This window comes from Ranitomeya imitator, chromosome 4 (assembly GCF_032444005.1).
Source record: "Ranitomeya imitator isolate aRanImi1 chromosome 4, aRanImi1.pri, whole genome shotgun sequence".
Lineage (NCBI taxonomy): Eukaryota > Metazoa > Chordata > Amphibia > Anura > Dendrobatidae > Ranitomeya > Ranitomeya imitator.
In genome coordinates this window covers 436,376,328-436,520,506 of record NC_091285.1, presented here as the reverse complement: position 1 = coordinate 436,520,506, position 144,179 = coordinate 436,376,328, and the positions used below count along the sequence as shown (strand labels likewise).

Sequence of the window (144,179 nt, the reverse complement as noted above, 5' to 3'; positions counted from 1 at the left end):
CATGAAAAGACACCAGTGATGTCCTCAGAAAGTTTGAGGGCATCCCTCTGGATTCTGATATGTGGTTGGTAACCATGGATGTAGAATCCGTGTATACCTCCATTCAACATCGGGATGGTGTTAGAGCCGCCAAAACTTTTCTTGAACTGTCAGAACACCAGCCTGATTTTGTGGACTTTCTCCTCACTCTTCTTAGGTTCGCTCTTGAGCACAACTTCTTTATTTTCAAACAGAGTATTTACCTACAGCAGCAAGGGACCGTAATGGGGGCGGTCTTCGCATTTTCTTACGCGAACCTATTTATGGGAATGTGGGAAAGGGATATCTTATTCTCCAAACCAGTGGCACACATTGAACGGGTCCTGTTCTGGGCCCGCTACATACTGTAGATGATATCCTCATGGTGTGGCAGGGTCCGGAACGGGACCTCCTTGATTTCATCGGTTTACTAAACGATAACAGATACAACATCAAACTGTCGCATAAACATAGCCAAACCTCCATTGACTTTCTTGACATCCAAATCACAGGCTCCCAAGGTGGCTATTAAGGCTCCCAAGGTGGCTATTAAGAGACCAACATATATCGCAAAGATACTGCGGTAAACTCATTTCTTCACGCCTCTTCCTCCTACCCACAACCCCTCATTTCCAGCATACCTGTTGGACAGTTTCTCAGAGCAAAACGCATATGCTCAAATGATAAGAATTTTAATGAGCAAGCAGGTATCCTGTCCACTCGTTTTCAGGAAAGAGGATATTCGAACAGGAGTATAAAGAGGGGCCTAAAGAGAGCTGAGAAAGCCAATCGTCTGGATCTATTAAAACTGCGGGCAAAGCCCACTTTTGACACGCAAATACGGTTCATCACCACGTACAGCTATAATTGGCAGGAAATGAAAATGGCTTTAGTGAAATATTGGCCATTACTAAAGATAGACCGTACCCTTTCCAAGCATTTACCTGACCATCCTTCTGTCACTTACAGGAAATCCCCTAATCTCAAGGACCAATTGGTCCAGAGTTACTATCCTGGCCCTACTCTGGACAAAGCATTCTCTTCTAGAGGACCTAAATGGGGCTTCTACCCATGCGGCGATTGCATCGCTTGCCCCAACATGCTACGCTCTACTACTTTCAAATCTTGTGATGGAAAGACAACGTTTTCCATCACACAACATATCACGTGCAAGTCCACACTCCACCTCCGCACCCTCTCGCTGACCTGATGTCCTAATGGATGTTTTATACATTTTTCTCCAATAAAGAGCACGATTTCACAGCTTCAAATAATAAGGGTGAGTGCCGCACTGTTTTCTTTTCTTGTTTCATCGTATTTACTCTGGATTGCCTATCAGTGCTGAGCACCATATACCCAGAACATTCGTGCCACCTGCGTATTTTTCGGATGTTCTTTAAGGAGTGTATGTCCATATTGTATTTGTGCTTCTCTAGTGCCGTCCATTGCTCATTCTGTGTGTTTATTATATCTTTTGTCCTTGCCCCAAAATATATGTAGGTCTCACTTCCAGACCTCTGAAAACCAGAATTAGGGAGCATTATCGTGGCATCATGAAAGCTCATGAAATAGAAGATCTAACACTCCTTAATCGGTGCCGAAACACATCAAAATGGCACATGACTGTGATGCATCGCTCTTGAAGGCAAAGGGCATAGACAAAATACATATAGACACTAGAGGAGGCAATTGGAGGAAATCACTTGCCCAATTGGAAGCCCATTGGATTTACAGGGTAGGATCAGTTCAACCAGCCAGTTTAAATGAAATTCTTAGTTTTGTCCCTTTTCTCTAATCATCATTAGTTGTTTTTTAGCTGTTTTATCATGATTTTAATACTCTTTTATTTTTCCTCTTTAATAGATTATTACTATGATCTGTTTACCCATTCCTGCTACATTCTTCTTCCTACTACTGGTTATCATGGGTGTTGTGAATTCCGCTCTTGGGCTCCCTCCGGTGGTTGTAAGTAGCATTTTTGTGAGTTCTGCTCTTTGGCTCCCTCCTGTGGTTTTTAGTGGTATGGCTGCTTCTTGGATTTAGCTTCAGCAGTTGTTTTCACTGATCGTCTTTCTGGCTCGGCTATATTAGTCTTGCCTTATCCCTCATTCAATGCCAGTTGTCAATTGTTCCTGCCTGGAGTCATTGCTCTTAGGACTTTCCTGACACTCTGACCAGTTCATCAAAGCTAAGTCCTTGCTTGTCCTTTTGCGGTTCTCTTGTTGTGGACTTTGTTGTTCAGCACTTTCTTTGTTTTTGTTCATTTGTCCAGCTTTTCAGTATGGATCTTGTTATGACCTGGTGGTTAGGAGCACCCGGAATGACCTGATAGTTAAACCTCATACAGGACGAGCTCTGGGATGTGGGAACTCTGCTGACCGCAAGCCCTAATCCTATCACACACACTAGAAATAGCCGTGGAGCGCTCCTGACCAGACCTAGGCGCCTCGTCACAGCCTAAGAACTATCTAGCCCAAGAGATGGAAAATAAAGCCTACCTTGCCTCAGAGAAATTCCCCAAAGGTAAAGGAAGCCCCCCACATATATTGACTGTGAGTAAAGATGAAAGTCACAAACGCAGAAATGAAACAGGTTTCAGCAAAGGGAGGCCAGACTTACTAAATAGACAGAGGATAGGAAAGGTAACTTTGTGATCAGCACAAAAACCTACAAAAGACCACGCAGAGTGTGCAAAAAAAGACCTCCGCACCGACTCACGGTATGGAGGGACCACTCTGCATTCCAGAGCTTCCAGCTAGCAAGACAAAATCATGATAACCAGCTGGACAAGAAAACAAAGAACAAACAAAGACTATCAGGAACTTAGCTTCTGCAGTAGAAGGCAGGTCACCAGAGAGATCCAGGAGCGAACTGAACAAATGCAAAAACATTGACAGCTGGCATGGAGTAACGATCTGAGAGGAGTTAAATAGAGCAGCCAACCAAAGGATAAACCACGTAACCTGTGTAAGGAACCTCAGAAGCCGCAGCTTCACTCATAGCCACCAGAGGGAGCCCATAGACAGAACTCGCCGAAGTACCATTCACGACCACAGGAGGGAGCTCGACAACAGAATTTACAACAGTACCCCCCCTTGAGGAGGGGCCACCGAACCCTCACCAGAGCCCCCAGGCCGATCAGGATGAGCCAGATGAAAGGCACGAACAAGATCGGCAGCATGAACATCAGAGGCAAAAACCCAGGAATTATCTTCCTGACCATAACCCTTCCACTTGACCAGGTACTGAAGTTTCCGTCTCGAAACACGAGAATCCAAAATCTTCTCCACCACATACTCCAACTCCCCCTCAACCAACACCGGGGCAGGGGGATCAACGGAGGGAACCATATGCGCCACGTATCTCCGCAACAACGACCTATGGAACACATTATGGATGGCAAAAGAAGCTGGAAGGTCCAAACGAAATGACACAGGATTAAGAACTTCAGAAATCTTATAAGGCCCAATGAAACGAGGCTTAAACTTAGGAGAGGAAACCTTCATAGGAAAGTGACGAGATGACAACCAAACCAAATCCCCAACACGAAGTCGGGGACCAACACAACGCCGGCGGTTAGCGAAAAGTTGAGCTTTCTCCTGGGACAATGTCAAATTGTCCACCACATGAGTCCAAATCCGCTGCAACCTGTCCACCACCGCATCCACACCAGGACAGTCCGAAGGCTCAACCTGCCCTGAAGAGAAACGAGGATGGAAACCAGAATTACAGAAAAAAGAAGAAACTAAAGTAGCCGAGCTGGCCCGATTATTAAGGGCGAACTCAGCCAAAGGCAAGAAGGACACCCAATCATCCTGATCAGCAGAAACAAAGCATCTCAGATATGTCTCCAAAGTCTGATTAGTTCGTTCGGTTTGGCCATTAGTCTGAGGATGGAAAGCCGAAGAAAAAGACAAATCAATGCCCATCTTAGCACAAAAGGACAGCCAAAACCTTGAAACAAACTGGGAACCTCTGTCTGAGACGATGTTCTCTGGAATGCCATGCAAACGAACCACATGCTGGAAAAACAATGGCACCAAATCAGAGGAGGAAGGCAATTTAGATAAGGGCACCAAATGGACCATCTTAGAGAAGCGATCACAAACCACCCAAATGACCGACATCCTTTGAGAAACAGGGAGATCTGAAATAAAATCCATGGAAATATGCATCCAGGGCCTCTTCGGGATCGGCAAGGGCAAAAGCAACCCACTGGCACGAGAACAGCAGGGCTTAGCCCTAGCACAAGTCCCACAGGACTGCACAAAAGAACGCACATCCCGTGACAAAGAAGGCCACCAAAAGGATCTAGCCACCAAATCTCTGGTACCAAAGATTCCAGGATGACCAGCCAACACTGAACAATGAATCTCAGAGATAACTCTACTAGTCCATCTATCAGGGACAAACAGTTTCTCCGTAGGACAACGGTCAGGTCTATCAGCCTGAAACTTTTGCAGCACACGCCGCAAATCAGGGGAAATGGCAGACAAAATTACCCCTTCTTTAAGAATACCCGCCGGCTCCGGAACACCCGGAGAGTCAGGCACAAAACTCCTTGACAGGGCGTCAGCCTTCACATTCTTAGATCCCGGAAGGTATGAAACCACAAAATCAAAACGGGAGAAAAAGAGCGACCATCGAGCCTGTCTAGGATTCAACCGTTTGGCAGACTCGAGATAAGTTAAATTCTTGTGATCCGTCAAGACCACCACGCGATGTTTAGCTCCTTCAAGCCAATGTCGCCACTCCTCGAATGCCCACTTCATGGCCAACAACTCCCGATTGCCCACATCATAATTGCGCTCAGCAGGCGAGAATTTTCTAGAAAAGAAGGCACAGGGTTTCATCACCGAGCCATTAGAACTTCTTTGCGACAAAACAGCCCCTGCTCCAATTTCAGAAGCATCAACCTCAACCTGAAAAGGGAGCGAAACATCTGGCTGGCACAACACAGGGGCAGAAGCAAAACGTCGCTTCAACTCCTGAAAAGCCTCTACAGCCGCAGAGGACCAATTGACCATATCAGCACATTTCTTGGTCAAATCAGTCAACGGTTTAGCAATACTGGAAAAATTAGCGATGAAGCGACGATAAAAATTAGCAAAGCCCAGGAACTTCTGCAAGCTCTTCACAGATGTCGGCTGAGTCCAATCGTGAATGGCCTGAACTTTAACAGGGTCCATCTCGATAGTAGAAGGGGAAAAAATGAAACCCAAAAATGAAACCTTCTGAACACCAAAGAGACACTTTGACCCCTTCACAAACAAGGAATTCGCACGAAGGACCTGGAACACCATTCTGACCTGCTTCACATGAGACTCCCAATCATCCGAAAAGACCAAAATGTCATCCAAATATACAATCATGAATCTATCCAGGTACTCTCGGAAGATGTCATGCATAAAGGACTGAAACACAGATGGAGCATTAGAAAGCCCGAATGGCATAACCAGGTACTCAAAATGGCCTTCGGGCGTATTAAATGCCGTTTTCCATTCATCACCCTGTTTAATTCGCACAAGATTATACGCACCACGCAGATCTATCTTGGTGAACCAACTAGCCCCCTTAATCCGAGCAAATAAATCAGACAGCAGCGGCAAAGGATACTAAAATTTGACTGTGATCTTGTTAAGAAGGCGGTAATCAATACAAGGTCTCAAAGAACCATCCTTCTTGGCCACAAAAAAGAACCCTGCTCCCAATGGTGACGACGACAGACGAATATGACCCTTCTCCAAGGATTCTTTTATATAACTCCGCATAGCGGCGTGCTCTGGCACAGATAAATTAAACAGACGGCCCTTAGGAAACTTACTACCAGGAATCAAATTAATAGCACAGTCGCAATCCCTATGAGGGGGTAGACCACCGGATTTGGGCTCTTCAAAAACATCCCGGTAATCTGATAAAAACTCAGGGACTTCAGAAGGAGTGGAAGGCGAAATAGACAGCAATGGAACATCACCATGTACCCCCTGACAACCCCAGCTGGACACAGACATAGATTTCCAATCCAACACTGGATTATGGACCTGTAGCCATGGCAACCCTAAAACGACCACATCATGCAGATTATGCAACACCAAAAAGCGAATATCCTCCTGATGTGCAGGAGCCATGCACATGGTCAATTGAGTCCAGTACTGAGGCTTATTCTTGGCCAAAGGCGTAGCATCAATTCCTCTCAATGGAATAGGATACTGCAAGGGCTCCAAGAAAAAACCACAGCACCTGGCAAACTCCAGATCCATCAAATTCAGGGCAGCGCCTGAATCCACAAATGCCATAACAGAATAGGACCACGCAGAGTGTGCAAAAAAGACCTCCGCACCGACTCACGGTGCGGAGGGACCACTCTGCATTCCAGAGCTTCCAGCTAGCAAGACAAAATCATGATAACCAGCTGGACAAGAAAACAAAGAACAAATAAAGACTATCAGGAACTTAGCTTCTGCAGTAGAAGGCAGGTCACCAGAGAGATCCAGGAGCGAACTGAACAAATGCAAAAACATTGACAGCTGGCATGGAGTAACGATCTGAGAGGAGTTAAATAGAGCAGCCAACCAAAGGATAAACCACGTCACCTGTGTAAGGAACCTCAGAAGCCGTACCTTCACTCATAGCCACCAGAGGGAGCCCATAGACAGAACTCGCCGAAGTACCATTCATGACCACAGGAGGGAGCTCGACAACAGAATTCACAACAGGATCTATTCAGCTAAGCTGGAAGCTCTGGGCAGCAGAGTTTGCCCTCCATACCTTTAGTCAGGTGTGGAGATTTTTGCATTTCTCTGCGGTGGACTTTTTCTAGTTTTTATTACTGACCGCACAGCATTCTGTCCTGTACTATTTTCTATCTAGCTAGAAGTGGCCTCCTGTGCTAAATCTTGTTTCATACTACGTATGTCATTTCCTTCTCCTCTCACAGTCATTATTTGTGAGGGGCTAATCTATCCTTTGGGGATTTTCTCTGAGGCAAGATAGTTTTCCTGCTTCTATCTTTAGGGGTAGTTAGCTCTTAGGCTGTGACGAGATGCCTAGGCAGAGTTAGAAGCACTCTACGGCTACTTCTAGTGTTGTGTTGAGCTTAGGGACTGCGGTCAGTATAGTTGCCACCTGCTCAGAGCTAGACGCATGTCGCTCCTTAATCACCAGATCATAACACATGGGCATTTATGGCATTTGGCTGTCGGCATCTATGGATTTCATCTGACACCTTCAACAGGGACAACCCTTTATAGCACCGCTGCCTACTGACGTGGGATTTCGGGCTGTCCTTTTGCTACATGCTTTTGGCTCTATATTGCCACTTATTTGCATTGTTAGCCTTATTTTAACTATTGGACTTTTTATTCTTATTGCCATCTGATATATTTATGCTTTTCACAGTTATTTGCACACTCCTTTTGTAAAAGAAAGGTTTTTACAGATGTATAATTTTTTCACTTAATTTTTACTCTCCATACGCATTTTCCCCACTTTTCCCCATTTTCAAACCTCAGTATTCACTTCCCTGGCCAAACCGTACACTTGCCCATACACAGTATTTCACTTGGCCTTATTATTACTATTATTATTTTTATCCATTTCTGCCTCTTCATCACGCCGCACACTTGCATGCATCCACCACTTCACTCCCCCTCTCCTATCTTTGCCCCAGGACTTTGTCCTCTTCACATACTTTCACATTCAGGAGCTGCTCACTGCTCTCTCAGCGGTGTGCGCTCCCGCCGGGCTTCCTGCTTTGGCGTTGCCGGGGCGACGCATCTGGCGTGGCTTGGTCCTGCCTCCCTGCTCTGACGCGTCAAGCGGGGAGGAGCTCTGATACCACATGACGCTGAGACCTGGTGATGTCGGCGGATCTACCCGGCTGGAGCGCCGCCTCAGCTGCTGTCAACAATGTCTGCCGCACATGATATAAAGCTGCAAATACACTACGCATACTCACCACCCCTCGAAAAAGCTGCACGCGAAACGCGTCGGGTAATCGGTCCACGCCTGAGAGGTAATGTGCCTTCGTCATTGAGCGTTACATTTAGTGGGTTAACTATGATTGCTTTCATTCATCTGGGCTAACTTACTTTTTCACTGCCACATTAGGCTGCACCCCTTACTTAGACATTCAATTGCTGCATATAGCATTGTATTCCTTTTTACTGGCCGTTCCTTGCTATTTAGGCCCAGTGCACTACAGCACTATACTACCGCAGGTTTTTTTGACTGCTTAGGCCCTGTTTGCCTGTCATATAAGAGTTTTTTTTACTTTTTTTCTTATATAGCTTTGGTTGCATACAGCACTTTCCATATACCCTTATGCTATTGTTATTTATTGTATAACCCTTGGTGCTATTACTGCACAGTCTGGACCGACTGCATTTTGCACATTGTGTCTGCACATATTTTAACTCCTTGCTATTTATTTGCTACATTTTACTTGTTTAATCTGGTTGAAATAAAAATGTTGATGTTTTTAAGGCGATAGCTTTTTTCTTCTCTTCTTGGATGCATTTATTCTGTGTAAAGCTGCCTTACCTAGGCATGACTTATCGTTGAGGTTAAAATACTAGACATAGTAGTTTTTGTGGTGTGTATTCATATTAGCATTAACTATTTTAAGTAAAACTGAATCTTTTGTAAGTAAAGTTATATTATTAACCTTACTTTCATGTTATGGGTTACAAAATGTTCTAAGAAACTCAGTCTTATCAAAATTTTGGACTACATTTTATACTCAGTGAGGTGTTGATTAAAATCTTACTTTTCAAAGAGGTTGTACTCATTTATGCAGAGATAATATACAAAACATATCTTATATGCATGATGCATTTTACTCTGTATGCCTCTGCTCAGGCTCTGGCTAGCAACAAACCTGAAGTTTGGTTGCATGTCTCATTAAACACAGCAACAATCTCAATATGGTGACTCCCATGATCTGTGATTCTTTCATACCATAATTTCTGTAATTATAATCATTATGTTTCCAAAGGTGATTTATTCCATAATTATTTATACATTCATTCTCCTTACTGTGATATACCATAGTATACTTGAAGGTGAAATGTAGAGATGAGGATCAAATTTAAGTTGAATTTCCTGAAATTTGCAGTTTCACGCAAATTTGAACATATTGGGATTTGATTTGCGATTCAAAAAAGAAAAAAAACTTGCCCGACACTCTTTGTTACACTACTGAAGCATCAGAGAGCAGACTAATGTAATTTTTCATTGCCGCACAGGCTTCCCCATGTTGCCCTGCAGCTATGACTTCTCACGGATTATGATACCTTATACAGCGGTGGTTCATCTGAGATCAGCGGTTCCTAGTGGAGCACAGTTTGTATGGCAGAGTCGTTTTACACCTCCAGAGTCACTGGGTAAGTCTCTCTTTCCTGTAGAGTGTAAGTTCTTATGATCAGCAGGGTCATCCTCCTCTCTTCTGTAGAGCAGAGCAAAAGCTCTTATGGTAAGTGGAATCCATTCTCTCTCCTGTAGGGTGTAAGCTCTTATGGTCAGCAGGGTTCTCTTCTGTAGAGTAGAGTATAAGCTCTTATGGTCATCAGGGTCCTCTCTATCTCTCTTGTAGGGTGTAAGCTCTTATGGTCAGCAGGGCCTTCTCTATCTCTCCTGTAGGGTGTAAGTTCTTATGGTCATCAGGGTTCTCTTCTGTAGAGTATAAGCTCTTATGGTCAGTAGAATCCTCTCTATCTCTACTGTAGGGTGTAAGCTCTTTTGGTCAGCAGGGTCCTCTCTATATCTCCTGTAGGGTATAAGCTCTTATGGTCAGCAGGGTTCTCTTCTGTAGAGTATAAGCTCTTATGGTCAGTAGGGTCCTCTCTATTTTTCCTGTAGGGTGTAAGTTCTTATGTTCAGCAGGGTCCTCTCTATCTCTCTTGTAGGATATAAGCTCTTATGGTCAGCAGGGTTCTCTTTCTCTCCTGTGGAACAAAAGCGCTTATGGTAAGTGTAATTCTCTCTCTCTCTCTCCCCTGTAGGGTGTAAGCTCTTATGGTCAGCAGAGTTCGTCCTCTCTTTCTCTCCTCTCCTCTCTCTCACATGTATTTTTTGAGCACTTGTCAAATGTCTTTTTTCGGCCTTACTAACTATGTTACTATGTTACTATGTTACTTACAAGCTTTCCAGTATTGAGATACAAGCAAATTTATTCGCCATAAATTACATTTTTTGTGCAAATTCCGTATTTCAAAAGATCTACTCATCTCTAGTACTAGGTCCTCTTTTTACGCTTGCAGGTCAAACATTTGAGATTTTTTACATAAGTGAATGCATTATTTACAGTAATTTAGTTCCCTCACTTTTAGGCTATGTGCACACGTTCAGGATTTTTCGTGTTTTTTAGGCGTTTTTCTGCTATAAAAACACGATAAAACCGCTAAAAAAAGCTTGCATTAAGCATCCTATTATTAGAATGCAATCCACAATTTTTGTGCACATGTTGTGTTTTATTACCGCAGCGAAATCGCATTCCGGAAAAAAACAAAGCATGTTCATTCTTTGTGCGGAATCGCGGGGATTCCGCACACATAGGAATGCATTGATGCGCTTACTTTCCGCATGGGGCTATGCCCACCATGCGGGAAGTAAGCGGATCATGTGCGGTTGGTACCCAGGGTGGAGGAGAGGAGACTCTTCTCCATGCCCTGGGAACCATATACATGTAAAAAAAAAAAAAAGAATTAAAATAAAAAATCGTGATATTCTCACCTTCCAGCGTCCCTCACAGCCTTCCAGCTCTTCGCGATGCTACCGTTCCCAATAGTGCCTAGCGGCAATGAACTGTGATGACGTAGCGGTCTCAGGTGATGCTACATCATTCGGGGTCATTGCCAGGAGGCATTACTGGAAACGGGAGCATCGCGAGGAGCGGGAAGGCTGTTGGTGTCACCAGAAGGTAAGAATATCACGATTTTTTATTTTTTTTATTATTTTTAACATTCACTATTGATGCTGAATAGGCAGCTGAATAGTAAAAAGTTGGTCACACTTGTCAAACACTATGTTTGACAAGTGAAAACAACCTGTCAATCAGTTTTCCAAGCGATGCTACAGATCTCTTGGAAAATGCTAGCATTCTGCAAGCTAATTATGCTTGCAAAACACCAGTGTTTAGCGGGAATATGCATACCAATTCTGCATGCATTATACCAGCGGCATGGAGTTGCGGAATTGCCGCGGAAATTTCCGCGGAAATTCCGGAGGTGTGCACATAGCCTTATAGCGCCATTAATTCCACAGTGCTTTACAGACATTATCATCACTGTCTCCAGTGGGGCTCACAATCTACATTTCCTATCAGTTTATCTTTGGTGTGTGTTGGGAAACTGGAGGAAACCGCAAACACAAGGAGACCATACAAATTCCTTGCAGGTGTTTGTTTCTCTTGGTGGGATTTGAACCGAGGACCCCAGTGCTGCAAAGCAACAATGCTATCCACTAAGGGTATGTGCACACGTTGCGGATTCTCTGCGGATCCGCAGCGTTTTTTGCAGTGCAGAAACGCTGCAGATCCGCAATTGATTTACAGTACAATGTAAATCAATGAAAAAAAAAATGCTGTGCAACACTTTGCGGAAAATCCGCTACGGAAACGCTGCGGTTTAAAAGTAGTAGCATGTCACTTCTTTTTTGTGAATCTGCAGTGTTTTTGTACTTATTCCATTATAGAAAACCGCAGGGGTAAAAAAACGCAGCAAATCCGCAAGAAAACCGCAGCAAAAACGCACAAAAAAGCGACAAATCCGCAGGTGCGTTTTCTGCCAGGAGAGGCAGAATCTGCACCAGAAATTCCTATCCGCAACGTGTGCACATAGCCTAAAACAGTGTATTAAATTTAGTATTTGAAACGAATACATTCCGATTTGTAACATTGTCTATTTTTTGACTAGGCTGATTGTAGGGATGATTTTATGGGAATAATGTAGTGAAAAGGAGCTCACAACTGTCACGTCGCTGTCGCACTTCGCGCCCTGTCATACTTACCTGTCCTCGGCGTCCCAGCGCGTGTCCTCCTCTGCTGCGTCTTCCTCTCAGCACTCGCTGCCGCCCTCTGCTGTCCGTCGGCGCACGCGCATGCAAGGTTCAGCTCTGCGCGTGCGCACTACTAAACTTACCTGCCGGCGCTTTTCTTCTTCCTCTCTTTCACCCTGGAGAACTGTCACCCGGAAGTGCTGCAACGTGCCGGTATATTAATCTGTTTCCGTTCACTCTTCCTTGCCTGGTGATCATTCGTTTCTTCGTATGCTCTTGGCCGCACGTTTATCTTAGTGTTCTCCTGTGCCTAACCTTGCTTTGTCTTTGGTTTTCTTCCAGCGTCACTTCCTGTATTTACGCAGCTCCGTGTCTCCACGTGACCCTGCAGTCCCGGTACCTCTGCAGCCCTGTGTCTCAATCATCCTGCAGCTCCGCAGTTTCAGTATCCTTATAGCTCTGTGTCTCAGCCATCCACTGTTTCTGCAGTCCCTGTATCTCTGCGGTTCTGTGTCTCTGCCCTTCTCGCCACTCTGGTGTCTCTTTCGTTTTCTCTGGTTCCTCGCCTCCATTTTGTCTCTTCGTCTGTCTTGGTCCCCCAGCTTCCGTGGCGATAGTCCTTCACAGGCCTGCCCCTAACTCTCCCTGTATAGGGGAGGTCCATCTGGTCAGCTCGTCCGTGAGGGGATCGTCATCACGGTCCAGAGGGTCCACTAATTTTATTCTCTTGTAGAATAGTCACAGTATCACAAGGCCATGGACCCCCCTGGTGTCTCCACCACTCAAAAAGAATCTTTTTTTGCGAGAGAATCAGACCAGAATCATGTCCTTCCTAAAGAACATGGAGTCCCATCTTGCGGCTTTACAGTCTACAGACCCTGGTAATGCCTCTCAGTTGGCGGCTCTTCAGCAGGAGCTTGGCCAACAATGGGACACTCAGGCCCATATTTTGAACTATATGGCCTCTATTGATAATCGGCTTCTCTCTCTCCAGACTGTCGTTTCCGCTCCTGTGCAGGCTTCTGCTCCACAGTACTCGCCCCGTCTTGCCAGGCCTCCCCGATATGCTGGGGATCCTAAATTATGTCGCGGGTTTCTCAATCAGTGTCAATTACACTTCGAATTGTCCCCGCTACTATACCCTACCGACCGAGCTAAGGTAGCTTTTGTGGTCTCCCATTTGGAGGGCGAGGCTTTGGCCTGGGTGAACTTCCTCTGGGAGCGAGATGATCCAGTGATTACTCAACTTAGTCTCTTTTTAGATACTTTTCGCAAGGTGTTTGATGAACCTGGTCATCTGGTTTTGACTACTGAGTCTCTCTTCAACCTTCATCAGGGCATCCTTTCCATAGCTCAATGTGCCATCCGTTTTCGGACCCTGTCCTCTGATTTAGGTTGGAACAATGAGGCTTTGGTAGGAGCGTTCTGGCGAGGTCTGTCTTCCCGGATAAAGGATGAACTGGTGGGGCGTGAAACACCCACTTCTTTGGACGATCTTATTTTTCTGGCGGCTCGCATAGATTTGCGCTTTCAGGAACGTTCTCATGAAGTTATCAGAGATAGGAGACCACTTTGTTTGTCCTCAGCTACATGAAGTGCCTCTTTCTCCCAAATCACTTCAGTTTCTTCCTCTCCTTCTCCTGAGCCTATGCAGGTAGATCGCCTCAAACCCGCTGAACAGTGCCGTAAGGAGAGACTCGCACAGGGACTATGCTTCTATTGTGGCAGTGCATCTCATCTTCTGCGTTCCTGTCCCCAGTAGCCGGGAAACGCCTCCGCCTAGGACAGGTACGAGAGGCCTCCCTAGGTAGCTATGATTCCTCTCCACCTCTGATTCTGTCAGTCTTATTGTACTTTGGTTCCAGTCGTTTTTCTTTGGAGGCTTATGTAGATTCTGGTGCCGCTGGGAACTTTGTTCAACTTGAGCTTGTAGAAAGACTTGGGATTCCTGTCAGATCCTTTGAGGTTCCTATGCAAATAGCTTCTGTTGATGGTCAGCCTTTGCGGGAGACTGTTAGCTTGGTCACTGAGGAGGTTGAGATTCAAATTAGAGCTTTACATCGTGAAAAGTTGGCTTTTTATGTTCTGCCGTCCCTATCTCATGCGTTCCTCTTAGGACTTCCCTGGCTAAGAAATCATGAACCTACTCTGAACTGGCGTACTGGGGACGTTCTTTGCTGGGGTCAATCCTGTCAGAATAGATGCCTGCTTCCGGTCAAGCCTGCTAGTCTTCCTCCGACTGCTCCTGAACTAGCAAATCTACCCACGGTTTATTTCTCTTTTTCAGATGTCCTTAACAAGAAGAAAGCAGAGGTCCTACCACCGCATCGCCCATATCATTGTCCGATAGATCTTGCTCCTGGTTCTACTCCTCCCAGAGGTTGTATTTATCCTCTGTCTCCCTCCGAGACTCAAGCTATGTCTGAATATGTTCAAGAGAACCTGGCCAGAGGCTGTATTCGGAAGTCTTCTTCACCAGCTGGAGCTGGTTTTTTCTTCATAAAGAAGAAAAATGGTTCCCTCCATTCATGCATTGATTACCGCGGTCTTACTAATATCACGATTAAGAACAAGTATCCTCTTCCACTAATCCCGGAACTTTTCGATCGCTTACGAGGAGCACGTATCTTCAGGCTCGGACTGGCCCACCTGAGGTGAGTATGAGGGACGGAGGGACGTAGGGACGGAGGGACGGGGGGATCGGGGGATGAAGGAGGACATAAGCCGGCGCGCCATGCAAGATGGGAGCGGGAGTGTGAGTGGGGGGGGGGGTTGAGAGAAGCCATGCATACAGGAGGGGGGAATATGAGCCATGCATACAGGAGGGGGGAATATGAACCATGCATTCAGGGGGGGAATATGAGCCATGCATACAGGAGGGGGGATATGAGCCGCCATGCATACAGGAGGGGGGGATCATTATACAGTATGGAGAACTGTGTGTGGCCATTATACAGTTTATACAGTTATATATATATATATATATAATGTATATATATATATATATATATATGTATATATATATATATATATATATATATATATATATATATATATATACATTATACAGTTTAACAACATCCTAAATAGGCAGTGTAAGCGGTTTATACCTTGTGGGAATAAAAGGACTAGAAATAGGAAAAACCCAATGTGGCTAAACAAAGAAGTAAGACAGGCAATTAACAGTAAAAAGACAGCATTTGCACTACTAAAGCAGGATGGCACCATTGAAGCTCTAAAAAACTATAGGGAGAAAAATACTTTATCTAAAAAACTAATTAAAGCTGCCAAAAAGGAAACAGAGAAGCACATTGCTAAGGAGAGTAAAACTAATCCCAAACTGTTCTTCAACTATATCAATAGTAAAAGAATAAAAACTGAAAATGTAGGCCCCTTAAAAAATAGCGAGGAAAGAATGGTTGTAGATGACGAGGAAAAAGCTAACATATTAAACACCTTCTTCTCCACGGTATTCACGGTGGAAAATGAAATGCTAGGTGAAATCCCAAGAAACAATGAAAACCCTATATTAAGGGTCACCAATCTAACCCAAGAAGAGGTGCGAAACCGGCTAAATAAGATTAAAATAGATAAATCTCCGGGTCCGGATGGCATACACCCACGAGTACTAAGAGAACTAAGTAATGTAATAGATAAACCATTATTTCTTATTTTTAGGGACTCTATAGCGACAGGGTCTGTTCCGCAGGACTGGCGCATAGCAAATGTGGTGCCAATATTCAAAAAGGGCTCTAAAAGTGAACCTGGAAATTATAGGCCAGTAAGTCTAACCTCTATTGTTGGTAAAATATTTGAAGGGTTTCTGAGGGATGTTATTCTGGATTATCTCAATGAGAATAACTGTTTAACTCCATATCAGCATGGGTTTATGAGAAATCGCTCCTGTCAAACCAATCTATTCAGTTTTTATGAAGAGGTAAGCTATAGGCTGGACCACGGTGAGTCATTGGACGTGGTATATCTCGATTTTTCCAAAGCGTTTGATACCGTGCCGCACAAGAGGTTGGTACACAAAATGAGAATGCTTGGTCTGGGGGAAAATGTGTGTAAATGGGTTAATAACTGGCTTAGTGATAGAAAGCAGAGGGTGGTTATAAATGGTATAGTCTCTAACTGGGTCGCTGTGACCAGTGGGGTACCGCAGGGGTCGGTATTGGGACCTGTTCTCTTCAACATATTCATTAATGATCTGGTAGAAGGTTTACACAGTAAAATATCGATATTTGCAGATGATACAAAACTATGTAAAGCAGTTAATACAAGAGAAGATAGTATTCTGCTACAGATGGATCTGGATAAGTTGGAAACTTGGGCTGAAAGGTGGCAGATGAGGTTTAACAATGATAAATGTAAGGTTATACACATGGGAAGAAGGAATCAATATCACCATTACACACTGAATGGGAAACCACTGGGTAAATCTGACAGGGAGAAGGACTTGGGGATCCTAGTTAATGATAAACTTACCTGGAGCAGCCAGTGCCAGGCAGCAGCTGCCAAGGCAAACAGGATCATGGGGTGCATTAAAAGAGGTCTGGATACACATGATGAGAGCATTATACTGCCTCTGTACAAATCCCTAGTTAGACCGCACATGGAGTACTGTGTCCAGTTTTGGGCACCGGTGCTCAGGAAGGATATAATGGAACTAGAGAGAGTACAAAGGAGGGCAACAAAATTAATAAAGGGGATGGGAGAACTACAATACCCAGATAGATTAGCGAAATTAGGATTATTTAGTCTAGAAAAAAGACGACTGAGGGGCGATCTAATAACCATGTATAAGTATATAAGGGGACAATACAAATATCTCGCTGAGGATCTGTTTATACCAAGGAAGGTGACGGGCACAAGGGGGCATTCTTTGCGTCTGGAGGAGAGAAGGTTTTTCCACCAACATAGAAGAGGATTCTTTACTGTTAGGGCAGTGAGAATCTGGAATTGCTTGCCTGAGGAGGTGGTGATGGCGAACTCAGTCGAGGGGTTCAAGAGAGGCCTGGATGTCTTCCTGGAGCAGAACAATATTGTATCATACAATTATTAGGTTCTGTAGAAGGACGTAGATCTGGGGATTTATTATGATGGAATATAGGCTGAACTGGATGGACAAATGTCTTTTTTCGGCCTTACTAACTATGTTACTATGTTACTATGTTACAGTATTGAGCATCATGTGTGGCCGTTATATAGTATGGAGCATCATGTGTGGCCGTTATACAGTATGGAGCATCATGTGTGGCCGTTATACAGTATTGAGCATCATGTGTAGCCAATGGACTTTATACAGTATGAAGCATCATGTGTGGCCGTTATACAGTATGGAGCATCATGTGTGGCCGTTATACAGTATGGAGCATCATTTGTGGCCATTATACAGTATTGAGCATCATGTGGGATTATTATACAGTATGGAGAACTGTGTGTGGCCGTTATATAGTATGGAGCACTATGTGTGGCCATTATACAGTATGGAGCGCTATGTGTGGCCATTATACAGTATGGAGCACTGTGTGGCCATTATGCACTATGGAGCACTGTGTGGCCATTATACAGTATGGAGCATCATGTGTGGCCGTTATACAGTATGGAGCATCAATTGTGGCCATTATACAGTATTGAGCATCATGTGGGATCATTATACAGTATGGAGCACTGTGTGGCCATTATACAGTATGGAGCACTATGTGTGGCCATTATACAGTATGGAGCACTGTGTGGCCATTATACATTATGGAGCATCATGTGTGGCCATTATACACTATGGAGCATCATGTGTGGCCATTATACAGTATTGAGCATCATGTGTGGCCATTATACAGTATGGAGAACTGTGTGTGGCCATTATACAGTATGGAGCATCATGTGTGGTGGCCGTTATACAGTATTGAGCATCATGTGTGGCTATTATGTGTGGCCATATTTTTTTTTGTTTATAATTATTGTATACTAGACGGTGGCCCGATTCTAACGCATCGGGTATTCTAGAATATGCATGTTCACGTAGTATATTGCACAGCCCACGTAGTATATTGCCCAACCACGTAGTATATTTCCCAGTGACGTAGTATATTGCCCAGTGACGTAATATATTGGCCAGCCACGTAGTATATTGCCCAGTGACGTAGTATATTGCCCAGCCACGTAGTATATTGCGCAGTTACGTAGCATATTGCCTAGTGACGTAGTATATTGCACAGCCACGTAGTATATTGCCCAGTCACGTAGTACATTGCCCAGCCACGTAGTATATTGCCCAGCGACGTAGTATATTGCACAGTCACGCAGTATATTGCCCAGTGACGTAGCATATTGCCCAGTGACGTAATATATTGGCCAGCCACATAGTATATTGCCCAGTGACATAGTATATTGCCCAACCACGTAGTATATTGCCCAGTTACGTAGTATATTGCCTAGTGACGTAGTATATTGCGCAGCCACGTAGTATGTTGCCCAGCCACATAGTATATTGCCCAGTAACGTACTATATGGCGGAGCTACGTAGTATATTGCACAGCCCACGTAGTATATTGCCCGGTGACATAATATATTGGCCAGCCACGTAGTATATATTGCCTAGCGACGTAGTATATTGCCCAGCCACGTAGTATATTGCCCAGTTACGTAGTATATTGCCGAGCCATTTAGTATATTGCACAGCCCACGTAGTATATTGCCCAGTGACGTAATATATTGGCCAGCCACGTAGTATATTACCCAGTGACGTAGTATACAGCACAGAGCCACATAGTATATTGCCCAGTGACGTAGTATATTGCCCAGCCACGTAGTATATTGCACAGCGGAGTAGTATACAGCACAGAGCTACATAGTATATTGCCCAGCTACGTAGTATATTGCCCAGCTACGTAGTATATTGCCCAGCCAGGTTTGTCACAGGTGAAAGAATAAAAAATAAAGATATACTCACCTTTCCGAGGGAGCCCTTGTAGTCCACGGCAGGTTCCGGTCACAGGGTTGGTATTAGCGCAGGGCCTGTGATGATGTCGCGGTCACATGACCGTGACATCATGGCAGGTCCTTCTGCCACCGGAACCTGCAACGGAAGATGACGGCCGGCGCGAGCTGCAACGGAGGGTGAGTATAGCAGGTTTTTTTTTAAATTATTATTATTTTTTAACATTACATTTTTTACTATTGATGCCGCATAGGCAGCGTCAATAGTAAAAAGTTGGGGATACACAGGGTTAATACCGGCGGTAACGGAGTGCGTTACCCGCGGCATAACGCGGTCCGTTACCGCCGCCATTAACCCTGTGTTAGCGGTGACCGGAGGGGAGTATGCGGGCGACAGGCACTGACTGCGGGGAGTAAGGAGCGAATGAATAACCGTGACAGAAGGACAGACAGACAGACGGAAGTGACCCTTAGACAATTATATATATAGATAAAACAGTGTGATCAGCAGTGTGGCTCTGGTTGGGACGTGGATATGGGTGTGACTAGTTGTGAAATGGGTGTGGTCAGAGGCGTGGCCTAAAATTTGCCGCGGCGCACTATGCGCGCCGCAAACTTTATACCTCCTTCCCTTCTTCAAAAGTTGGGAGGTATGGTACCACATTTGCCAGATCACGGCAAGTGCCACAAATCCCATGGGGAATGAATGAGGCCGAATGCAGTGTTGCCGTAAGTGATCCGTTACGCGGCAGATGCAGAAAAACTGCCCGATCTGCTGCAAAAGGCGACTTTCACATCAGCGATTCTTGCCAAAGTCACTGCCGAAAGTGTCTTACTCACCAAAGGGAGAGGCAGCACTAAAAGTGCCTAGGGCAGCAGAAACTCTAAATACGGCCCTGGGTGGCTACATTATATTCTGTGGGGGGACTGCATTATACTCAGGGTACTACATTATATTATGGGGGGGCTACATCATACTATAAGAGGGGGCTACAGTATACTCTATGGGGGGGCTGCATTATATTCTGTGGTGGAACTGCATTCTCTCAGGGGACTACATTACATTCTGTGGTGGGTTGCATTATACAATATGAGGGGGCTGCATTATACCCTATGGGGGTGCTACATTATATTCTATGGTGGGGACTGTGTCATAACTAAGGGGATTGCACTATATTTTGTGGGGTGCAGCATTATATTCTATGAGAGGGGACCACATTATATTTTATGAGGGGGCTACATTATATTCTGTGAGGGGCTACCCCAACCCTTGCTACATTATTAAGACATGAACTACCTCATATTATACTCTGATATTAGCTCTTTTTACCGCACAATTGGTGGTCTTGTATCTATTTCTATGTAGCTGCATAGTGGGCCCCAAGAATGATTTTCTCTGGTGGGCCCAAGGTGCTCCAGTCCGACGCTGCGTATCTTCACTAAGTTAGACCTCAGAGGGGCCTATAAATTGGTTCGAATTCACTCAGGAGACGAGTGGAAGACTGCCTTTAACACTTGCGACGGTCATTATGAGTATTTGGTGATGCCTTTTGGCTCATGCAACGCTCCTGCAGTCTTCCAAGAATTGGTGAATGATATTTTTCGGGACCTCCTTTACACCTGTGTTGTGGTGTGTTTGGACGATATCCTCATGTTTTCTCTGGATCTGCTTTCCCATAGAAGGGATGTTCGGCAAGTTCTTCAGCGTCTGAGGGAGAATCATCTGTATGCTAAAACTGGAGAAATGTGCCTTTGAATAGTCGTCCCTGCCATTCTTGGGTTTCATCATCTCCGATTCTGGTCTGCGTATGGATTCGGATAAAGCTTCTGCAGTACTCAACTGGCCATGCCCTCTTGGAGTGAAGGCAATTCAATGTTTTCTTGGTTTCGCAAACTATTATCGGTAGTTTATCCCTCACTTTTCATCCTTATCTGATCCCATCTCCTCTCTGATTAGAAAAGGTGCCAATCCTCATCAGTGGCCAACACAGGCTGAAGAAGCGTTCCTGTCTCTCAAAGAAGCTTTTGCCTCTGCTCCTATACTTAACATCCTGAGGCAAATAAACCCTTCGTCCTTGAGGTTAATGCCTCTGCTATTGGAGCCGGAGCTGTTCTCTCTCAGAAGTCATCTTCTGGTCGCCTTATGCCTTGTGGTTTCTTCTCCAAGATCTTCTCGTCCTCTGAAAGAAATTTTTCCATCGGTGACAGAGAACTTTTGGCCATCAAATTGGCTCTGGAGGAGTGGAGATATCTGTTGGAGGGAGCATTACATCCATTTGTTATCTATACAGATCATAAGAATTTGTCATATATTCGCTCTGCATACCGACTAAATCCTCAGCAGGCCAGGTGGGCCTTGTTCTTCGCCCGATTTGACTTTGAGCTTTGTTTTCTGCCTGGAGACAAGAACTTCAAGGCTGACGCCCTATCCAGATCCTTCTTGTCGGTGGATTCTGAGAACGAGTCAACGTACATCATTGATCCAACAAGAGTAATCACGGTTGCTCCGGTCTCCTTAAACTCATTACCTCCGGGTAAGACTTTTGTTTCTGAAGGGAACAGGAGACGCGTTCTACTCGGGGGACATGCCTCCAAGTTAGCTGGTCATGTCGGTTTTAAGAAGACTCTCAATGTCATAGCTTGCTTCTATTGGTGGCATACCCTTTTGAAAGACATCCAAACTTTTGTTGTCTCCTGTCCATCCTGTGCTAAGAACAAGGTTCCTAGGCAGTTACCTTCTGGGCTTCTGCATCCTCTTCCTGTGCCTACTACTCCGTGGCAACATATTGCAATGGATTTTATTACCGACTTGCCTCGTTCTTCTGGTTGCACCATCATCCTTGTGGTCGTGGACCGTTTTTCTAAAATGGCCCATTTCATTCCTCTTCCTGGTTTACCTTCGGCTCCTGAATTGGTGAGGATTTTTGTCCACCATATTTTTCGTATTCATGGTCGGCCTCAGCATATTGTTTCCGACCGAGGAGTCCAGTTCACCGCTCGATTCTGGAGATCTCTCTGCAAATCAATGAACATCTCGCTTGACTTTTCTTCGGCCTACCATCCGCGGACCAACGGCCAAGTGGAGCGTACCAATCAGATTTTGGTGATGTATCTCCGTCATTTCTCCAATGCCCATCAGAATGATTGGTCTGACTTATTACCGTGGGCCGAATTTGCTTATAATAACCTTACCAGCGAAGCTTCTACCAAATCTCCATTTTTTATTGTCTATGGACAACATCCTGGCCTTCCTCTACCGGTTCCTCCTGTCTCTACTTTACCAGCAGCAGATCTTCTGTCTAGAAAATTCTCCAGGGTTTGTCAGGAGACCAAATCTGCCCTTGAACTAGCTCAGTTTCGTTTGAAGAGGCACACTGACAAAAGACGCCTCGATTCTCCTGGATTCCAACCTGGGGACAAGGTCTGACTTTCTTCTAGGTTTATTCGCCTCAAAATTCCTTTGCATAAGCTGGGTCTCCGCTACATCGGTCCTTTTGAGGTTCTGGCTCATATTAATGATGTTTCTTACAACCTTAAGTTACCTGCCTCCCTTCGTATTCCCAATTCCTTTCATGTGTCTCTTTTTAAACCAGTAGTTTTTAATCAGTTTCATGCCTCAAGCCTTTCTTCGCCTCCGCCTGTGTCTGCAGACGATGTTTTTTGAGGTTAACGACATTTTGGCCATGAAGAAATTTAGAGGTAGAACTTTGTTTTTGGTCGACTGGAAGGGTTTTGGTCCTGAGGAGAGGTCCTGGGAGCCCAGAGAGAACATTCAGGCTCCTCGCATTTTAGCTAGGTTTCTTTCCAGTTTATGGAGTAAGGGGAGATGTAAAGACGGGGGTACTGTCACGTCGCCCTGTCATACTTACCTGTCCTCGGCGTCCCGGCGCGTGTCCTCCTCTGCTGCGTCTTCCTCTCAGCGCTCGCCACCGCCCTCTGCTGTCCGTCGGGCGCACGCGCATGCCAGGTTCAGCTGTGTGCATGCGCACTACTAAACTTACCTGCCGGCGCTTTTCTTCTTCCTCTCTTTCACCCTGGAGGACTGTCACCCGGAAGTGCTGCAATGTGCCGGTATATTAATCTGTTTCCGTCCACTCTTCCTTGCCTGGTGATCATTCATTTCTTCGTATGCTCTTGGCCGCACGTTTATCTTAGTGTTCTCCTGTGCCTAACCTTGCTTTGTCTTTGGTTTTCTTCCAGCGTCACTTCCTGTATTTTCGCAGCTGCGTGTCTCCTCGTGACCCTGCAGTCCCGGTACCTCTGCAGCCCTGTGTCTCAATCATCCCGCGGCTCCGCAGTTTCAGTATCCTTATAGCTCTGTGTCTCAGCCATCCACTGTTTCCGCAGTCCCTGTATTTCTGCGGTTCTGTGTCTCTGCCCTTCTCGCCACTCTGGTGCCTCTTTCGTTTCCTCTGGTTCCTCGCCTCCATTTTGTCTCTTCGCCTGTCTTGGTCCTCCAACTTCCGTGGTGATAGTCCTTCGCAGGCCTGCCCCTAACTCTCCCTATATAGGGGCGGTCCATCTGGTCAGCTCGTCCGTGAGGGGATCGTCGTCACGGTCCAGAGGGTCCACTAATTTTATTCTCTTGTAGAATAGTCACAACTCACAACAACTTAGTAGCAAATAAAAAAATCAGACGTAAAGAGAGTTCGGCTAGTGACAACGACACTCTTAAATGTGTTTTTAGGTATGTAAGTCGGATGATTTCCATATGGTTGTTTCACAATATTGAAAACTAAATGTTCTCAACGACTTTTGTACATTTGTCATTTTGATTGGTAAGAAAAAGAACATCAATCAGCTCTAATTCAACTAATTAAAAAACAGACAATGCCACCATGAGCTCTTCATGGGATGAAAGGAACAATTGTACAGTTTAAAGTTAGTATAGTACATATTCCTGTTTCATACACTGTAAGTCTAAAGTACAGGTTGGATAATAACATTTCACAAAAGAAATGTGTTTATCTCATTGCACATAACCTGTCCTCTGACCTAATTTGGTCACTGAAGAGAATAAAACAAGTGGCACGCTAGTCCCACTTGCACAAAGCCACCTTAAGTAACGCAATTTAAAAATAATTCTGGGTGAGCTTTAAAATCATTAATTCCCGGGTTTTAATAAAAGTTGGTGACCTACTTTCCTGCACAATTACGGTTAACAACAAAGCTATTAATTAAAAAAAAGCAAACACAAAAGAAGTAGGGCAGAAGAAATAGGTTACAATAATAGTAGAGATTCTGGGCTAATTAGATATTTTGTGACAAACACTAAGATTAACCCCTGATACTTTACAAGAGTATGGTATCAGTGATGAACATACAGTATAATCAATGGCAGTTTAAGGTCACTATGATACTGGAAATGGTTGAGTTTACTTTTACATGACTGCTTTTTACTGAACGCATCTGAACCTGTACGCCCTGCCCTCTAAATGTCTCCTATGGGTACATTTCTGTTTCAAAACACCGTTCTTACATCACTTGCATAAAAAAACAAATCTGAAACTGTTGGGTTGAACAATTAATAAAATGTTCACTTCAGTTGCCTACTCCTGGCCTAATGGATATTGATCAGGTGTACCCTAAAGAAATAAACATATGACACACACAGTCAGATGTAAACTCTCCATGATCAATCTATGGCTCAGCTCCGAAGGACTTTATTCAGTCAGGACACAAGATTATATATCCCCTGTAAGGGGGGCTCGGTTAGCTTTAAAATGGGAGTGATCGGATGCATTCCATTGGTTAGTGGGTTGGGCAATGAGCAAGTCCATGGGAGGATCCATGAGGTCATCAGGGTGGGCGTCACTGTGGGTTGGTCCATGAGGTCATCAGGGTGGGCGTTATCTTGGATACCAGCACATGGCTCTGATACAGGAAATGGCAGCCATCTTTAGTGTCTTACTTTCATCTGAAAAAGCTTATGTACGGTTAAACAATACATGTTATGGGTTGCTTCGTTCAACCTCTCATGTATTGTGGTTAATTAAGTATTTGATCTCATTGCTCTCCTCAACAGTCCCACCTACGTACTTCATTAACCCCCTTTTTTTATCTTGATCCCACCGTAGTTTCCTAACCCACCAGTGTTAAGTGTCATTATGACATCAGAGGCTTCATGACAATATGGATGCTATAGACACCAGAGAATGTGTGACCAATTATGGATATATCAGGAGGTATATCAGAGCGCGCTACCCGTGTCCTTGGGACTTTTCTACCTGCTGGATCTATTACTCTCAAATATCCCATCTCCATGGTTACATAAAATACACGTGACTCACCCTGATGTAACACATCCTAGATCTGACCGTCTCGCCCGGGAGGGGGGAATTGGAGTTTTCACCAGTTTGAGACAAGTTTTCCCTTGTGTAAAACTTCCCTTTGTAAAACCTACTCTGTCCCTAACTGTCTAACAAGTTTACAATGTGAGAGATGGATTAAATGGCGCTATAACAATAAATAATAATAATAATAAGATGGATCCAGGAGGCGCTCAGCAATCATGACCGAAGTATGAGTAGTCAGGAGCACTTGGTAGGAACCCTCAAATTTTGACTCCAGGGATGTCTTTCTGATGAACTTCTTTACCAGCGCGTAGTCACCAGGTTGGAAAGCATGGGTACCTTCATTGGAATCTGGACCTGGAATGGATGATAAAACTTGTACATGTGTTACTGACCGTTCTTTTAGTAAGGACAATTACATAATTTACAAGAGTATCACTTCCTAAGGCTAGCTGTTGTGGAAAATATTGACCCAACCTTGGAGGCCCCCAAAAAAGAATCTCGTATGGTGTGAGTTTAGTGGGACCCCTTGGAGTGTTTCTGACTGAGTATAAGGCAACGGGCAAAATGTCTGTCCAAGTCTGACCTCCTAACTGGCTTTCAATATTTTATTTTTCAAGGTGCCATTCAGTGTTTCTACTTTCCCACTGCTCTGTGGGTGATGTGGAGTATGTAAACCCAAATTAGCTCCCATCAATGTCCATAGTTCCTTAGTCAGTGCTGCAATGAATGCGGGTACTTGGTCACTCTCAATTACCTCTGGGACCCCATATCTGCATACTACTTCAGTCATCAGTCTCTTAACAGTCACTCTGGCAGTCATGTTGGTTACTGGATAGGCTTCGGGCCATCCTGACAACATGTCAGTCACTACCAGTACATTCTCACACTTCCCTACTTTTGTCATTTGAATGTGATCTATCTGAATTCTCTGAAAGGGATAGAGTGGTTTAGCCAAATGTTTCTGAGTAACTTTCTGAGGCGGTGCTGGATTGCATGTTGCACACACAAGGCAGGACTTGAAATATTTTTGGGTGACAGTAGAGATCCCAAGTGCCATATAAGTCTTCCAAATCAGGTTATTCATCTGATTCTTGCCTCTGTGGGTGATACTGTGTGCCCATTCTGTCACCGAGGGGTACAGATTACGGGGTAGACAGAGCTTTTTGTTCACCCTCCAGACTCCATCTTCATCTTTTTTAGCTCCTCCTTCTTGCCATGACTTCTTTTCATTATCCGATGTCTTGTCTTGATGTAGATTGATAATCCTCATAAGAGAGCCTTTAGTCCCTTCCTCAGTGTCTTGTGACACGTACACCACTGCTTTCTCTTTCCCAAATGGATCCGCAGCATAGGTTTTTGCTGTTTTGTCAGCAAAGAAGTTCCCCCTTGCTTCTGGAGAATCCAATCTCCCATGAGCTTTGATCTCGATCACTGCAACCTCTGAAGGTAATAATCTTTATTTTTATATAGCGCTAACATATTCCGCAGCGCTTTACAGTTTGCACACATTATTGCAGCGCCCTAGAGATCTGGTTGTTGCAGTAACGTCGCTCTGCCACTAAGGTGTTATGATCTGGTGGCCTAGGAGCAGCATGAGAAGTACTCTGGAGAAGGTGGTACCTGTACTGACCGCAGACCCTGAACTTAGCACCGCAACTAGAAGTAGCCGTGGGATGTACCTAACACTCCCTAGACACCTCGACACAGCCTTAAGAACTAACTTCCCCTAAAGATAGATACGGGAAAACTATCTTGCCTCAGAGAAAATCCCCAAAGGATAGACAGCCCCCCACAAATATTGACTGTGAGAGGAGAGGGAAATGACATATGCAGACTGAAATCAGGATTTAGCAAAGGAGGCCAATCTAGCTAAAAAGAAAGAATAGGACAGAGTACTATGCGGTCAGTATTAAAACACTAGAAAATATCCACCACAGAAAATACAAATCTCCACATCTGACTAAAGACATGGAGGGTATATCTGCATCTCCAGAGACACAGCTTGGCTGCAAAAAATCCTTCACAGACAAAGCTGGACAAGACAAAACATGAAAATGCACAGAACTATAAGGTCCACAGCATGTGGAAAGCAAAAACAAAGCCAGAACTTATCTTTGTTGAAATGAACAGCAAAACAGGAGAGACCAGGTATGGATGTGAATCCTCCAAAAACAATGAACAACTGGCACTGACTAAAGGATCAAGCAAGACTAAATAGCGCAGTCCAAATTGCAACTAAGTGGACACACCTGATAAATACTGTGATCCAAAGACAGCAGCACTACCACTCATAACCACCGGAGGGAGCCCAAGAGCAGAATTCACACCATAAGGGGAGTGATGGTACGTCTGATGTCACTAAAGGAGTTCTACTGACCAGGTATCACCAAGCACACACTACACTTCACACTCCGGCCACTAGGGGGAGTAAAAGGCTTATTTATTGGGCCACTCCTCACATTGGTAAAACTAGGGGTCGGGCAGGAAGTTAGGGAGAACGAAGCCTGGGAGAGCTCCAGGGAGGACCTGTCAGAACTGGGAAATCTGGCAGGTACCTAGCACTACCTTGCGGCGGTATCCTAAGAAAGAGACATGAAGCAAACGATATTGTGGAACAGTGAGAAACGAGATCAGCACAAAGGAGATCCAGTAGGAGTTGTGCCCCGAGAACGGCAACATCTTACTGAGGCGCATAGCCGGTGGCCGGAGCACCGAAGAAGTAACAGTGTCAACGCATTACTTCAAACAGCGGCAGGACAGTTAATTACAGGTTGGCAGTCTACCATACAACACCTAAGAAGGACATAGGAGGCAATCGTGGGAGAGGGGCGACACTAGGGTTCCAGAATAACTCCAGGCCTACCTGTCATAAAGGTGCATCCTAGCCATAACATACCTTGGGGACAGAGTAGAGAAAGATCTAGAACGAACGAGAACCAAAGTTGTGAGGACTATCCTGAATGCTCAGCAGGGAAGCACTACAACACAGAGGCGCTAGTGGGTAGACACTGATTTCCACCTGCAAAGGGAACTCTGGATGTGCCTTCGGACCGGCCGGTCTCAGACAGCCCTGTTGAAAGTGCCCTGGATTGAGGACCCTGAAACCTTCAGTAAAAGGTAAAGAATTTGAACCCTGTGTCCTCGTTATTCCTCGCACTACGCACCATCACCCTTTATTGGACGCCCCTTAGCATGGTCCAGCCACCGTGACAACCCCAGAACTGAGACAGAAAGGACCGGTACCAAGTAACCTGTGGCCCTGTGTCTGGGGGCGATCCATTATCATCGCTATCCCCGTTGGGGCTCACAATCTAAATTCCCTATCAGTATGTCTTTGGAATGTGGGAGGAAACCGGAGTACCCGGAGGAAACCCACGCAAACACGGAGAGAACATACAAACTCTTTGCAGATGTTGTCCTTAGTGGGGCTTGAACCCAGGACTCCAGCGCTGCAAGGCTGCTGTGCTATCCACTGGCAGACTAGAGCTGCCACAAGTTCTTGTATGGTAGCAGCATGTTTTACAGGAGTTCCACTGGACGTTAGGCATCCTCTGGTTGCCAAGATACTGCCAAAGTCATGAGCCACTTCAAAAGCATATCTTGAATCCGTGTAGATGTTGACCACCTTCTCCGTCGCTTCCTGACAAGCCAGTGTCAAAGCCTTAAGTTCCGCTTCTTGTGCAGACATGTGCGGTAGTAGGGATCCGGCTGAGATGACCTGGTCATGTGTAACCACGACATATCCCGTATGGAACCTTCCTGTTTCATCTGCAAATCTGGAACCATCAGTGAAGAACGTCAGGCCAGCATGTGGGAATGGGTCTTCAGACATGTTTTTCTGGGAGGCTACTTCTTCCTGCATTTGTTCAAGACAGTCATGATCTTCCTCTGAGTGTTTAGAAGCATCTTCACCGAGAGCATCAGCATCATCATCCACATCCCCCCTGGAAAGAGGAAGCAGCATGGACGGGTTGAGGATGGTGCAGCGGACAAGAGTGACATTATCCGGAACCAAGAGCGAACGTTGAAGTCTCATATGACGCTGTAGCGACAGGTGTTTAGGTTGAGTCTGGCCTAGAATAGCTTTTATGTCGTGTGGAGCCATTAAGAGAACCGGATGTCCTAAGATGATATCAGAAGTTTTGTCCAGAAGCATATGTGCAGCATGAACGGCTCTGAGGCAAGTCAGGGAAGCTTGAGACACCGAGTCCAGGCGGGCAGAGTAATAGCCGATTGGTCTTGTTCTTCCCCATGTTTTTGTGCTATCACTCCGGAAGCATGTCCTGCTACTTCACTGACAAACAAGTAAAAAGGTAGTTGATAATTTGGGATTCCAAGAGCTGGTGCAGACTGTATGGCTTGTTTAAGAGCGTAGAAAGCTTCCACGAATTTGGTACATAGTGGAAACGCTGAGGTCATCGTACAATGGCTGGATCAGCTTGGAGGCATCTGGAATCCATTGGCGACAATAAGTGATAGGTCAGCCAACTCATCCGAGGCCCATGTCTTAAGTTGTTGGCAGAACTCAACACCAGAGTCCCATGTAGTGTCACTGGCAAGTGAGGCATCATTGAACGCGATCTCCATAACAGGCCAATATGCATCGCCCGCTTTAAGATTTGCCAGGGAAATGAGATCTTGCCACGTGGCTGAGTAATTCCTTTGGATTTGAAGCATGCTTCTGTAGAAAAGCATCGGCTGTTTTTCTGGATCTGGAAGTTGGTTCAACAGAGTAGCAGCTTGCTGGGGTGTAAACTTGACATAGAGGGTGGGCTCCTCAGACATGAGCATTGGCACTATTGGAGGTGGCACCTGAGGCAGGAGTAGAGATGGCACCAGGAGTACAGATGTTATCTCTTGTGTATGAGGAGAAGGAGGAGGTAACAGTCCTGGAATGAGGGGCTCTATTTGGGCAGCTCCAGTATCATGGTGTGGGGTCGAGGTGACGCAGGCAGTCTTAAAAGCTTTAACAGTCCTGTCCTCATTACAAATTAACCTGATTTCAGAGAGGCAGCAAATGCTTGGGGGGCTACACTTGTTTATTATAATTCCAACGATTTCCCTTGTACATGCATGAACAGGGAAACCGAAAATGCCAACACCAATGGCGGGAATTGTCAAGGTCTCAATCTGCTCACTAAGGTTTGTATACTCTAAAATGCGAGTTATTGCTGCACGAAGTTGTCGAGCACTAACGTCTGGATGAATAGGGTCAAAAGTAGGGATCACAGCGTGTATGATCATTCTACACGGAAGATTGCCAGCTTTAGTAACCGCTATGTCCCCAACAGCTATCTGACCACGTGACTCAACAATGATTTGACTGTCAGCTTGAATAGTCGCCCCTCCTGCTTCCATTATAGTTCTAGCTACACCTTCATTGTGCTCTAACCGAGAATTGGTAGCATTAACAATAGCGTCTGTCTCCATTGTTGTTATGTCTGTTGTGAATTCCACTCTTGGGCTCCCTCCGGTGGTTGTAAGTGGCACTTTTGTGAGTTCTGCTCTTGGGCTCCCTCTTGTGGTTTCTAGTGGTATGGCTGCTCCTTGGAGTTAGCTGTCATCAGCTGCCTCCACTTATCGTCTCTTCTGCTCAGCTATTTAGGCCTGGCTCTTTCTTCAGCCAGTGCCACTTGTAAATGGTTCCTGGTTGGATTCACATCTCTTTGGAGTTCCCTGTTATCCTGACCAGTTCAGCAAAGCTAAGTTTTTGCTTGCTCTTTTCTGTCCATAGATTGTGGACTTATCCATTCTGTGCTTTCTATGTTTGTCCAGCTTATCAGTGTGAATTAATTCTGTCTTGCTGGAAGTTCTGGGAGGCAGATTTGCCCTCCACACCTTTAGTCAGGTGTGGAGATTTTTTGTAAACTCTGTGTGGATTTTGTAGTGTTTTATACTGACCGCACAGTATTCCATCCTGTCCTATCTATTTAGCTAGACTGGCCTCCTGTGCTCATCCTGGTTTCATTCTGTGTATGTCTTTTCCCTCTCCACTCACAGTCATTATTTGTGGGGGGCTAATCTATCCTTTGGGGATTTTCTCTGAGGCAAGATAGCTTTCCTGCTTCTTTCTTTAGGGGTAGTTAGCTCTTAGGCTGTGACGAGATGCCTAGGGAGAGTTAGGAGCATTCCACGAATACTTCTAGTGTTGTGTTGAGCTTAGGGACTGCTGTTATGACCTGGTGGTTAAGAGGCCACACTGATATGACCTGGTGGCTAAAACGCAACATGGAACGAGCTCTGAGAAGGTGGTATCTCTACTGACCGCAGTCCCTAATCCTAACAACACAACTAGAAATAGCCGTGGGATGTTCCTGACACTCCCTAGACACCTCGTCACAGCCTCAGATATAGCTACCCCTAAAGAAGGAAATAGAAAGCTATCTTGCCTCAGACAAACCCCCAAAAGGAAAGATAGCCCCCCACAAATATTGACTGTGAAAGGAGAGGGAAATGACGAACTCAGAAATGAAATTAGAATTCAGCAAAGGGAGGCCAAAACTAAACTAGATAGACAGAGAGCAAAGGATACTGTGCGGTCAGTATTAAAAACTACAAAATCCACGCAGAGTTTACAAAAATGAACTCCACACCGACTCACGGTGTGGAGGGGCAAATCTGCATCCCAAAGCTTCCAGCTAGCCTGAATAAGACATAGTGACAAGCTGGACAAAAGAGACAAAATGCAAAGCAATAGAGTCCAAACAAATGGACAAACAAAACTAGCAAAACTTATCTTTTGCAGACAAGGGCTCGCCATATGAGAAATCCAAGGGAAGAATCAAATCCAACCAAGAACATTGACAGCAGGCATGGACTAAAGCCCAGAGCAGGTTTAAATAGCAAACCCAGGCAAGGCGATTAGTGAAGGCAGCTGCTACAGCCACCTAACGGAGCAGCAGTTCCACTCGAAACCACCAGAGGGAGCCCAAGGGCAGAACTCGCAAAAATACCATTAGCAACCACAGGAGGGAGCTCCAGAACAGTACCCCCCCCCCCTTGAGGAGGGGTCACCAAACCCTCACCAGAGCTCCCAGGCCGATCAGGACGAGCCAAATGGAAAGCATGAACCAAATCGGGAGCATGAACATCGGAGGCAACAACCCAAGAATTATCCTCCTGGCCATAACCCTTCCACTTGACCAGATACTGAAGTTTCCGCCTCGAAAAACGAGAATCCAAAATCTTCTCTACCATATATTCCAATTCCCCCTCAACCAACACCGGAGCAGGAGGATCAACGGAGGGAACCATAGGTACCACATATATCCGCAACAAGGATCTATGGAACACATTATGAATGGAAAAGGAAGCTGGAAGGGCCAAACGAAAAGACACTGGATTGATAATTTCAGAAATCTTATAAGGCCCAATAAAGCGAGGCTTGAACTTAGGGGAAGAAACCTTCATAGGAACATGACGAGAAGACAACCAGACCAAATCCCCAACACGAAGCCGGGGACCAACACACCGACGACGGTTAGCAAAACGCTGAGCCTTCTCCTGAGACAACGTCAAATTGTCCACCACATGAGTCCAAATTTGCTGCAACCTGTCCACCACGGAATCCACACCAGGACATTCGGAAGGCTCAAGCTGCCCTGAAGAAAAACGAGGATGAAAACCAAAGTTACAAAAAAAAGGCGAAACCAAGGTAGCCGAACTAGCCCGATTATTTAGGGCAAACTTGGCCAACGGCAAAAAGGTCACCCAATCATCCTGATCAGCAGACACGAAGCATCTCAAATAGGTTTCCAAGGTCTGATTGGTTCGCTCCGTTTGGCCATTTGCCTGAGGATGGAATGCAGAAGAAAAAGACAAATCAATGCCCATTCTAGCACAAAGGGACTGCCAAAACCTAGAAACGAACTGGGAACCTCTGTCAGACACAATATTCTCCGGAATACCATGCAAACGAACCACATGCTGAAAAAATAATGGAACCAAATCAGAAGAGGAAGGCAACTTAGGCAACGGCACCAAATGGACCATCTTAGAAAACCGGTCACAAACCACCCAGATGACAGACATCTTCTGAGAAACAGGAAGATCAGAAATAAAATCCATGGAAATATGCGTCCAGGGCCTCTCAGGAATAGGCAAAGGCAAAAGCAACCCGCTGGCACGGGAACAGCAAGGCTTAGCCCGAGCACAGGTCCCACAGGACTGCACAAATGAACGCACATCCCGCGACAAGGAAGGCCACCAAAAGGACCTAGCCACCAAATCTCTGGTACCGAAAATCCCAGGGTTACCAACCAACACCGAACAATGAACCTCAGAAATTACCCTACTAGTCCATCTATCAGGAACAAACAATTTCCCCACAGGACAGCGGTCAGGTTTATCAGCCTGAAACTCCTGAAGTACCCGCCGCAAATCAGGGGAGATGGCAGAAAGAATCACCCCCTCCTTGAGGATCCCAGTCGGCTCAAGAACTCCCGGAGAATCAGGCAAAAAACTCCTAGAAAGGGCATCAGCCTTCACATTCTTAGATCCAGGAATATACGAGACCACAAAATCAAAACGTGAGAAAAACAAAGACCACCGAGCCTGTCTAGGATTCAACCGCTTAGCAGACTCGAGGTAAATCAGATTCTTGTGATCAGTCAAGACCACCACGCGATGCTTGGCTCCCTCAAGCCAATGTCGCCACTCCTCAAATGCCCACTTCATAGCCAACAACTCCCGATTGCCGACATCATAATTACGCTCAGAAGACGAAAATTTTCTGGAGAAGAAGGCAAAAGGTTTCATCAAAGAGCCATCAGAATTTCTCTGAGACAAAACGGCCCCTGCCCCAATCTCAGAAGCATCAACCTCAACCTGAAAAGGGAGAGAAACATCTGGCTGACGCAACACAGGGGCAGAAGTAAAACGACGTTTAAGCTCCTGAAAGGCCTCAACAGCCGCAGAGGACCAATTCACCACATCAGCGCCCTTCCTCGTCAAATCGGTGAGAGGCTTCACAACACTAGAAAAATTAGCAATAAAGCGACGATAAAAATTGGCAAAGCCCAAAAATTTCTGAAGGCTCTTTACAGATGTAGGTTGAGTCCAATCATGAATGGCCTGGACTTTAACAGGGTCCATTTCAATAGCCGAGGGAGAAAAAATGAAACCCAAAATAGAAACCCTCTGAACTCCAAAGAGGCACTTAGACCCCTTCACAAACAACGCATTAGTACGAAGGACCTGAAACACCATCCTAACCTGCTTCACATGAGACTCCCAATCATCGGAGAAAACCAAAATATCATCCAAATACACAATCATAAATTTATCCAGAAAATTTCGGAAAATATCATGCATAAAGGACTGAAATACCGATGGAGCATTAGAGAGCCCAAATGGCATTACAAGATATTCAAAATGGCCTTCAGGCGTATTAAATGCTGTTTTCCATTCATCACCTTGTTTAATACGCACAAGATTATACGCCCCTCGGAGGTCGATTTTAGTAAACCAACTAGCACCTTTAATACGAGCAAACAAATCAGAAAGCAAAGGTAACGGATACTGGAATTTGACAGTGATCTTATTGAGAAGGCGATAATCTATACAGGGTCTCAAGGAGCCATCCTTCTTGGCAATAAAAAAAAATCCCGCTCCCAACGGTGACGAAGACGGGCGAATATGCCCTTTCTCCAAGGACTCCTTTACATAACTCCGCATAGCGGCATGCTCTGGCACAGACAGATTGAAAAGTCGGCCCTTAGGGAACTTACAGCCAGAAATCAAATTAATGGTACAATCGCAGTCCCTATGAGGAGGTAGGGAACTGGACTTGGGCTCATCAAACACATCCTGGAAATCTGACAAAAACTCAGGAACTTCAGAAGAAGGGGACGAGGAAATGGACATCAAAGGAATATCACTATGTATCCCCTGACAACCCCAACCAGTCACAGACATAGATCTCCAATCCAGCACTGGATTATGTACCTGTAACCATGGAAAACCCAGCACAACAACATCATGCAAATTATGCAACACCAAAAAACGAATATTTTCCTGATGTGCTGGAGCCATACACATGGCTAACTGTGTCCAGTACTGAGGTTTATTCTTGGCCAATGGCGTAGCATCAATCCCCCTTAAGGGAATAGGACTCTGCAAAGGTTCCAAGGAAAAACCACAGCGGTTGGCAAATGCTAAGGCCATTAAGTTCAGGGCAGCGCCAGAATCCACAAATGCCATAACAGAAAAGGACGACAATGAGCAAATCAGGGTAACAGACAAGAGAAATTTAGGCTGCACAGTACTAATGGTAACAGAGCTAGGGACCCTCCTAGTACGCTTAGGACAATCAGAAATAGCATGAGCTGAATCACCACAGTAAAAACACAGGCCATTCTGACGTCTGAATTCCTGCCGTTCTGCTCTAGTCAAAATCCTATCACATTGCATAGGCTCAGGACTTCGCTCAGAGGACACTGCCATATGGTGCACCGCCTTGCGCTCACGCAAGCGCCGATCAATCTGAATGGCTAGAGACATAGATTCGCTCAAACCGGTAGGCGTAGGAAAGCCCACCATGACATCTTTAAGGGTTTCAGAAAGACCTTTTCTGAAAATAGCAGCCAGCGCTTCTTCCTTCCATTTACTGAGCACAGACCATTTTCTAAATTTCTGGCAATATAACTGCTGCTTCCTGACCCTGACACAGGGCCAACGGTGTTTTCTCAGCATGCTCTACAGAGTTAGGTTCGTCATACAACAATCCGAGCGCCTGAAAGAATGCATCTACATTCAATAATGCCAGATTCCCTGTTTCAAGAGCAAATGCCCAGTCTTGAGGATCACCACGCAGTAAGGATATGATGATTTTCACTTGCTGAATGGGATCACCAGAAGAACGGGGTTTCAAAGCAAAAAACAATTTGCAGCTATTTTTAAAGTTCAAAAACTTGGATCTGTCCCCAAAAAACAAATCAGGAGTAGGAATTCTTGGCTCTAGAGCCGGAGTCTGAACAATATAATCTTGGATACTCTGGACTCTTACAGCAAGTTGATCCACACGAGAAAACAAACCCTGAACCTCCATACCAGAGCATATATCCAGCACCACCCAGATATCAAGAGGAAAAAGAAGACAGAACAGAGCACAGAAAAAAAAATGGTTCAGAACTCTTTTTTTTCCCTTCTTTTGAGATGCATTCAATTCATTCCTGGCCTGCTGTACTGTTATGACCTGGTGGTTAAGAGGCCACACTGATATGACCTGGTGGCTAAAACGCAACATGGAACGAGCTCTGAGAAGGTGGTATCTCTACTGACCGCAGTCCCTAATCCTAACAACACAACTAGAAATAGCCGTGGGATGTTCCTGACACTCCCTAGACACCTCGTCACAGCCTCAGATATAGCTACCCCTAGAGAAGGAAATAGAAAGCTATCTTGCCTCAGACAAACCCCCAAAAGGAAAGATAGCCCCCCACAAATATTGACTGTGAAAGGAGAGGGAAATGACGAACTCAGAAATGAAATTAGAATTCAGCAAAGGGAGGCCAAAACTAAACTAGATAGACAGAGAGCAAAGGATACTGTGCGGTCAGTATTAAAAACTACAAAATCCACGCAGAGTTTACAAAAATGAACTCCACACCGACTCACGGTGTGGAGGGGCAAATCTGCTTCCCAGAGCTTCCAGCTAGCCTGAATAAGACATAGTGACAAGCTGGACAAAAGAGACAAAATGCAAAGCAATAGAGTCCAAACAAATGGACAAACAAAACTAGCAAAACTTATCTTTTGCAGACAAGGACTGGCCATATGAGAATTCCAAGGGAAGAATCAAATCCAACCAAGAACATTGACAGCAGGCATGGACTAAAGCCCAGAGCAGGTTTAAATAACAAACCCAGGCAAGGCGATTAGTGAAGGCAGCTGCTACAGCCACCTAACGGAGCAGCAGTTCCACTCGAAATCACCAGAGGGAGCCCAAGGGCAGAACTCGCAAAAATACCATTAGCAACCACAGGAGGGAGCTCCAGAACGGAACTCACAACAGACTGCGGTCAGTACAGTTACCACTTCCTTCAGAGCTCGTTCCATGTTGCTCCTAGACCACCGTATCATAACAGTACAAGTGGCCAAAAATGAATTAAATGCATCTCAAAAGATGGAAAAGAAAGTTCTGAACCATTTTTTTTCTGTGCTCTGGTTTGTCTTTTTTTTCCTCTTGATATCTGGGTGGTTCAGGATATATGCTTTGGCATGGATGTTCAGGGTTTGTTTTCTTGTGTGGATCAACTTGCTGCAAGAGTACAGAGTATCCAGGAATATGTTGTCCAGACTCCGGCTTTAGAGCCTAGAATTCCTACTCCTGATTTGTTTTTTGGGGACAGATCCAAGTTTTTGAACTTTAAAAATAGCTGCAAATTGTTTTTTGCTTTGAAACTCTGTTCTTCTGGTGATCCCATTCAGCAAGTAAAAATCATCATATCCTTGCTGCGTGGTGACCCTCAAGACTGGGCTTTTTCTCTTGAAACAGGGGATCCGGCATTATTGAATGTAGATGCATTTTTTCAAGCGCTCGGATTATTGTATGACGAACCTAATTCTGTGGATCATGCAGAAAAAAACCCTGTTGGCCTTGTGTCAAGGTCAGGAAGCGGCAGAGTTATACTGCCAGAAATTTAGAAAATGGTCTGTGCTCACTAAATGGAATGAAGAGGCTCTGGCTGCTATTTTCAGAAAAGGTCTTTCTGAAACCCTTGAAGATGTTATGGTGGGCTTTCCTACGCCTGCCGGTTTGAGCGTATCTATGTCTCTAGCCATTCAGATTGATCGGCGTCTGCGCGAGCGCAAAGCTGTGCACCAAATGGCAGTATCCTCTGAGCAAAGTCCTGAACCTATGCAATGTGATAGGATTTTGACTAGAATAGAACGGCAGGAATTCAGACGTCAGAATAGGCTGTGTTTTTACTGTGGTGATTCGGCTCATGTTATCTCTGATTGTCCTAAGCGTACTAAGAGAGTCGCTAGGTCTGTTACCATTAGTACTATACAGCCTAAATTTCTCTTATCTGTGACCCTGATTTGCTCATTGTCGTCCTTTTCTGTCATGGCATTTGTGGATTCAGGCGCTGCCCTGAACTTAATGGACTTAGAATTCGCCAGGCTCTGTGGTTTTTCCTTGCAGCCTTTGCAGAGCCCTATTCCTTTCAGGGGTATTGATGCTACACCCTTGGCCAAGGATAAACCTCAGTACTGGACACAGATGACTATGTACATGGCTCCTGCACATCAGGAAGATTGCCGTTTTCTGGTGTTGCATAACCTGCATGATGTTGTTGTACTGGGATTTCCATGGTTACAGGAACATAATCCGGTGCTGGATTGGAAAACTATGTCGGTGACTAGTTGGGGTTGTCGAGGAGTACATAGTGACGCTCCGTTGATGTCAATTTCCTCTTTCCCCTCTTCTGAGGTCCTTGAGTTTTTGTCGGATTTCCAGGATGTATTTGATGAGCCCAAGTCCAGTTCCCTTCCTCCGCACAGGGACTGTGATTGTGCTATTAACTTGATTCCTGGTTGCAAGTTCCCTAAGGGCCGACTTTTCAATCTGTCTGTGCCAGAGCATGCCGCCATGCGGAGTTATGTTAAGGTGTCTTTGGAGAAGGGGCATATTCGGCCCTCTTTGTCACCATTGGGAGCGGGTTTCTTTTTTGTTGCTAAGAAGGATGGCTCCTTGAGACCCTGTATTGATTATCGTCTTCTTAATAAGATCACGGTCAAATTCCAATACCCCTTGCCTTTGCTTACTGATTTGTTTGCTCAGATTAAGGGGGCTAGTTGGTTTACTAAGATTGATCTCCGAGGGGCATATAATCTTGTTCGTATTAAACAGGGTGATGAATGGAAAACTGCATTTAATACGCCCGAAGGCCATTTTGAGTACCTTGTGATGCCATTTGGGCTCTCTAATGCTCCATCTGTGTTCCAGTCTTTCATGCATGATATTTTCCGCAATTATCTTGATAAATTCATGGTCGTATATTTGGATGATATTTTGATTTTTTCCGATGATTGGGAGTCTCATGTGAAGCAGGTCAGGATGGTGTTCCAGATCCTTCTTGATAATGCTTTATTTGTGAAGGGGTCTAAGTGCCTATTCGGAGTTCAGAAGGTCTCTTTTTTGGGTTTTATTTTTTCTCCCTCGTCTATAGAAATGGATCCTGTTAAGCTCCAATCTATTCATGACTGGATCCAGCCCACATCTGTGAAGGGTCTTCAAAAATTTTTGGGCTTTGCTAATTTCTATCACCGTTTCATTGCCAACTTTTCCAGTGTGGTTAAGCCCCTTACTGATTTGACGAAGAAAGGCGCTGATGTGACGAATTGGTCCTCTGAGGCTGTTGAGGCCTTTCAGGAGCTTAAACGCCGATTTACTTCTGCCCCTGTGTTGCGTCAGCCGGATGTTTCTCTTCCATTTCAGGTTGAGGTCGACGCTTCTGAGATTGGGGCAGGGGCCGTCTTGTCTCAGAGGGAGTCTGATGGTTCTTTGATGAAACCGTGTGCTTTTTTTTCCAGAAAGTTTTCGCCTGCGGAATGCAATTATGATGTCGACAATCGGGAGTTGTTGGCTATGAAGTGGGCGTTTGAGGAGTGGCGACATTGGCTTGAGGGAGCTAAACACCGTGTTGTGGTCCTGACCGATCATAAGAATCTGATTTACCTCGAGTCGGCCAAGCGGCTGAATCCTAGACAGGCTCGATGGTCCCTGTTTTTCTCCCGTTTTGATTTTGTGGTCTCGTATCTTCCGGGATCTAAGAATGTTAAGGCTGATGCCCTCTCTAGGAGTTTTTCGCCTGATTCTCCTGGAGTCCTTGAGCCGGTCGGCATTCTTAAGGAGGGGGTGATTCTTTCTGCTATCTCCCCTGATTTGCGGCGGGTGCTTCAGGAATTTCAGGCTGATAGGCCTGACCGCGGTCCAGTGGGGAAGCTGTTTGTTCCTGATAGATGGACAAGTAAGGTAATTTCTGAGGTTCATTGTTCAGTGTTGGCTGGTCATCCTGGGATTTTTGGTACCAGAGATTTGGTTGCTAGGTCCTTTTGGTGGCCTTCCTTGTCGCGCGATGTGCGTGCTTTTGTGCAGTCCTGTGGGACTTGCGCCTGGGCCAAGCCTTGCTGTTCCCGCGCTAGTGGGTTGCTTTTGCCTTTGCCGGTCCCTGAGAGGCCCTGGACGCATATTTCCATGGATTTTATTTCGGATCTTCCTGTTTCCCAGAAGATGTCTGTTATCTGGGTTGTTTGTGACCGGTTCTCTAAAATGGTCCATCTGGTACCTTTGCCTAAGTTGCCTTTCTCCTCAGATCTGGTTCCATTGTTTTTTCAGCATGTGGTTCATTTGCATGGCATTCCGGAGAATATTGTGTCTGACAGAGGTTCTCAGTTTGTCTCTAGATTTTGGCGGGCCTTTTGTGCTAGGATGGGCATCGATTTGTCTTTTTCTTCGGCGTTTCATCCTCAGACTAATGGCCAAACTGAGCGAACTAATCAGACCTTGGAGACCTATTTGAGATGCTTTGTGTCTGCTGATCAGGATGATTGAGTGTCTTTCTTGCCGTTGGCCGAGTTTGCCCTTAATAATCGGGCTAGTTCGGCTACTTTGGTTTCACCTTTCTTTTGTAATTTTGGTTTTCATCCTCGTTTTTCTTCTGGGCAGGTTGAGCCTTCTGATTGTTCTGGTGTTGATTCTGTGGTGGACAGGCTGCAGCAGATATGGACTCATGTGGTGGACAATTTGACGTTGTCTCAGGAAAGGGCTCAACGTTTTGCTAACCGCCGTCGGTGTGTTGGTCCCCGGCTTCTTGTGGGGGATTTGGTTTGGTTGTCTTCTCGTCATGTTCCTATGAAGGTTTCTTCTCCTAAGTTTAAGCCTCGGTTTATTGGTCCTTATAGAATTTCTGAAATTATTAATCCGGTGTCTTTTCGTTTGGCTCTTCCAGCCTCTTTTGCCATTCATAATGTTTTCCATAGATCTTTGTTGTGGAAATATGTGGTGCCCGTTGTTCCCTCGGTTGACCCTCCTGCCCCGGTGTTGGTTGAGGGAGAGTTGGAATATGAGGTTGAGAAGATTTTGGATTCTCGTTTTTCGAGGCGGAGGCTTCAGTATCTTGTCAAGTGGAAGGGTTATGGCCAGGAGGATAATTCTTGGGTTGTTGCCTCCAATGTCCATGCCACCGATTTGGTTCGTGCTTTTCACTTGGCTCGTCCTGATCGGCCTGGGGGCTCTGGTGAGGGTTCGGTGACCCCTCCTCAAGGGGGGGTACTGTTGTGAATTCCGCTCTTGGGCTCTCTCCGGTGGTTGTAAGTGGCACTTTTGTGAGTTCTGCTCTTGGGCTCCCTCTTGTGGTTTCTAGTGGTATGGCTGCTCCTTGGAGTTAGCTGTCATCAGCTGCCTCCACTTATCGTCTCTTCGGCTCGGCTATTTAGGCCTGGCTCTTTCTTCAGCCAGTGCCACTTGTAAATGGTTCCTGGTTGGATTCACATCTCTTTGGAGTTCCCTGTTATCCTGACCAGTTTAGCAAAGCTAAGTTTTTGCTTGCTCTTTTCTGTCTATAGATTGTGGACTTATCCATTCTGTGCTTTCTATGTTTGTCCAGCTTATCAGTGTGAATTAATTCTGTCTTGCTGGAAGCTCTGAGAGGCAGATTTGCCCTCCACACCTTTAGTCAGGTGTGGAGATTTTTTGTAAACTCTGCGTGGATTTTTGTAGTGTTTTATACTGACCGCACAGTATTCCATCCTGTCCTATCTATTTAGTTAGACTGGCCTCCTGTGCTCATCCTGGTTTCATTCTGTGTATGTCTTTTCCCTCTCCACTCACAGTCATTATTTGTGGGGGGCTAATCTATCCTTTGGGGATTTTCTCTGAGGCAAGATAGCTTTCCTGCTTCTTTCTTTAGGGGTAGTTAGCTCTTAGGCTGTGACGAGATGCCTAGGGAGAGTTAGGAGCATTCCACGGCTACTGCTAGTGTTGTGTTGAGCTTAGGGACTGCGGTCAGTACAGTTACCACTTCCTTCAGAGCTTGTTCCATGTTGCTCCTAGACCACCGTATCATAACATATGTCACCCTTTCTTACCACTAACAAGGGTACCTCAGGAAGTTCTTGTTCAAAAATAGGTTGCCAACATTCCCTCCCCTTTGTGCTTCCTGTGCTATTGGTACCCCCCTCCCAGAATGAGCCCCCCCTTGATACAGTTGCCACCGTCCCATACAGGTGTGCACTTGGCTGTGAGAGAGCCTGTGAGGTACCGGGTATAGGGTTATGTAGACTGCGTGAGAGTGCTGTTGTAGTGGAAGCATTGGGGGGAGAGGACATTGCTTGGAGCATCTCGTGTGGGTGTGCAGCTAAATTGACAGTAGAAAGTGTCGGTGCCAGGGACGATCCAGGTAGGAGGATTGCTGGATTCACGACAGGAGTGATCGGGGAAAGGGTCGGTGCCCCATTGGAAGCCACTGAGATGGTAAACATGGGTAAAGCCTGTTCACTTCCCGAAGGAATATAGTATTGGTCATTAGTGGTCATTACTGGGTAACAAGGATTTAGTGATGTGGTGTGTAGCCTTAGTCTAAGATGTTCACCACCAGGAGCAGCATATTTCTTATCCACAAAATGGCCGCCATCAGAATTAACACATCTTCCACCCACAAAATGGCTGCCATCAGAATTAACACATTCACCATCCACAAAATGGCTGCTGCCATCAGAATAAGCACATTTGCCATCCACAAAATGGCTGCTGCCAGCATTAACACATTTGCCATCCACAAAATGGCTGCCACCAGCATTAACACATTTGCCATCCACAAAATGGCTGCTGTCAGCATTAACACATTTGCCATCCACAAAATGGCTGCTGTCAGCATTAATACATTTACCATCCACAAAATGGCTACTGTCAGCCTTAACACATTTGCCATCCACAAAATGGCTGCTGTCAGCATTAACACATTTGCCATCCACAAAATGGCTGCCACCAGCATTAACACATTTGCCATCCACAAAATGGCTGCCGCCAGCATTAACACATTTTTCATCCACAAAATGGCTGCCATCAGAATTAACTGATTCGCCACCCAAAAAATGGCTGCTGCCATCAGAATAAGCACATTTGCCATCCACAAAATGGCTACTGCCAGCATTAACACATTTGTCATCCACAAAATGGCTGCTGTATCAGAATAAGCACATGGCCCATCAACAAAATGGCTGCCGCCAGAGTTAGCACATGGCTCTGGGCCACCATTATACGGTGGTGGCCGCTCACAGGATATATTTTTGTAATACACATAACTCAAAACTTTTTTCTTTTTATTCCTTTCTTCTTCTACCCAATTTTCTCTATACAAACTTTCAGAGACTCTCTCCCATGCCCTAGCAGTAGACAACAATCCATTATTTTCTAGGATACCTTTTTTTTTTTTCAAGACAATCTTCCACTCCAGGGGCTGTAACCTCCCCCTTCTGGCATTCACACAACTTCATAAGCTTTTTACATTGTTTAACATGACTCTTCCCTTCACGAGTTGCCACTAATGTACACGGGTCTAACTTGCCATCTGAATTTGGCTTCGTGCCAATACGGCAGAACTGCATTAATTTCTCCATCTTTCTATAGATGTCTATATCTCTATCAAGGTAACAAACACCAAACAAACAATAAGACGGGGGACATGACTCAAACCTGAGATTCTAAAGAAAACTGAGTCTGCAGCACTCAGTTCCTATTCCTTCTTGTCACGTGGTCCCTGTCTGACTTCTGTATTCTGTACTTTACAAACCAATTATTCCCTACTTAATCAAATTATTCCTAAATTACCAGTCCCCATGCAGAGTCAATTCACTCGATGTCACAGGGCAAAACTAAATTTATTTATTTGGCTCGAACTGAGTCATCTCACTCCAAGTTTAACGAGCCGCTACACAATGTTAGGAGTCGAGTTTCCTCTTCTGCACAGGGGGAATCTCGATCCGTTCAATGAAGAGAAAAAAGTATTGCTGCACAGCCTGAATGTAACGTACTGGTAAGAACACAGTCACTTGTGGGTGTAGGCCTTCAGTAACTGGAGGTGCTCGCATACGAAAAAACAAACAATCCAGTATAAATATGAAAAAAGAACTGCGGCAGCACTCACCAGATAGCGTAGATCAAACCTTTATTGAAGATAAAAAATCCATCATGACGTGTTCACGGCTCGGGGGAGTGCGGACACAGTGGAAGTGAGCAGGCGAAGACAACAGCTGTTTCGCGCTCTACCAGCGCTTCTACAGGTCTAGCAAACTGGGAAGTGACGCCGGCTGAAGTAGGTGAGTCACAAATGGACCCTCCCACTCAAACCATGCACACCAGATCCAGTAATTGCCAGGTACACCTTTGTGAAAAGACAAACACATGACTATATCAATTACATCATGTTACAAAACACATTTACAATAAAAAGAAACGTACAGAAGACACCTGGATAAAATTAGTACAACCAATAAGAGGACCAACTGATGAAAAATCATCTTTCCCTATAAAATAGTCTGAAACTAATCCAAAATAATTATAAGCATTACAAGGGATAATAATGAACCTGAATACAAAGGACAACCTTTCTCCTGACTAGCCTAATTTCAACGAATCTTCTATGAAAATGCTGCGCAGAGACACTATGCATATGGTAGCAGGAAAAAAAACAAAAAAAAAACACCTTTTTCCAGCAAAGTAGCAATATACGGCACCAATCATAAGAACACTGACAGGTCAGTTCTTTCATTCAGCCCGGCAGCACCTGCTGCTTGTGTCTGTAGGATCCACCATGCTTCACGTCTCAGGAGAAGTCTATGGAGGTCACCACCTCGAGCAGGTAATTTAACCCTCTCTATCCCCGCAAAAGTGAGGACCTCAGACTTACCATCATGTGTGTCCCTAACATGGTCAATCAGCCGAGGTATCCCCTTACCTCTACGGATAGATCTAAGGTGCTCTCTAAAGCGCACAAACATCGGGCGTTTAGTTTTTCCCACATAAAATCTCCTGCAAGGACAGAAAATGACGTAAACAACATAGTCCGTCCTGCATGAGATGGTTGGAACAATTGCCTCCTAAAGGCAATTTTCGTTGCGGCCATTGCAACTATTGCAGTTGTCATATTACTGGGCGTACTATTAGTGTGGGTCCGGTACAACACACAGTTCAACAATTCATCTCATGCAGGACGGACTATGTTGTTTACGTCATTTTCTGTCCTTGCAGGAGATTTTATGTGGGAAAAACTAAACGCCCGATGTTTGTGCACTTTAGAGAGCACCTTAGATCTATCCGTACAGGTAAGGGGGTACCTCGGCTGATTTACCATCTTAGGGACACACATGATGGTAAGTCTGAGGTCCTCACTTTTGCAGGGATAGAGAGGGTTAAATTACCTGCTCGAGGTGGTGACCTCCATAGACTTCTCCTGAGACGTGAAGCATGGTGGATCCTACAGACACAAGCAGCAGGTGCTGCCGGGCTGAATGAAAGAACTGACCTGTCGGTGTTCTTATGATTGGTACCGTATATTGCTACTTTGCTGGAAAAAGGTGTTTTGTTTTTTTGTTTTTTTTTTCCTGCTACCATATGCATAGTGTCTCTGCGCAGCATTTTCATAGAAGATTCGTTGAAATTAGGCTAGTCAGGAGGAAGGTTGTCCTTTGTATTCAGGTTCATTATTATCCCTTGTAATGCTTATAATTATTTTGGATTAGTTTCAGACTATTTTATAGGGAAAGATGATTTTTCATCAGTTGGTCCTCTTATTGGTTGTACTAATTTTATCCAGGTGTCTTCTGTACGTTTGTTTTTATTGTAAATGTGTTTTGTAACATGATGTAATTGATATAGTCATGTGTTTGTCTTTTCACAAAGGTGTACCTGGCAATTACTGGATCTGGTGTACATGGTTTGAGTGGGAGGGTCCATTTGTGACTCACCTACTTCAGCCGGCGTCACTTCCCAGTTTGCTAGACCTGTAGAAGCGCTGGTAGAGCGCGAAACAGCTGTTGTCTTCCCCTGCTCACTTCCACTATGTCCGCACTCCCCCGAGCCGTGAACATGTCATGATGGATTTTTTACCTTCAATAAAGGTTTGATCTACGCTATCTGGTGAGTGCTGCCGCAGTTCTTCTTTTTTCATATTTATACTGGAATCTCGATCCGTGTCTGCTGCGGTCTCCCATTCAGCATCGGCCGCAGTGGGGTCTGCTCAGCGGAGACGTCGCTCCCAGCGTCTCGCTGAGGCTGATTCTGTGCATAGGGTCACTACTGCCTTTTCTGGCTTTCCTATGGTACCCTGCACTGATCTGCGGCGAGCAGGCATCTCTGGGACTAAGTCCTTATTTACACACACTGAGCATGCACAGGGCAAGATCTCCCGTTGGAGGTCGAGGGTCACATGCTCAGGTACTGCAGCGCATCCCATTGGTCCTCCAGGAAGGTCCTGAAAGGGCAAAGCTTCGGTAGCAGCTTCCTGTGCTGCAACTATATAAACTGCGCATGACCGCATGGCCATGCGCTAGTATTGTTTTCATATTATGTGTGTGTGTAGATGGATGTATGTCGAAGGATGAAAGCTCCTAAATATCCCATTCCTAGTGTTGTTGTCTGTTTGTGAATGGAGGTAGCTATCTAGCGCCCGACTAGCCATCAGCACGTAACACACATCACAGCGTCCAGTTGCTGTGTCCGCCAGTATGGCGCCGTGCGCTTTCTCTGCGCTTTCCTGACCCAAGCCTGGGTGGTTAGTGGCGTCCGTCAGTGCGGCACCGCACGCACTCTCGTGCCTTTATATATTATTATTTATGTTTCTCTGACACCCCAGTTGCGGTGTCGAGCGCATGAGGTCTTCTGAACTCAAATCCTCAGTCTCGGGTTTGAGATTAGAGACTCCTTGCTTGCGCTCTATGTGCGGTACCGCGGTCCTGTGACGCAACAGGGTCGCTTCCTTCACACAGGGTGAAGTTAACCCATGTGTGTATTCTTATAGTACCGCCATATAGTCCGTCTTTACTAGCAGCAGGGTTTTTACCTGCACGGTGGACCTCGGACTGCAAACGCACCTAGTTCCATATCATCTTATACTTGGTGCGTTCCGCCAGTCCTTAACATAATACTAGCGCCAAGGTCTGGCTAGTAAATGGCGGACATTCAGCAATCTTTGCGGTATATCCAGCAGCTGGAGGGTAGGTTGACGGCTCTCGAGAGCTCAACCTCAGCTGTGGATGTTACCGCAGTTGCTGTACAGGCTGCTAGCGTGGCTGCAGCAACTTTGTCCACTGTCACCCCTGTTCCGACATTATCCCGCCTCCCGTTGCCAGAAAAATTTTCTGGAGATTGCAAAACTTGTAGGGGATTCGTGAGCCAGTGCTCTATGCATCTCGAGCTCCTGGCTGCACGTTTTCCTACAGAGCGGGCTAAGGTGGGATTTATTGTGTCCCTCTTGTCGGACAGGGCGTTGGAGTGGGCTACGCCGCTGTGGGAGCGTGGTGATCATGTGGTGCAGAGTGCTCCGTTGTTCCTGAGCACTCTGAAAAAGGTCTTTTTAGGACCTCAAGTCACCCATGACATAGCGCTCCAACTACTGGCATTAACTCAGGGTGAGTCCTTGGTAAGCCATTTTTCCATCCGCTTCCGTACTTTAGCTTTCGAGCTGGAGTGGTCGGATAAAGCCCTTATCCCCATATTTTGGAGGGGCCTGGCTGATCACGTTAAGGACGCTCTGGCCACTAGAGAGATTCCTGCCACACTGGAGGAATTAATAACTGTCTCTACTCGTATTGACCTCCGTTTTAACGAGCGGAGGTTAGAGCGAGCCCAGTGTAGGCAGAGGTTTCGGCTGGCTCCCACCTTCGCCAAACCTTTGGAATCTCCAATCCAGGCATCCGAGTCACATGAGGCCTTAGAGGTGACACGAGCGGGATCCAAATCTCAGTCCGCCCGTGTACATAAGGTCTGTCATGTTTACCAGCAGTCAGGACATCTTGCCTCCAAGGGTCCTCAGCGGTCGGGGAAACATCAGCGTCTAGTGGCAGTTGGAGGAGGTACACTAGACACGGCGACGTTTGCCTCAAAGTTGTCCTTCAAGGGGACAATTACCATAGGCCCATCCACTCTTATGGTCGAGCTATGCGTGGATTCTGGGGCAGAGGGTAACTTTATGTCTTCCGCTTTTGCCCAGCGTCACGCAATACCCTTGGTGATGCTCGCCAAGCCAGTAACCGTTCGAGTGGTAAATGGGTCAACACCACCCTCACAGATTACCCACCAAACCATTCCTTTCACGCTTTCTGTGTCTCCATCACATCAGGAGATAATCTCCCTATTAGTCATTCCTGAGGGAATTGATGAGGTCCTGTTGGGGATACTATGGCTTCGCTACCATTCTCCTCATATTGAGTGGTCCTCTGGGAGAATTTTGGGATGGAGTAAATCTTGCGAGGGTAGATGTCAGAGGGAGTGCGTTCAGGATGCTACTACACAGGTACCCGCAGATTTTTCCTCTCTCCCCAAGCCCTATTGGCCCTATGCAGACGTGTTCTCCAAAAGAGCTGCGGAGACCCTTCCGTCTCACCGTCCCTATGACTGTCCTATTGACCTCTTGCCTGGTGCTGAGCCTCCCCGGGGTCGAGTCTATCCGTTATCTCTCCTGGAGACAGAGGCAATGTCTCAGTATATCCAAGAGAATCTGGCAAGAGGATTCATTAGGAAGTCAGTGTCACCGGCAGGGGCTGGGTTCTTCTTCGTACAGAAGAAGACTGGAGACTTACGTCCATGCATAGACTACAGGGGTCTTAACGCCATCACCGTTAAGAACAAGTACCCATTACCCCTGATATCTGAGCTGTTTGATAGGCTACGGGGAGCGAGGGTATTTACAAAGTTAGATCTGCGGGGTGCTTACAACCTGATTCGCATCCGTGAGGGGGATGAATGGAAGACGGCTTTTAACACCAGGGATGGGCACTATGAATATCTGGTGATGCCCTTCGGGCTCTGTAATGCCCCAGCTGTTTTCCAAGACTTTGTGAACGACATCTTCCGGGATATGCTCACCACCTCGGTCGTAGTCTATCTGGATGATATTCTCATCTTCTCTCCAGATATTGACTCCCATCGGAGAGATGTTCGCAAAGTCTTCGACCTCTTACGGGCAAACTCCCTCTACGCCAAGTTGGAGAAGTGTGTGTTTGAGCAGGAGTCCTTGCCTTTCCTTGGTTATATCATCTCTGCCCAGGGTTTGGCTATGGATCCTGCCAAGCTACAGGCTGTAATGGACTGGCAGGAACCCCATTCTCTTAAAGCGGTGCAGCGCTTTATGGGGTTCATTAATTACTATCACCAGTTCATTCCACACTTCTCAACTTTGGTAGCTCCCTTGGTTGCCCTCACCAAGAAGGGAGCAAATCCCAAGTTGTGGTCAGAGGAGGTCTCCAAAGCCTTTCTCTCGATCAAGTCACACTTCGCTAGCGCTCCCATCCTACATCGCCCCGATGTTGATAAACCATTTATCTTGGAGGTGGATGCCTCATCCGTTGGTGCTGGAGCAGTCCTATTCCAAAAGGATGCTCAAGGTCGGAAGCATCCTTGCTTCTTCTCCAAGACCTTCACACCAGCGGAGAGGAATTATTCCATCGGGGACAGGGAGTTGCTAGCCATGAAGTTGGCTTTTTCAGAGTGGAGACATGTCTTGGAGGGAGCTCGCTTTCCCTTCCAAGTCTTCACTGACCACAAGAACTTGGTATATCTACAAACGGCCCAGCGGTTGAATTCTCGCCAGGCTAGATGGTCCCTGTTATTCTCCCGGTTCCATTTTACTCTCCATTTTCTCTCCGGGGAGAAGAACGTTCGTGCCGATGCTCTCTCCCGCTCCGTAGTGTCATCTGAGGAGGAGGAGGAGGAGCCTCGGCTTATTGTCCCTTCTGAGATCCTGAGAACTGTAGCTCCGGTTTCGCTAGAGTCTGTGCCCCCGGGCAAGACTTTCGTGCCAGCTAACTTGCGACCGGAGGTTCTCTCTTGGGCTCATTCCTCCAGAGTGGGTGGGCATTTTGGGACCAAGAGGACATCTGAGCTTTTGGCGAGAACATACTGGTGGTCGCATATGGCCCGAGATGTCAGGGACTATATTCAGGCGTGCGTTTCTTGCGCCCAGAATCGGTCTCCTCGGCAACGGCCTACTGGGTTGCTTTACCCCCTACCGGTGGCAGACAGGCCCTGGGAGATGGTCGGGATGGACTTTGTGGTGGGCTTACCCAAGTCGCGTGGCTGCTCCATTATTTGGGTTGTCACCGACCATTTCTCTAAGATGGTGCATTTGGTGCCGCTTCCTCGGTTACCTTCTGCACGGGCCTTGGCGGTGTTGTTCATTAAACACGTTTTCCGATTGCATGGTATGCCTGATAAGATTGTCAGCGATCGGCGTCCCCAGTTCGCGTCTCGGTTTTGGAGAGAGCTCTGCCGTTTACTCAGCATAGAGTTGAACCTCTCCTCTGCATGCCATTCCGAGACGAATGGGTTGGTGGAGAGAACCAACCAGACTCTGGTGACATATTTGCGACATTTCGTCTCTGCTAGGCAGGATGACTGGGCATCTTTGCTACCTTGGGCGGAATTTGCCTTGAACAACGCCGTAGCCGATTCCACTGGTCAGACTCCTTTTCTCCTTAATTACGGCCAGCATCCGCGTGTCCCTGTGCCCATGCCCGTGTCATCCACCGATTCTAGGGTGGCAGACTGGGCGGTGGAGGCACGTGATATCTGGGACCGCACACCGGATGCAATCCGGGCCTCCAAGGAGAGAATGAGGGTTTCGGCTGATACACATCGGCGCCCCGCTCCAGTCTTTGCTCCTGGCGACTTAGTGTAGCTCTCCGCCCGTAACATCAGGCTGCGAGTTGAGTCCACTAAGTTTTCTCCTCACTACATTGGCCCGTTTAAGGTTCTGGAACAGGTCAACCCTGTGGTCTACCATTTGGCTATTCCTCCACGCCTTGGTATCACCGATACTTTTCACGCTTCCCTCTTAAAGCCCGTTCGTTTGTCCCGGTTTTCTGAGTCATCTGCTGGGACATCGGGTTCATCCATGGATGAGTTTGAGGTGAATGCTATTGTGGGGTGCAAGGTGGTACGTGGCAAGAAATTTTATCTGGTGGACTGGAAGGGTCACGGCCCAGAGGATAGAACCTGGGAGCCTGTGGAGCACATCCGGGCTCCGCTGCTTATTGCAGCTTTTGAGCGTAGTGAGGCTCAAGGAGGGGGGGGCCTTAGGGGGGGGGGGTAATGTTAGGAGTCGAGTTTCCTCTTCTGCACAGGGGGAATCTCGATCCGTGTCTGCTGCGGTCTCCCATTCAGCATCGGCCGCAGTGGGGTCTGCTCAGCGGAGACGTCGCTCCCAGCGTCTCGCTGAGGCTGATTCTGTGCATAGGGTCACTACTGCCTTTTCTGGCTTTCCTATGGTACCCTGCACTGATCTGCGGCGAGCAGGCTTCTCTGGGACTAAGTCCTTATTTACACACACTGAGCATGCCCAGGGCAAGATCTCCCGTTGGAAGTCGAGGGTCACATGCTCAGGTACTGCAGCGCATCCCATTGGTCCTCCAGGAAGGTCCTGAAAGGGCAAAGCTTCGGTAGCAGCTTCCTGTGCTGCAACTATATAAACTGCGCATGACCGCACGGCCATGCGCTAGTATTGTTTTGATATTATGTGTGTGTGTAGATGGATGTATATCGAAGGATGAAAGCTCTTAAATATCCCATTCCTAGTGTTGTTGTCTGTTTGTGAATGGAGGTAGCTATCAAGCGCCCGACTAGCCATCAGCACGTAACACACATCACAGCATCCAGTTGCTGTGTCCGCCAGTACGGCGCCGTGCGCTTTCTCTGCGCTTTCCTGACCCAAGCCTGGGTGGTTAGTGGCGTCCGTCAGTGCGGCACCGCACGCACTCTCGTGCCTTTATATATTATTATTTATGTTTCTCTGACACCCCAGTTGCGGTGTCGAGCAAATGAGGTCTTCTGAACTCAAATCCTCAGTCTCGGGTTTGAGATTAGAGACTCCTTGCTTGCACTCTATGTGCGGTACCGCGGTCCTGTGACGCAACAGGGTCACTTCCTTCACACAGGGTGAAGTTAACCCATGTGTGTATTCTTATAGTACCGCCATATAGTCCGTCTTTACTAGCAGCAGGGTTTTTACCTGCACGGTGGACCTCGGACTGCAAACGCACCTAGTTCCATATCATCTTATACTTGGTGCGTTCCGCCAGTCCTTAACACACAATTTATTAGGCGCCGAACTGAGTCATCTCACTCCAAGTTAACGGGCCCCTCCTAGGCTGAGTCAATTCATTCCAGGTCCTAGTCTCCCCTATACAGAACTGAAAATCGTATCACAGGCGACAACCGTGTACTGTACCACAGACAATTTTTTTTTTTTAACACTGAAAAATTTGCTTTTTTTTTTTTTTTTAAAAAAAAAAAAAAAACGCTGAAAAATCCGCTTGCTCTCTTAACTACCAGTCAAATCCCCTCTTCACAACACATAACAGGCAGTAGGCAACTAAGGCATGTGACTGTCCTTGCAATTAAATGACCAGCAGCGGAGAAACCCTTCTGCCGTCTTACAGATACCGAGAAAACCGGACACGGTCAGGCAATCTGCACAGGATACCCCGAAGGACACAGGTAAAGACTACAGATTATATAAATCAGCAGACTTACCGTGTTCTGATAAGGAGGTGATCAGTCTCCAGGTTCGGGGTATTCAGCGTGTCCTGCTGTTCCACTCGCCGGTTTTCAGGGTTCAGGGCTCTTCCTCTGCTGGCCCCAGGTTGGGCGGCCAAATATGTTGGGTTAAACAATTAATAAAATGTTCACTTCAGTTGCCTACTCCTGGCCTAATGGATATTGATCAGGTGTACACTAAGAAATAAACATATGACAAACACAGTCAGATCTAAACTCTCCATGATCAATCTATGCTCAGCTCCAAAGGACTTTATTCAGTCAGGACACAAGGTTATATATCCCCTGTAAGGGGGGCTCGGTTAGCTTTAAAATGGGAGTGATCGGATGCATTCCATTGGTTAGTGGGTTGGGCAATGAGCAAGTCCATGGGAGGATCCATGAGGTCATCAGGGTGGGTTGGTCCATGAGGTCATCAATGTGGGCGTCACTGTGGGTTGGTCCATGAGGTCATCAGGGTAGGTGTTATCTTGGATACCAGTACATGGCTATGATACAGGAAATGGCAGCCATCTTTAGTGTCTTACTTTCATCTGAAAAAGCTTATGTAAGGTTAAACAATACATGTTATGGGTTGCTTCTCTCAACCTCTTATGTCTTGAGGTTAATTAAGTATTTGATCTCATGGCTCTCCTCAGCAAAACTTGGACAAGTTCGCCAATGCTTTTGCTTCACCTTTTGTCCAATTTGGATGTTTAAATTCACCTCTACTATTTATCTTTAAATCCATCTTCAATGGTGTAGTGGGGACTGTATGGTTCCCAGGGATATTAACTATATTTAGTATGTATGTATTTATTTATGTATTTATTTATATTTTTATTATTGTTTCTATTTATATTGAAATAGTTTTAAAAGATTTTTTTACTGTGTTTTGTCTTCATAGATATATTGCTACTGTATGAATATCACAGGTGAAGAAATCTACTCATCCGGGCAACTGCATTGCTATATTACCCTTGATAAATAAATTTTTTTCTTTTGTTAACCCCTTCCCGACCCATGACGCCACGTAGGCTTCATGAAAGTCGGTGCCAATCCGACCCATGACGCCTATGTTGCGTCATGGAAAGATCGCGTCCCTGCAGGCCGGGTGAAAGGGTTAACTCCCATTTCACCCGATCTGCAGGGACAGGGGGAGTGGTAGTTTAGCCCAGGGGGGGTGGCTACGATCGCTCTGATTGGCTGTTGAAAGTGAAACTGCCAATCAGAGCGATTTGTAATATTTCACCTATTATAACTGGTGAAATATTACAATCCAGCCATGGCCGATGCTGCAATATCATCGGCCATGGCTGGAAACAATAATGTGCCCCCACCCCACCGATCGCCCCCCCCAGCCCCCCGATCTGTCCGGTACACTGCTCCGGCTCCCCTCCGTCCTGTGCTCCGGCACCCCCCGTGCTTTTGTCTGCTCCCCCCGTGCTCCAATCACCCTCCCCGTGCTCCAATCACCCCCCCTGCACTCCGATCCACCCCCCCCGTGCTCCGTTCCACCCCCCCGTGCTCCGTTCCACCCCCCGTGCTCCGTTCCACCCCCCCGTGCTCCGTTTCACCCCTCCCACGCTCCGATCCACCCCCCCATGCTCCGATCCCCCCCGTGCTCCCCCCCACCCCATCATACTTACCGATCCTGCCGGGGTCCGTCCGTCTTCTCCCCGGGCGCCGCCATCTTCCAAAATGGCGGGCGCATGCGCAGTGCGCCCGCCGAATCTGCCGGCCGGCAGATTCGTTCCAAAGTGCATTTTGATCACTGAGATATAATCTATCTCAGTGATCAAAATAAAAAAAATAATAAATGACCCCCCCCCCCCCATAGGTAGGGACAATAAAAAATAAAGATTTTTTTTTTTCCACTAATGTTAGAATAGGGTTAGGGATAGGGGTAGGGTTAGGGTTAGGGCTAGGGTTAGGGCTAGGGTTAGGGGTAGGGCTAGGGTTAGGGTTAGGTTTAGGGGTAGGGTTAGGGTTAGGGGTAGGGTTAGGGCTAGGGTTAGGGCTAGGGTTAGGGCTAGGGTTAGGGTTTCGGTATGTGCACACGTATTCTGGTCCTCTGCAGATTTTTCCGCTGCGGATTTGATAAATCCGCAGTGCTAAACCGCTGCGTATTTATGGCGGATTTACCGCGTTTTTTCTGCGCATTTCACTGCGGTTTTACAACTGCGATTTTCTATTTGAGCAGTTGTAAAACCGCTGCGGAATCCGCACAAAGAAGTGACATGCTGCGGAATGTAAACCGCTGCGTTTCCGTGCAGTTTTTCCGCAGCATGTGTACAGCGATTTTTGTTTCCCATAGGTTTACATTGAACTGTAAACTCATGGGAAACTGTAGCGGATCCGCAGCGTTTTCCGCAGCGTGTGCACATACCTGTAGAATTAGGCTATGTGCACACGGTGCGGATTTGGCTGCGGATCCGCAGCAGTGTTCCATCAGGTTTACAGTTCCATGTAAACATATGGAAACCAAATCCGCTGTGCCCATGGTGTGGAAAATACCGCGCGGAAACGCTGCGTTGTATTTTCCGCAGCATGTCAATTCTTTGTGCGGATTCCGCAGCGTTTTACACCTGTTCCTCAATAGGAATCCGCAGGTGAAATCCGCACAAAAAATACTGGAAATCCGCAGAAAATCCGCAGGTAAAACGCAGTGCCTTTTACCCGCGGATTTTTCAAAAATGATGCTGAAAAATCTCACACGAATCCGCAACGTGGGCACATAGCCTTAGGGTTAGGGTTGGAATTAGGGTTGTGGTTAGGGGTGTGATTAGGGTTATGGCTACAGTTGGGATTAGAGTTAGGAGTGTGGGGGGGTTAGGGTTGGAATTAGGGTTATGGCTACAGTTGGGATTAGAGTTAGGGGTGTGTTGGGGTTAGTGTTGGAGGTAGAATTGAGGGGTTACCACTGTTTAGGCACATCAGGGGTCTCCAAACGCAACATGGCGCCACCATTGATTCCAGCCAATCTCGTATTCAAAAAGTCAAATGGTGCTCCCTCACTTCCGAGCCCCGACGTGTGCCCAAACAGTGGTTTACCCCCACATATGGGATACCAGCATACTCAGGATAAACTGCGCAACAATTACTGGGGTCCAATTTCTCCTGTTACCCTTGTGAAAATAAAAAAATGCTTGCTATTCATCATTTTTGAGGAAAGAAAAATGATTTTTTATTTTCACGGCTCTGCGTTGTAAACATCTGTGAAGCACTTGGGGGTTCAAAGTGCTCACCACATATCTAGATGAGTTCCTTGGGGGGTCTAGTTTCTAAAATGGGGTCACTTGTGGGGGGTTTCTATTGTTTAGCCACATCAGGGGCTCTGCAAACGCAACGTGACGCCCGCAGAGCATTCCATCAAAGTCTGCATTTCAAAACGTCACTACTTCAATTCCGAGCCCCGGCATGTGCCCAAACAGTAGTTTACCCCCACATATGGGGTATCACCGTACTCAGGAGAAACTGGACAACAAATATTGGGGTCAAATTTCTCCTGTTACCCTTGGGAAAATTAAAAAATTCTGGGCTAAATAATTATTTTTGAGGAAAGAAAACGTATTTATTATTTTCACGGCTCTGCATTATAAACTTCTGTGAAGCACTTGGGGGTTCAAAGTGCTCACCACACATCTAGATAAGTTCCTTTCGGGGTCTAGTTTCCAAAATGGGGTCACTTGTGGGGGGTTTCTACTGTTAAGCCACATCAGGGGCTCTGCAAACGCAACGTGACGCCCACAGAGCATTCCATCAAAGTCTGCATTTTAAAACGTCACTACTTCACTTCCGAGCCCCGACATGTGCCCAAACAGTGGTTTACCCCCACATATGGGGTATCAGCGTACTCAGGAGAAACTGGACAACAACTTTTGGGGTCCAATTTCTCCTGTAACCCTTGGGAAAATAAAAAATTCTGGGCTAAATAATTATTTTTGAGGAAAGAAAACGTATTTATTATTTTCACGATCATTTTTGAGAAAATAATTTTTTTTTTTTTTTTCATGGCTCTGCGTTATAAACTTCTGTGAAGCACTTGGGGGTTCAAAGTCCTCACCACACATCTAGATTAGTTCCTTTGGTGGACTAGTTTCCAAAATGGGGTCATTTCTGGGGGATCTCCAATGTTTAGGCACACAGGGGCTCTCCAAACGTGACATGGTGTCCGCTAATGATTGGAGCTAATTTTCCATTTAAAAAGCCAAATGGCGTGCCTTCCCTTCCGAGCCCTGCCGTGCGCCCAAACAGTGGTTTACCCCCACATATGGGGTATCGGCGTACTCAGGACAAACTGGACAACAACATTTGGGGTCCAATTTCTCCTATTACCCTTGGCAAAATAGGAAATTCCAGGCTAAAAAATCATTTTTGAGGAAAGAAAAATTATTTTTTATTTTCATGGCTCTGCGTTATAAACTTCTGTGAAGCACCTGGGGGTTTAAAGTGCTCAATATGCATCTAGATAAGTTCCTTGGGGGGTCTAGTTTCCAAAATGGGGTCACTTGTGGGGGAGCTCCAATGTTTAGGCACACAGGGGCTCTCCAAACGCAACATGGTGTCCGCTAACAATTGGAGCTAATTTTCCATTCAAAAAGTCAAATGGCGCGCCTTCCCTTCTAAGCCCTGCCGAGTGCCCAAACAGTGGTTTACCCCCACATATGAGGTATTGGCGTACTCGGGAGAAATTGCCCAACAAATTTTATGATCCATTTTATCCTATTGCCCATGTGAAAATGAAAAAATTGAGGCGAAAAGAATTTTTGTGTGAAAAAAAAGTACTTTTTCATTTTTACAGATCAATTTGTGAAGCACCTGAGGGTTTAAAGTGCTCACTAGGCATCTAAATAAGTTCCTTGGGGGGTCTAGTTTCCAAAATGGGGTCACTTGTGGGGGAGCGCCAATGTTTAGGCACACAGGAGCTCTCCAAACGCGACATGGTGTCCGCTAACGATGGAGATAATTTTTCATTCAAAAAGTCAAATGGCGCTCCTTCCCTTCCGAGCCTTACCATGTGCCCAAACAGTGGTTTACCCCCACATATGAGGTATCAGTGTACTCAGGAGATATTGCCCAACAAATTTTAGGATCCATTTTATCCTGTTGCCCATGTGAAAATGAAAAAATTGAGGCTAAAAGAATTTTTTTGTGAAAAAAAAGTACTTTTTCATTTTTACGGATCAATTTGTGAAGCACCTGGGGGTTCAAAGTGCTCACTATGCATCTAGATAAGTTCCTTGTCTCAATTATCCACTATTTTTAAAGAAACTGGACGGAGTTCTACTGATGATATTTCTGACAATGCGCAGATCGATAAATCAAGGCTGAAGGATATACTCTATAAACGTACCAAAACTTGGTGGAACAAAAATTAATTGGAACAGTATTTGCAACGGAATTTAATTCCACGTGGATTACGCATCCAGGTATTTCCGTCTTTTCCCTTAGAAGATGTTACCTTGTTGAAAAGATGGGAGGAAGCCTGCTATAGGTGTTCTCGCTCCTTTATGGAGATCCTGATTGATGTGGACAAAAAGAATCTTGAGGGATTGGAGAATGATATTAAATTACTACAAGATAGATTACATCTAAGTCTCATTGGTGACCAACTTACCAAATTTGAGGAAGAACTTAATCTCTCATTTACAAAGTGGGAACCTGGATATTTAGCAGTTGAAACTGACTAAATTTCAGCGGGATCTCCATGATTTTCAAACTAAACGAGTATACAAGTGGCAGTATGCATCATCACTTAAAAAATCAGTATCTTTAAGTTCTGTTGCGAGTGGCAGCACTGCCAGCTCAACTTCAGCTGAAGATTCCACCGATGTACGCAGTCGATACAATACAAGATTTAATACGTCTCAACGAAGCTTTGGTGAGAATCCGAGACAAGAGGCGAACAAGGATGGTGCACTTAAGGTAATCAACCTATCTGATATCCCACTTACCTCACAACAGACTTCTGTTCTTGAATTAGGGTTCGGTTTTTGCCCTACAGCAAGATCCGACCAGTTTACAATTATTAAGGACGTTTTTCTATTTGCTCGCAAATTATTATTAAAAAAATTCCATACTGATAGGAATGTTCCCAATATTTTTTCAACAGAAGAATAATTGGCGGCGATACAGACGTTAGAGGATCTTCTGAATGAGCAGATGGAAACACCAGGTACATCTCCAGAATGTATAAAAAAGAGATCCAAATCATTCCCGTCTATCTCCCTTAATTCATCGATAGAGGTATTCGTCAGAATGGTTTGTCATGAGATCCAACAACTGCCCTCTTTTAGGCCCTTAGATAATCTGAGAGTGGAGCAAAGGATTGCTTTACAGGAGTTATGTAATATGAAGGGGGTAGTTTTTAAGCCCTCTGATAAGGGCGGAAATGTTGTTATTTGGCCAGCCGTACAATACGAGAGGGAAGCCTTTAAGCAGCTCAATGACCCGGCTTGCTATGAGCGGTTAGATCGTGATCCTACTCTGATTTTTCAGAGCGAGCTGTTTGAGATTCTTGATACAGCACTTGATAAAGGGGTAATATCCAAAAATATTTGGGAAGGATTACGCGTTCTATCACCATCTGTACCTACTCTATATCTACTTCCCAAAGTGCATAAGAGTATGGTTGATCCTCTGGGCCGCCCAATAATTTCAGGGAATGGTGGTCTTGTTGAACCTGTTTCCAAGTTTTTGGATTACTATCTAAAACCTCTTGTAGTAGAATTACCTTCATACATCAAGGACACTACGGAGGCGCTGCAGAGGTTGGACGGTATACATGTGAGCAATGACATGTATATTGTCACATGCGATGTAGAATCGCTTTACACGGCAATCTCCCATGAGGAGGGTATTCTTGCAGTTAAACGATATCTGTCAAATCGTACTTTGGATGGCCTATTAGTCCAGTTTCTGTTGGAACTTTTGGAATTTGTATTATTTCACAATTATTTTGTTTTTAAAGATCGTTTCTTCAGACAGAAAAGGGGTGTGGCTATGGGGGCGGCTTTTGCCCCCTCATATGCTAACTTATTCATGGGCTCATGGGAGCATGACTTCATCCAAAATACTGACTCAGCCTCTCTAGGATCAGTGTTGTCATATATGAGATTCATTGATGATATCCTATTTATTTGGCAGGGTTCCCATGATGATCTTGTGGCCTACCTGGATTATTTAAACATCAATAATAGGAATATTAAGCTCACCTATACCATTCGGCAGGACTCAATCGACTTCTTGGATTTAAAGATTTCAACAGATGAATTGGGTAATCTACATACAGATGTGTTCCGCAAGACTACCAGTACAAATGCTTTGCTTCATGCTAGATCTGCCCATCCGTCCCATGTCATCAGAGCCATACCTACTGGACAATTCTTAAGGATGCGTCGAATTTGTGATCAAGACGACGTCTTTGAAAGACAAGCTCAGGACTTAACATCTAGGTTTTTACAACGAGGCTACCAGCAGGATAACATCCAGAGAGCCTACTCGCGTGCTAAGAGTACAGATCGCTCATCACTTTTGATTTCCAGAAATAAAAACAATAATAGGGCTACTGATGGCCAGGTACGTCTGATCACTAACTACCATTCGAGATGGCGGGAGATGTCCAATATAATTAATAAACACTGGCCTATTTTGTTACGGGATCCATCATTATCTAGAATCCTTACTAAACAACCATCTATTGTTGCTAAACGTGGCAAAACTTTGCAAGATTTCTTAGTACATAGCCACTATGTGCCACCCACATCACACTTCTTTGGGGAATTTAGGGGCCCTAAATGGGGTTCTGTTAGTTGTGGCTCATGTAAGGCTTGTAAACATATAGTCAGAACCAATGTATTCCATGATTCAGCACACAAACGTGAATTTAAAATCTTACATCACATTAATTGCCGAACTTCTATGGTCATCTATATGGCAACCTGCCCTTGTAATTTAATTTATGTAGGGATGACGACACGTGAATTACGTGTTCGCATTCTAGAACATGTTAGAGACATTAAAGCCGCTGACAAAATTAGTTTGGACGATAGAGACACTATGTTAAAATTCAAACCATTGGCCAGACATTTTCGCCAATTTCATAACAACCAATCCCACTTACTGCGGATTAGAGGCATTGACCGCCTATACCCTGGGAATCGGAGGGGTGACTTAAGCACCAAGCTAGCACAGAAAGAATGTAGGTGGATAACCCTCCTTAGGAGTATGGCCCCCACCGGCTTGAATGAACAATGGGGTTTTGCGAGCTTCCTTTGAACTATTGTTAGTAGCATTTAGCTGTCCTTCAGCCTTGAGTCGTATCTGCGCATTGGTCTTTTGTTTTCTTTATATGTGTTCATTATTATTTTCTTCTTTGATTATAAACAAATAAAATTAGTATATCATCTTATATGGGCTTATATATGTGTTTGTGTGTTGTTGTACGTTCATTTGTATATGTATGTATATGTGTGATTAACTGTTTTCCTTTTTAGGTTGGCCATACTACAGTGACGGTGATGTTGGCGCTATGTGTACCCTTCTTTTGTATATATGGCTCTATATATCCTTTTTTGTATATATGTGTATTATACATATATGTATATATATAATTACAATTTTTTCATATCTCACAAATTCCTTTTTTCATCCCCTCCTTCCATTATATTTTTTATATATATATATTCTTTCTTTATTATTGTTTCATATTTATATCTATTTCCATATTGGTTAATTATGCTTTATATTTTTATACATTTTGCTCTTTTTTTGCCCCCCCCCCTCCCTTTTTTTTCTTTCATCCATCGCATTCATTTTTCATTATTTTTTGTTTTCTATGTTTAAATTCTCCATTACTTGTTTGTGAGAATGATTCCATTATCGTTATCTGTGGTCCTGGTAAACTTTCCATTATTCATTATGGCTGCGGTGACGCTGTGCGCCGCTCTGCGCATGCGCCGGCCGCGCTCCGTTCCCTGGGGCTGCTGGGTGCGCCGCCGATTGTGACTCACGTCGCACTCGGTGACGTGCTTTCGGTTCCGGGGTAGCGGATGCGCCGCTGGTGCGTGGGTAAGTGTGGCGCCCGGTAATTATGGCGTCTCCTATTGATTGCAGCTGTGTCTCTGCCATATATTGCCCTCAAACTCTGTCTCCCTCACTCCCTGACGAAGCGGAAGCGAAACGCGCGTTGGAGTGCAGTGAGGGAGCGGTGTTGTTCTCACTGGTGGGTATTTTTACATGTGATCACCTTACCATCTTGGCTTTCTTGCAGGGTTATCTTGATATACCCATGGCTTGTTATTTTGAGCTATTTTGAGCTATGTAGTGCTATATTTATATCTCATTAATATGGCTTGCTTTATTTAATGTGAAATTTATCATCTTCTGCTTGCCTTATTATTGCCCTATAGTGCTCAGCAGCCATTTATTTTTATACAAATACATTATACCTTTGGATTATTATTTGCATTATGCACTTTGTTGCTATTTGATTAATTAATAAATATATGGCTGCTTACGCCCATGGAGAGAGATATGGATAAAGATATATATATATTTCTTTTTTTGATTAGCTATTTCATCTCTTGTACTTGATTTGATGTACCCTGCATGTTAACGGCTAATACTATATACCTCTTGAACGGCCTTTTGTATCAGTTTACGTACCTATAGCCTTTTCATGTAACCAATCAGTGTTTACACCCACTCCCTCTTAATTACTTTATATACATATATATCATATATACCTCTTATGAATTTTCTTGTTTTTATGTTTCGTTATAGCATGTTGTACATGCTTTTTAATTCACTGTTGTACAACCATGTTATGTTATGTTTTATCTAAATAAAATTTATATGTTGTTATATTACTTTTCTGGATACTTTCTTTTGGGTTTATAAGTTCCTTGGGGCATCTAGTTTCCAAAATGGGGTCACTTGTGGGGGAGCTCCAATTTTTAGGCACACGGGGGCTCTCCAAACGTGACATGGTGTCCGCTAAAGAGTGGAGCCAATTTTTGATTCAAAAAGTCAAGTGGCGCTCCTTCCCTTCCAAGCCCTGCCGTGCGCCCAAACAGTGGTTTACCCCCACATATGAGGTATCAGCGTACTCAGGACAAATTGGACAACAACTTTCGAGGTTCAGTTTCTCCTTTTACCATTGGGAAAATAAAAAAAATTGTTGCTAAAAGATAATTTTTGTGACTAAAAAGTTAAATGTTCATTTTTTCTTCCATGTTGCTTCTGCTGCTGTGAAGCACCTGAAGGGTTAATAAACTTCTTGAATGTGGTTTTGAGTACCTTGAGGGGTGCAGTTTTTAGAATTGTGTCACTTTTGGGTATTTTCAGCCATATAGACCCCTCAAACGGACTTCAAATGTGAGGTGGTCCCTAAAAAAAATGGTTTTGTAAATTTCGTTGTAAAAATGAGAAATCGCTGGTCAAATTTTATCCCTTATAACTTCCTAGCAAAAAAAAATTTTGTTTCCAAAATTGTGCTGATGTAATGTAAACATGTGGGAAATGTTATTTATTAACTATTGTGTGTCATATAACTCTCTGGTTTAACAGAATAAAAATTCAAAATGTGAAAATTGCGAAATTTTCAAAATTTTTGCAAAATTTCCATTTTTATCACAAATAAATGCAGAATTTATTGACCTAAATTTACCACTAACATGAAGCCCAATATGTCACAAAAAAACAATCTCAGAACCGCTAGGATCCGTTGAAGCGTTCCTGAGTTATTACCTCATAAAGGGACACTGGTCAGAATTGCAAAAAACGGCAAGGTCTTTAACCCCTCTGTGACCTTAGACGTACTATCCCGTTGAGGTGCCCTGGGCTTATCTGACCCTGGACGGGATAGTACGTCATAGCCGATCGGCCGCGCTCACGGGGGGAGCGCGGCCGATCGCGGCCGGGTGTCAGCTGCTTATCGCAGCTGACATCCGGCACTATGTGCCAGGAGCGGTCACGGACCGCCCCCGGCACATTAACCCCTGGCACACCGCGATCAAAGATGATCGCGATGTGCCGGCGGTGCAGGGAAGCACCGCGCAGGGAGGGGGCTCCCTGCGGGCTTCCCTGAGACCCCCGGAGCAACGCGATGTGATCGCGTTGCTGCGAGGGTCTCACCTCCCTCCCTGCTCCCTCCAGCCCCGGATCCAAGATGGCCGTGGATCCGGGTCCTGCAGGGAGGGAGGTGGCTTCACAGAGCCTGCTCAGAGCAGGCACTGTGAAGCCTGCAGCGCTGCATGTCAGATCAGTGATCTGACAGAGTGCTGTGCAAACTGATCTGTGATGTCCCCCCCTGGGACAAAGTAAAAAAGTAAAAAAAAAATTTTTCCAAATGTGTAAAAAAAATAAAAAAAAATATTCCAAAATAATGAAAAAAAAAAAAAAATATTATTCCCATAAATACATTTCTTCATCTAAATAAAAAAAAAACCAATAAAAGTACACATATTTAGTATCGCCGCGTCCGTAACGACCCGACCTATAAAACTGTCCCACTAGTTAACCCCTTCAGTAAACACCGTAAGAAAAAAAAAAAAACGAGGCAAAAAACAACGCTTTATTATCATACCGCCGAACAAAAAGTGGAATAACACGCGATCAAAAGGACAGATATAAATAATCATGGTACCGCTGAAAGCGTCATATTGTCCCGCAAAAAAAGAGCCGCCATACAGCATCATCAGCAAAAAAATAAAAAAGTTATAGTCCTGAGAATAAAGCGATGCAAAAATAATTATTTTTTCTGTAAAATAGTTTTTATCGTATAAAAGCGCCAAACCATAAAAAAATGATATAAATGAGGTATCGCTGTAATCGTACTGACCCGAAGAATAAAACTGATTTATCAATTTTACCAAACGCGGAACGGTATAAACGCCTCCCCCAATAGAAATTCATGAATAGCTGGCTTTTGGTCATTCTTCCTCACAAAAATCGGAATGAAAAGCGATCAAAAAATGTCACGTGCCCAAAAATGTTTTCAATAAAAACGTCAACTCGTCCCGCAAAAAACAAGACCTCACATGACTCTGTGGACCAAAATATTGAAAAATTATAGCTCTCAAAATGTGGTATTGCAAAAAATATTTTTTGCAATAAAAAGGGTCTTTCAGTGTGTGACGGCTGCCAATCATAAAAATCCGCTAAAAAACTCGCTATAAAAGTAAATCAAACCCCCCTTCATCACCCCCTTAGTTAGGGAAAAATTAAAAAAAAATGTATTTATTTCCATTTTCCCATTAGGGCTAGGGTTAGGGCTAGGGTTAGGGCTAGGGCTAGGGTTAGGGCTAGGGTTAGGGCTAGGGTTAGGGCTAGGGTTAGGGCTAGGGTTAGGGTTAGGGTTAGGGCTAGGGTTAGGGCTAGGGTTAGGGCTAGGGTTAGGGCTAGGGTTAGGGTTAGGGTTGGGGCAACAGTTAGGGTTGGGGCTAAAGTTAGGGTTAGGGTTTAGATTACATTTACAGTTGGGAATAGGGTTGGGATTAGGGTTAGGGGTGTGTCAGGGTTAGAGGTGTGGTTAGGGTTACCGTTGGAATTAGGGTTAGGGGTGTGTTTAGATTAGGGTTTCAGTTATAATTGGGGGGTTTCCACTGTTTCGGCACATCAGGGGCTCTCCAAACACGACATGGCGTCCGATCTCAATTCCAGCCAATTCTGCGTTGAAAAAGTAAAACAGTGCTCCTTCCCTTCCGAGCTCTCCCATGCGCCCAAACAGTGGTTTACTGCCACATATGGGGTATCAGCGTACTCAGGACAAATTGGACAATAACTTTTTGGGTCCAATTTCTCCTGTTACCCTTGGTAAAATAAAACAAATTGGAGCTGAAGTAAATTTTTTGTGTAAAAAAGTTAAATGTTCATTTTTATTTAAACATTCCAAAAATTCCTATTAAACACCTGAAGGGTTAATAAACTTCTTGAATGTGGTTTTGAGCACCTTGAGGGGTGCAGTTTTTAGAATGGTGTCACACTTGGGCATTTTCTATCATATAGACCCCTCAAAATGACTTCAAATGAGACGTGGTCCCTAAAAAAAAATGGTGTTGTAAAAATGAGAAATTGCTGGTCAACTTTTAACCCTTATAACTCCCTAACAAAAAAAAAAATTGGTTCCAAAATTATGCTGATGTAAAGGAGACATGTGGGAAATGTTACTTATTAAGTATTTTGTGTGACATATCTCTGTGATTTAATTGCATAAAAATTCAAAGTTTGAAAATTGCGAAATTTTCAAAATTTTCGCCAAATTTCCGTTTTTTTCACAAATAAACGCAGGTACTATCAAAGAAATTTTACTACTATCATGAAGTACAATATGTCACGAGAAAACAATGTCAGAATCACCAGGATCCGTTGAAGCGTTTCGGAGTTATAACCTCATAAAGGGACAGTGGTCAGAATTGTAAAAATTGGCCTGGTCATTGACGTGCAAACCACCCTTGGGGGTAAAGGGGTTAAGGTCAAAATAGGCTGGGTCATGAATGGGTTAATATATGTATAAAAAAAATTCTCTTTTTTTTAATTTATAAAATAGCTGTGTCACTTTAGCTTGCTGGCTAAGATTGTCTTAAATTCGATATTTGATTGGCTGTAAAAAATACTGAGGACTAGATAGGGGTATAGAGTGGTATTATACACCGTGTATTGCCCATATGGCTCCTGTGGTGGGGATGAGGATACCCGGAGGTGTGTCTTTTTCCCCTTGTTGGGTCCATTGGTCTTAGGAAGTAACTCCTGCTAGGGGTCTGTCCGAGGTACCAAGGTAATGGTGTTTTACCCACTACCCCATAATCGTAATAATCAGGTATAATGAACTAAAGTAATAATCTGGCACTAATATTTGATATAAAGAGAATTTTTTTAAGTATATACTGTTTTTTTGTGCCATTATATTAATAACAGATGTTATTGTAACAGGGTTTCAGCAGTGTATAGTACAGCCATTGGGAGCTACGCATGCGCAGTGTTGCTAATGAAATATGCCACACTAAACGTGGCGCTGATAAGCGTCCGATTCTTTGTTGTGCGCATGCGTGGGAAATATCCTGCGGAATTGAATTTCTGATTGGCTATGCAGCTAGTGACAGGGGAATGACACACATTGTGTATGCGGTTACACCCTAAACATGCTGACTCTGGCGTGTATGCTAAATACAATAGCGATTATAGCAATGCACACCTGGGCGAGTGATAATACATTAATGTGATGCACATGATGTTAGGGCTAGCGGAACACACCAAATAATAAGAAAGATAGAGTAAGGTGCGTTCGGAGCCCGGGGTCCACTGTGCAGAGATGGAACCTGCTGCCAAGTAATGACAGACTATATGGCGGTACAATGTGGATACACACACGGGTTAACTTCACCCTGTGTTAAGGAAGCGAACCCTGTTGCGTCACAGGGCCGTGGTACTGCACCAAGAGCGCAAGCAAGGAGTCTCAGAACTCAATCCCAAGACACAGGATTTGAGTTCATATAGACCTCTTGCGCTCGACACCGCAACTGGGGTGTCAGAGTGACAGAAATAATATTAATAAAGATGCACGAGAGTGCGTGCGGTGCTGCACTGGCGGATGCCACTAACCACCCAGGCTTGGGTCAGGAAAGCGCTGTGAAAGCGCACGGCGCCGCACTGGCGGTCACAGCAATAGACGCTGCTTTGTGTGTTACGTGCTGATGGCTAAGTCGGGCGCTAGATAGCAATCATCCACACCTTAATTAATGAATGACTTTCACACATCAACACACACACGTTTACAAGTTTACACTAGCGCATGGCCGTGCAGTCATGCGAACCTTTTATTGCTGCAGCATGCACAGGACCTTCCCAGAAGGACCAATGGGAGGCTGTCACAAAAGTTGAGCACCTTCAGGACCTTCCTGGAGGACCAATGGGATCTGCTGCAGTATCTGAGCATGTGACCCTCGATCTCCAACGGGAGATCTTGCCCTGGGCATGCTGAGAAGGGGAAAAGCAGGACTTAGTCCCAAAAGCGTCTGCTCGCCGCTGCCCAGCACTGGCTTCAATGGCAGAAGCTGGAAAAGCAGCAGTAACCCTATGCACATGAGTGAGACTGAGCAAGACGCTGGGATCGACGTCTCCACTGAGCAGACTCCACTGTGGCTGGAGAAGAATGGGAGACTGCAGCGGAGATGGTTTGAGATTCCCCCTGTGCAGAGGTGGGAACTCGACACCTAACATTGCCCTCCCTCCTAGGGCCCCCCTGGACCCCGCTACGCTCGAAGGCAGCAATGAGCTGTGGAGCTCGAATGTGTTCAGCAGGCTCCCAGGACCTGACCTCTGGGCCATAACCCTTCCAATCCACCAAATAGAATTTTTTGCCACGTACCACCTTGCACCCCAAAATAGCATTCACCTTGTAATCGTCTGTGGAAGAACCCGATGTCCTGGCAAATGACTTGGAAAACCGGGACATGAATACGGGCTTCAAGAGGGACACATGAAAGGTGTCGGTGATATCCAGGCGTGGAGGAAGGGCCAGACAGTAGACCACAGGGTTAACCTGCTCGAGGACCTTGAAGGGACCCAAGTAGCGAGGTGCAAACTTAGTGGATTCAACACACAGCCTGATGTTACGGGCGGAGAGCCACATTAAGTTGCCAGGAGCAAAGGTTGGAGCGGGGCGCCAATGAGCATCGGCGGAGGACCTCATTCTCTCCTTGGAGGCCCGAATGGCATCCTGTGTGCGGTCCCTTATGTCCCGTGCCTCCACAGCCCAGTCTGCCACCCTGGAGTCGGTGGAAGACACGGGCATAGGCACAGGGACACGCGGATGCTGGCCGTAATTTAGGAGAAATGGAGTCTGACCAGTGGAGTCGGCTACGGCGTTGTTAAGCGCAAACTCTGCCCACGGTAGCAAGGATGCCCAGTCATCTTGCCTGGCAGAAACAAAATGTTGTAAATATGTGACCAGGGTCTGGTTGGCCATCTCTACCAACCCATCCGTCTCGGGATGATATGCCGAAGAGAGATTCAACTCAATACTGAGTAGACGACAAAGCTCTCTCCAGAATCAAGACGCAAACTGGGGACCCCGGTCACTAACAATTTTGTCCAGCATACCATGTAGGTGAAAGATATGTTTGATGAACAACACAGCCAGAGCCCGTGCAGAAGGTAGCCATGGAAGAGGCACCAAGTGCACCATTTTGGAAAAATGGTCAGTGATCACCCAGATAATGGTGCAGGTAAGCCCACCACAAAGTCCATCCCGACCATCTCCCAGGGCCTGTCCGCCACCGGCGTGGGGTAAAGAAACCCAGCTGGCCATTGCCGAGGAGACCTGTTCTTGGCGCAGGAAACACACCTCTGAACATAGTCTGCGACGTCACAAGCCATATGTGACCACCAGTACGTCATCACCAAGAGCTCAGATGTCATCTTGGTCCCAAAGTGTCCACCCACCATGGACGAGTGAGCCCAAGAGAGAACCTCCGGTCGCAAATTAGATAGAATGAAAGTCTTGCCTGGGGGCACAGACTCTAGCGAAACCGGAGCCACCGTTCTCAGGCTCTCTGAAGGGACAATAAGCCGAGGCTCCTCCTCCTCCTCTGATGACACTACAGAGCGAGAGAGAGCGTCGGCACGAACGTTCTTCTCACCGGAAAGAAAATGGAGGGTGAACTGGAACTGGGAGAAGAACAGGGACCATCTAGCCTGATGAGAATTTAGTCGCTGGGCTGTCTGTAAATACACCAAGTTCTTGTGGTCTGTGAACACCTGGAAGGGAAAGCGAGCTCCCTCTCCGGTGGGAGTCTATATCTGGAGAGTAGATGAGAATATCATCCAGATAAACTACGACCGAGGTGGAAAGCATATCCCCGAAGATGTCATTTACAAAGTCTTGGAAAACGGCTTGGGCATTACAAAGCCCAAAGGGCATCACCAGATATTCATAGTGCCCATCCCTGGTGTTAAAAGCCGCCTTCCATTCGTCCCCCTCACGGATGCGAATCAGGTTATAAGCACCCCGCAGATCTAATTTAGTAAATACCCTTGCTCCCCGTAGCCTATGAAAAAGCTCAGATATCAGGGAAGCTGGAAAAGCAGCAGTAACCCTATGCACATGAGTGAGACTGAGCAAGACGCCGGGACCGACGTCTCCGCTGAGCAGACTCCACTGTGGCTGGAGAAGAATGGGAGACCGCAGTGGAGATTCGAGATTCCCCCTGTGCAGAGGCGGGAACTCGACACCTAACACATGATACCACTTGACTTATAATAAGCTATATATGCCAAAACCGCAGATGTAAAAAAGATCTGCGATTTAGCTGCGGATGAAATGGTGCAGATCGGGAGGAGGGAAGTGTGTGGGCAGAGCTATGTGCATGTCTGTGTGTGCGGGCGGGGTCTGCGTGTCTGTTAGTCTGCGGGGTTGGTGGGGCTGTCCGTTGGTGTGCGGGGGTCTGCCGTGGCTGTCCGGGGGTCTGTGGGGTTGATCGGGAGTCTGGGGGCTGTCTGGGAGTTTGCAGGGCTGTGCGGGGGTCTGCTGTGGCAGCGTGGGGGTCTGCCATGGCTGTCTTCGGGGCTGTGCGGGGGTCTGCCATGGCTGTCCTGGGGTCTGCAGAGCTGTCGTGGGGTCTGCGGGGCTGTCCTGGGGTGTGCGGGGCTGATCGGGAGTCTGCGAGTATAGTCCCATCATCCGGCTAATGTGTTGAATGTAAAATAAACACAAAAAACACATACACACATATATAGTACAGACAGTACATACAACATAGAGTAAATACTCACCAATCACCTTGATCCCGAAGCCTTTGCTCACCTGAAAAAAAATTAAAATAATAAACCATTAATATACTCCTTGGGTCCGCAGTAATCCAATTAATACGATTGTTCCATGACAATCTCCCATGGAGAGCTGCCACATCAGCTGATGCGACTGCTCTCCAGGGGCTACGGTGATACAATGACGGAAGGTATACTTCCGCACTGTATCCCTCCGATGTAAGTACAGTATAGTTCATACTGTCACTTGCGGCACTGCTGCATGGGAAAATTATCATGCAGTATTGCCATAAAGTGAGAGCAATGAACTCAAGTAACCTCTTCAGTGATGCACTGCAGGAGCCATTGTCTCCTGTCAGTGTGTCACTGGAGGCCCTATAGAGCAGTGACATCACTCTATGCCACTGTTCTATAGGGGAGATCGTCGTGGGACACTCGTTATTAATTGGACTACGGCGGAAAGTGAGTATACGGTTGGTTTATTTATTTATTTTTTTGCAGGCGATCGAGGACGTCACAGGAATTAGGTGTGCTTGTAAGTACGGTGAAATTAAGAATATTAAAATACTTTTTTTCTGGCTGTGTCTTTTTTTTAACTGTTTCCTACTATAGGATTAATAATGGATAGGCGTCTTATTGACGCTGCTCCATTATTAACCGGGCTTAATGTCACCTTACAATACCAAGGTGACATTAACCCCTTATTACCCCATATCCCACCGCTACACGGGAGTGGGAAGAGAGGGGCTAAGTGCCAGAATTGGTGCATCTCAGAGATGCGCCATTTTGGGGGTGGCTGCGGGCTGGTATTTGTAGCCGGGGGGCCAATATCCATGGCCAGTTCCTAGGTTATGAATATCAGCCCGCAGCTGTCTGTGTAGCCTTTCTGGCTATAAGGGGACCCCACGTCATTTTTTTGGGAGCCCCCCTATTTTAACAGCCAATAAAGGCTGTGCAGACAGCTGCGGGCTGATAATCATAGCCTGGGAAGGGACCATGGGTATTACCCCCTTCACAGGCTACAAATATTGGCCCCCTCTGGCGCAGAAAATTGCGCGGGAGCCGACGCCATTTTTTTCCCATTTTTGTTCAAAATTAAACATATTCCACCTCTCGTGTCTCCCCATTTCCTCATAGTTTGTAAGCTTGCGAGCAGGGCCCTCATTCCTCCTGGTATCTGTTTTGAACTGTATTTCTGTTATGCTGTAATGTCTATTGTCTGTACAAGTCCCCTCTATAATTTGTAAAGCGCTGCGGAATATGTTGGCGCTATATAAATAACAATTATTATTATTATTATTATTATTATCATATTGCTCATTAATAAACATCGGCCTTGCTACTATATATCTATGGATATATCCATAGATATATCTATAGCTATAGCTATAACTATGGATATATCAATCTATAGATATATCTATCTATCTATAGATATGGTAAACAAAAAGGGAAACAGCACAAAAAGACATAAAAAAGAGGACTTTAACCCCTTCACCCCCAAGCCTGTTTTCAACTTCCTGACCAGGCAATTTTTTTCAATTCTGACCACTGTCACTTTATGAGGTCATAACTCTGAAACGCTTCAATGGATCCTGGTGATTCTGAGACTACTTTCTTATGACATATTGTACTTTATGATAGTGGTAAAATTTCTTCGATATGACTTGTGTTTATTTGTGAAAAAATTGGAAATGTGGCGAAAATTTTGAAAATTTTGCAATTTTTAATTTTATGCCCTTAAATTAGAGAGTCATATCATACAAATTAGTTAATAAATAACATTATCCACATGTCTGCTTTACATTAGCACAATTTTGGAAGCATATTTTTATTTGTTAGAAAGTTATAAGGGTTAAAAGTTGACCAGTGATTTCTCATGTTTATAACAAAATTTGCAAAACCATTTTTTTAGGGACCACCTCACACTTGAAGTGACTTTGAGGGGCCTATATGAAAGAAAATGCCAAAAAGTGAAAACTGCACCCATCAAGGTACTCAAAACCACATTCAAGAAGTTTATTAACCCTTCAGGTGCTTCACAGGAATTTTTGTAGTTTAAAAAAAATTGAATATTTAACTTTTTTTCACAAAAGTTTTATTTCAGATCCAATTTGTTTTATTTTCCCAAGGGTAACAGGAGAAATTGGACCACAAAAGTCGTTGCACATTTTGTCCTGAGTACACCGATACCCCATATGTGGGGGTAAACCACTGTTTGGGCACATGGCAGAGCTCGGAAGAGAAGGAGCGCCATTTGACTTTTCAATGTAAAATTTGTTGGAATTGAGATCGGACACCATGTCGCGTTTGGAGACCCTCTGATATGCCTAAACAGTGGAAACCCCCCATAAGTGACACCATTTTGGAAAGTAGACTCCCTAAGGAACTAATCTAGATGTGTGGTGAGCACTTTGAACCCCCAAGTGCTTCACAGAAGTATATAATTTAGAGCCGTAAAAAAATCATATTTTTTCACAAAAATGATTTTTTTGCCCCAAATTTTTTATTTTCCCAAAGGTAACAGGATAAATTGGACCCCAATAGTTGTTGTGCAATTTGTCCTGAGTACGCTGATATCTCATATGTGGGGGTAAACCACTATTTGGGAGCATGGGAGAGCTCAGAAGGGAAGGAGCACCGTTTGACTTTTCAATGCAAAATTGGCTGGAATTGAGATCGGACACCATGTTGCGTTTGGAGAGTCCCTGATGTCTAAACAATGGAAACCCCCCAAAAGTGACACCATTTGGGAAAGTAGACCCCCTAAGGAACTTATCTAGATGTGTGGTGAGCACTTTTAACCCCCAATTGTTTCACTAAAATGTAGAATGTAGAGCCGTGAAAATTAAAAAATCTTTTTTTTCCCCATAAAATGATCTTTTAACCCACAATTTTTTATTTTCCCAAGGGTAACAGGAGAAATTGGACCCCAAAATTTGTTGTCCAATTTGTCCTGAGTACGCTGAAACCCCATATGGGGGGGGACCACCAGGGAAAGAGCGCTGTTTTCGAATGCAGACGTTGATGGAATGGTTTGTTGGCGTCACGTTGCGTTTGCAGAGCCCCTGATGTACCTAAACAGTAGAAACCCCCACAAGTGACCCCATATTGGAAACTATGCCCCCAAGGAACTCATCTAGATGTGTTGTGAGAACTTTGAACTCCCAAGTGTTTAGCTAAAGTTTATAACGCAGAACCGTGAAAATGAAAAATATATTTTTTTCACGAAAATGATATTTTAGCCCCCAAATTTTTATTTTCAAAAGGGTAACAGGAGAAATTGGACTGCAAAAGTTGTTGTCCAATTTGTCCTGAGTACGCTGATACCCCATATATGGGGAAACCACTGTTTGGGTGCATGGCAGAGCTCGGAAGGGAAGAAGCGCTGTTTTGGAATGCAGACTTTGATGGAATGGTCTGTGGGCGTCACGTTGTGTTTGCAGAGCCCCTGATGTACCTAAACAGTAGAAATCCCCACAAGTGACCCCTTATTGGAAACTACACCCCCAAGGAACTTATCTAGATGTGTTGTGAGAACTCTGAACTCCCAAATATTTAGCTAAAGTTTATAACGCAGAACCGTGAAAATAAAAAATATATTTTTTCCACGAAAATGATATTTTAGCCCCAAATTTTTATTTTCACAAGGGTAACAGGAGAAATTGGACTGCAAAAGTTGTTGTCCAACTTGTCCTGAGTACGCTGATACCCCATATGTGGGGGGACCACTGATTGGGCGCACAGCAGAGCTCGGAAGGGAAGGAGCACCATTTCACTTTTTCAACGCAGAATTGGCTGGAATTGAGATCGGACACCAGGTCGCGTTTGGAGAGCCCCTGATGTGCCTAAACAGTGGAAACCCCCCAAAATTCTAACTCCAACCTAACCCCAACGCACCCCTAAGCCTAATCCCAACCATAACCATAACCCTGTCCACACCCCTAACCACAACACACCCCTAACCCTAATACCAGCCCTAATCTCAACCCTAACCATAACCCTAACCACACCCCTAACCCTGACACACCCCTAACCCTAATCTCAACCCTAACCCAAACCGTAAACATAATCCAAACCCTAACTTTAGCCCCAACCCTAACTTTAGCCCCAACCCTAACTTTAGCCCCAACCCTAACCCTAACTTTAGCCCCAACCCTAACACTTACTTTAACCCCATCCCTAACCCTAACTTTAGCCGCAACCCTAACATTAGCCCCAACCCTAATTGTAGCCCCTACCCTAACCCTAACGTTAGCCCCTACCCTAACCCTAACATTAGCCCCAACCCTAACCCTAATGGGAAAATGGAAATAAATAATTTTTTTAAATTTTATTATTTTTCCCTAATTAAGGGGGTGATAAAGGGGGTGCATGAAAAAAGTAGGTATAGATTCCAGCTTCTTAAAACTTGAAAGGCTTTATTAGGGCATCCAAAATATAAAATATAGCAAGTCCTTACTTATAGGTGGATGCAGACAGAATATAGACTACGCGTTTCGATCTAACCGATCTTACTCATGTCTAATCACTTATGTGCGGATAATACTATTAAAGTACTATGTGACCTATCGTGATAGGATTTTAGGTCACATGATCTCAAAAGTGGAAGGTCCTAATACTCTAGCACTGCACAGTTCTAACATGTGTAATAACTTATGCTAAAATCAACTTATATTAAAACTAATTAACAATAGTGATAAAGAATGTAATTTTTCTTGTTAAGCCCAAGAGGGGATCTGGTCTGCAAATTATAAATCCAATACGTCTCTCTTGACAAGAGGCGTCTCTTAATGTCTCCTCCCCGACTAGGGCATTTAACTTTCTCTATACCCTGGATGGTCATGGCTGCAGTATTACCATTATGACAGGTGGCAAAATGCTTAGCTACCATAGTTTCATTTCTATTGCAACTACTATAATTATTAACCCCTTTCTGACATGGGACGTACTATCCCGTCGAGGTGGGGTGGGCCCCCATGACCATGGACGGGATAGTACGTCCAGCGCGATCGGCGGCGCTCACGGGGGGAGCGCCGCCGATCGCGGCCGGGTGTCAGCTGTTTATCGCAGCTGACATCCGGCACTATGTGCCAGGAGCGGTCACGGACCGCCCCCGGCACATTAACCCCTGGCACACCGCGATCAAAGATGATCACGATGTGCCGGCGGTATAGGGAAGTTTCCCGCAGGGAGGGGGCTCCCTGCGGGCTACCCTGAGCCCCCCGCAGCAACGCGATGTGATCGCGTTGCTGCGAGGGTCTCGCCTCCCTCCCTGCTTCCTCCAGCCCCGGATCCAAGATGGCCGCGGATCCGGGTCCTGCAGGGAGGGAGGTGGCTTCACAGAGCCTGCTCAGAGCAGGCACTGTGAAGGCTGCAGCGCTGCATGTCAGATCAGTGATCTGACAGAGTGCTGTGCACACTGTCAGATCACTGATCTGTGATGTCCCCCCCTGGGACAATGTAAAAAAGTAAAAAAAAAAATTTCAAAATGTGTAAAAAAAAATAAAAAAAAATATTCCTAAATAATGAAAAAAAAAATATATATATTATTCCCCTAAATACATTTCTTTATCTAAATAAAAAAAAAACAATAAAAGTACACATATTTAGTATCGCCGCGTCCGTAACGGCCCGACCTATAAAACTGGCCCACTAGTTAACCCCTTCAGTAAACACCGTAAGAAAAAAAAAAAAAACGAGGCAAAAAACAACGCTTTATTATCATACCGCCGAACAAAAAGTGGAATAACACGCGATCAAAAAGACAGATATAAATAACCATGATACCGCTGAAAGCATCATCTTGTCCCACAAAAAACGAGCCGCCATAAAGCATCATCAGCAAAAAAAAAAAAAAGTTATAGTCCTGAGAATAAAGCGATGCAAAAAGAATTATTTTTTCTATAAAATAGTTTTTATCGTATAAAAGCGCCAAAACATAAAAAAAGATATAAGGTGTCGCTGTAATCGTACTGACCCGAAGAATAAAACTGATTTATCAATTTTACCAAACGCGGAACGGTATAAACGCCTCCCCCAAAAGAAATTCATGAATAGCTGGTTTTTGGTCATTCTGCCTCGCAAAAATCGGAATAAAAAGCGATCAAAAAATGTAACGTGCCCGAAAATGTTACCAATAAAAACGTCAACTCGTCCCGCAAAAAACAAGACCTCACATGACTCTGTGAACCAAAATATGGAAAAATTATAGCTCTCAAAATGTGGGAACGCAAAAAATATTTTTTGCAATAAAAAGCGTCTTTCAGTGTGTGACGGCTGCCAATCATAAAAATCCGCTAAATAACCCGCTATAAAAGTAAATCAAACCCCCCTTCATCACCCCCTTAGTTAGGGAAAAATTAAAAAAATGTATTTATTTCCATTTTTCCATTAGGGCTAGGGTTAGGGCTAGGGCTAGGGTTAGGGTTTGGGCTAGGGCTAGGGTTAGGGCTAGGGTTAGGGCTAGGGTTAGGGCTAGGGTTAGGGTTAGGGCTAGGGTTAGGGCTAGGGCTAGGGTTAGGGCTATGGTTAGGGCTAGGGTTAAGGCTACAGTTAGGGTTGGGGCTAAAGTTAGGGTTAGGGCTATGGTTAGGGCTAGGGTTAAGGCTACAGTTAGGGTTGGGGCTAAAGTTACGGTTAGGGTTTAGATTACATTTACAGTTGGGAATAGGGTTGGGATTAGGGTTAGGTGTGTGTCAGGGTTAGAGGTGTGGTTAGGGTTACTGTTGGGATTAGGGTTAGGGATGTGTTTGGATTAGGGTTTGTTATAATTGGGGGGTTTCCACTGTTTAGGCACATCAGGGGCTCTCCAAACGCGACATGGCGTCCGATCTCAATTCCAGCCAATTCTGCGTTGAAAAAGTAAAACAGTGCTTCTTCCCTTCCGAGCTCTCCCGTGTGCCCAAACAGGGGTTTACCCCAACATATGGGGTATCAGCGTACTCAGGACAAATTGGACAACAACTTTTGGGGTCCAATTTCTCCTGTTACCCTTGGGAAAATACAAAACTGGGGGCTAAAAAAAAATTTTTGTGGAAAAAAAAAAGATTTTTTATTTTCACGGCTCTGCGTTATAAACTGTAGTGAAACACTTGGGGGTTCAAAGCTCTCACAACACATCTAGATGAGTTCCTTAGGGGGTCTAGTTTCCAAAATGGTGTCACTTGTGGGGGGTTTCTACTGTTTCGGTACATTAGGGGCTCTGCAAATGCAATGTGACACCTGCAGACCATTCCATCTAAGCCTGCATTCCAAATGGAGCTCCTTCCCTTCCGAGCCCTCCCATGCGCCCAAACAGTGGTTCCCCCCCCACATATGGGGTATCAGCGCACTCAGAACAAATTGGACAACAAATTTTGGGGTCCAATTTCTCCTGTTACCCTCGGGAAAATACAAAACTGGGGGCTAAAAAATAATTTTTGTGGGAAAAAATGTTTGTTTTATTTTTACGGCTCTGCATTATAAACTTCTGTGAAGCACTTGGTGGGTCAAAGTGCTCACCACACCTCTAGATAAGTTCCTTAGGGGGTCTACTTTCCAAAATGGTGTCACTTGTGGCGGGTTTCAATGTTTAGGCACATCAGTGGCTCTCCAAACGCAACATGGCGTCCCATCTCAATTCCAGTCAATTTTGCATTGAAAAGTCAAATGGCGCTCCTTCCCTTCCAAGCTCTGCCATGCGCCCAAAACTGTGGTTAACCCCCACATATGGGGTATCAGCGTACTCAGGACAAAATGTACAACAATGTTTGGGGTCCATTTTTTCCTGTAACTTTTGGTAAAATAAAACAAATTGGAGCTGAAGTAAATTTTTTGTGAAAAAAAGTTAAATGTTCATTTTTATTTAAACATTCCAAAAATTCCTGTGAAGCACCTAAAAGGTTAATAAACTTCTTGAATGTGGTTTTGAGAACCTCGAGGGGTGCAGTTTTTAGAATAGTGTCACACTTGGGTATTTTCTATCATATAGACCCCTCAAAATGACTTCAAATGAGATGTGGTCCCTAAAATAAAATGGTGTTGTAAAAATGAGAAATTGCTGGTCAACTTTTAACCCTTATAACTCCCTAACAAAAAAAAATTTTGGTTCCAAAATTGTGCTGATGTAAAGTAGACATGTGGGAAATGTTACTTATTAAGTATTTTGTGTGACATATCTCTGTGATTTAATTGCATAAAAATTCAAAGTTGGAAAATTGCGAAATTTTCATAATTTTCGCCAAATTTCCGTTTTTTTCACAAATAAACGCAGGTACTATCAAAGAATTTTTACCATTGTCATGAAGTACAATATGTCACGAGAAAACAGTGTCAGAATCACTGGGATCTGTTGAAGCGTTCCAGAGTTATAACCTCACAAAGGGACAGTGGTCAGAATTGTAAAAATTGGCCCGGTCATTAACGTGCAAACCACCCTTGGGGGTAAAGGGGTTAATTTCTCTGATATGCTCTGATATTCTTAATTTGAGTTTTCTCGTGGTGCATCCCACATATGCAACTCCACATTCTGAACAATTTATTTTATATACCACGTTTTTTGAGTGACAATTTATGAAATCTTTAATTTTATAATTTTTATAATTGTCAAAATTAGTAAATGTTTTACTCTGTTTACCAAATGCGCACGTACTGCAAGCAGTCGTGCCACATTTAAAAAATCCCTTACATTCTAACCATGTGTTAGTTCTAGCTTTTGATATATACTGACTAGGGGAAATCTTGTCACCAGTCGTGGGAGCTTTTCTAGCTACTACATTAATACTGTCTTTAAGTATATTAGACAGTATGTCATCCTGTTCCAAAATAGGTAGACCTTTATGTATAATAGATTTAATTTCCTTAAAATGGGCACTGTATTATAGACAGACATACGTTTTTTCTGTTCATTTTTTTTATTTTTTTGACCTGCCTCCGTTTTATTACCAGATATTAGAAGTTTTTTCCTATCTTTGTTTCCACTATGTTACGGGATCTTTTCAGGCACCAATTCGGGTATTTGCATTTATTTAATCGTGCCTCCAAATTCTCATATTCCTTTTCTCTCTCCTCTGTCTTACTACAGTTTCTCTTTATTCTTGTAAATTCACCTACCTAATATACTTAAAGACGGTATTAATGTTCTTTTTTAAGAATTATAATATGTGCGTCATAATAAGAATCTGGCAAAGAACCCCCCCTCCATATCCCCTGAAATACTTTCAAAAGAATTGGCACTAAAATGTCACGATATCTCCTGTACATCTCTATGGGGAATCCATCTGGGCCGGGTGCCTTTCCAGAAGCCATATCTGTTATAGCTGTATTTGTGTGGGACTCAGTGTAGGGAACTCTATATCTGATAGATAGTTTAGACATTCTAGAGTGTCGAAATCCCCCTTGAAGCTATATAACTCTTTATAATAGTCATGAAAGCACTGAAGTATGTCATCCGTCGAAGTTACTATTGAATAATCTGATTTCCGGATTTTAAGTATAATATTAGATGTATTATGTTGGCGTACCATAAAAGCTAAAAGTTTTCTAGATTGGTTACCCAGTTCAAAATACGCCTGTTTAGTAATGAACAGCTTACGTTTTGATTTGTTATCAGCATATTGACTATATAATCTGGAAGAGTGTAACCACTCAGCTCTATATTCGCTTGTCTGATTAGCTATATAAGCTGTCTCCGAGTCTTTCAGACGTCTCTCCATGTCATCATCTTCCTGTGAAGTCAAGCATTTAATATAAGAGATGGTAGAAGACAAACATCCTCTCAGATTCACTTTAAGAGCATCCCAGAAAATATTAAAATTTTGTGGTTCTGGGTGGGATGCAATGAAACAGTCCAATTGATCTAAAGTCCTGTCTTTGGGGCCTACTAACTTCAGCCAAAATGGATTTAATTTCAAAGTCGTGATTTTCTCATCTGACCGAACCCAAGTTTAAGAATTACCAGGCTATGATCTCAATCACCCCTATTCCCATGTCTCACCTCCAAATAAATAATCTAATCGGGATAAAGTGCGTCTGATGGATGAATGACAGGTAAATTCTTTTACATCAGGATGGTGTATCCTCCACAAATCTAACCAACCGGTACCTTCCATAAATATTGACAGTCGAGATGGAGAAGAGTTCGTCCCTGGGGCCCCGCCATCTAGTCTGAGTCTATGCAGGCAATCATCCATGATCAAATTAAAGTCTCCCATGCGCATAACATGTGCATCCGGATAATTCAAGGCGAAGCTCACCGCTTTTTTAATGACTGACATATTATGGGGGGGGTATATATACACATTATAAAGTAATCATTTAAGTTCACCATTGCATGTACAAACACATAATGTCCCTCTGGGTCCCTCCGAACCTCTCTAACCTCCCATTAACGTCTTTGTGCATTAATAAAGAAACTCCTCTGGAGTAACTAGTGTGAAATGTACTGTATGTACAGACCATTGCACCCAAGGCTTTTGCACAAAGCGAGCTGAATCCCTAGTCAAGTGTGTTTCAACCAAAACTATAATATGGGGGTGATAGCGTTGTATCTGAGAAAATACTTTGATTCTCCTTCGAGGTGAACCAAGGCCTCTCATATGCCAGGTCATACATATAATATCAGATGCCATGCCCTCTCATCCAACTATGGTATACATTGTCAAGCCGATCACATTTCTTACATGTAATGAAAAACATCAAGGCAGCAATTTCTATATAAACAACAACCAGGGCCGGCGTCAGCACCCGGCGTACCGGGAAGAGTTCCGGGGCCCTGAACAAATGGGGGGCCCACTCGTGGCCGGGATACCAGGGGGCCCAGGCCGCTCCCCCAGCAGCTTCGGCACTTTTTGAGCTTAGCCGTCACTTAAATAAACATGGCCGCGCACAGTGCACTGTGCAGCGATGTCTCTGCTAGTAATGACGCGGCCAGGCGGACACACAAGCAAAGTTGAAGGCACAGTGTCTGCCTGACCGCATCATTAGCAGCAGACACAGCTGCAGAGTGCACTGTGTGTGGCCATGTCTGTTTAAGTGACAGCCATCGATCAAGCAGCGCTCCCTCCATAGCCACATGCCAGAGGAGCCTGGTGGGTGACAAGCCTGGGGGAGGTGAGTGAGGCTTGTGTCTGTCTGTATGTCTGTGTATGCCTGTATGATGTGTATATCTGTGTATATCTGTGTGTGACTGTACATATTTATGTATTTTTGTAAATTTGTCTTCAAATATATGTATGTAAATATCTGCGTATTGTATGCGTGCATGTCTGTGTATTGTACTGTATGTGTGTCTGTGCATGACTGCATATTGTATGTGTGTCTGTGCATGTCTGCTTATTGTATGTGTGTGCATGTCTGCGTATTGTATGTGTGTGCATGTCTGTGTATTGTATGCGTGTGCATGTCTCCGAATTGTATGTGTGTGCATGTCTGCGTACTGTATATGTGTGCGCATGTCTGCGTATTGTGTGTGCGCATGTCTGCGTGTTGTATGTGTGCGCACATGTCTGCGTACTGTGTGTGCATGTCTGCGTACTGTGTGTGTATGTCTGTGTACTGTATGTGTATGCGCATGTCTTCGTACTGTGTGTGTGTGCATGTCTGCGTACTGTATGTGTGTGCGCATGTCTGCGTACTGTGTGTGTGCATGTCTGTGTACTGTATGTGTGTGCGCATGTCTGTGTACTGTGTGTGCATGTCTGCATACTGTGTGTGTGCGCATGTCTGCATACTGTATGTGTGTGCATGTCTGAGTACTGTATGTGTGTGCATGTCTGCATACTGTATGTGTATGTCTGTGTATTATGTGTTCATGTCTGCGTATTGGTGTGTGTGTGCATGTCTGCGTATTGTGTGTGTGCATGTCTGCGTACTGTAGATGTGTATATGTCTGCGTATTGTGTGTGTGTGTGTGCATGTCTGCGTATTGTGTGTGTTCATATCTGCCTATGTGAAAGATGAGGGGGAAGGCTAGGCCCTCTGTAATATATCTTTATTTCTCTGCCGTATCTGTGCATCATGAATCGTGGTATGTGGGCCCACTGAGACTCTTTTGCCCGTGGCCCACACTATATATCCCTATACATGTATAAGATATTTTATGAAAGATTTTGTATATTTGCACTTAGCACTTTAATCTATGTAATACGATGATTAGGTCTTCACAAATTATCTATCTATCTATCTGGCACGAGCACAGCTGCATTATAGCAGAGCTCCTGCCTGTAAAATATTTTAACCCCTTCAGATGGATTTACATCGTGGCACGTTACAGATTATCAGAAGGTATGTATATTGTTGGTTTATTATTTTTCCTTTGTTACAGAGCGAGGGTCTTCAGATGGATTGAGAGAGCAATAAAATGTTAAAACAACCTGTGTGTTTATTTCATTAAAATAATTTTTAATAAGGTGTGTTTTTTTTAACCATTTCATGCTATTGGATTAATAATGGATAGGTGTCATAATTGACGCCTCTCCATTATTAATCTGGCTTAATGTCACCTTACAATAGCAAGGTGACATTAACCCTTCATTACCCCATATCCCACCGCTACACGGGAATGGGAAGAGAGTGGCCAACTGCCAGAATAGGCGCATCTTACAGATGTGCGTTTTCTGGGGTGGCTGGGGGCAGATGTTTTTAGCCAGGGGGGGCCCAATAACCGTGGATCCTCTCCAGGCTATTAATATCTGCCCTCAGTCACTGGCTTTACTACTCTGGCGGAGAAAATTGCGCGGGAGCCCACGTCAATTTTTTCCGCCATTTAACCCTTAAATGTAATAGCTAGAGCGCCCAAATTTTGCACATACACACTACTAACATTAGTAGTGTGGAATATGCAAAAAAAGGGGGATATGAGATGGTTTACTGTATGTAAACCATGTCTCTTATCATGTCGGGTTTAGGAAGGAGATAGCAAAATCCGGCTGTCACGGTGCCTGGATATCTATGCTGCAGGGGAAACTGCAAACAGCAGCTGAACAAAACGCCAAGTTACTAACCTGAACCCACAGGACCTTTGACATGAAACAGAGTGTACAGGTAACGAACAGGACCTAGACCATGTGACAGAGTGGGAGGAGGAAAAGGGGGCGGAGCCAGACGCCAGGAAAACAGAGAAAGGACAAGCACTAAAGAATTATCAAACAAGCAGAAGTCGGAGCCAGGAGATTACGAGGTACCAAAACAGAGAGACAGGGGATCGTCAGAAGCAAAGCCAGAGTTCAGAAGCCAGGAACACGAACAGGGTAAAGCACGGGAAGCAAGACAACGCTATGCAAACCAAGCACACAATCCAGGAGTCACGCATACAGACAAACACAGAATCTATAGCTGACAGAGAAACCAGGCTAGGAGCGAGTATAAATACCCCTCCCAATATAGAAAAGAGGCTAGCAAAAATTAACCCTGACAGGACATTAACCATGTCCTGACCATGACACCGGCAATTGAATTACCGGCTTTAAAGCTATCTAGCGCTGTATTAAATATTAATATACAGTATATACTCGATTATAAGCCGAGATTTTCAGCCCAAAATTTTGGGCTGAAAGTGCCCCTCTCAGCTTATACTCGAGTCACGGTGGGCGGCAGGGTCGGCAGGTGAGGGGGAGAGGGCGCTGAGGCATACTTACCTAGTCCCGGCGGTCCTGACGCTCCCCCTGCCTGTCACACGGTCTTCGTTGCTGCAGCTCTTCCCCTGTTCAGCGGTCACGTGGGACCGCTCATTAGAGAAATGAATATGCGGCTCCACCTCCCATAGGGGTGGAGCCGCATATTCATTTCTCTAATCAGTGGTGCCGGTGACCGCTGATAGAGGAAGAGGCTGCGGCACCGAAGACCGTGTGACAGGCAGAGAGAGCGGGACGCCGGGAGCAGGTAAGTATGTAATATTCACCTGTCGGCGTTCCAGACGCCGGGTGCCGCTCTGTCTTCGCGTCCTCTTGCACTGACTGTTCAGGTCAGAGGGCGCGATGACGCATATAGTGTGCGCCTCCCTCTGCCTGATCAGTCAGTGCAGAGAGACGCCGGGCGGGACGCTGAGGAGCTGCAAGCAAGAGAGGTGAGTATGGCATTTTTTTTTTATTGCAGCAGCAATGGCACAGCTTCCTATGGCACAGCTATGGGGCAGGAATGAACGGCGCAGAGCATTATATGGCAGCTATGGGGCAGGAATGAACGGCGCAGAGCACTATATGGCAGCTATGGGGCAGGAATGAACAGCGCAGAGCACTATATGGCAGCTATGGGGCAGGAATGAACGGCGCAGAGCACTATATGGCAGCTATGGGGCAATAATGAGCGGTGCAGAGCACTATATGGTGGCAGCTATGGGGCAGGAATGAACGGTGCAGAGCACTATATGGCACATCTATGGGGCAATAATGAACGGCGCAGAGCACTATATGGCACAGCTATGGGGCAATAATGAACGGTGCAGAGCACTATATGGCAGCTATGGGGCAATAATGAACGGTGCAGAGTGTTGTGAATTCCGCTCTTGGGCTCCCTCCGGTGGTTGTAAGTGGCACTTTTGTGAGTTCTGCTCTTGGGCTCCCTCCGGTGGTTTTAATTGGAATGGCTGCTCCTTGGATTTAGCAGTCAGCAGCTGCTTCCACTGATTGTCTATTCTGCTCGGCTATTTAGCCTGGCTCTTTCCTTCAGCTTGTGCCACTTGTCAATGGTTCCTGGTTGGATTCACATCTCTTTGGATTTCCCTGTTATCCTGACCAGTTCAGCAAAGTTAAGTCCTTGCTTGCTCTTTTCTGTCCACAGGTTGTGGACTTATCCGTTCTGTGCTTTCTAGGTTTGTCCAGCTTGTCAGTATGAATTAATTCAGTGAAGCTGGAAGCTCTAGGAAGCAGATTTACCCTCCACACCTTTAGTCTGGTGTGGAGATTTTTGTAAACTCTGTGTGGATTTTTTGTAGTGTTTTATACTGACCGCACAGTACTCCATCCTGTCCTATCTAGCTAGACTGGCCTCCTGTGCTCATCCTGGTTTCATTCTGTGTATGTCTTTTCCCTCTCCACTCACAGTCATTACTTGTGGGGGGCTATCTATCCTTTTGGGATTTTCTCTGAGGCAAGATAGTTTTCCTGTTTCTATCTTTAGGGGTAGTTAGATCTTAGGCTGTGATGAGGTGCCTAGGGAGTGTCAGGAGCATCCCACGGCTACTTCTAGTGTTGTGTTGAGCTTAGGGACTGCGGTTAGTACAGGTACCACTTCCTTCAGAGCTCGTCCCATGTTGCTCCTAAACCACCAGATCATAACAGCAGAGCACTATATGGCACAGCTTTATATGGCACATCTATGGGGCAATAATGAACGGTGCAGAGCACTATATGGCACAGTTTTATATGGCACATCTATGGGGCAATAATGAACAGTATGGAGCATTATATGTGGCACAGCTTTATATGGAGCATCTATGGGGCAATAATGAACAATATGGAGCATTATATGTGGCACAGCTTTATACAGAGCATCTATGGGGCAATAATGAACGGTATGCAGCATTATATGTGGCACAGCTTTATATGGAGCATCTTATGGGGCAATAATGAACGGTATTGGAGCATCTATTTTTATTTTTGAAATTCACCGGTAGCTGCTGCATTTTCCACCCTAGGCTTATACTCGAGTCAATAAGTTTTCACAGTTTTTTTGCGGCAAAATTAGGGGGGTCGGCTTATACTCGAGTATATACATATATGTGTCTCGATGACTATATATATATATATATATATATATATATATATATATATATATATATATACCTATTCTATGTGTACACATTTATTCTACATATTCTATTGTAAGCTCTCAGTGTGATTTTACTGTACACCAGCGCTGAATTGCAGGCTTTTCTCTCTAACACCGCTGCGTATTTCTCGCAAGTCACACTGCTGGTCCGTGTGTAATCTATATTTTTCTGGCCCCCATAGACTTTCATTGGCGGATTTTTTGCACAATACGGTGACAAACGCAGCATGCTGCGATTTTCTACGGCCGTAGAAGACCGTATAATATGGATCAGTAAAATACGGCTGATAGGAGCAGGGGCATAGAGAAGCATTGTACCGTATGCAATCCGTATCTTCTGCACCTCTCTTACGTCCGTAAAACTCGCTAGTGTGAGGCCGGCCTAAGGATGACACACGGATACTTTTTAGAGAAAAAAACGCATCCTGGCATTGCACACGGTGAGATATGGATCACCATACGGAGAACATTTGTGCGATTCTCAGCAGACAAAATCGGACAGATTTTTTATTAATTGTGTGTGACCCCTGCCTTACAGAACCTTTGTGCTACCAGTAATGTAAACACAATACAATAGCAAGGTAGCATTAACCCTTTATTACCCCATATCCCACCGCTACAGGGGAGTGGGAAGAGAAAGGCTAAGTGCCAGAATAGGCACATGTTCCAGATGTGCCTCATCTGGGGTGGCTGGGGCAGATGTTTTTAGCCGGGGGGGGGGGGGGCAATAACCATGGTCCCTCTCTAGGCTATTAATATCTGTCCTCAGTCACTGGCTTTCCCACTCTGGCGGAGAAAATTGCGCGGGAGCCCACGACAATTTTTTCCGTGATTTAACCCTTTATTTTAACAGCTAGAGCCCACACTTGGAACATTATTAGTGAGGAATATGTTAAAAAATAAGGTTTACTGTATGTAAACCGTGTCTCATATCCTGTCGGGTTTGGGAAGGAGATAGCAAAAGCCGGCAAATGGATTACCGGCTTTTCTGCTATCTAGCGCTGTATGAAATATATATATATATATATATATATATATATATATATATATATATATATATATATATATATATATATATATATATATATATATATATATATCTACCTATTCTATGTGTAGGTGTAGGTATTTATTTTACCTATTCTAATAAAACCTGTTAGTGTGATTTTACTGTACACCGTACTGAATTGACGGCTTTTCTATAGAACACCGGTGCGTATTTCTCGCAAGTCACACTATTGGTCCGTGTGTAATCCGTATTTTTCTCGCCCCCCACTGACTTTCATTGGTGGATTTTTTGCGCAATACGCTGACAAAAGCAGCATGCTGCGATTTTCTACGCCCGTAAAATATGGCTGAGAAATATATGGCAGATAGGAGCTGCCCCATAATCATTGGTCCGTGTGCAATGCGTTGTTTTTGCGCCTCTCATACGTCCGTAAAACTCTCTAGTGTGACGCCGGCCTTATAGCGTGCACAGTAACAGCTGCAGCAGCCAGCTTCCATAAGACATCCTACTCACCCTCCAGCGTACACTCGCAGGATCTTGTTGGTCCCAGCACCCTCACAACATCTTGTTGGTGCTGGCATCAAGTTGCTCTTCCTGTGCTGAGCAATCACGTGGCCCCACTCATTAAGGTAATGAATATTCATGCACCTCCACTCGCATAGGAGTGGAAGGAATATTCATTACCTTAATGAGTGGGGCCACGTGATCGATCAGCACAGGAAGAGCAACTGGAAGCCGGCACCAACGAGATGCTGTGAGGGCACGCTGGAGGGTGAGTAGAATGTTTTGGGTTTTTTTGTAATAGGAAGCATGCATACAAGGACAGGAGGTGGGAGCCACGCATACAAGGAAAGAATGGGGAAGCACATATACCAGGACAGTGACGGGGGAAGCCACGCATACCAGGACAGCGACGGGGAAGCCACGCATACCAGGACAGCAATAGGGGGAGCCACACATACCAGGACAGCTACGGGGGGAAGCCATGCATACCAGGACAGGACAGGGGAGCCACGCATACCAGTACTGTGACAGGGGGAGCCACGCATACCATGACAGCAACAGAGGGAGCCACGCATACCAGGACAGCAACAGGGGCAAGCCATGCATACCAGGACATTACGGGGAGCTACACATACCAGGACACGACAGAGAGCCATGCATACCAGGACAGCAATGGGGGAGCCACGCATACCAGGACAGCTACGAGGGGAGCCACGCATACCAGGACAGCAACAGAGGGAGCCACTCTTATCAGGACAGGACGGGGGAGCCACGTACACCAGGATAGCAATGGGGGGAGCCATGCATACCAGGACAGGTTGGGGAGCCATGCATACCAGTGAAGCGATGGCCGGGGGACCACCACGGTGCAGGAAGACTACTGTACACAAGATGAGGTGCAAACAACAAAGGGTAGATTTATTGGGAGGCAAGGAATGAAGGGAATGAGTAAGATGCAAACAGGGGTATACAATGGCAAAAGACAATTTACAAGAGTAATAAACTTTATTTTTTCCGTAAAATAGCACGGTGCTCCAGCTATAACAGACTCAAAATATGTCTAACAAGCAAATGTAAACAATAAACGAGTGATGATGCTACTCTATGTATAACCTAACTAACCAAAGGACATGAAGTATATAGACTCAGAAAAATAGTTCCATATAAAATTGTATGTTTATTGGTGCAATCGTAAGCAACACTAAAATATACAAAAAACAAAATATCCAGATATATTAACAGATTAGAAACAGAAACATTTGAGTATAGAGAATGGGTGCAGTAAAAACAATGTTGCACCACGGATATAGGAAAACCGGGGGGGGGGGGGGATTGATATATTGGGGGGTCATAAGACCTAGTAACACAAGAAGGATGCTGCCACAGGGCTACAGTAAAGTGCTCAGTGCTCAATCAATACCCTCACAGCTATATGGATTGTGAACGTTAAATCAAGTGAAAGGAAAATATCCTATAGTTCAACACATCCACAGTAAACAAGGAGTAAACTAGTCCCATATCCCCATCTTACCCTTTTCCATAGTTCACAACACGCACCCCTACGCGCGTTTCGCCCACAGCTTCGTCGGGGGGCCCGCAGTAGTCATGTATAACCTCCCTGGCCTTTACTAAGCAGGCCACACGGCTCCCGTGTACTGACTATTGAAGCCTACACTAGGCCCTAACAGGTGCACCAAACAGGAACAAACTCACGGTGATGTTGGAGAATCAGGTCCAGTCCCAGGGGTGCCCCCAGCAGTCCAATACGGTGGTGCGCACAGCTTTCTGTTAGCTCTGTGGTCTTCTCCTTGCTTCTGGATCCTAGGGATACTCCTGGAAACTGTAAATCCCTTTCTCTGTATCTTCGTGGCTCTCTTGCAGCTATATGAGGACACAGTTCTTCTCTCTTTCAGCACAACAAGTCCTCTATCCAGCAGCCTCAGCTCACACACACTGCTCCAGCTCCACACCTGCACTCTGTGCAGACTAGCTCATTACAACGATTATCGCAGGGGAGAAGCAGAACATTCCATCACGCCAGACAAGGGGGTGCAGCCTCGTAAAGTGACAGCGTGTTCCTTACTGTCCATAACAGTGTAAGGGGGTGTGCAGGCGGCTGGTTTGAGCCCTGCATTCCTGTGCATGCCTACCTAATGAAACTGGGTACTTTTTGTGCTTGCTGTGTGCCCTGTGTAGTTTATGATAGCTGACACTATTTAATATGATAATGGCTGACACTGTTCTGATATCTGTGTGTTAGGGACAGGAATAGGGACAGTAAGAGAAAATGGTAGGTCAGTATTGGTAAGGGTTATGGCATTGTAGTTACAGGTTAGTGTTAACGGGGCACTGTAGAGTAGGAGATTAGATTGTGTTGAGAACTGGTTTGAGTCAGAGTAGTAACAGTTCAGAAAGGGGCGGGGCCAGTGTAGTGGCAGGGAGAGGGCCTTTCTGAGGTAATTTTCAGGTAGTGGGAGGAGCTAGAGCAGAGTGAGAGGAATTGTTCTAGAAGGAGTTGTGACAGAAAGCTGAACAGAGCAACAGTGTAGAGTTGAGAGAGTGAGGCAGCCTGGAAGAATCAGTGGCTAGTCTGTGGGTTACCTCCCATGATGTCCGGGACTTACGGTCCGAACAGGAATTGCGGAGGCAACCTGAATTTTCACCCAAGATGGGGAAAGTGGACGGGGAGCACTCAGTATCAGCTGGCTGGATGGTTCAGGAAGCTGCGGGCCTGGGAGCCATGGTGCAGGAAGAAAAGCTGAGGGAGCAGACCAGGGAAAACGCAGGAGATGGATTACTCATGTATTGGGAAAATGGATGGACTGTAACAGTTATGAAGATGCACGAGTTAAGTAAAGTTTTATTGAAAATGAATCGGGACTTTGATAATATTTGTGTGTGCCTGCGACGGATTGGAGCCCTGTATGCTGTGAAGGATTCTGACTCACAGGTGGGTGAACTACTTGACACACACAGCACACCACAAAATGGACATGATATTTCTGTAGCTGAGCGTCAGGGTGTGATGAGGAAGCAGCAGCAATCCCTCGGTACAGCTACCACCCTGGCCCCCGTTACAACAGCACCACCCTCTTACACCAGGACAGCGACAGGGGGAGCCACGCATACCAGGACAGCTACGGGGGAAGCCATGCATATCAGGAAAGGACAGGGGGAGCCACACATACCAGGACAGCTATGGGGGGAGTCACGCATACCAGGACAGGAAGGGGGAGCCACGCATACTAGGACAGTGACGGGTGAAGCCATGCATACCAGGACAGGACGGGGAGCCACACATATCAGGACAGGATGGGGAGCCATGCATACCAGGACAGCAATTGGGGGAGCCACGCATACCTTGACGGGGATGAGGGGACAATGCATTCCCGGCATATACTCGAGTTAATAAGCTTACCCAGTTTTCCGTGACAAAATTAGGTGCCTCGGCTTATACTCGGATCGGCTTTCACTCGAGTAGATATGGTACATTCCTTGAGGAGTCTAGTTTCTGAAATGGGTTCACTTGTGGAGTGTTTCCATTGTTTAGGCACATCAGGGGCTCTACAAACGTGAGAGATATATCATATATATGAAGTTTCAGCATATTCAGGAGAAATTCTACAACAAACTGTACTGTGCTATTTTACCTGTTACCCTTATGAAAATGCAAAGTTTGAGGATAAAAAAAACATTTGTGGGAAAAAATGTGATTTTGTTATTTGCATGGCTCAACTTTATAAACTTCTGTGAAGCACCTGGGGAGTCAATGTCCTCACCATACATCTACATAAGTTCCCTGAGGGGTCTAGTTTCCAAAATAGTGTCATTTGTAGGGAATTTTTACTTTATAGGCTCTCCAAATGAGGCTGGTTTCACACTTGTGTTTTAAAACGCATGCGTTTAAAAAAAAACGCATGGTGAAAAAACGCATGTAAACGCGTGCAAACGCTGCGTTTTTTAGACGCATGCATTTTTGGTGAAAAATACGCGGCGTTTTGACGCGTTTACAAGGCGTTTTTTCAACATGCGTTTTTTTTGTTAAACGCATGATGAGAAGTGTGTGACAGCTGCCAATCATCAAAATCAAGTAAAAAACCCACTATAAACAGAAATAGCTAGGGTTAGGGTTAGGGGTAGAGATCCTAACCCTAACCCTAAAGGGATCCTAACCCTAACCCTACCCCTAACCCTACCCCTAACCCTAAGGGTTAGGGTTAGGATCCCTTTAGGGTTAGGGTTAGGATCCCTAGGGTTAGGGGTAGGGTTATGATCCCTAGGGTTAGGGTTAGGGTTAGGATCCCTTTAGGGTTAGGGTCCCTTTAGGGTTAGGGTTAGAATCCCTTTATCACCTTTATGGTGGGGGGTGGCATATCAGTGTGTTTTCTGTTTTTTTTCTATAAAAACGCATGCGTTTTTAACGCAACCAAACGCATGTGCTTAAAAACGCATGCGTTTACATAGACAGCAATAGTTTTTTTTGCCGCAAAAAAACACAGCTAAAAATTACTACATGTTGCATTTCTGCAACACAACGCATGCATAGAAAAGACGCATGCGGCTGCAAAAAGGGGCAAAACGCATGCAAAAAAAGCATGCATTTTTAATGTTAAGTATAGGGAAAAAACGCAAATGTGAAACTAGTCTGAGACATGGTGTCCGCAAATTCTTCCAGCAAATTTTGCATTCCGAAAGCCGAATGTCACTCTTTCCTTTCCGAGCTCTTCCGTGCCCCCAAACAGTGGTTTCCCCCCACATATGGGGTATCGGCATGCTCAGGAGAAAGTACACAACAAATCTTGGGGTCCATTTTTTCCTGTTACCTTGTGAAAATGAAAATGTTAGGATCTAAAGTAATTGTTTGGTTAAAAAAGTTAAATGTTCATTTTTTTCACATTCCAAAAATTCCTGTGAAGCACCTGAAGAGTTAATAAACTTCTTGAGTGTGGTTTCAAGCACGTTGGGGTGTAGTTTTTAGAATGGTGTCACTTGTAGATATTTTCTATCATGTAAACCTCTCAAAGTCACTTCAAGTGTGAGACGGCCCCTAAAGAAAATGGTTTTGTAAATTTTGTTGGAAAAATTAGAAATTGCTGGTCAACTTTTAACAAAAATTGTGGTGATGTAAAGTAGACATGTGGGAAATATTATTTATTAACTCTTGTGTGTCATATCTCTCTGATTTAAGGGCATAAGAATTCAAAGTTTGAAAATTGCAACATTTTTGCCAAACTTTCTTTTTTTTCACAAATAAACGCAAGTTATATCGAAGAAATGTTACCATTATCATGAAGTACAATATGTAATGAAAAAAAACAATCTCAGAATCCATGCCCCCTCCCTCTCACAACCTTCCCAATGTTGTGATCGCTTTTGATTGCGGCATATGGAGGTTTAATGAGCCAGGGGCTCTGACTGCAGGAGCTCGGCTGTTGGCTGCTCCGAGCTCCTGTGGTGATCGTGTACGAGGTGCTGATATTTCAGCGTCTCCTGCACGATCATGCTGTGACAGTTTTAGACCATGATGGACATAGCACGTCATAATGTGAGAATTGATCCCCGCTCACACGAGCTATGTCCATCATTAGTCTTAAATGGGTTAAACGTGATTTTTCCAGGGTTTTTTGGCAGTGATTTTGTCATGATCCAGTCTGGAGTTTGGTTTCTGCTATCTTCTCCCTACACTGGTCATGCAGGGGTTAATGCCCTCTGCCTTGTTTTTGGAGCTGGCTGGGCTTTTTCAGTCCTCTGCAGTCTGCTGGCCAGCGTCAGCGATAGTTCATGCTTCCAGACTACAGCAGCTGACCCGTATACCCTGGTGATCTTTCTGCCTCTGACTTCCCATATTTGTGTGAGACCCAGGGCCGTATTTGCCACTAGGCACTCAAGGGCACGTGCCTAGGGCGGGGACGATGAAGGGGGCGGCACCTCAGCAAGGTTTTGTTTTTTTTCACCTCCCGACCGACCGCCCCCCGCCTCCCACCCGCCTGTTAGGTTTGCTAATGACAGGTGTTATGAAGGCAATCCAGAAACACAGTGTGCTTAGCGATCAGAGCGCACACAGTGATCTGACAAATACCCAAAAATACAAGAACGAGCTCTGAGACGTGGAAACTCTGTAGACTGCAGACCTGATCCTATCCTAAACACAACTAAAAGCGGCTGTGGATTGCGCCTAACAACTACCTAGGCAACTCGGCACAGCCTAAGAAACTAGCTAGCCTGAAGATAGAAAAATAGGCCTGACTTGCCCCAGAGAAATTCCCCAAAGGAAAAGGCAGCCCCCCACATATAATGACTGTGAGTAAGATGAAAAGACAAAACGTAGGGATGAAATAGATTCAGCAAAGTGGGGCCCGATATTCTAGGACAGAGCGAGGACAGTAAAGCGAACTTTGCAGTCTACAAAAAACCCTAAAGCAAAACCACGCAAAGGGGGCAAAAAAAACCCACCGTGCCGAACTAACGGCACGGCGGTACACCCTTTGCGTCTCAGAGCTTCCAGCAAAACAAAAGACAAGCTGGACAGAAAAAAAGCAAAAAAAAAGCAAAAAGCACTTAGCTATACAGAGCAGCAGGTCACAGGAACAATCAGGAGAAGTTCAGATCCAACACTGAAACATTGACAAGGAGCAAGGATAGCAGCATCAGGCGGAGTTAAGTAATGAAGCAGTTAACGAGCTCACCAGAACACCTGAGGGAGGAAGCTCAGAAGCTGCAGTACCACTTGTGACCACAGGAGTGAATTCAGCCACAGAATTCACAACAGTACCCCCCCCTTGAGGAGGGGTCACCGAACCCTCACCAGAGCCCCCAGGCCGACCAGGATGAGCCGCATGAAAGGCACGAACAAGATCGGAAGCATGAACATCAGAGGCAAAAACCCAGGAATTATCTTCCTGAGCATAACCCTTCCATTTAACCAGATACTGGAGTTTCCGTCTAGAACCACGAGAATCCAAAATCTTCTCCACAATATACTCCAATTCCCCCTCCACCAAAACCGGGGCAGGAGGCTCAACAGATGGAACCATAGGGGCCACGTATCTCCGCAACAACGACCTATGGAATACATTATGTATGGAAAAGGAGTCTGGGAGGGTCAAACGAAAAGACACAGGATTGAGAACCTCAGAAATCCTATACGTACCAATAAAACGAGGTTTAAATTTAGGAGAGGAAACCTTCATAGGAATATGACGAGAAGATAACCAAACCAGATCCCCAACACGAAGTCGGGGACCCACACGGCGTCTGCGATTAGCGAAAAGTTGAGCTTTCTCCTGGGACAAGATCAAATTGTCCACTACCTGAGTCCAGATCTGCTGCAACCTATCCACCACAGAATCCACACCAGGACAGTCCGAAGACTCAACCTGTCCTGAAGAGAAACGAGGATGGAACCCAGAATTGCAAAAAAAATGGAGAAACCAAGGTAGCCGAGCTGGCCCGATTATTAAGGGCGAACTCAGCCAACGGCAAAAAGGACACCCAATCATCCTGGTCTGCAGAAACAAAACATCTCAGATATGTTTCCAAGGTCTGATTGGTTCGTTCGGTCTGGCCATTAGTCTGAGGATGGAAAGCCGAGGAAAGGGATAGGTCAATGCCCATCCTACCACAAAAGGCTCGCCAAAACCTTGAAACAAACTGGGAACCTCTGTCAGAAACAATATTCTCAGGAATGCCATGCAACCGAACCACATGCTGAAAGAACAAAGGTACCAAATCAGAGGAGGAAGGCAATTTAGCCAAGGGCACCAGATGGACCATTTTAGAAAAGCGATCACAGACCACCCAAATGACTGACATCTTTTGAGAAACGGGAAGGTCAGAAATTAAATCCATCGAAATATGTGTCCAAGGCCTCTTTGGGACCGGCAAGGGCAAAAGCAACCCACTGGCACGAGAACAGCAGGGCTTAGCCCTAGCACAAATCCCACAGGACTGCACAAAAGTACGTACATCCCGTGACAGAGATGGCCACCAGAAGGATCTAGCCACTAACTCTCTGGTACCAAAGATTCCAGGATGACCAGCCAACACCGAACAATGAAGTTCAGAGATAAGTTTATTAGTCCACCTATCAGGGACGAACAGTTTCTCTGCTGGACAACGATCAGGTTTATTCGCCTGAAATTTTTGCAGCACCCGCCGCAAATCAGGGGAGATGGCAGACACAATGACTCCTTCCTTGAGGATACCCGCTGGCTCAGATAAACCCGGAGAGTCGGGCACAAAACTCCTAGACAGAGCATCCGCCTTCACATTTTTAGAGCCCGGAAGGTACGAAATCACAAAGTCGAAGCGGGCAAAAAATAACGACCAACGGGCCTGTCTAGGATTCAAGCGCTTGGCAGACTCGAGATAAGTCAAGTTCTTATGATCAGTCAATACCACCACGCGATGCTTAGCTCCTTCAAGCCAATGACGCCACTCCTCGAATGCCCACTTCATGGCCAGCAACTCTCGATTGCCCACATCATAATTACGCTCAGCGGGCGAAAACTTCCTGGAAAAGAAAGCACATGGTTTCATCACTGAGCAATCAGAACCTCTCTGTGACAAAACCGCCCCTGCTCCAATCTCAGAAGCATCAACCTCGACCTGGAACGGAAGAGAAACATCTGGCTGACAACACAGGGGCAGAACAAAAACGACGCTTCAACTCCTGAAAAGCTTCCACAGCAGCAGAAGACCAATTAACCAAATCAGCACCCTTCTTGGTCAAATCGGTCAATGGTTTGGCAATGCTAGAGAAAATTACAGATGAAGCGACGATAAAAATTAGCAAAGCCCAGGAACTTTTGCAGACTTTTCAGAGATGTCGGCTGAATCCAATCCTGGATGGCTTGGACCTTAACTGGATCCATCTCGATAGTAGAAGGGGTAAAGATGAACCCCAAAAATGAAACTTTCTGCACACCGAAGAGACACTTTGATCCCTTCACAAACAATGAGTTAGCACGCAGGACCTGAAAAACCATTCTGACCTGCTTCACATGAGACTCCCAATCATCTGAGAAGATCAGAATGTCATCCAAGTAAACAATCAGGAATTTATCCAGATACTCACGGAAGATGTCATGCATAAAAGACTGAAACACAGATGGAGCATTGGCAAGTCCGAACGGCATCACTAGATACTCAAAATGACCCTCGGGCGTATTGAATGCAGTTTTCCATTCATCTCCTTGCCTGATTCTCACCAGATTATACGCACCACGAAGATCTATCTTAGTGAACCAACTAGCCCCCTTAATCCGAGCAAACAAGTCAGATAACAATGGCAAGGGATACTGAAATTTAACAGTGATCTTATTAAGAAGGCGGTAATCAATACACGGTCTCAGCGAACCATCCTTCTTGGCTACAAAGAAGAACCCTGCTCCCAGTGGTGATGACGATGGGCGAATATGTCCCTTCTCCAGGGATTCCTTCACATAACTGCGCATAGCGGCGTGTTCGGGCACGGATAAATTAAATAAACGACCTTTAGGGAATTTACTACCAGGAATCAAATTGATAGCACAATCACAATCCCTATGCGGAGGTAGAGCATCGGACTTGGGCTCTTCAAATACATCCTGATAATCAGACAAGAACTCTGGGACCTCAGAAGGGGTGGATGACGAAATCGACAAAAATGGAACATCACTATGTACCCCCTGACAACCCCAGCTGGATACCGACATGGAATTCCAATCCAATACTGGATTATGGGTTTGTAGCCATGGCAACCCCAACACGACCACATCATGCAGATTATGCAACACCAGAAAGCGAATAACTTCCTGATGTGCAGGAGCCATGCACATGGTCAGCTGGGCCCAGTATTGAGGTTTATTCTTGGCCAAAGGTGTAGCATCAATTCCTCTCAATGGAATAGGACACCGCAAAGGCTCCAAGAAAAACCCACAACGTTTAGCATAATCCAAATCCATCAGATTCAGGGCAGCGCCCGAATCCACAAACGCCATGACAGAAAACGATGACAAAGAGCATATCAAGGTAATGGACAGAAGGAATTTGGACTGTACAGTACCAATGACGGCAGACCTAGCGGACCGCTTAGTGCGCTTAGGACAATCAGAAATAGCATGAGTGGAATCACCATAGTAGAAACACAGACCATTCAGACGTCTGTATTCCTGCCGTTCAACTCTAGTCATAGTCCTATCGCACTGCATAGGCTCAGGTTTAACCTCAGGCAGTACCGCCAAATGGTGCACAGATTTACGCTCGCGCAAGCGTCGACCGATCTGAATGGCCAAAGACAAAGACTCATTCAAACCAGCAGGCATAGGAAATCCCACCATGACATTCTTAAGAGCCTCAGAGAGACCCTTTCTGAACAAAGCTGCCAGCGCAGATTCATTCCACTGAGTGAGTACTGACCATTTCCTAAATTTCTGACAATATACTTCTATATCATCCTGACCCTGGCACAAAGCCAGCAAATTTTTCTCAGCCTGATCCACTGAATTAGGCTCATCGTACAGCAATCCGAGCGCCAGGAAAAACACATCGACACTACTCAATGCAGGGTCTCCTGGCGCAAGAGAAAATGCCCAGTCTTGAGGGTCGCCGCGCAAAAAAGAAATAATAATCAAAACCTGTTGAATAGGATTACCAGAAGAATGAGGTTTCAAGGCCAGAAATAGCTTACAATTATTTTTGAAACTTAGAAACTTAGTTCTATCTCCAAAAAACAAATCAGGAATAGGAATTCTTGGTTCTAACATAGATTTCTGATCAATAGTATCTTGAATTTTTTGTACATTTATAACGAGATTATCCATTGAAGAGCACAGACCCTGAATATCCATGTCCACACCTGTGTCCAGAATCACCCAAATGTCTAGGGGAAAAAAAAAAAGTGAACATAGAGCAGAAAAAAAAAAAAAAAAAATGATGTCAGAACTTTTTCTTTCCCTCTATTGAGAATCATTAGTTTGGCTCCTTGTACTGTTATGTTTGCTAATGACAGGTGTTATGAAGGCAATCCAGAAACACAGTGTGCTTAGCGATCAGAGCGCACACAGTGATCTGACAAATACCCAAAAATACAAGAACGAGCTCTGAGACGTGGAAACTCTGTAGACTGCAGACCTGATCCTATCCTAAACACAACTAAAAGCGGCTGTGGATTGCGCCTAACAACTACCTAGGCAACTCGGCACAGCCTAAGAAACTAGCTAGCCTGAAGATAGAAAAATAGGCCTGACTTGCCCCAGAGAAATTCCCCAAAGGAAAAGGCAGCCCCACACATATAATGACTGTGAGTAAGATGAAAAGACAAAACGTAGGGATGAAATAGATTCAGCAAAGTGGGGCCCGATATTCTAGGACAGAGCGAGGACAGTAAAGCGAACTTTGCAGTCTACAAAAAACCCTAAAGCAAAACCACGCAAAGGGGGCAAAAAAAAACCACCGTGCCGAACTAACGGCACGGCGGTACACCCTTTGCGTCTCAGAGCTTCCAGCAAAACAAAAGACAAGCTGGACAGAAAAAAAGCAAAAAAAAAGCAAAAAGCACTTAGCTATACAGAGCAGCAGGTCACAGGAACAATCAGGAGAAGCTCAGATCCAACACTGAAACATTGACAAGGAGCAAGGATAGCAGCATCAGGCGGAGTTAAGTAATGAAGCAGTTAACGAGCTCACCAGAACACCTGAGGGAGGAAGCTCAGAAGCTGCAGTACCACTTGTGACCACAGGAGTGAATTCAGCCACAGAATTCACAACACCCGCCCTTCTTGAAGAGTCAGACAATACTCACCCTGACCCTGCTCCAGCGATGCCTGGTCTCAGCGTCTGTAGCGCGTCCTGAGTGAGCGGTCACATGGTGCCGCTCATTAAGGTCTTGAATATGCGCATATTCATTACCTTAATGAGCGGTACCACATGACCGCTCACTCAGGAAGAAGGTGCTGCGTCGGGAGTCGGGACAGAGCCAGAGGGAGGTCGGCGCAGCCGCGCGGTGTGGCCGTGGGACAGCTGACAGGTGAGTATGAGGGACAGGGGGGATGATGAAGGAGGACGGTAAGCCGCCTGCACCATGCAAGATGGGAGAAGGAGCGGGTGGGGGTGGAGAGATGAGCCATGCATACATGGGAATATGAGCCATGCATACAAGAGGTGGGGGGATATAAGCCATGCATATGGGGGGGGGAATTATGAGCCATGCATACAGGAAGGGGGGATATGAGCCATGCATACAGGAAGGGGGGATATGAGCCATGCATACAGGGGGTGAATTATAAGCCATGCATACAGGAGGGGGTGGTGGTGGAATATGAGCCATGCATACAGGAGGTGGGGGGGAATTATGAGCCATGCATACAGGGGGGAATTATGAGCCATGCATACAGGAGGTGGGGGGGGAGTTATGAGCCATGCATACAGGGGGGAATTATGAGCCATGCATACAGGGGGGATATGAGCCATGCATACAGGGGGGATATGAGCCATGCATACAGGAGGGGGGGGGGAATATGAGCCATGCAAATAGAAGGGGGGGAATATGAGCCATGCATATGGGATGGGAGGGAGATGAGCCATGCATACAAGATGGGAGGGGGCATTATACACTATTGAGCATCATGTGGGGTCATTATACAGTATGGAGCATCATGTGTGGCCATTATACAGTATGGAGCATCATGTAGGGCCATTATACAGTATGTGGAGCACTGCATAGCCATTATACAGTATGGAGCATCATGTGTGGCCATTATACAGTATTGAGCATCATGTGTGGCCATTATACAGTATGGACCACTGTGTGGCCATATTTTTTTTTTTTGGTTATAATTATTGTATATGAAACAGTGTGATCAGCAGTGCTAAATGGGTGTGGTTGGGACTTGGACATGGGTGTGACTAGTTGTGAAATGGGTGTGGTCAGAGGCGTGGCCTAAAATTTGCTGCAACCTTTAGACCTCTTTCCCTTCTTCAAAAATTGGGAGGTATGATACCGCATTTGCCAGATCACGCCAAGTGTCGCAAATCCCATAGGGAATGAATGAAGCCAAACGCAGTGTTGCCGTAAGAGATCCGTTACACGGCAGATGCGGAAAAGCTGCCCGATCTGCTGCAAAAGGCGACTTTCACAACAGCGATTCTTGCCAAAGTCACTGCCGATAGTGTCATACTCACCAAAGGGGAGGCAGCACTAAAAGTGCCTAGGGCAGCAGAAACTCTAAATACGACCCTGGTGAGACCCGTTCCCTATCCCTGTCTTAGGCCGGGATCACACACAGCGAGATACGGCCGAGTCTCGCTGGTTAAAAACAAGCTCTGGTACCAGCACTCGAGAGCAGAGCGTGCGGCCGCATAGCAATACATGGAGCTGCACGCTCCGCTCCGGAGTGCCGTTGCCAAAGCTTGCTTTTAACCAGCGAGAGTCTGCCGTATCTCGCTGTGTGTGACTCCGGCCTTAGTGTTCGTCTGATGGTTTTCTTTACAGTGTATGACTCTACCGGATCTCGGTACCCCGTCTCTTGCTTTCCGTCTCTGATACCTCGTTCCCCGACAGGCTTTGACTTTAAGGCTATGTGCACACGTTGCGGATTAGGCTTAGGAATTTCTGGTGAGGATTCTGTCTCTCCTGGCAGAAAACGCAGCTGCGGCTTTGTCGCGCTTTTTGTGCGGATCCGCAGCTTTTTTTGTGCGTTTTTGCTGCGGTTTTCTTGCAGATTTGCTGCGGTTTTTACCCCTGCGGTTTTCTATAATGGAATGGGTACAAAAACGCTGCAGATTCACAAAAAAGTAGTGACATGCTACTTCTTTTAAACCGCAGCGTTTCCGCAGCGGATTTTCCGCAAAGTGTGCACAGCATTTTTTTTTCTCATTGATTTACATTGTACTGTAAATCAATTGCGGATCTGCAGCGTTTCTGCACCTCAAAAAACGCTGCGGAATCGCAGAGAATCCGCAACGTGTGCACATAGCCTTACACATTTTTTGTTGGGTAATTATACTAGTGCTTTGTTTTTCATGCATTAGGAAGTATTTATATCATATAATTAATGTCCCTTTTATGCTGCATTTCGAATAGTCTATATATCTTAGGCTAATTTCACACTTGCATCGGTACGGGTCCGTCAGTAAGCGTCGGGCTGACGTACCGACGCACGTTGTGAAATTTGTGCACGACGTGCGCAGCGGATGCAGTTTTTCGACGCATCTGCTGCCCATTCTGAAGTCCAGGGAGGAGTGGGCGGAGTTCCGGCCGCGCATACATGGTAGAAAATGGCAGACGCGACATACGAAAAAACGTTACATTGAACGTTTTTCGTGCCAACGGTCCGCCAAAACACAATGGATCCGTTGCACGACGGACGCGACGTGTGGCCATTCGTCGCGATCCGTCGCTAATATGTCTATGGGGAAAAAACGCATCCTGCAAGCACATTTGCAGGATCCGTTTTTTCCCAAAACGACGGATGCCAAATGATGCAAGTGTGAAAGAGGCCTTAGTCAAAACGAGTAAACACTGTGCTATCCGTCATGAGTGGAAATCATGGAACACGTGTCCTTTCATACAAAATGTGACATACAGATGCATCACCCACAGATCCCAGCTACTGTACAAATACAGGAATTATTTTAATTTTCCACATTGTGTTTACCATAACCTTTTATGCCCGGTTTGGCAGCTCTCCTGCATTTATAGAGAAGGTCACAGCTTTGTTTGCCAACAAAAACTACTGCTATTTGCCAGCAGAAGACTACAGCTCTTTGTGTCTTACAGGAAAAGCCTTGACCCATCTAACATACTGTATTTTGAGTTTATTTTTATCCAGACTACTGACAAAGCCAACATTTTGACAACACACTGTATATAAAAGGTATGCAAATTGTACTTTACAATACTTAAAGGGAATATGTCATTCCAAAGTTTTTTTTCAACAACTGAAAAAATGTCAGATACTAATGTTCTGATTTTTAAATGTAATTTCACAAGAACAGATACTTGGATCTTCAACTGCTGTAACAGAAGTTGGCATTAGGCCGGGGTCTCACTTGCGAGAGTGATGCGAGTCTCTCGCATCAATACCCGGCACTGCCGCCGGCACTCGGCACCGGAGTGTGCGGCTGCATAGAAATACATGCAGCCGCACGCTCCGGTCCGAGTGCCAGCGGCAGTGTTGGCTATTGATGCGAGAGACTCGTACGAGTTTCTCGCATCACACTCGCAAGTGTGACCTCAGCCTTTGGGAGAGGGCCTATTATTAGGTGCTGCACTGTCTTTACAAAAATCTGAGTGGAGAGGTCAAATAATTGATGCAGCAGGTCTCAGGTAATAGTAATTACAGTTCAGCAGTCAGTATGACACATGGTAGGGTTGGATACACAACTAAGCAAACTATAACTCGTGATACGATTAGATACATGGCTCAGCAAACTGTATCTCACATGATAGGATTAGATACACAGCTCAGTTGACAATTACTGTGATCTTAGGGGAGCTGTCATATTATTGTGGCTGCATCACTCAGATCACAGTAATTACTGGTGAGCGATGAGCACAGTTCTGGGCACCTTTGCTCCGGCAGTGATTTTTACCCAGTGTCGTGTACTCACCATTTGATGGATGAAGTCACCATTGCAGTCCTGGTGACCTGGTGAGTGGTCACCAGCAATCAACGTGGTATGACTGTGATATGAGCACTGCAGCTGCAATAATATGACTGCTTCACTCTGATCACAGTAATTATCAGTGAATACTCACCACCAGTTCGGGGTTTTAAGGCTGTGGCAGTGATTTGATCAAGAGATGAGTAGACATCACTGGACGAAATCACTGCTGCAACATTGGAGATGGTGAATGTTCACCCATAATTACTTTGATAGAAGTGCTAAAGTTGAAATGACATGATGGCTCCACTAAGAACACAGAAATTATGGGCGACAGAGGGAAACAGCGCTCGGCTCCATTAAAGGGAGTCTATCAGCACAGAATGACTGTTCAAACCAAGTACAAGTGATTGGTGCATCATGGCATTGCCAATTAAGCGCACCTTTCAGCTGCTTGCTTTCCATTAATCTCATCCCTTCTCTGAGGTTTTCAAGTCAAAAATGTCAACAAAAAATGGAGATAGAGGGAAAACAAGCAGATGGTAAGGTGCAGTTAATTGTTTGACCACGCCATGATGCATCAAGAGCCTGTACTTGGCTTAAACAGTCATTCTGTGATGTCAGAGTCCTTTTAATTGGCATCGGGCTCTACCAACCGCTGTGAACTGGGCACCCCAGGGGGTGTGCAAATTTCACTGATGATGCAGGCACAGTATAGGACATAGGATACGACACTGACAGCAGTCTCTTATGGCCTAGGGCTGCTGAATTTGTGATGTTTAAGTTTTGCGCTCTGACAAACACCAGGAAATAAAAATGGCAGCCCCCAGTGGCTCAGTTAAAAGTAATACAAAAAATTGTACCACTTAATTTGTACACTAATAAACTTGTTAACATAAATACCAAACACAAAAAAAATAATTTTGTGACACATTCCATGTAATTTGTAACTGCATTTAAATTACTCCATTACATTACTATTACAGCAGTATGTTGTTACTGGTTTACCTTAACCCCTTCCCAACATTTGCAGTATATGTTCATCATGGTCGGCCGGGAAGTATTTCCCGATCAATACAGTATATACATGTCATGGCGATCTTCCGCACACAGGCGGCTGAAGTGATGCCAGCACCGCTCCCGACACTTTAACTCTCTAAATGCGATATCAATTGCAGCATTTAGCATGCATGCAAAAGGAGGGAGCTCCCTCTGCTCTCCGATCGGCGACCTCGCAACATCATCGCGAGGGGCCAATCGTTGCCATAGTGACAACATTCAGGTCACCAGAGTAAGCAAACTTGCTAGATCATGTGCAGTGCTGACAGTTTGTACAGCATAGCAAAGGTCCAGCTTTATATGCGATCAGACTGCAAAAAGTGAAAGTAAAGAAGTAAATAACATGAAAAAAAATCTAAAAATATTTTTTTAAAATCACAGCATACAGGTCCTTCTCAAAAAATTAGCATATAGTGTTAAATTTCATTATTTACCATAATGTAATGATTACAATTAAACTTTCATATATTATAGATTCATTATCCACCAACTGAAATTTGTCAGGTCTTTTATTGTTTTAATACTGATGATTTTGGCATACAACTCCTGATAACCCAAAAAACCTGTCTCAATAAATTAGCATATTTCACCCATCCAATCAAATAAAAGTGTTTTTTAATAACAAACAAAAAAACCAACAAATAATAATGTTCAGTTATGCACTCAATACTTGGTCGGGAATCCTTTGGCAGAAATGACTGCTTCAATGCGGCGTGGCATGGAGGCAATCAGCCTGTGACACTGCTGAGATGTTATGGAGGCCCAGGATGCTTCAATAGCGGCCTTAAGCTCATCCAGAGTGTTGGGTCTTGCGTCTCTCAACTTTCTCTTCACAATATCCCACAGATTCTCTATGGGGTTCAGGTCAGGAGAGTTGGCAGGCCAATTGAGCACAGTAATACCATGGTCAGTAAACCATTTACCAGTGGTTTTGGCACTGTGAGCAGGTGCCAGGTCGTGCTGAAAAATGAAATCTTCATCTCCATAAAGCATTTCAGCCGATGGAAGCATGAAGTGCTCCAAAATCTCCTGATAGCTAGCTGCATTGACCCTGCCCTTGATGAAACACAGTGGACCAACACCAGCAGCTGACATGGCACCCCACACCATCACTGACTGTGGGTACTTGACACTGGACTTCAGGCATTTTGGCATTTCCTTCTCCCCAGTCTTCCTCCAGACTCTGGCACCTTGATTTCCGAATGACATGCAAAATTTGCTTTCATCAGAAAAAAGTACTTGGGACCACTTAGCAACAGTCCAGTGCTGCTTCTCTGTAGCTCAAAAGTGGCTTTACCTGGGGAATGCGGCACCTGTAGCCCATTTCCTGCACACGCCTGTGCACGGTGGCTCTGGATGTTTCCACACCAGACTCAGTCCACTGCTTCCTCAGGTTCCCCAAGGTCTGGAATCGGTCCTTCTCCACAATCTTCCTCAGGGTCCGGTCTCCTCTTCTCGTTGTACAGCGTTTTCTGCCACATTGTTTCCTTCCAACAGACTTACCATTGAGGTGCCTTGATACAGCACTCTGGGAAAAGCCTATTTGTTGAGAAATTTCTTTCTGGGTCTTACCCTCTTGCTTGAGGGTGTCAATGATGGCCTTCTTGACATCTGTCAGGTCGCTAGTCTAAAGGTACCTTCACACATAACGATATTGTTAACGATATCGTTGCTATTTGTGACGTAGCAACGATATCGTTAATGAAATCGTTATGTGTGACAGCGACCAACGATCAGGCCCCTGCTGGGAGATCGTTGGTCGCTGAATAAAGTCCAGAACTTTATTTCGTCGCTGGACTCCCTGGAGACATCGCTGGATCGGCGTGTGTGACACCGATCCAGCGATGTCTTCACTGGTAACCAGGGTAAACATCGGGTAACTAAGCGCAGGGCCGCGCTTAGTAACCCGATGTTTACCCTGGTTACCATGCTAAAAGTAAAAAAAAACAAACACTAGATACTTACCTACCGCTGTCTGTCCTCCAGCGCTGTGCTCTGCACTCCTCCTGTACTGTCTGTGAGCCGGAAAGCAGAGCGGTGACGTCACCGCTCTGCTTTCCGGCTCACAGACAGTACAGGAGGAGAGCAGAGAAGCAGGGCGCAGCGCTGGAGGACAGACAGCGGTAGGTAAGTATCTAGTGTTTGTTTTTTTTTACTTTTAGCATGGTAACCAGGGTAAACATCGGGTTACTAAGCGCGGCCCTGCGCTTAGTTACCCGATGTTTACCCTGGTTACCGGCATCGTTGGTCGCTGGAGAGCGGTCTGTGTGACAGCTCTCCAGCGACCAAACAGCGACGCTGCAGCGATCCGGATCGTTGTCGGTATCGCTGCAGCGTCGCTTAATGTGAAGGGGCCTTTACCCATGATGGGGGTTTTGAGTAATGAACCAGGCAGGGAGTTTATAAAAGCCTCAGGTATCTTTTGCATGTGTTTAGAGTTAATTAGTTGATTCAGAAGATTAGGGTAATAGGTCGTTTAGAGCAGGGGTCCCCAACTCCAGTCCTCAAGGCCCACCAACATGTCATGTTTTCAGGATTTCCTTAGTCTTGCCCAGGTAATAATTGCATCACCTGTGCAATGCAAAGGAAATCCTGAAAACATGACCTGTTGGTGGGCCTTGAGGACTGGAGTTGGGGACCTCTGGTTTAGAGAACCTTTTCTTGATATGCTAATTTATTGAGACAGGTTTTTTGGGTTATCAGGAGTTGTATGCCAAAATCATCAGTATTAAAACAATAAAAGACCTGACAAATTTCAGTTGGTGGATAATGAATCTATAAAATATGAAAGTTTAATTGTAATCATTACATTATGGTAAATAATGAAATTTAACACTATATGCTAATTTTTTGAGAAGGACCTGTATATATACACTGTGAGATAAAAAAAATTGTTGCAGATTTTTTTTCACGTTTTTACTTCTTTAACTTTTTGCAGTCTGATCACAGTCTGGTTATATACATTATACACAGAAATAAGTATATTTATTTAAAATAAAGCAACAAAAAAAGAGTAAATATATTTGGTATTGCCATGTCCGGAATGACTCGATATGTAAAACTGTCCCACTAGTTAACCCCTTTAATAAACACTTTAAAAAAAATAAATTTAAAACTCTCCGAATAAAGCGATGCAAAAGTAATTATTTTTTCTACAAAATAGTTTTTATTGTGTAAAAGTGGCAAAACATTAAAAAATTATATGAATGTGGTATCTTCGTAATCGTACTGACCCGAAGAATAAATCTACCTGAGGGCAGTCTCACACATCCAGATAATTCCAGTACCGGAAAAATCGGTACCGTAATTGTCTGTGTCCGTGTGCCGGTGCGTTTCTGTGGCACATTAGTGTGGCAAACGTGCGGCACAAGTGTGCCGCCCGTGTGCCCACTGGGTACCACACGCACCGTGCAGGAGACAGCGCTAAAGTTTAGCGCTGTCCCCTGCATCTGGTGCTGAAGTCGCGATTCATATCTTCCCTGCAGCAGCATTTGCTGTAGAGAAGATATGAATAATCGTGTTTAAAATAAAGCTCCATGTGCCCAAACACCTCCCACCCCCTGTGCGCCCCCCCCCACCCCCCCGCTGTTCTATATTGCCCAGCTACATAGTATATTGCCCAGCTACATAGTATATTGCCCAGCGACGTAGTATATTGCCCAGCCACGTAGTATATTGCCCAGCGAAGTAATATATTGCCCAGCTACATAGTATATTGCCCAGCTACGTAGTATATTGCCCAGCTACGTAGTATATTGCCCAGCAACGTAGTATATTGCCCAATCACGTAGTATATTGCCCAGCTACGTAGTATATTGCCCAGCTACATAGTATATTGCCCAGCTACGTAGTGTATTGCACAGCGACGTAGTATACAGCACAGAGCCACGTACTATATTGCCCAGCCACGTAGTGTATTGCCCAGCTACGTAGTATATTGCCCAGTCACGTATGTCACAGGTTAAAAAATAAATATACTCACCTTCGGATCCGAGGGCCCCTTGTAGCGCGTGGCTGCCGCCATCTTCCGTTCCCGCTAATTCTTCTGGGTAATTTCGCAATGCATCGCCGGGAATCGAAGATGGCGGCCAGCGCGAGCGGCTCTGCGGACAACGGAGGGTGAGTATAGCAGGTTTTTTGTTTTTTTTATTATTTTTAACATTACATTTTTTACTATTGATGCTGTATAGGCAGCGTCAATAGTAAAAAGTTGGGGACACACAGGTTTAATAGCGGAGGTAACTGAGTGTGTTACTCACGGCATAATGCCGTCCGTTACCGCCGGCATTAACCCTGTGTTAGCGGTGGCTGAAGGGGAGTATGCGGGCGACAGGCACTGACTGCGGGGAGTAAGGAGCGGCCATTTTCTTGCGGACTGTGCCTGTCGCTGACTGGTCGTGGCTGTTTTGCCGTGACCAATCAGCGACTTGGATTTCCTTGACAGACAGAGGCCGCGACAAATGAATATCCGTGACAGAAAGAAGGAAAGACAGAAAGATGGAAGTGACCCTTAGGCTAGGTTCCCATTGCATTAATGGGACCGCGCTAACGGACAGCGTTGCACAGCGAAATTAACGCCGTGCAACGGGTCCATTAGCGCGCCCATTAACAGCAATGGGGACGCGCATCACTAGCGCGTGTCATTTTCGGCACGCGGTAGCGATGTGCTGGTGTTTTGTGGCGCGCCGCGGACGCTGCTTGCACCCGAGGTTCCTTCCCCGCTCTCGCGAGGACGTTTAACGCGACCCCTTTTAAAACATTGCGTTAGCGCAATCTGCTAGCGCTAGGCGCTAAACGGATTGCTCTAATGCAATCTGAACCTAGCCTTAGACAATTATAGAGTAGATAAGATAAAGGGTCAATCAATATAGAACTAATTTGTGCTGAAAAAGGTGATTTGACAGATGCATACAGTTCATAAGGGCAGCAGAGCAGGGAATGTCTGAAAGGCTAAGCGATGCGGACGCTTCCCGCCACTACTCACAATGTCTGCGGTGCGGCTGCAAAAACCAGCAGGAGGACAAATAAAGATCGGCTTGAGGGACCCTTCGGCGGCAGGAGGAGGAGGACGCAGCAACAGCAGCTTTTTAGGTTTAAAAAGTGCAAGCTGCGGCACTCGGTCACTCACTCAAGCAGTGCCACCAGTCCTTTCCTATTTCTTTGGTGCGACTCACTGAAGGACCTGTGTGGACACGCCTCTCCAGGTCACATGGTTGGATCATGTGACTGCATTGACTCCATCTTTCCCCATGTAACTGGAGGACCTGCGGTGACGGCTCCCTGCTGCGGGTCACTGACACTCACAAATGGTTGGGTGAGTCATTCATTCTCCTTCGCTATTGTCCATGGACGGACGGGCGGGCCCTTAGGAAGTCCGGGCCCCGTCGCAACTGCGACCTCTGCGACCGCTATAGTTACGCCCCTGCTTACAAATACTGATGTAAAATACTGACCAAATACTGCTAATGTGACGGCAGCCTAAGGCTCGGCTCACATTTGTCCTGCGCTCTGAGATACGTGTGTCAGACAGAACCCCCAGCCGAAGATTTCCTATAATGCGGCAGAAGGAGGCACTGTGGACGCCATCTGGCTTGTGATCTGGCTGTATCTATCTTTTTAGGCGCGCATAAAAGCGCAGTCTGCCACAGTTTTGTCCATTTGTGAAAAAAGGTACAATTCTGAACTGAGGCCAAATGGAGTCCAGAGTAACTCTGCTGCCTTATTATAGTGAGTGGCTCCCTCGGAGGTTTCATCTGAATTACGTCACTTGGAGATTTAGGCTACTTTCACACTAGCATTGGCCCGTCGCAGTGCGTCGGGCCGACATACCAACGCATCCTGTGACAACGCAGCACAACGGGGGCAGCAGATGCATTATTACAACGCATCCGCTGCTTCATTGTGAGTTGTGTTTTTTTGTTCCGATGGTTCGCCACAACACGACGCGGCAATGCGTCGCAATGCGTCGCTAATGTTAGTCTATGGGGAAAAAACGCATCCTGCAGCCAACTTTGCCAAAACGACGCATTGCGACGTGCGTCGTACGACGCTAGTGTGAAAGTAGCCTTAGATGGAAATCCTGATGTTAGTGCTCAGCGTAGCGCGCTGGATATATGTGATCCCAAATGTTGTGTAAAATGTTCCCTACAAAAGCTTTAACTCAGTTTCAACAAAAAAAGGAAGTCCTCACTCAGACCTGTAATCTATTGACTGAAATATAGGAGGCTTCCATGTTACTTATAGTGCAAAGACTCTGGAGAGGAAAAATGGCTTCTTGTCTCCCCCAAAACAAATTCAGCATACTGTGAGCTCCCAAATCAAAATGCTCCCTTCTGCCCTTCTGAACACCACAGTGTACCTAAACCGCAGTTAGCATCCACATGTGTTTAAATTTCTGTAGCGATAAGAGCTTACCTAATTTACAGGTGCATGAGCTGGGCACAAGGTATGGGCACTGCTACATATTGGTCACTACAACATATTGATCACTACAACTGCAGTTTACAATTTTCACTGAAGACCATCCACTACTGCTTGTTTCTGGAAAACACCCAAGGAGTCAATATCGCTACTCTACCTGTAGATAAATTCTCAAAGGAGTATGATTTCCAAAATGGGGTCACTTGAGGGAGGATTCTGCTCTTCTAGAACTTAGGAGCTCTGTACATGGAGTCTGCAAACTATTGTAGGAAAATCTGTGCTCCAGGAGGCAAATAGCATTCTGTCCCTCCCGAGTCTCACCATATGGCTAAGCAGTATTGTACAGCCAAATATGGAGTATTTCTACATTCAGCAGAAATTGTGGGAAAATTCTGGTGCCATTTTTACCCATTTCGCAGCGTAAAAATGTAAACTCTGGGGCTAAAACAAAATCTTTGTTGTAAAAACCAATTTTTTTTCTTCACGGTATAAAACTCTGTGACCCACCTGTGGTGTGAATATGATCACTGCACCCCTAGATGATTTAATTGAGAGGTGTAGTTTGTAAAATGCTGTCTTTTACGGGGGGTGGGGGGGTGGGGTTGCTGTTCTGGCACCTCAGGGGCTCTGCCAATGTGACATGACAACCTCAAACCAGTCCAGCAAAATCTGAACTCCGATATGGTGCTTCTTCCCTTCTGAGCTTTGCACTGTGCCTCAAAAGTAGTTTTCTACCACATATGGAGTATCGGCGTACTCAAGATAAATTGCACTACAAATTTTGCGGTCCATTTTCTCCCATCCTTTTGAAAATGAAAAAAATGGGGCTAAAACGACATTTTTGTGGGAAAAATATATATTTTTCATTTTCACAGATCAATGTTATCAAATTCTGGGTAGCACCTGTGGGTTCAAGGTGCTCACCCCACATCTAGCTAAATTCCTTGAGGGGCCTAGTTTTCCAAACTGGGTCAACTGTAGGAAGTTATACCAGCTAGCTGCCATAGCATCACCCCACAGGACCCCTGTAAGCAGCGTCGGTCCCCATTGACCGAATACCACAGATGGCATCAAGAACACAAACTTTATTCCAAACCCCTTTGAGGACATTCCCTTTTCTTGGGCGCCCAGGGCCACGGACCGGGTTGCCGCCACGTGACATCCCCTTTAAGTACCAGGCCCGGTACCGAGTATCCCACGGCCCTCATATGGGCTCCTCAGGATACGCTTGGAGGTGTAATTGTAATGGTGAGATAGGGACTGGCATTATTGTGAATGGCCGGTATGTGTCGCAGAGGAAGTCTGCACTGTAAGCCAGTAATGTTGTTCTGGGACCTGTAGTCCCACAAATATTTGCTTAGCTTTAAAGGGAGGCTTGCAGGGTTAGTTGGAGAGCTGGGCGGGTCTAACTAACCACACATACACCACCGACCTGTGGGGTGGTTACAGCTTCATAATGTGATCAGGGTGTGGGTCACAGGGTTCTGAGTGTATGGACCTGAATGGTTCTTGGCTGTAAGGTCCTGTGAGAGGAAAGGCCTGGGTGTTGGAAGGTCAAGAGTGTGGACCAGATCCCTGAATAAATCAATAAATTAGCATATTTCACCCATCCCATCCAATCAAATAAAAGTGTTTTTTAATAACAAACAAAAAAACCATCAAATAATAATGTTCAGTTATGCATTCAATACTTGGTCGGGAATCCTTTGGCAGAAATGACTGCTTCAATGCGGCGTGGCATGGAGGCAATCAGCCTGTGACACTGCTGAGATGTTATGGAGGCCCAGGATGCTTCAATAGCGGCCTTAAAGGGAAGGTGCCATCAAAAAAAAAATTTTTTCAGAAATTGTAAAAATGTAAAGAATTAACCCCTTCATGACCCAGCCTATTTTGACCTTAAAGACCTTGCCGTTTTTTGCAATTCTGACCAGTGTCCCTTTATGAGGTAATAACTCAGGAACGCTTCAACGGATCCTAGCGGTTCTGAGATTGTTTTTTCGTGACATATTGGGCTTCATGTTAGTGGTAAATTTAGGTCAATAAATTCTGCGTTTATTTGTGATAAAAACGGAAATTTGGCGAAAATTTTGAAAATTTCGCAATTTTCACATTTTTAATTTTTATTCTGTTAAACCAGAGAGATATGTGACACAAAATAGTTAATAAATAACATTTCCCACATGTTTACTTTACATCAGCACAATTTTGGAAACAAAATTTTTTTTTGTTAGGAAGTTATAAGGGTTAAAATTTGACCAGCGATTTGTCATTTTTACAACGAAATTTACAAAACCATTTTTTTTAGGGACCACCTCACATTTGAAGTCAGTTTGAGGGGTCTATATGGCTGAAAATACCCAAAAGTGACACCATTCTAAAAACTGCACCCCTCAAGGTACTCAAAACCACATTCAAGAAGTTTATTAACCCTTCAGGTGCTTCACAGCAGCAGAAGCAACATGGAAGGAAAAAATGAACATTTAACTTTTTAGTCACAAAAATCTTTTAGCAACAATTTTTTTATTTTCCCAATGGTAAAAGGAGAAACTGAACCACGAAAGTTGTTGTCCAATTTGTCCTGAGTACGCTGATACCTCATATGTGGGGGTAAACCACTGTTTGGGCGCACGGCAGGGCTTGGAAGGGAAGGAGCGCCATTTGACTTTTTGAATGAAAAATTGGCTCCACTCTTTAGCGGACACCATGTCACGTTTGGAGAGCCCCCGTGTACCTAAAAATTGGAGCTCCCCCACAAGTGACCCCATTTTGGAAACTAGATGCCCCAAGGAACTTATCTAGATGCATAGTGAGCACTTTGAACCCCCAGGTGCTTCACAAATTAATCCGTAAAAATGAAAAAGTACTTTTTTTTCACAAAAAAATTCTTTTAGCCTCAATTTTTTCATTTTCACATGGGCAACAGGATAAAATGGATCCTAAAATGTGTTGGGCAATTTCTCCTGAGTACACCAATACCTCACATGTGGGGGTAAACCACTGTTTGGGCACATGGTAAGGCTCGGAAGGGAAGGAGCGCCATTTGACTTTTTGAATGAAAAATTATTTCCATCGTTAGCGGACACCATGTCGCGTTTGGAGAGCTCCTGTGTGCCTAAACATTGGCGCTCCCCCACAAGTGACCCCATTTTGGAAACTAGACCCCCCAAGGAACTTATTTAGATGCCTAGTGAGCACTTTAAACCCCCAGGTGCTTCACAGAAGTTTATAACGCAGAGCCATGAAAATAAAAAATAATTTTTCTTTCCTCAAAAATGATTTTTTAGCCTGGAATTTCCTATTTTGCCAAGGATAATAGGAGAAATTGGACCCCAAATATTGTTGTCCTGTTTGTCCTGAGTACGCAGATACCCCATATGTGGGGGTAAACCACTGTTTGGGCGCACGGCAGGGCTCGGAAGGGATGGCACGCCATTTGGCTTTTTAAATGGAAAATTAGCTTCAATCATTAGCGGACACCATGTCACGTTTGGAGAGCCCCTGTGTGCCTAAACATTGGAGATCCCCCAGAAATGACACCATTTTGGAAACTATACCCCCAAAGGAACTAATCTAGATGTGTGGTGAGGACTCTGAACCCCCAAGTGCTTCACAGAAGTTTATAACGCAGAGCCATGAAAAAAAAAAAAAAAATTATTTTCTCAAAAATGATCTTTTAGCCTGCAATTTTTTATTTTCCCAAGGGTAACAGGAGAAATTTGACCCCAAAAGTTGTTGTCCAGTTTCTCCTGAGTACGATGATACCCCATATGTGGGGGTAAACTACTGTTTGGGCACATGCCGGGGCTTGGAATTGAAGTAGTGACGTTTTGAAATGCAGACTTTGATGGAATGGTCTGCGGGCGTCACGTTGCGTTTGCAGAGCCCCTGATGTGCCTAAACAGTAGAAACCCCCCACAAGTGACCCCATTTTGGAAACTAGACCCCGAAAGGAACTTATCTAGATGTGTGGTGAGCACTTTGAACCCCCAAGTGCTTCATAGAAGTTTATAATGCAGAGCCGTGAAAATAATAAATACGTTTTCTTTCCTCAAAAATAATTATTTAGCCCAGAATTTTTTATTTTCCCAAGGGTTACAGGAGAAATTGGACCCCAAAAGTTGTTGTCCAGTTTCTCCTGAGTACGCTGATACCCCATGAGTGGGGGTAAACCACTGTTTGGGCACATGTCGGGGCTCAGAAGGGAAGTAGTGACTTTTGAAATGCAGACTTTGATGGAATGGTCTGCGGGTGTCACGTTGCGTTTGCAGAGCCCCTGGTGTGCCTAAACAGTAGAAACCCCCCACAAGTGACCCCATTTTAGAAATTAGACCCCCCAAGGAACTTATCTAGATATGTGGTGAGCACTTTGAACCCCCAAGTGCTTCACAGACGTTTACAACGCAGAGCCGTGAAAATAAAAAATCATTTTTCTTTCCTCAAAAATTATGTTTTAGCAAGCATTTTTTTATTTTCTCAAGGGTAACAGGAGAAATTGGACCCCAGTAATTGTTGCGCAGTTTGTCCTGAGTATGCTGGTACCCCATATGTGGGGGTAAACCACTGTTTAAGCACACGTCAGGGCTCGGAAGTGAGGGAGCACCATTTGACTTTTTGAATACGAGATTGGCTGGACTCAATGGTGGCGCCATGTTGCGTTTGGAGACCCCTGATGTGCCTAAACAGTGGTAACCCCTCAATTCTACCTCCAACACTAACCCCAACACACCCCTAACCCTAATCCCAACTGTAGCCATAACCCTAAACACAACCCTAACCGCAACACACCCCTAACCATAACCACAACCCTAATTCCAACCCTAACCCTAAGGCTATGTGCCCACGTTGCGGATTCGTGTGAGATATTTTCGCACCATTTTTGAAAAATCCGCGGGTAAAAGGCACTGCGTTTTACCTGCGGATTTTCCGCGGATTTCCAGTGTTTTTTGTGCGGATTTCACCTGCGGATTCCTATTGAGGAACAGGTGTAATTCGCTGCGGAATCCGCACAAAGAATTGACATGCTGCGGAAAATACAACGCAGCGTTTCCGCGCGGTATTTTCCGCACCATGGGCACAGCGGATTTGGTTTTTCATATGTTTACATGGTACTGTAAACCTGATTGAACACTGCTGCGAATCCGCAGCGGCCAATCCGCACCGTGTGCACATAGCCTAATTCTAAAGGTATGTGCACACGCTGCGGAAAACGCTGCGGATCCGCAGCAGTTTCCCATGAGTTTACAGTTCAATGTAAACCTACGGGAAACAAAAATCGCTGTACACATGCTGCGGAAAAACTGCACGGAAACGCAGCGGTTTACATTCCGCAGCATGTCACTTCTTTGTGTGGATTCCGCAGCGGTTTTACAACTGCTCAAATAGAAAATCGAAGTTGTAAAACCGCAGTGAAATGCGCAGAAAAACCGCGGTAAATCCGCCATAAATCCGCAGCGGTTTAGCACTGCGGATTTATCAAATCCGCAGAGGACCAGAATACGTGTGCACATACCGAAACCCTATCCCTAGCCCTAACCCTACCCCTAACCCTAACCCTAACCCTACCCCTAACCCTACCCCTAACCCTACCCCTAACCCTACCCCTAACCCTAACCCTATTCTAACATTAGTGGAAAAAAAAATTTCTTTATTTTTTTATTGTCCCTACCTATGGGGGTGACAAAGGGGGGGGGGGGGGTCATTTATTATTTTTTTTATTTTGATCACTGAGATATAATCTATCTCAGTGATCAAAATGCACTTTGGAACGAATCTGCCGGCCGGCAGATTCGGCGGGCGCACTGCGCATGCGCCCGCCATTTTGGAAGATGGCGGCGCCCAGGGAGAAGACGGACGGGACCCCGGCTGGATCGGTAAGTATGATGGGGTGGGGGGGACCACGGGGGGGGGGATCGGAGCACGGGGGGGAATCGGAGTGCGGGAGGGGTGGAACGGAGCACGGGGGGCGTGGAACGGAGCACGGGGGGGCTGGAATGGACCACGGGGGGGTGGAACGGAGCACCGGGGGGGGGGGGTGGATCGGAGTGCAGGGGGGTGATTGGAGCACGGGGGGGTGATTGGAGCACGGGGGGAGGAGACAAGAGCACGGGGGGAGCGGAGCACTGGACGGAGGGGAGCCGGAGCAGTGTACCGGCCAGATCGGAGGGCTGGGGGGGGCGATCGGTGGGGTGGGGTGGGGGCACACTAGTATTTCCAGCCATGGCCGATGATATTTCAGCATCGGCCATGGCTGGATTGTAATATTTCACCCGTTATAATAGGTGAAATATTACAAATCGCTCTGATTGGCAGTTTCACTTTCAACAGCCAATCAGAGCGATCGTAGCCACGAGGGGGTGAAGCCACCCCCCCTGGGCTAAACTACCACTCCCCCTGTCCCTGCAGATCGGGTGAAATGGGAGTTAACCCTTTCACCCGATCTGCAGGGACGCGATCTTTCCATGACGCCGCATAGGCGTCATGGGTCGGAATGGCACCGACTTTCATGACGCCTACGTGGCGTCATGGGTCGGGAAGGGGTTAATGATTACATTTTCTTAAAAAATATTATCATTTGTTTATAATTTAGTAAAATATGAAAAATAATTTGAAAAGTTTTGGAATTTCCACTTTTCAACACTAGGGAGAGCAGCTGCTGAAATTTCAGAAAAACCTAGTGTAGAAATAGCTCACATTACAGCACTGCAGTAATTATGGGCGGAGTCTGCTGACGTGTGTGATGTCACTCCTCTCCTCTCCTTATGGGTGTTTGCTAAGGGATTAGAGAGGATGATATTCAGGAACCCAGTGAGCAGCCATTTTGTTGGTGACTGCAGAGTATGGCTGCCGTCACACGATCAGTATTTGGTCAGTATTTTACCTCAGTATTTGTAAGCCAAAACCAGGAGTGGAACAATTAGAGGAAAAGTATAATAGAAACATGTCACCACTTCTGCATTTATCACCCACTCCTGGTTTTGGCTTACAAATACTGAGGTAAAATACTGACCAAATACTGATAGTGGACGGCAGCCTTAGGCTACTTTCACACTAGTGTTGTTGGCTGTACGTTGCAATGCGTCATTCAGGAGAAAAAACCCATCCTGCAAAGTTGTCTGCAGGATGCGTTTTTTCCCCATAGACTAACATTACCGACGCATTGCGACGTATTGCCACACGTCACAACTGTCGTGCGACGGTTGCGTCATGTTTTGGTGGACCGCCGCCACAAAAAAAGTTACATGTAACGTTTGTGTGTCGAGTCCACCATTTTCGAGAGCGTATGCACGGCCGAAACTCGGCCCCCTCATGCCCAGACCTAACAATGGGGCAGCGGAAACGTCGTAAGACTGCTTCTGCTGCCCACATCGGACATTTTTCACAGCATACGTCGGTACGACGCACTGCGAAAGGCTCGTACCGACGCTAGTGTGAAAGCAGCCTTATACTGACAAGTAGACAGTCACCGAGGATGGCAGGCAGCAAGGATTCTGGGAGATATGTGGTGGAGGGAGCAGGGTGACAGCAGCACAGAGTATTTCAGGAGAGCAGTGTGCTGGTCTATGGGGGCCCCCTGTTTGGTGCGCGGAGCAGCCAGGGATTGTACATAGAGCGCTATCTTTTATACACATGGATGGACCATCTGCTCCACAAAATCCAGGAAACATTTCTGCGGATTGATGGCCTGGTCTGATCCAGACTTTGCATGCAGACCCCATTCCCCTCCTCAGATCCTGTCTTCTCCATCCTGTCCTGGCAATATGTGAAAGCGAGGTGACAGGCGAAGTCCGGGGTGACGCTGGGAAGGAAATGTAGCCATATAGTAACGATAAAAATGAGACCCCTCTCTTCAGCTGCCTCACCAGCCCTGACTGCACCTAACTGGAGGTCACGCTGCCCCTCTATTACCCCAGACCCGCGTGCAGGTGCTCAGCCAGAACCACCATAGAATGGGTCCGCTTTCTGAAGATAATACTGCCATTGTGTTCTCACATAATACCGCCATATAGATCACACACAATACTATCAAATAGATCACACAATACTGTCATACAGTTCTCACATAATACCACCATATAGATCACACATAATACCGCCAGTGTTCTCACATACCGCCATATAGATCACACATAATACTGCCATAGTGTTCTCACATAACACCGCCATATAGATCACACATAATGCTGCCAGTGTTCTCACATAATACCGCCATATAGATCACACACAATACCATATAATTCTCACAATACTGATCAAGCATAATACCACCATACAGATCACATAATACCGTCATATAGATCTCACATAATGCCATAATACAGCATGACGCTCGCAGCTCCTGTTACCGCACGCATTGAGTTGTGTGTGCAATGGGGAAAGATATGCAGGGGGGAGGGGAGTGCATAGAAGTGGATTAGATACACGGTTCACCAGACAGTATCACACAGGAGAGGATTAGATACACGGCTCAGCAGTCAGTATTTCACAGGATTAGGCTATGTGCACACGTCAGGATTTTTTCCTGACATAATCCTGAGAATTCTGCCAGAAATCCGCGTGCTTTTTTTGCGCGGATTTCTTGCGGAATTTGCGCGTTTTTTGCGCTGATTTTTTGCGTTTTTTTTGCTTTTTTTTTTTATTTTCCGGAATGTCCTTTTTGATAGGAAATCCGCAAAAAGATAGAGCATGTCCGGATTTTTTGCGGTATGCGTTTTTTTTGCGGAAAAAAACGCTAACATCTGCACAAAAAATGCGGAATGCATTCTAAATGATAGGATGCATAATGTTAGCGTTTTTTTAGTGGATTTATAGCGTTTTTATGGCGAAATTCCGCAAAAAAAAACGCTAAAAATCCGGACGTGTGCACATAGCCTTAGATACACAGGTCAGCACAGGATAGGATTAGATACACGGTTCACCAGACAGTATCACACAGGAGAGGATTAGATACACGGCTCAGCAGACAGTATCACACAGGAGAGGATTAGATACATGGCTCACCAGACAGTATCACACTGGAGAGGATTAGATACACGGCTCAGCAGTCAGTATTCCACAGGAGGATTAGATACACGGCTCAGCACAGGATAGGATTAGATACACGGCTCAGCAGACAGTATTACACAGGAGAGGATTAGATACACGGCTCAGCAGTCAGTATTCCACAGGAGGATTAGATACACAGGTCAGCACAGGATAGGATTAGATACACGGCTCAGCAGACAGTATTACACAGGAGAGGATTAGATACACGGCTCAGCAGACAGTATCACACAGGAGGATTAGATACACAGGTCAGCACAGGATAGGATTAGATACATGGCTCAGCAGACAGTATTACACAGAAGATGATTAGATACACGGCTCAGCAGACAGTATCACACAGGATAGGATTAGATACACGGCTCAGCAGTCAGTATTCCACAGGAGGATTAGATACACAGGTCAGCACAGGATAGGATTAGATACACGGCTCAGCAGACAGTATTACACAGAAGATGATTAGATACACGGCTCAGCAGACAGTATCACACGATAAGATTAGATACACGGCTCAGCAGACAGTATCACACAGGAGAGGATTAGATACACGGCTCAACAGTCAGTATTCCACAGGATTAGATACACAGGTCAGCACAGGATAGGATTAGATACACGGTTCACCAGACGGTATCACACAGGAGAGGATTAGATACACGGTTCACCAGATAGTATCACACAGGAGAGGATTAGATACACGGCTCAGCAGACACTATCACACAGGAGAGGATTAGATACACGGCTCAGCACACAGTATAGGATTAGATACACGGCTCAGCAGACCGTATCACACAGGAGAGGATTAGATACACGGCTCAGCAGACAGTATAGGATTAGATACACGGCTCAGCAGACAGTATCACACAGGAGAGGATTAGATACACGGTTCACCAGATAGTATCACACAGGAGAGGATTAGATACACGGCTCAGCAGACACTATCACACAGGAGAGGATTAGATACACGGCTCAGCACACAGTATAGGATTAGATACACGGCTCAGCAGACCGTATCACACAGGAGAGGATTAGATACACGGTTCACCAGATAGTATCACACAGGAGAGGATTAGATACACGGCTCAGCAGACACTATCACACAGGAGAGGATTAGATACACGGCTCAGCACACAGTATAGGATTAGATACACGGCTCAGCAGACCGTATCACACAGGAGAGGATTAGATACACGGCTCAGCAGACAGTATAGGATTAGATACACGGCTCAGCAGACAGTATCACACAGGAGAGGATTAGATACACGGCTCAGCAGACAGTATAGGATTAGATACACGGCTCAGCAGTCACTATCACACAGGAGAGGATTAGATACACGGCTCAGCACACAGTATAGGATTAGATACACGGCTCAGCAGACAGTAGCACACAGGAGAGGATTAGATACACGGCTCAGCACACAGTATAGGATTAGATACACGGCTCAGCAGTCACTATCACACAGGAGAGGATTAGATACACGGCTCAGCAGACAGTATCACACAGGAGAGGATTAGATACACAGGTCAGCACAGGAGAGGATTAGATACTTGGCTCAGCACAGTATAGTGATAGATGCAGGGTCTGATGTCCTGTGAGGAGCTGCAGTGAGGTCCGAGCAGCACAGAGATTCTCCCCCATCCCCCTCTGTTACCTCTCTGCAGCTCCTGATAAGATGACATCAGACCCCAGCACTTCACCCTCTCTAGCGATTCTAGAGATTACAGGCAGCAGAGGGCAGGGAATGGCCGCTGAGTGTGAGAGGAGACAGATGGAGCTGCCCCTCCAACAGCACGGCTCTACAGTGGAGCTCACAGGTACACTCCACTGTGGGCTAAAGCAAGATGGCGCCGACCTCCTGCCTCTGCTGTGATGTGGAGACAGCCCAGGGGGCGTGGCCACATCAGAGCAGAGAAGCTTATAATGGTAGCTATGGGGTCGGACGCCGACTACTGATCTTTATGTCCAGGGCAGCCGTATGTGAAGACTGTAAGTGTCGTGCAGCTACACTTACAGTCCTGCAAATGAAAATGGCGGCGCCCAGTGGCAGAAAAAAAAATGAATAAAAAAAAAACAATAAATACTATGCACTTGAAAATAACTTATGAAAATAAGGAATTAAAGAGGTTTTTTTTTTTTTTCAATATTAAAACGCGGCACCTTCCCTTTAAGCTCATCCAGAGTGTTGGGTCTTAGGTCTCTCAACTTTCTCTTCACAATATCCCACAGATTCTCTATGGGGTTCAGGTCAGGAGAGTTGGCAGGCCAATTGAGCACAGTAATACCATGGTCAGTAAACCATTTACCAGTGGTTTTGGCACTGTGAGCAGGTGCCAGGTCGTGCTGAAAAATGAAATCTTCATCTCCATAAAGCATTTCAGCCGATGGAAGCATGAAGTGCTCCAAAATCTCCTGATAGCTAGCTGCATTGACCCTGCCCTTGATGAAACACAGTGGACCAACACCAGCAGCTGACATGGCACCCCACACCATCACTGACTGTGGGTACTTGACACTGGACTTCAGGCATTTTGGCATTTCCTTCTCCCCAGTCTTCCTCCAGACTCTGGCACTTTGATTTCCGAATGACATGCAAAATTTGCTTTCATCAGAAAAAAGTACTTGGGACCACTTAGCAACAGTCCAGTGCTGCTTCTCTGTAGCCCAGGTCAGGCGCCTCTGCCGCTGTTTATGGTTCAAAAGTGGCTTTACCTGGGGAATGCGGCACCTGTAGCCCATTTCCTGCACACACCTGTGCACGGTGGCTCTGGATGTTTCCACACCAGACTCAGTCCACTGCTTCCTCAGGTTCCCCAAGGTCTGGAATCGGTCCTTCTCCACAATCTTCCTCAGGGTCCGGTCTCCTCTTCTCGTTGTACAGCGTTTTCTGCCACATTGTTTCCTTCCAACAGACTTACCATTGAGGTGCCTTGATACAGCACTCTGGGAACAGCCTATTTGTTGAGAAAGTTCTTTCTGGGTCTTACCATCTTGCTTGAGGGTGTCAATGATGGCCTTCTTGACATCTGTCAGGTCGCTAGTCTTACCCATGATGGGGGTTTTGAGTAATGAACCAGGCAGGGAGTTTATAAAAGCCTCAGGTATCTTTTGCATGTGTTTAGAGTTAATTAGTTGATTCAGAAGATTAGGGTAATAGGTCGTTTAGAGAACCTTTTCTTGATATGCTAATTTATTGAGACAGGTTTTTTGGGTTATCAGGAGTTGCATGCCAAAATCATCAGTATTAAAACAATAAAAGACTTGACAAATTTCAGTTGGTGGATAATGAATCTATAATATATGAAAGTTTAATTGTAATCATTACATTATGGTAAATAATGAAATTTAACACTATATGCTAATTTTTTGAGAAGGACCTGTATGCTGACATGGTTAATTACCATGTCAGTAGATGGCCACACTATCAGGACAAAAGGATCAAAGAGATCCTTTGTTCTGCCACAGGGGTCTGGGCGCCAGCGCAGATATAATCATATCAGTGCAGGCGCCCAGCACTTCAAAGCGCCCTGCCGCCATGTCAGGGTTCGAGCAGTGACGCGCGTGTGCTGGGATTGTAATCGTGTGCACTCTGCCGATATGTGTGCAGGCGGGGGGCGTGGACAAACGGGACTGGTGGCATGGCCAAACGGGAGCATAGTGGGATTTAAATATCCAGCGGCGGCTCTTGCTCCCTCACTCTCTCTTCCTCCACCCTGCCATCAGAGCCCCGTCCTCTCTTCTTCTGCCCCAGTCCCACATGTCCCCTTCCAGCCCCACGTGTCTCCCCCTCTCCAGCATCATCCTTGCTCCTCTCCACCTACTCCTGCCTGCCCTGCTGATGTTCTCCTCCAGCACACAGCATCTGCTCCATAGCAGCCCTGTTCCCCACATCCAACCTGAACAGCACCCTCTGCTACTCGCCTCCCTGCTACAGTGGGGCAAAAAAGTATTTAGTCAGTCAGCAATAGTGCAAGTTCCACCACTTAAAAAGATGAGAGGCGTCTGTAATTTACATCATAGGTAGACCTCAACTATGGGAGACAAACTGAGAAAAAAAAATCCAGAAAATCACATTGTCTGTTTTTTTATCATTTTATTTGCATATTATGGTGGAAAATAAGTATTTGGTCAGAAACAAAATTTCATCTCAATACTTTGTAATATATCCTTTGTTGGCAATGACAGAGGTCAAACGTTTTCTGTAAGTCTTCACAAGGTTGCCACACACTGTTGTTGGTATGTTGGCCCATTCCTCCATGCAGATCTCCTCTAGAGCAGTGATGTTTTTGGCTTTTCGCTTGGCAACACGGACTTTCAACTCCCTCCAAAGGTTTTCTATAGGGTTGAGATCTGGAGACTGGCTAGGCCACTCCAGGACCTTGAAATGCTTCTTACGAAGCCACTCCTTCGTTGCCCTGGCGGTGTGCTTTGGATCATTGTCATGTTGAAAGACCCAGCCACGTTTCATCTTCAATGCCCTTGCTGATGGAAGGAGGTTTGCACTCAAAATCTCACGATACATGGCCCCATTCATTCTTTCATGTACCCGGATCAGTCGTCCTGGCCCCTTTGCAGAGAAACAGCCCCAAAGCATGATGTTTCCACCACCATGCTTTACAGTAGGTATGGTGTTTGATGGATGCAACTCAGTATTCTTTTTCCTCCAAACACGACAAGCTGTGTTTCTACCAAACAGTTCCAGCTAGGTTTGATCAGACTATAGGACATTCTCCCAAAACTCCTCTGGATCATCCAAATGCTCTCTAGCAAACTTCAGATGGGCCCAAACATGTACTGGCTTAAGCAGTGGGACACGTCTGGCACTGCAGGATCTGAGTCCATGGTGGCGTAGTGTGTTACTTATGGTAGGCCTTGTTACATTGGTCCCAGCTCTCTGCAGTTCATTCACTAGGTCCCCCCGCGTGGTTCTGGGATTTTTGCTCACCGTTCTTGTGATCATTCTGACCCCACGGGGTGGGATTTTGCGTGGAGCCCCAGATCGAGGGAGATTATCAGTGGTCTTGTATGTCTTCCATTTTCTAATTATTGCTCCCACTGTTGATTTCTTCACTCCAAGCTGGTTGGCTATTGCAGATTCAGTCTTCCCAGCCTGGTGCAGGGCTACAATTTTGTTTCTGGTGTCCTTTGACAGCTCTTTGGTCTTCACCATAGTGGAGTTTGGAGTCAGACTGTTTGAGGGTGTGCACAGGTGTCTTTTTATACTGATAACAAGTTTAAACAGGTGCCATTACTACAGGTAATGAGTGGAGGAAAGAGGAGACTCTTAAAGAAGAAGTTACAGGTCTGTGAGAGCCAGAAATCTTGATTGTTTGTTTCTGACCAAATACTTATTTTCCACCATAATATGCAAATAAATTGTTAAAAAAACAGACAATGTGATTTTCTGGATTTTTTTTTCTCAGTTTGTCTCCCATAGTTGAGGTCTACCTATGATGTAAATTACAGACGCCTCTCATCTTTTTAAGTGGGGGAACATGCACTATTGCTGACTGACTAAATACTTTTTTGCCCCACTGTACATCTGTCTCTCCACGTGCCTCTGCTGACTGCATTTTCTGCAGCCAGCCTCATACCTGCACCTGCTTGGCACCCCTCATCAGCAACCTGCTCCATACCTCTCAACCACCAAGAAGCTGCAGGATTGGCTAAGTATCACTATTAACCCCGTATTCTCGGTAGAGATAGTGCTAGTCGTGTGGGCTGTAATTACTGTGTGTATGTTTTAGGTAAGCGGGTGGGAAATATAATTTAGGCTATTGTGGGGTTAATTATATTAGTATTGTGTATTATTGTGATAATTTAGTAGCATATAACTGTAGACGTGTGTGTAATAAATACCTTTTATTGCTACACTAGTTTTGTCTCAGTTAGTCGCCGTTTGTAGAATATAGTGCAAAGGAATCTGAGTAGTATCAGGCGAATATTGATTATTAATAGTGAAGCCTGACATTAATAACACTGGTCAATGCAATTTTTCTGGCAAAAGGTTTTAAAACATATTTTAAGTCAATTTTGGCTGCTGATTACGAATATGAGCTCCGTTTTTGGCTATCACATCAGGATTTCGAGATATTTTCAATTTTTGATGAAAATTACTCCTAATGTTTTATGATAAAAACACATGATTTTCGGTACTACATTTGGTATAATTTTAATCAAGGAATAACAAAGATTACAAAGTCTATGTACAGCAAATCAAATATACTTACAGAATTAAACCACAAAATATAAAAACACATATATATGGCACACAGATGAATGCCAAATGGCAGTTATCTTTCTTTTCTTGGCTGATCTGTGATGTACAGCTTCTGGGTTGTCTTTCATGAAGCTCCAGCAAGAGTCAGTCATCATATGTGAGTTCCACCGGCCTTGATACCGTTTTTCCATTGTTTTAATGTCCTGATGAAAACGCTCCCCTTGTTCCTCGCTCACATCCCCAAGGTTCTCTGGAAAAAAGTCCAAATGGCTGTGTAAATAGTGAATCTTGATACTCATTCTACATCCAAGATTTCGCAGACTCATTAGTAGCTCTTCCACAATCTCTTCATAGTTGTCTGCTTTCTTATTCCCTAGAAAATTCTGCACCACATTACAAAATGCATTCCAAGCTCTTTCTTCTGTCTCATTCATTGATGTGATAAAATTTGGGTCTCTCATAAGTGTTCTTATTTGAGGTCCATCAAATATTTCAGCCTTTTTCTTCTCTTCACTAAGACCAGGAAAAGTTGAACATATATAGTTAAAGCATTCTCCACTGTGATTGAGAGCTTTGACGAACTGCTTCATCAATCCAAGTTTTATATGTAAAGGAGGAAAGACAATGTTCTTCCTATCCACTAGAGGATCATGGATGACATTCTTATCGCCAGATGCCAAACTCTGTCGCTGAGGCCATTCACTTTTCACCCAATGCTCTGCTGTAGCTCTACTGTCCCAATTGCACAGAAAACAAGGGTGTTATCATAACAAATGGTAATTATGCATGTTCAAAGAAAACAAAGATATTCTCACATTTATTGGGAGACTAAATGAAAACTAAATTTACCTTAGTGAACCGTATAAACCAGCACTTTTCATACACTACTTATATTTATCATGGAATTCATGAAAATGGGCTATATACCTATAGCGCAAAAACATGATGTGATTGAGAAATTATAAGATCAGATTTGAATTCAGCACCCTCAAATTAGTCTAAAACTGTTCTTAAAGTCCATGCCAGAAATTTTTTTTTTTGGTAGACCAGTGTAATTAATATACAGTATACCATCCTGAAACGGTTGACAGTGGGGACAATGTTCTTTGGGTCATAGGCAGCATTTCTCTACCTCCAAATACGGTGAGTTGAGTTAATGCCAAAGACCTCAATTTTTGACTCATCTGACCACAGCACCTTCTCCCAGTCTCTCACAGAATCATCCAGGTGTTTATTGGCAAACTTCAGACAGGTCTGCACATGTGCCTTCTTGAGCAGGGGGACCTTGCTGGCACTGCAGGATTTTACACCTTTACATCATAATGTGTTCCCAATGGTATTCTTGGTGACTGTGGTCCCAGCTGACTTGAGACCATTAACAAATTTCAACCTTGTAGTTTTAGGCTGATCTCTAACCTTCCTCATGATCAAGGATACTCCACAAGGTAAGATTTTGCATGGTGCCCCAGATCGATGTCGATTGACAGTCATTTTGTACTTCTACCATTTTCTTACTAGTGCACCAACAGTTGTCTCCTTCTCACCCTGCATCTTACTTATGGTGTTGTAGTTGTGATGCTAGCCACTTCTCACGGCCAAGCCGTGAGTCAGAGTGGTCAAGGAGTCCAAGGTCAGAAGCCAGGAGAGTATGTCATAACTCATAAACAGAAGGAAGAGATAAAAGCGTAGTCAGGTAAAGTTCCGAGGTCAGAGTACTGGGAGGATAATGGATCAGAGCTGAAGGGGTTAAACAGGTGGGTAGTCAGAACAAAGTCCAAGGTCAGGCAACAGATCAAACTTATAGAACTCAAGGCATGGAGAGCAGAGCACAAACCTCACAAGATGAATGTATGTCTGGCAGTGTTCTTGGAAACTCAGCTCAGTTAAGAAGCAAGGCCATTAAGTGGAATAATTAACACATGAGACAACCAATGCCTCACAGTCTCAGATTGGATAGTCAAGCTGTCATTCAACACACTGTCAGCTCAGCATGCACCTTTACTAAATTGGATGGCGAAGTTGTCAATCAGAGTACTTACAGCTTCAGCACATCACTATATCAGATTGGACAGCCGAGCTGTCAGTAACTGCATCCCAGACACCCTGAGGGATGGAACCGTGATAGTAGCCCATTACAGCTTTGTGCAGGTCTTTGATATTGTCCCTGACCTCCTTATAAAGCTCTTTGGTCTTGCCTATGTTGTAGAGCTCAGAGTCTGACTTATTAATTGAATCTGTGGACAGGAGTTTTTTATAAAGGTGACTATGTAAGACAGCTGTCTTTAATGCAGGTAACGAGGTGATTAGAAGCATCTAACTGGTCTGTAGGAGCCAGAACTCATAATGGTTGGTAGGGAATCAAATACTTATTTCTCACTGCAAATTGCAAATAAATGTATATAATTTATACAATGTGATTTTCTGGATTTTATTTTTGATATTCTATCTCTCAATGTTAAAATTAGCCTACCCTTAAAATTATAGACTGCTCATGCAGCGCCCCAGAGACCTTGTCGTTGCAGTAATGTCGCTCTGCCGCCAAGGAGGGTGATGTTATGTCTGATTGCACTAAAGGAGTTCATCTGACCAGGTATCACAGCACACATTACACTTCACACTCCGGCCACTAGGGGGAGCAAAAGGCACTATTTATTAGGTCACTCTTCACACTGGTAAAACTAGGGGTTGGACAGGAAGTTAGACAGAACGCAGCCTAGGAGAGCTCCAGTGAGGACCTGTCAGAACTGGGAATCTGGCAGGTACATAGCCGAAAGGACAGATTGTTACGGAACCGCGCCTGCACTACCTTGCGGCGGTATCTAAAGAAAGGACACGAAGTGAAGGATATTGTGGACAGTGAGAAAGAAATCAAGTAAAAAGGAGAGCCAGTAGGAGTCGTGCCCCGAGATCGGCAACATCCTACTGAGGCGCGTAGCTGGAGCACCGAGGAAGTAACAGTCTCCATGCATTACTTCAAACAGCGGCAGGACAGTTAATTACAGGTTGGCTGTCTACCTTACATCACCTAAGTAGGACATAGGAGGCAATCGTGGGAGAGGGGCGTCACTAGGGTCCCAGAATAACTCCAGGCCTACCTGTCATAAAGTGCGTCCTAGCCATAACATACTGGGGGACAGAGAACTAGAAAGATCTAGAAAGAACGAGAACAGAAGTTGTGAGGACTATCCCGAATGCCCAGCGGGGAAGACCTACAATACACAGGCGCTAGTGGTAGGCACTGATTTCCACCTGCAAAGGGAACTCTGGATGTGCCTTCGGACCGGCCAGTCTCAGACAGCCCTGTTGACAGTGCTCTGGATTGAGGATCCTGAAACCTTCAGTAAAAGGTAAAGAGACTGCAACCCTGTGTCCTCGTTATTCCTCGCAACTTGCACCACGCACCATCACCTTTCATTGGACGCCCCTTAGCATGGTCACGGACCGGGTCCAGCCACCGTGACATCCCCAGAACTGAGCCAGCAGAGGACCGGTACCGAGTAACCCACGGCCCTGCGTTTGGGGGCGCTCCACTCATGTCTTTGTCAGTGGGCATGACAGAAAAAAGACTGGCACATCCAAACTAGTGTGAATAGGTGCATACCAGGAGCAGCTACCTCCATCCATATACAATATACAAAAAAAGGTTGCACTCTATCATGCCAAAGCATGTCTTATATGAAATACATGAAATATGAATAGCAAAATGGCTTTTGAACATTAGGAAAAATATTTGAGAGACGCTTTGCACAGGATTTGGCCAAATAGTGTGAGCCCATCAACCATCGTCAAGGTGGTTTCATTAATCTGATGGCTCCCTGACCTTCCTGTCTCAATGTGAACACTTACCGATAGCTAATGTCTGTATGCTTGGGTGAATGTGGACACCTCTGTCAGCAAAGCCTACATATGGGTTGGCTGGAACCAAGTGTGATTAAATGTAATTAAAAACCACATGGTGAAGGGAGGAGTAATCAGTCATTAAGCTAACATAGAAATGACAGAAAAAAGACTGGCACATCCAAACTAGTGTGAATAGGTGCATACCAGGAGCAGCTACCTCCATATACAATATACAAAAAAAGGTTGCAATCTATCATGCCAAAGCATGTCTAATATGAAATACATGAAATATGAATAGCAAAATGGCTTTTGAACATTAGGAAAAATATTTGAGAGACGCTTTGCACAGGATTTGGCCAAATAGTGTGAGCCCATCAACCATCGTCAAGGTGGTCTCATTAATCTGATGGTATCCATCAGATTAATGAGACCACCTTGACGATGGTTGATGGGCTCACACTATTTGTCAGTGGGCAAACATACAAAATCAGCAAGGGATCAAATGATTTCCTTCACCGTAGATTGTTTGGATCACCAGGTTTGAGGTCAGATCTTGAAGGCCAATTCCTCTCCACCCAATGCTTCTCACGAGCTCTGTTGTCCCACATGCACAGAAAGCAAGGATATTTGGTGTATCCGCGTTGCTTACCATTTTAAGTTCAACATAGATGATCCATTTGTGTTTGTGATATTCTTTTTTTTATATTTATTTGTCTTGTCATAGCCTGAAGTTTTCACTTTAGAAATAAGTCACTGGAAAAATCTCTTGGCTCTCTCTAAACCATAAGTGTACCAAATGACATCTTATCACATTCCCTTCGTCCACATCTGTAAACTCTCAACACACTGCTTGCCCACCTTGTGAGGGTCCCAAGATTTATCTAAAACACCAAGTTATCTAAAACACCAAGACAGACATTACTTGAAAGAAAGGAAATACGTGTGTAAATAAAAAAATTCTGCTAATACCTTGTACACAGACTTTCACTATATACATAACCTCTTGCCGACTGTCTCACGTGTAACTGCATAGCCTAGACAAATAACAACCTGTTGCCGGTCGCCAAGGTTGTTCTTCACCCCTCCCAACTCAAGGCGGTTCATTCTTGGCCAATAGGAGAGCACTACTGCTACCCTTGATCCAGCCTAGAGTAATTGCATTAAGATAAGCTGTAGATAAAAAAAATTGGCGTGATAGAAGAAAAGTAACCACAGTTTTGAAATTAGCATGCCTTAGTCTTAGTTAATCAGCAGAAACATCGAACAAAACAAAATTTTTGTTTAAAGCTAATTTATTAGAAACTTTATTTTAATCATAATAATATTTTTTTAATGAAATCCTCCAGTGACAGGCTGTTCTTTCTAACAACCAAGATCTTAGAACAAAGTGGTTATGGGAAAAAAAAATCAGAATTCTATTGAACCTGGTGTAAAATTTAGACCTGCCCTATCTTCACACCCACCACCAAAATCACGTTGCTCAGATGCTTGGCCACAGTGACATTGCCAAAGCCTATAAAGACATCCATATTCGTATCCCCTAAGTATATACCTAAGTGTGAGACCATTCTAAAAACTGCGCCCCTCAAGGTGCTCAAAACCACATTCAAGAAGTTTATTAACCCTTCAGGTGTTTCACAGGAATTTTTGGAATATTTAAATAAAAATGAACATTTAACTTTTTTTCACAAAAAATTTACTTCAGCTCCAATTTGTTTTATTTTACCAAGGGTAACAGGAGAAAGTAGAGTTGAGTGACTTTTACTTTTTTCGGATCGAGTCGGGTTTTGCGAAACCCGACTTTGTCAAAAGTCAGGTCGGGTGAAATCGGCCGATTATTGAAGAAAGTCGGGGCCGACTGAAACATGAAACCCAATGCAAGTCAATGGGAAATCAAAGTCGGCAGTGAGTGGAGGACAGGAAAACACCTACAGTGCCCATTTTAATGCCAAAAACATCAATTCTTATTACTTATGCTTGTCAATCTTAATTTACTTTATAATAATAGTTAGGCATTGAAAACTGGGGGTCATTTGGCTAAAGTTCTGGGGGGTAGGGCTGGCTCAAGATTTTCGTGGGCCCTGGAAACGCGGAATACGTCACGGCGGTGGAGCAGGGAAAGGTAAGTATTTCAACTTTGCAAGTGCTGTGATCCTGAGCAAGCAGGGGGAGCCCACTCGTTGGCACTGGCACAGGGCCCCTCATAGTATGGCGATGTGTTTAATGGCGGGCGGCGCCTCCCACTGGCAGCGACACTTTTGGGTACTATGAGGGGCCCTGTGCCAGTGACATCGCGAACGAGTATGCCCCCTCACCTGATGAAGGAACCTGCACTTTCATCTGCACCTTCCTCTTTGTCCCCGTGTAAGGTGTCACAGTACGTGGGAAGGGGAACCTGACTTTGAGCAGGGTCATATTCTGGCTGAGTAGAGTGCAAGAGGAATGTAGTGGTCTGGGTCAATGTACCAGCAGACTCATCTATGTTATGAATTCTGTTGTCGAACTCCCTCCTGTGGTCGTGAATGGTACTTCGGCGAGTTCTGTCCATGGACTCCCTCTGGTGGCTGTGAGTGGAGCTGCTGCTTCTGAGGTTCCTTACACAGGTGACGTGGTTTATCCTTTGGTTGGCTGCTCTATTTAACTCCACTCAGATAGTTACTCCATGCCAGCTGTCAATGTTCCTGCATTGGTTCAGTTCGCTCTTGGATCTTTCTGGTGACCTGTCTACTCCAGCAGAAGCTAAGTTCCTGCTTGTTATTATTTGTGCATTGTTTCCTTGTCCAGCTGCATATTATGATTTTGCCTTGCTAGCAGGAAGCTCTGGGATGCAGAGTGGCATCTCCGCACCGTTAGTCGGTGCGGAGGTCTTTTTGCACACTCTGCGTGGTCTTTTGTAGTTTTTTTTGTTGACCGCAAAGATACCTTTCCTATCCTCTGTCTGTTTAGTAAGTCTGGCCTCCCTTTGCTGAAACCTGTTTCATTTCTGCGTTTGTGACTCTCATCTTTACTCCCAGTCAATATATGTGGGGGGCTGTGTTGTGAATTCTGTTGTCAGGTTCCCTCCTGTGGTCATGAATGGTACTTCGGCTGGTTCTGTCCATGGACTTTCTCTGGTGCCTGTGGGTGTTTCTGAGTTTCCTTCCACAGGTGACGAGGCTAATTCGTTAGTGGGCTGCTCTATTTAACTCCACTTAGATCCTTGCCCCATGCCAGCTGTCAATGTTGTACTATGGCTCCAGTTCGCTCCTGGATCGTTCTTAGTTCCTGTTGCTCCAGCAGAAGCTAAGTTCCTCTGTGCTATTTTGCTTGTTTGCTATTTTTTCTGTCCAGCTTGCTTTTGTCAATATTGCCTTGCTTGCTGGAAGCTCTGGGACGCAGAGGGGCGCCTCCCGCACCGTGAGTCGGTGCGGAAGGTATTTTTCCCTGCACTCTCTGCGTGGTCTTTTGTAGGTTTTTGTGCTGACCGCAAAGTAACCTTTTCTATCCTCGGTCTGTTCAGTAAGTCGGGCCTCACTTTGCTAAATCTATTTCATCTCTGTGTTTGCATTTTCGTCTTTACTCACAGTCATTATATGTGGGGGGCTGCCTTTTCCTTTGGGAAATTTCTCTGAGGCAAGGTAGGCTTTATTTTTCTATCTTCAGGGCTAGCTAGTTTCTCAGGCTGTGCCGAGTTGCATAGGGAGCGTTAGGCGCAATCCACGGCTATTTCTAGTGTGTTTTGATAGGTTTAGGGATTGCGGTCAGCAGAGTTCCCACGTCCCAGAGCTCGTCCTTAGTATCAGTAACAATCAGGTCCATTATTTGTCCAAACCACCGGATCATAACAGTACAGCTGGCCCAAAGTATTGATGCATCTCAATAGAGGGATAAGTGAAGCTCTGAGACCATTTTTTTTTCTTTGCAGTGTGTTCTGTCTCACTTTTCCCCTTTACCTCTGGGTGGTTCAGAACACAGGTGTAGACATGGACATTCAAGGTCTGTCTTCTTTGATGGATAATCTCACTATAAGTGTGCAAAAAATTAAAGATTCTGTGGTTCAGAATCCGATGTTAGAGCCTAGGATTCCTATTCCTGATTTGTTTTTTGGTGATAGAGCTAAGTTTTTGAATTTCAAAAATAATTGTAAATTGTTTCTCGCCTTGAAACCTCACTCCTCAGGTGATCCTGCTCAACAAGTAAGGATCATTATTTCTTTGTTACGTGGCGACCCTCAAGACTGGGCATTTTCCCTTGCGCCAGGAGATCCGGCATTACGTGATATAGATGCGTTTTTCCTGGCGCTCGGATTGCTTTATGATGAACCTAATTCAGTGGATCAGGCAGAGAACATCTTGCTGGCTCTATGTCAGGGTCAGGATGAAGCAGAGATATATTGTCAGAAGTTTAGAAAGTGGTCTGTGCTCACTCAGTGGAATGAATGTGCCCTGGCAGCAATCTTCAGAAAGGGTCTCTCTGAAGCCCTTAAAGATGTCATGGTGGGATTTCCCATGCCTGCTGGTCTGAATGAGTCTTTGTCTTTGGCTATTCAGATCGATCGGCGCTTGCGTGAGCGTAAAACTGTGCACCATTTGGCGGTACTATCTGAGCATGGGCCTGAGCCTATGCAGTGTGATAGGACTTTGACCAGAGCTGAACGGCAGGAACACAGACGTAAGAATGGGCTGTGTTTTTACTGTGGTGACTCCACTCATGCTATCTCCGATTGTCCTAAGCGCACTAAGCGGTTCGCTAGGTCTGCCACCATTGGTACGATACAGTCTAAATTTCTATTGTCCGTTACTCTGATTTGCTCTTTGTCTTCCTACTCGGTTATGGCATTTGTGGATTCAGGCGCTGCCCTGAATTTGATGGACTTGGAGTATGCTAGGCGCTGTTGTTTTTTCTTGGCACCCTTGCAGCATCCTATTCCATTGAGAGGAATTGATGCTACGCCTTTGGCCAAGAATAAGCCTCAGTACTGGACCCAATTGACCATGTGCATGGCTCCTGCACATCAGGAGGATATCCGTTTTTTGGTGTTACATAATCTGCATGATGTGGTCGTTTTAGGGTTACCATAGCTACATGTCCATAATCCAGTATTGGACTGGAAATCTATGTCTGTGTCCAGCTGGGGTTGCCAGGGGGTACATGGTGATGTTCCATTTTTGTCAATTTTGTCTTCTATTCCTTCTGAAGTTCCGGAGTTTTTGTCGGATTATCAGGATGTATTTGATGAGCCCAAAGCCAGTGCCCTACCTCCTCATAGGGATTGCGATTGTGCAATTAATTTGACTCCTGGTAGTAAGTTTCCTAAGGGATGATTGTTCAATTTATCTGTGCCAGAACACGCCGCTATGTGGAGTTATATAAAGGAATCCTTGGAGAAAGGCCATATTCGCCCATCGTCATCACCGTTGGGAGCAGGGTTCTATTTTGTGGCCAAGAAGGATGGTTCTTTGAGACCTTGTATTGATTACCGCCTTCTTAATAAAATTACAGTCAAATTTCAGTATCCTTTGCCGTTGCTGTCCGACTTGTTTGCTCGTATTAAAGGGGCTAGTTGGTTTACCAAGATAGACCTTCGAGGGGCGTATAATCTTGTGCGTATTAAACGGGGCGATGAATGGAAAACAGCATTTAATACGCCCGAGGGCCATTTTGAGTACCTGGTGATGCCATTCGGGCTTTCCAATGCTCCATCAGTATTTCAGTCTTTTATGCATGACATCTTCCGAGAGTACCTGGATAAATTCCTGATTGTGTATTTGGATGATATTTTGGTCTTTTCGGATGATTGGGAGTCTCATGTGAAGCAGGTCAGAATGGTGTTCCAGGTCCTTCGTGCTAATTCCTTGTTTGTGAAGGGGTCAAAGTGTCTCTTTGGAGTTCAGAAGGTTTCATTTTTGGGGTTCATTTTTTCCCCTTCTACTGTCGAGATGGACCCTGTTAAAGTCCAGGCCATTCATGATTGGACTCAGCCGACATCTGTGAAGAGTCTGCAAAAGTTCCTGGGCTTTGCTAATTTTTATCGGCGCTTCATCGCTAATTTTTCTAGTGTTGCTAAACCGTTGACTGATTTGACCAAGAAGGGTGCTGATGTGGTCAATTGGTCTTCTGCGGCCGTGGATGCTTTTCAGGAATTGAGGCGTCGTTTTTCTTCTGCCCCTGTGTTGTGCCAGCCAGATGTTTCGCTCCCGTTTCAGGTTGAGGTTGATGCCTCTGAGATTGGGGCAGGGGCTGTTTTGTCGCAAAAAAGTTCTGATGGCTCGGGAATGAAGCCATGTGCTTTCTTTTCTAGAAAGTTTTCGCCTGCTGAGCGCAATTATGATGTTGGTAATCGAGAATTGTTGGGCATGAAGTGGGCATTCGAGGAGTGGCGTCATTGGCTTGAAGGAGCCAAGCATCGCGTGGTGGTCTTGACAGATCACAAAAATTTGACTTATCTTGAGTCTGCCAAACGGTTGAATCCGAGACAGGCTCGATGGGCGTTGTTTTACTCCCGTTTTGATTTTGTGGTTTCGTACCTTCCGGGCTCTAAGAATGTGAAGGCTGATGCCCTGTCAAGGAGTTTTGTGCCTGACTCTCCGGGTGTTTCTGAGCCGGCAGGTATTCTCAAAGAGGGGATAATTTTGTCTGCCATCTCCCCTGATTTGCGGCGGGTGCTGCAGAAATTTCAGGCTGATAGACCTGACCGTTGCCCAGCAGAGAAACTGTCCCTGATAAATGGACTAGTAGAGTTATCTCTGAGCTTCATGGTTCGGTGTTGGCTGGGCATCCTGGAATCTTTGGTACCAGAGATTTGGTGACTAGATCCTTTTGGTGACCGTCTTTGTCACGGGATGTGCGTTCTTTTGTGCAGTCCTGTGGGACTTGTGCTCGGGCTAAGCCCTGCTGTTCTCGTGCTAGTGGGTTGCTTTTGCCCTTGCCGGTCCCGAAGAGGCCCTGGACGCATATTTCTATGGATTTTATTTCGGATCTCCCCGTCTCTCAAAAGATGTCAGTCATTTGGGTGGTTTGTGATCGCTTTTCTAAGATGGTCCATTTGGTACTCTTGTCTAAATTGCCTTCCTCCTCTGATTTGGTGCCATTGTTTTTCCAGCATGTGGTTCGTTTACATGGCATCCCGGAGACCATCGTTTCGGACAGAGGTTCCCAGTTTGTTTCGAGGTTTTGGCGATCCTTTTGTGCTAGGATGGGCATTGATTTGTCTTTTTCCTCGGCTTTCCATCCTCAGACAAATGGCCAAACCGAACGAACTAATCAGACGTTGGAAACATATCTGAGATGCTTTGTTTCTGGTGATCAGGATGATTGGGTGTCCTTTTTGCCGTTGGCTGAGTTTGCCCTTAATAATCGGGCCAGCTCGGCTACTTTGGTTTCGCCGTTTTTCTGCAATTCTGGTTTCCATCCTCGTTTCTCTTCAGGGCAGGTTGAGTCTTCGGACTGTCCTGGTGTAGATACTGTGGTGGATAGGTTGCAGCAGATTTGGACTCATGTGGTGGACAATTTGACATTGTCCCAGGAGAAGGCTCAACGTTTCGCTAACCGCCGGCGCTGTGTGGGTCCCCGACTTCGTGTTGGGGATTTAGTTTGGTTGTCGTCTCGTTATGTTCCTATGAAGGTTTCCTCTCCTAAGTTTAAGCCTCGTTTCATTGGTCCGTATAAAATTTCTGAGGTTATCAATCCTGTGTCATTTCGTTTGGCCCTTCCGGATTCTTTTGCCATCCATAATGTGTTCCATAGGTCGTTATTGCGGAGATACGTGGCGCCTGTGGTTCCATCTGTTGACCCTCCTGCTCCGGTGTTGGTTGAGGGGGAGTTGGAGTATGTGGTGGAGAAGATTTTGGATTCTCGTATTTCGAGACGGAAACTCCAGTACTTGGTCAAGTGGAAAGGTTATGGTCAGGAGGATAATTCCTGGGTTTTTGCCTCTGATGTTCATGCGGCCGATCTGGTTCGTGCCTTTCATTTGGCTCATCCTGGTCGGCCTGGGGGCTCTCGTGAGGGTTCAGTGACCCCTCCTCAAGGGGGGGTACTGTTGTGAATTCTGTTGTCAGGCTCCCTCCTGTGGTCATGAATGGTACTTCGGCTGGTTCTGTCCATGGACTTTCTCTGGTGCCTGTGGGTGTTTCTGAGTTTCCTTCCACAGGTGACGAGGCTAATTCGTTAGTGGGCTGCTCTATTTAACTCCACTTAGATCCTTGCCCCATGCCAGCTGTCAATGTTGTACTATGGCTCCAGTTCGCTCCTGGATCGTTCTTAGTTCCTGTTGCTCCAGCAGAAGCTAAGTTCCTCTGTGCTATTTTGCTTGTTTGCTATTTTTTCTGTCCAGCTTGCTTTTGTCAATATTGCCTTGCTTGCTGGAAGCTCTGGGACGCAGAGGGGCGCCTCCCGCACCGTGAGTCGGTGCGGAAGGTATTTTTCCCTGCACTCTCTGCGTGGTCTTTTGTAGGTTTTTGTGCTGACCACAAAGTAACCTTTTCTATCCTCGGTCTGTTCAGTAAGTCGGGCCTCACTTTGCTAAATCTATTTCATCTCTGTGTTTGCATTTTCGTCTTTACTCACAGTCATTATATGTGGGGGGCTGCCTTTTCCTTTGGGGAATTTCTCTGAGGCAAGGTAGGCTTTATTTTTCTATCTTCAGGGCTAGCTAGTTTCTTAGGCTGTGCCGAGTTGCATAGGGAGCGTTAGGCGCAATCCACGGCTATTTCTGGTGTGTTTTGATAGGCTTAGGGATTGCAGTCAGCAGAGTTCCCACGTTCCAGAGCTCATCCTTATTATCAGTAACAATCAGGTCCATTATTTGTCCAAACCACCGGATCATAACAGGGCTGCCTTTTCCTTTGGGGAATTTCTCTGAGGCAAGGTAGGCTTTATTTTCTATCTCTAGGGCTAGCTAGCTCTTAGGCTGTGAAGAGGCGTCTAGGGAGAGTCAGGAACGCTCCACGGCTATTTCTAGTTGTGTGACAGGATTAGGGGTTGCGGTCAGCAGAACTCCCAATACAAAGTATTAATGCATGTCAATAGAGGGATAAGAGAAGTTCTGAGACCATTTTTTTTTCTTTGCACTGTGTTTTGTCTTTCTTTTCCCCTAAACCTTTGGGTGGTTCAGGACACAGGTGTAGATATGGAAATTCAAGGTCTGTCCTCTTGTGTGGATCGTCTCACTGCAAGGGTACAAAACATTCAAGATTTTGTGGTTCAGAATCCAATGTTAGAGCCTAGAATTCCTATTCCTGATTTATTTTCTGGGGATAGATCTAAATTCTTGAATTTCAAAAATAATTGTAAACTGTTTCTAGCTTTGAAACCCCGCTCCTCTGGTGACCCCGTTCAACAAGTAAAAATCATTATTTCTTTGTTGCGTGGTGACCCTCAAGACTGGGCATTTTCCCTTGCGCCAGGAGATCCTGCATTGCGTGATGTTGGTGCGTTTTTTCTGGCACTTGGATTGCTTTATGATGAACCAAATTCAGTGGATCAGGCAGAGAAAATCTTGCTGGCTTTGTGTCAGGGTCAGGATGAAGCGGAGGTGTACTGTCAGAAGTTTAGAAAGTGGTCTGTGCTTACTCAGTGGAATGAGTGTGCCCTGGCGGCAATTTTCAGAAAGGGTCTTTCTGAAGCCCTTAAGGATGTCATGGTGGGATTTCCCACACCTGCTGGTCTGAATGAGTCTATGTCCTTGGCCATTCAGATCGATCGGCGCTTGCGTGAGCGCAAAGCTGTGCACCATTTGGCGGTATTCTCTGAGCATAGGCCTGAGCCTATGCAATGTGATAGGACTTTGACCAGAGCTGAACAGCAAGAACACAGACGTCGGAATGGGCTGTGTTTTTACTGTGGTGAATCCACTCATGCTATCTCCGATCGTCCTAGGCGCACTAAGCGGTTCGCTAGGTCTGCCACCATTGGTACGGTACAGTCTAAATTTCTTTTGTCCGTTACTCTGATTTGCTCTCTGTCGTCCTATTCTGTTATGGCATTTGTGGATTCAGGCGCTGCCCTGAATTTGATGGACTTGGAGTTTGCCAGGCGCTGTGGTTTTTTCTTGGAGCCCTTGCAGTATCCTATTCCATTGAGAGGAATTGATGCTACGCCTTTGGCCAAGAATAAGCCTCAATACTGGACTCAATTGACCATGTGCATGGCTCCTGCACATCAGGAGGATATTCGCTTTTTGGTGTTGCATAATCTGCATGATGTGGTCGTTTTGGGGTTGCCATGGCTACAGGTCCATAATCCAGTGTTGGATTGGAAATCTATGTCTGTGTCCGGCTGGGGTTGTCAGGGGGTACATGGTGATGTTCCATTGTTGTCAATTTCGCCTTCCACTCCTTCTGAGGTCCCTGAGTTTTTGTCAGATTACCGGGATGTATTTCCTAAAGGCCGACTGTTTAATTTATCTGTGCCAGAGCACGCCGCTATGCGGAGTTATATAATGGAATCCTTGGAGAAGGGTCATATTCGCCCGTCGTCGTCACCATTGGGAGCAGGGTTCTTTTTTGTGGCCAAAAAGGATGGCTCTTTGAGACCTTGTATTGATTACTGCCTTCTTAATAAGATCACAGTCAAATTTCAGTATCCTTTGCCGCTGCTGTCTGATTTGTTTGCTCGGATTAAGGGGGCTAGTTGGTTCACCAAGATAGATCTTCGAGGGGCGTATAATCTTGTGCGAATTAAACAGGGCGATGAATGGAAAACAGCATTTAATACGCCCGAGGGCCATTTTGAGTACCTGGTTATGCCATTCGGGCTTTCTAGTGCTCCATCTGTGTTTCAGTCCTTTATGCATGACATCTTCCGAGAGTACCTGGATAGATTCATGATTGTATATTTGGATGACATTTTGGTCTTTTCGGATGATTGGGAGTCTCATGTGAAGCAGGTCAGAATGGTGTTCCAGGTCCTTCGTGCGAATTCCTTGTTTGTGAAGGGGTCAAAGTGTCTCTTTGGAGTTCAGAAGGTTTCATTTTTGGGTTTCATTTTTTCCCCTTCTACTATCGAGATGGACCCTGTAAAAGTTCAGGCCATTTATGATTGGACTCAGCCGACATCTGTGAAGAGCCTGCAGAAGTTCCTGGGCTTTGCTAATTTTTACCGTCGCTTCATCGCTAATTTTTCTAGTATTGCTAAACCGTTGACTGATTTGACCAAGAAGGGTGCTGATGTGGTCAATTGGTCCTCTGCGGCTGTAGAGGCTTTTCAGGAGTTGAAGCGTCGTTTTTCTTCTGCCCCTGTGTTGTGCCAGCCAGATGTTTTGCTCCCGTTTCAGGTCGAGGTTGATGCTTCTGAGATTGGAGCAGGGGCTGTTTTGTCGCAAAGAAGTTCTGATGGCTCAGTGATGAAACCATGTGCTTTCTTTTCTAGAAAATTCTCGCCTGCTGAGCGCAATTATGATGTTGGCAATCGAGAGTTGTTGGCCATGAAGTGGGCATTCGAGGAGTGGCGACATTGGCTTGAAGGAGCTAAACATCGCGTGGTGGTCTTGACGGATCACAAGAATTTGACTTATCTCGAGTCTGCCAAACGGTTGAATCCTAGACAGGCTCGATGGTCGCTCTTTTTCTCCCATTTTGATTTTGTGGTTTCATACCTTCCGGGATCTAAGAATGTGAAGGCTGATGCCCTGTCAAGGAGTTTTGTGCCTGACTCTCCGGGTGTTCCGGAGCCGGTGGGTATTCTTAAAGAGGTGGTAATTTTGTCTGCCATCTCCCCTGATTTGCGGCGCGTGCTGCAGAAGTTTCAGGCTGATAGACCTGACCGTTGTCCAACGAAGAAACTGTTTGTCCCTGATAGATGGACTAGTAGAGTTATCTCTGAGGTTCATTGTTCGGTGTTGGCTGGTCATCCTGGAATCTTTGGTACCAGAGATTTGGTGGCTAGATCCTTTTGTTGGCCTTCTTTGTCACGGGATGTGCGTTCTTTTGTGCAGTCCTGTGGGACTTGTGCTCGGGCTAAGCCCTGCTGTTCTCGTGCCAGTGGGTTTCTTTTGCCCTTGCCGGTCCTGAAGAGGCCCTGGACGCATATTTCCATGGATTTTATTTCGGATCTCCCTGTTTCTCAAAGGATGTCGGTCATTTGGGTGGTTTGTGATCGCTTCTCTAAGATGGTCCATTTGGTACTCTTGTCTAAATTGCCTTCCTCCTCTGATTTGGTGCCATTGTTTTTCCAGCATGTGGTTCGTTTGCATGGCATTCCGGAGAACATCGTCTCGGACAGAGGTTCCCAGTTTGTTTCGAGGTTTTGGCGGTCCTTTTGTGCTAAGATGGGCATTGATTTGTCTTTTTCTTCGGCTTTCCATCCTCAGACTAATGGCCAAACCGAACGAACTAATCAGACTTTGGAAACATATCTGAGATGCTTTGTTTCTGCTGATCAGGATAATTGGGTGTCCTTCTTGCCTTTGGCTGAGTTCGCCCTTAATAATCGGGCCAGCTCGGCTACTTTGGTTTCCCCTTTTTTCTGTAATTCTGGTTTCCATCCTCGTTTCTCTTCAGGGCAGGTTGAGCCTTCGGACTGTCCTGGTGTGGATACTGTGGTGGACAGGTTGCAGCAGATTTGGACTCATGTGGTGGACAATTTGACATTGTCCCAGGAGAAGGCTCAACGTTTCGCTAACCGCCGGCGCTGTGTTGGTCCCCGACTTCGTGTTGGGGATTTGGTGTGGTTGTCATCTCGTCATGTTCCTATGAAGGTTTCCTCTCCTAAGTTTAAGGCTCGTTTCATTGGGCCATATAAGATTTCTGAAGTTCTTAATCCTGTGTCATTTCGTTTGGACCTTCCAGCTTCGTTTGCCATCCATAATGTGTTCCATAGGTCGTTGTTGCGGAGATACGTGGCGCCAATGGTTCCCTCCGTTGATCCTCCTGCCCCGGTGTTGGTTGAGGGGGAGTTGGAGTATGTGGTGGAGAAGATTTTGGATTCTCGTGTTTCGAGATGGAAACTCAAGTGGAAGGGTTATGGTCAGGAAGATAATTCCTGGGTTTTTGCCTCTGATGTTCATGCTGCCGATCGAGTTCGTGCCTTTCATTTGGCTCATCCTGATCGGCCTGGGGGCTCTGGTGAGGGTTAGGTGACCCCTCCTCAAGGGGGGGGGTACTGTTGTGAATTCTGTTGTCGAACTCCCTCCTGTGGTCGTGAATGGTACTTCGGCGAGTTCTGTCCATGGACTCCCTCTGGTGGCTGTGAGTGGAGCTGCTGCTTCTGAGGTTCCTTACACAGGTGACGTGGTTTATCCTTTGGTTGGCTGCTCTATTTAACTCCACTCAGATCGTTACTCCATGCCAGCTGTCAATGTTCCTGCATTGGTTCAGTTCGCTCTTGGATCTTTCTGGTGACCTGTCTACTCCAGCAGAAGCTAAGTTCCTGCTTGTTATTATTTGTTCATTGTTTCCTTGTCCAGCTGCATATTATGATTTTGCCTTGCTAGCTGGAAGCTCTGGGATGCAGAGTCGCATCTCCGCACCGTTAGTCGGTGGGAGGTCTTTTTGCACACTCTGCGTGGTCTTTTGTAGTTTTTTGTGCTGACCGCAAAGATACCTTTCCTATCCTCTGTCTGTTTAGTAAGTCTGGCCTCCCTTTGCTGAAACCTGTTTCATTTCTGCGTTTGTGACTTTCATCTTTACTCACAGTCAATATATGTGGGGGGCTGCCTTTTCCTTTGGGGAATTTCTCTGACGCAAGGTTGGCTTTATTTTCTATCTCTAGGGCTAGCTCTTAGGCTGTGAAGAGGCGTCTAGGGAGAGTCAGGAACGCTCCACGGCTATTTCTAGTTGTGTGATAGGATTAGGGGTTGCGGTCAGCAGAGCTCCCACATCCCAGAGCTTGTCCTGTGTGAGTTTAACTATCAGGTCGTGCCGGGTGCTCCTAACCACCAGGTCCATAACACATCTAGCAGTGGCTGGGCAATGGGCTGGATGAGGAGGAAACACAGATATAGGCCCAAATAATAAAGTAGGCTAAATGCAGTTCAAAATTGGTAATAGGACTAAACAGGCGGCATTGCTTTG

At 45.3% G+C, this 144,179-nt stretch overlaps 1 long non-coding RNA gene across 1 annotated transcript; it reads right to left on the bottom strand.

The window, feature by feature from the left end:
• Positions 1-53,282: 53,282 nt before the first annotated feature.
• Positions 53,283-121,955, bottom strand: LOC138674178 (uncharacterized). Its single transcript, XR_011320519.1, has 3 exons — positions 121,783-121,955; positions 91,449-91,594; positions 53,283-53,510 (listed from the first exon to the last, which is right to left on the bottom strand). It is a non-coding gene; the product is annotated as an uncharacterized lncRNA (long non-coding RNA).
• Positions 121,956-144,179: the final 22,224 nt, after the last annotated feature.